Source organism: Natrix helvetica (genome assembly GCF_964273705.1).
Source record: "Natrix helvetica genome assembly, chromosome: 2".
In the NCBI taxonomy this organism is placed as follows: Eukaryota; Metazoa; Chordata; class Lepidosauria; order Squamata; family Natricidae; genus Natrix; species Natrix helvetica.
The window spans coordinates 113466448-113571815 of record NC_138552.1 but is presented as its reverse complement, the minus strand read 5'-3'; the positions used below and the strand labels follow the sequence as shown (position 1 = coordinate 113571815).

General features: G+C 40.6%; 1 protein-coding gene across 3 annotated transcripts; it reads left to right on the top strand.

Moving 5' to 3' along the window:
* The first annotated feature begins 8249 nt into the window (after positions 1-8249).
* STXBP5L (syntaxin binding protein 5L) lies at positions 8250-99582 on the top strand. 3 transcript variants are annotated; one of them, XM_081941662.1, is made up of 26 exons: positions 8280-10253; positions 14157-14254; positions 15671-15752; positions 17409-17509; positions 24366-24500; positions 30380-30443; positions 34335-34418; positions 38913-39041; positions 40310-40383; positions 41111-41265; positions 44977-45049; positions 46175-46322; positions 48085-48152; positions 52141-52181; positions 52997-53211; positions 54959-55125; positions 56907-57032; positions 59741-59892; positions 66351-66419; positions 81328-81498; positions 81787-82026; positions 83896-84250; positions 85317-85482; positions 94126-94228; positions 97306-97520; positions 98451-99582. In XM_081941662.1, the coding sequence occupies exons 1-26, from the start codon at positions 10071-10073 to the stop codon at positions 98490-98492; spliced, it is 3456 nt and encodes a 1151-aa protein (XP_081797788.1). In that variant the 5' UTR covers positions 8280-10070; the 3' UTR covers positions 98493-99582. The 3 variants fall into 3 exon arrangements, 2 of the variants coding, with proteins under 2 accessions (XP_081797789.1, XP_081797788.1); XR_014174405.1 differs by lacking the exons at positions 97306-97520; positions 98451-99582 and having other exon boundaries at positions 8250-10253; positions 83896-84110; XM_081941663.1 differs by lacking the exons at positions 85317-85482; positions 98451-99582 and having other exon boundaries at positions 8251-10253; positions 97306-97445.
* Positions 99583-105368: the final 5786 nt, after the last annotated feature.

Genomic DNA, 105368 nt, shown 5'->3' with positions numbered 1-105368 from the left:
GAAGGTTGCTTACCACTAAATGTCACTGCATCAGAATTAAATCATTATGTTACATATAGTAACAAGCTTGAAGTATAATTTTTTAATATATATAGTATATTTAATAGTGACGCATGTAGACAAAAAATATTCATAGACATAAAGGCTTGCCTCTGGACATGGTGGATGCTGGAGGTTTTAAAGAAGAGAGAGGACAACGATTTGTCCAGAGTAGTGTAGGATATCCTGCTTAAACAGGGGGTTGGACTGGAAGACCTCCAAGATTCCTCCAACTCTGTTATTCTATATTCTCTATAAATGCAGCATTTTAGATTCAATTGCAAAAAAGACACATTGGATCCATTGGATCATACAGCGATACTCACTTAGGTCCTGTCTCCCTAGTATTTTTTCTCAGGATTGCGTGGCTTCCTATCACAGCTACAACATGATCCTAGAAGATACATTTTGTTTTAGGGTATTTCATGTGCATCCCACATGGCCTGAACTATTTTTTGGATTTTGAATTTGAAGCTTAGCATGTGACCTAAACCTTTTTGGAATTTAAGAAATTCCTAATTTTATAGAAAAATGGAATATTGCAACAACTGCTAACATAGTGACAGAGTGACTATAGTATATGCTATGGGCTGAGACTTTTCTCATGTTCTTTTGTACCTTTTCTCTGCCATGTCTTGGACCCTATTTAAAAATGTATTTCATATAAGACCCTATTTCTAGTTTTTAAAAGTACCACTGTCTGCCTTTTAGAAAACAAAACTATTGTTTTAGTAATAAAAAGTTGTATATTATTAATAGAATCATAGAAGGGGCTACTGAGTCTCCAAGCCCAATACGATACCACAGGGGTCTCTTCCACTGGTATTTGTTGCAATCTTTTTTTCTTCCTCATCCTCAACTATAAGAACAAGACTAAAAAAGGGAATGCATCTTCCCCTCTTTTTTTAACAAAAAGGATCGGGTGAAACAAGCACAAACTCTACAAATCCAACAACATACAATCATTTTGCAGAAACTGGTGCCATCTGAAGCATGTTACCTGACAATATGGAGTGAAAATTGCTTAAAATAATTATTACAAAATATTTAACAGTGAAGAAAAACATAGATTAGTGTTGGGCTTAGAGCAACAGGATTAGATTGAAAGAGTAAATGTTAACAAAGCTAAGCTATTGAAAATTCAGCTTTGGAGAAAATAGTAAAAAGAATCAAATCCTTGAGTTCATTCAACCCTCTTCCGCAATAGAGTCTAGAAGACAAAGTGTATTGGATTTCCCTTAAAATCCTGGAATACTCCCATTCACCAAACTGGAGATTCTTTCCTTTTCTTCTGAGTTTCCGTACATCATTTTTTAAAGGATTTAATTTCTATAATTCCTGGCCATATTGGATAAACAGTCTACTTGGTTGTAGAAATGTTTATTCTGAGCTGATGCAGTGAAAATGATTTTAACGGACAGTTGATATATTTTCCATACTTTTATCCTTTGGACCAAGACATTAAGCTGACTAGATCTGCTCAGCTCCTCCTTTCTGTTCTTATATTCACACATATATTGGGGGCTGTTCACCTACGTTCCCTCTAAGCTGCGCGGCTGCGCTAGCGCGCACTTGAAAAGCAAACGCCGCACAGTAGCTTCCAACTTCCGCGCAGTGTTTTTTAGCATGATGAATCCAGAGCCAAATCCTCGGCTCTGCCAGCTGCCTTCCTCCCCCGAAACGTAACTACCCAGCCGGGGAGAGCAACGAAGCCGAAATGATACCATTCAATTCAGGACCAAGAGGAATCAACAAGCTGGGCAGGTAACCCCCCCCCCCCACCTGCCGCCGCCACCACCGGCAGCAACCCCTGTCTCCGTTCAAGCTTGTCACGGAGTGGCTGCCAGTTCTGTCTTTCAGCAGGCCCAGCCAATCACCGCATGAGCAACTTAAAGGCGGTCATGAATAATAAGTGTCTCCCGGGCCCTCGGGGATAGACTCGGCCTCCGCACCAGGACTGCTTTTAAAGCTCTGAGCGTGTAAGGCAGGCAGTGAGTCCGCAAATTGTTTTCCTGAAAATAATCTCCACTTAACAGAGAGGGGCTTCCTTGTGATAACTGTGAACAGGACCACCGGCCCCGAAGGGCTGCTGGAAGCACATTAGAGCACTCTGCCTTTGGGGAAGCAGTTGGATTTCAGGTTACCGATCGGTCTGTTGCACATATCTATTGGAAAGTATAGGCGCGTAACACACACACACACACACACACATTTAGTCTGGGAGGGGATTTCTTTCTGTTTGATTCTGAAAGTGTAGGGTCATATACCTCTTTCCCTTATCTATCAGGGGAAGGCTTTGCTGACACTTGCATGCTGTCATTATCTATTTTCTTTTTAAATGCTTTGAATTAGTCTTCTGTTTTTTTTACCAATGGCACCAGAGAAGAAAGGGATAATTTTCAGGAAACAGAAAACTGACCTAATGTATTGGTTTGCCTCTTTTATGCATCTTTGTCTGAAAGTCTGAAAATTAGTACTTACAAATCAACATTTCATCACACATTCCATGCATTATTATATCATTTGCGTATGAAAAGGCTGTATATTAAATGAGCCATTTAATATATTGAAAACCAACTTTATTTTCTGTTGGTTCATCCTCTCAAAGGTGACTGATCAGATTTCTTTAGCAAGTTCAAATTGGCTAACCTCCATGTAGTTTGTTTTGGCAGTTTGTTCTACTAGTTTTGGGGGGATCAGCCATGGTCAGCTAGGTGATACCATCCATAGTATTGATACAGCAAATGGTTCCAGTTCTTGGATCATCATATAAAAACAAATGGTTAAATATATTTTACAGCCAGCCAATATATAAATGTTGTATACATGCAACTCAATAAATAATAGGTTTGTTTCTTTATGTACCCCAATTGCTAATCTACATCAATTGGTAATTTATTCATTACTTGCTAATATCACTGCAGACTATTGGATAGTAAGGGGGAAAGTATGAAGCATATAAAGTAATTCATAGTATGAAAATGTGGATAGATCCTTTTCCCATAGAGAGTCATCCATTGAACTTGAATACAAGTAGTCCTCAACTTACTATATATATTACATAGTCATATATTATATAACAGTTTTAATTAAGCGGGTATCTTGAATAAACATAACTTTGAATTTCAAATAACACTGATTTTGTTGTTGTCTTGGGTGACATCTGTGAAAAAAATTCAGGTGCTCAGGCATGAAAATGTGCCGCTCAAACACTATACTTTTCCACTCACACTGAAAAAAAATTAGAGGGAACATTGCTGTTCACCAAGTTCCTTATACCATTGTAGGGTGAGCTCCATGTTGGAAAAGGCTGCCTTAAACAAAGACTGAAGTATAGCAACTTTCTCTATGCAGCATCAGAATAAAATGGTGAATTTCTCTGATGCTTGAGGAGTCAATTTTTAAAAGCAAGTGACCCTGTGTGGCATACAACAAAGCTAAAGCAATATCAAAAACCATTATTTTTTTTTAAAAAAAAACTAAGAACAGAGCTAAAACAAATAACAGATGAAGTGATGTTAATAGTAACGGAGCCACCTCATTAATTCATCTGCCCTTAGGGTTCCCAAGGCCTACTAACATCACCAAGTCTGGAGATGATGAGGCCACCTCAGGGGAAAAAAGATTCAACCACATGGACCTCGCAATAAAAAAGGCCCACTGCCTAGGGCCCACCAAATGTAGTTCCTAGAAAGCAGAACCTATAACCTAGCCCTCTTTGCAGATGAAATCACTGACAGTTCCTCAAATAACCCTATCCCATGCCTTGTGGGGCTTTAAAGGTCAACACCAGCACCTTGAAATGAACCTAGAAACACACTGGTAACAATGCATCCTGTCAAACAAATGTAACGTGTTCTACCAGAAAGACATAACTGCTTGCATTGCTGCATTTTGCACCGGCTGAAGTTGCTGAATAGTCTTCAAGAGCAGCCCCATGTACAGCAAAGTTTACAAATTCTGCTAAGGCAAATCCAAAGAAGTTACATTACAAATTTATACAAGTGAATTCAGCCAAGTACCTTTTAATATAATTTACTTTAACAGCTATTGCATGTTTGAAGGTTGCAAGGGGGAAAAATGGAATTGCTTACAGCGGCTTGCATTGTTGGCTATTAATCATGTAAGTGAGATAAATTTGAGGCTGGCTAAGAGTAAAAAATAAGTGAACATTTTGTTTCAAAATATACTACAACATTAGGTTATCCGTAGGTCATTAAAACAGCACAAATTTATGCACTTATTGTTTGGGGCAGGAAAGCAGAAACTTGAGAGCGCTAGCCACAAATTTGTTGTAACTAGAACTAGAAAAAAACCACAGTATTTATACTCAAGCTGTATTATATATTATATATTCTCACAAACAATATCACGCACACAATTGTCATTGAGAAAAAAGATGAGAAAGAACAAAACATTTGTGATAATATATAGCCAAATTGCTATTATTACTATTTTAAGTATGATTACTTTTGCTACCTTAATTATTTGTGACTAAATATTTTGCCTGGTCTTTTTATTATATTCATTCTCAAGAGTGAGAATGTACATATGTATGAAGCCCAAGCCAAACAAACTGTATATTGGCCATGCAGTACGAGAGCCTAGTTATTATGGCATGTGAGCCACGGGGTATCATACAATGCAATATTGTGATCCCAGCCTGTGGATATTATACACACCTTTTTTTGGCTAGTGTGATGCATGATGAGGCAAAGAAATTGGCAAATAACCTCTCTAACTTATTTCTTTCTATCTATTGCTTTCCTCATCCTTTGCAACTTTCTTCTTCATCTTTAATGGCTTCCTTACATCCTTAGCACTGGCTCCTATTCGCCAAATATCTGCCTTATTTTTTCTTCTTCTTCATGATTTTCTGTCCATAATCTTTATAAAAGACTTCTTATTGGAGTAGACTGCACAGCAGCCTCTTTGCTGACCTATAACTTCTCTAGCCTGAATGGAAAATGTGCAGCATCAGGGATCATACCCAGGATTTTCAGCTTTCAAATACATGAGTGAGGGTGCAGGATGGAGGGGTGTCTAGGAATGACTGACAATGGTTCCCCACAGTAATAACGATTGAGAACAATAATATTTCAGGAAAAGTTTTCATGGTTCTTAACCATAGAAGTAAACAAAGTCTTTAACGCATCTCATAATCTGTAACAGAGTTGAAATATATGTTTATTGTAAGAAATATTGTATACATAGAAAATGATCCAAATTAATTGAGAATATAGACTGAATTGTGATTATAAATACTGTAAAAGTGCAGCTCTTCCATTTATTCCCCAATTCATGGAATATTTTTTCCTTTAAATAAATAGAAATAATACATATTTTCCCTATGTCTAGAGATATTTAGAATTTTAGCATTATTTTGGGAAGAAATATTAAGCATGTCAAAAATACAGGAGAACAAGCACTATTATACAATAATAGCTATAAAACATCTTCCCCTAGTCTAGCTTAAAACATTTAATAAATATGCACATAGGTTTTATCCAACAGGTTTTTTAGATGTGTGGAATTCAACATTTCTTTCAGCAGGAATCAAGTTAATTTTTTATTACTGCTTCAAGGTTTAGGTTTAGGTTTAGGTTTATTTGGATTTATATGCCGCCCTTCTCCAAAAGGACTCAGGGCGGCGTACAACATTAAAAACACACATCACAAAAGTTAAAAAAAAAGATTAAACCCATTTCCAAAAAGACCAAACCGATTTATTTTTAAAAGAAACAATACATTTAAAATAAATTAAAATTAACATTAACAGGCCAGGCCGGCTTGCTGGAAAAGCCAACTTTTTAGGGCGCGTCGGAAGGACCGGAGGTCAGGGATTATGCGGAGCTCCGGGGGCAGCTCATTCCAGAGGGAAGGCGCTCCCACAGAGAAGGCTCTCCCCCTGGGGGTCACCAGCCGACACTGCTTGGCTGACGGCACCCTGAGGAGGCCAACTCTGTGGGATCGTACTGGACGGTGGGAGGCTACTGGTGGCAGTAGGTGGTCTCGCAAGTACCCTGGGCCTAAGCCATGGAGCGCTTTAAAGGTCATAATTAATACCTTGAATCGCACCCGGAAAACAACCGGAAACCAGTGCAGGCCGTCTAAAAGGGGTGTGGCATGGGGGCACCTAGGTACCCCCATGACAACCCGCGCGGCCACATTCTGGACCAGCTAAAGCCTCTGGGTGCTCTTCAAGGGCAGCCCCATGTAGAGAGCATTGCAGTAGTCCAGGCGAGAAAGGACGAGGGCATGAGTGACTGTGCACAGAGCATCCCGATCCAGGAAGGGGCGCAACTGGCGTACCAGGCGAACCTGGTAAAAGGCCCCCCTGGTCACGGCCGTCATGTGTTCTTCTAAACTAAGCCGCGTATCCAGGAGGACTCCCAGGTTGCGAGCCTTCTCTGAGGGGGCTAAAATTTCTCCCCCTATCGTCAAAGATGGAACAAGATGTGCAAATCGGGATGACGGGAACCACAGCCACTCAGTCTTGGAGGGATTGAGCTTGAGTCTGTTCCTCCCCATCCAGATCCGCACAGCCTCCAGGCATCGGGACATTACGTCGAGGGCATCGTTTGGGTGGTTTGGGGTAGAGATGAAAAGTTGGGTATCATCAGCATATTGATGATACCGTACCCCAAAACCACGGATGATCTCGCCCAGCGGTTTCATGTATATGTTGAACAGGAGGGGTGAGAGAACCGACCCCTGGAGCACCCCACAAGTGATGCGCCTGGGGGTCGATCTCTGCCGTCCAGTCAACACAAACTGCGACCGATCCGACAGGTAGGAGGAGAACCACCGTAAAATGGTGCCCCCCACTCCCAACCCCCCGAGTCGTCGCAGTAGGATACCATGGTCGATGGTATCGAAAGCTGCCGAGAGGTCTAATAGGACCAGGACAGAGGAACAGCCCCTGTCCCGGGCCCGCCAGAGATCATCGACCAACGCGACCAATGCCGTCTCCGTGCTGTACCCGGGCCTGAAACCCGACTGAAACGGATCCAGGTAGACAGCTTCATCCAGGTACTGGGGAAGCTGACGTGCTACCACACTCTCGACAACCTTCACTACAAAGCAAAGGTTGGAGACCGGACGATAGTTGGCTAAAGAAGCTGGGTCCAGGGAAGGCTTCTTGAGGAGGGACCTCATCACCGCCTCCTTCAAGGCGGTGGGAAAGAACCCCTCTCTCAATGAAGCGTTGGTAATCGCCTGGAGCCAGCCTCGTGTCACCTCCTGGGAAGCCGAAACTAACCAAGAGGGACACGGGCCCAGCACACAAGTGGCAGCACTGAGTCTCCCCATAATCCTGTCCATGCCTTCGGGGGTCACAGGGTCAAACCCATCCCAGATAGTCTCCTCAAGATTCATCCCCATCGGCTTGCCCGAATCTACCCAGTCAGAGTCCAAGCCTGTCCGGATCTGAGCGATTTTATCCTGCAGATACTGAACAAACTCTTCAGCCCTACCCTTCAAATGAACATTATTTAAGTGTAGATTTAAAATGTACACCAAAATTGTAAACAACCTGTGAATAGTTTATTTATTTATTTACTTATTTATTTGCAGATTCTATTGCATTTGAGTCACTTGAAATTTTACCCAATCAGTTTTCATCCAGGTTCAGCTTCCATTCTGTATTTGAGATTATGGTGATTTTATAACATTTTAAGAGTCAATGAGAAAAATAGTTATTTAATAAATACATTACCGTTCCAAAGAAAGTGGGAACAAAGCCAAAATAACTGGAACACAATGCAGGATTTTTCCTGAACTGGAAATAACATTTTTAAAGCCTTGCTATCATGAATATTTGTGGAAGGGAGGCAACCTATTATATTATCATACAGATACCATTACTTCTTGCAGACAGAAGGTATCCGCTTAAAAACGGCATGTGCTATTGTCACTGGATGCGTTGGTAGTTTGCTGTGAATGGTGCTACTTGCTATGTTTTTAGTTGCTAGAGTTAATTAGTATTAAAGTTACAGACTAAAGTTTAGTTTTGCTATAATCTCTTGATAGTGCTAATTTAACAATATTTAGAAATCAATGCTATTTTAAAAGGCAGTGTCTCTCGGCAACTGAATTCTCTCCCCCACCCCCTCCACGCAATTTCAGAGGTTTTAGAAGCAAACTTCACTGGGTTTTGGTCCCATTCCCCATGGAACGTGTCAATTGATGCTTACGATAAATTTCAGAGTTCGAGGAACTCCAAACTGCAGTCCTGAGTGTTAGAGCATCCACAGTGGTTTTAAGTGGTTCAATGTTTTTCTCAGCCCCGCCTTTAGAATGGAACCGGAGAAGCTAGCAGCGCCCCCTCTAGCTCACCTCTGGTCAATCAAAAAGGACAATGACATGGCAGCAGGTAACACCCAATGAGGCTATACGGTTGCGCGCGCACGCGCTCTAGCTGTTCCCACTCACTCCCCTCTCTCCGATAATCGCCGGCGTTTCCTCTTTCAGCCATTTTTTCCCAGCGCTGTGAAGGAGGAAGCGGCAAGAAGGTTCCGGACCCAAGCTGCAGCATTTTGCTCCTTTTGCCATTCCTTACTGGCCAGCCTTCGGAGACTTCTGTTTAAGCGGAATCAAATTCGGATCAAATCTCTGAGTTATGTTTTAGTTTTCCTCTAATCTCACCTCCTTCGGTCTATGGCAACATCTCCTGAGTTGGGAAGTTCTTTCTTTCCACGATTCTTTCGCTTCGTTCTGGTTCCTTTCAACTCCGCTCTTTTTCAAAATTGCAAGCGGACTATCTAATAGTGAGCTTCTCGTCGTTCACCAGCCTTTCCCTCAGCAAAACAATCCTCCCTACTTTTGGCGCGCGAGCCGGGTGAGACTGGAGGAGGAGTCACTGCCGCCGCCTTCGCCTCTGGTTTCAGGACCTTGGAGAGCTGCTTGGACGGATCGCTCGGGGAACTGCGGCACCACTCACAGCTAAGCGACTGGAGGATTGCGCAGTCCTCCCTCAATTTGCGAGCGATGCGTGCCCGCAATTCATGAAGTTGTGGTCCTACACCCTCTATTCCGTCTACTAGTTGTGACCAGCCTGCTAGGACGCAATTTATTTCCAGGCGTAATTCGTGTTCCTCCACTTTTCATTGGCTTGGATGTTGTGGGTCAACCCCACAGCTGATTTCATCAAAGCCTAATTGGGAACCCTACTTTTTAAGGCCTTTTTGTAGCAAGGATAGCTTTGTATCCACAACTTACTTGTTAACAAAAGAATCCTTATTTGGTTTGGTTTTGATTTAATTAGAATATGAGTGGGTACATCACCATTAATAAACTGTGGTTTTCTTCTGGAGTTGAACAATATAGCAACATTGCAATCAGAGTGGGAGACTGGTATTGTGAGGGAAGAGTGTAGATGTAAAGCAGGGGGAAATACCTCAGATTGCAAGAGAATGTCATTTATTTACAAAGATGGAGGTTAACTGAATACTGAATAATAGTTAAATACTCACTCTAAAGACTCTAAATATAAAGGTTATCAAGAAAGATAAAGAAGATTCTACAAATGTTCCAAAACATGGACTATCTAGGGTAGAAGCGGGGATTTTAAAAAGCAAGCAAATGGACAGTAGCAAACAATTCTTCAGAAGAATCATATTGGAGATTATAATAAAGTAATTGACCAAAGACGTTGGCTTGCAGGACTCAATTACTTAAAAATAAATATATATTTCCAATAAGAAGGTGTGTTCTACTTAAATCTGGATTACTAGTTTTATAAATGTTAATTCTTGAAGAAGGAGCCATAATTAATCCCTTTTAAATGCCTAGCCTTCAGTTTTTTCTTTCCCTAATGTCAATTTCGAATATCCCTTCTTAACATGCCTTCTTTTTAAAACAAAATTAAAATGTTATGTATTTCATTTGAGTTAGCAGAAGATGCCATACTGCTGTATCATTGGAACATTTGAGATATTTTTTTGTGAGAGGAAACAGTCTGCTGAATGTGAAATTATCAAACCCAAGGAGTTCTCATAAGTGAAAATTAATCTTGAGAGTTTTTCTACAAAATGAAGAAATTTAGTTTTCACAAAGTTTTGGATGGTTTAACTTCATCCTCTAGTGGAAACTGCAGTAATAGTAGCAGTGGCAGTGGGCCTGGAAGGAATTCTGGGAACTCTGAAGAGGCCGCAGGGACACCCAGGGATGAAATTCAGGAAAGGCTGACTGCAGACTACTTTCGGTTAAGCAAGGTAAGAGCTGAATGCTTTTTGTAAGCATCAACATTCAAAAAAGTGGAAAGCTGTAAATCAGTTGTAACTTATCAATTTACATTATCTTAAACATTGACTGCATTTATTTTTCTCACCCCCATGCCCAGTTTTATATTTTGTATAATAAAATCACAATAAAAACAATTATGGGTTTATTCTAGTTGGTAACAAGCCTGAGACATGATACAATAAACTCAATTTGATTAAGCATATTGATTGAAGTGTTTTACAGGTGGGGATGCCTCCAGTCCTTCAGTTGCCCTAGGTGGGCTATTATATGGTTAGTTGGATATCTGGCTACATTCTAGGGAAATCCCTCCTTTAGGATAGACCCCAAAAGAGTATTGGATACAGTTGGATTTCAGGAGGCAATGGAAGGGTTTTTGTTGTCTAAGTGGAATTAACAAATTCATGGCCCATCGCATTTCTTTTGCTTGTGAGGAAGCTGACTCATTCAGGCCATGTGTTTGTGACGGTCTCTGAAGGATTCAATGTACAGTTATTTAGAAGTGGTGTACTAATGTCTTCCAATAAACCAATATAATTTAATAATAATTTATTAAATTTCTAGACCGCCCCCTCTCCCCGGATATTTGTCTAGGAAGGAAGGAAAGAATACCTGTCTACTTGTATAGCTAAAATTGCTAGATCAGATAAGAGTCTAAAACTAATACAAAGTTGTATGAGAACTAGAAGGGAATAGGTATTTTCACCTTGGGATTAAGATGATATAATTAAAATTCACAGGATCATGAATTTTGTCTCTATATAAAATCCTCTGCAAAGCCTTCCTTCCTACAGAGCTTCATGCTGAATGCAGAAACTGCTCAAAAGGGACCATGCAAAATGTTTAAAGCAGAATTAGCAATTTCCAATGTCCAGTTTAGCAACACTGAATAGAACTTGTGACAATATATAAATAAACAGTTGTAACTGAGATAAATGAAACATTTTACACATCAGTTGAAAAGAATAGTCCAAAATAACAAATGGAAGGGGTAGAACTATTGTGCCACATCACAATAAGTATCTTGACATAAGTATGGCTCCTGCAGGTTTTATTTCTCACTGAAATGCTTAAAGGAAATCTTCCTTTGTTTCCATTGCTTATAATGTGCCCTCTCTTTCCCATTGTACACCAACAGAACTAATCAACCATTTTCATCCTGAAAACCGCACTTTCTCTTTTTGCTATAGTAGATTGGCTATTCCCCACCCCACTTTTTAGAGCATTGAGCTTAAAGTCTTATAAAAGGGTACAAGTGTCATGTTGTTTCTTTAAATCTCTTTCAAGAATTGGGCGGGGGGGGGGGAGTATGAGTGAAATCATTGTCATTCTGTATGGAGGATTAAGGTTTTTAATGGACATGCTTTGGAAAAAAAACCTAAAAATTCCCCAAACACTGTAACATTAAAAAAATGAAATCCAGTTTGATCTGAGGGATCTCTAAGGACACTGCACACAGCCTGTCATCAGTTACAAAATCAAATGCCTCATCTGGCACTTGGGTTCTGATAGAGGATGGGAGAAAAAAGGCAGTATAGTATCTTCAATCACTCTCCTGAGAAGGTTAGGGGGGAAATCACAAGGAACCTTTGCCAGAAATCACTCTGTCCTTTCCTATCCTCTAACATCTGAGCTGAAGATAGAATTCATATCTGGTAATAAAGCATAATGAAAAAGACCTTGACAGACATGTAGAAATCATTATCTTGGAAAAGGGGGCTCAAACATTATTTTTGGATGCAGCTCAAGTAGACTAATTCACTGAACTATAAGGAAGAGGAAGAAATATGCAGTCAGACTTGCAAAAGTCTGGTATTATAGTCAATAAAAGTTTCAGCCTACCTGTGGAATTGATTTTGTTGACATTTGTACTTTAAAATGCTTTATTCCATTCCTATGGCTTCTTATGCCAATTTTTTCCCTGTCCCTGTTAATTAGAAATTATGTGTGGGTTTTTAAAAAAAAACTAAATTGAGATGTTATTTACTTATTGCAAACGAATTTTAATTTTCTGATGCAGAAAGATATGAAGAACTTCATAAACTAATTCCATGTTTTATTATGAAATGTCTACAGAAAAAGGAAATGCTTATACTAAACATTATTTTAAAAATACGTCATATTTGTCATATATTTGTCATTTGTCGAAAATATGACCTTACAGAATATGACAATTGAATCAAGGAGTGGAAGGGGGAGAAAGTCTTTTAAAGAAAACAGTTTCAGGAGGGATTGATTTGTTAGACGTTTTCAGCATATGCCACAAAGAATCTTATTGTTCTATGATAAATTTATTTTTTCATCAGAGACCACAAATCTGTTCTGTTGATACAGTCCAGAAGTCTGGATGGCTGTTTTGCTCAGGTTTGCACATGCAAGATTTAAAAATCATTGGAAGAAAGGCTACGTAGTACGTACCCTATCCAGCCATGGCCCTTCTTAACTCACAGTCCACATTTCTGTAAATGGGAGATGGCTCTCTGCCATCTACTTGCTCAGATTAGCCCTCTGGTGGTTTTTTTTTTTGTTTTTTGTTTTTGTTAAAAGAGAGTACATTATGTAGAGAAGGAAGGATAGGGAAAGAAGGGTGTATCTGTCATCTACCTCCACAGTAGCCTTTGATTAATGAATCTAAAATGTTAGAGAAGGCAGAGAAATTACCTATCTTCAAGAAGATTTCTTTTTCTGTAGAAATAATAAACACACGTCACCAGGAATTTGCTCTCAGATTCTGATTTTCTTTATGTCTCCGTACAAGTTATGATATTGGTTGTTTAATTTCAGTTTCCATTCATAAATCTGTTATGAAGTAATCATTTTGTTGTTAAAATCTTCTGGATTCCTGTCATATTTTAAACTCTCTGCAATTTCTGCAGAGATAGCTGCAGATCTTGTAGTCTGTTTGAAATCTTGGATTTATTTATTTGTTTAATCACACTTATATAGCCATCTATATCATAGTAAAGTGGTCTTAAGTGGCTTACAATGAAAATAATTAAAGTGAGTAAACTACAACTACAATTAAAAGACATCCACAATATTATTAACCACAAGATAGTGAAGAAAATTGGTCTTAAAACCAAGTGAAATTCTTTGCAAGTGGAACCCAAAGCATGCCTCTTCAGCCAGACCTAATGGGATGAGCAGATGTAATCAGGTCCCTCAGATATCCTGGGCCCATGCCTAGAAGAGCTTTAAAGGTCAAAACCAGAACCTTCAATCGGACTTGCAAACTAACTGGCAACCAGTACAGCTTGCACAACAGAGGTATAACGTGTAGTCCACGTCCACGTCACTGCAGTTTGCAGCAGCTGAAATTTGGGGTTGCTCTTCAAGGGCAGCTCTATCTAGAGTGCATTACAGTAGTCTACTCTGGAAATAATGAGGGCATAGCCTTTTCTTTTGCTTTTCTTTGTTCTTAATTATTTAGTGAGCAAGTATAGTACAGTAAACCTCAAAAATTCTGTAATTATCTCTTTCCACATTGAATATTTGTTTATGCTGGAAAGTTTTTAAAATGTTTGTCTTATAATGTATATTTTCTCCCTTTTCCCACTGATTTGAGCTCCATTTTTGCAGTCAGCAGGTTGTTCCAGACTGTTACTACCCAAAATTTTCCATGAAAATTCTTCATGCTTCAAAATAAAATTTAAATTTAGTTTTATTTCAAAGTTTGCAATATGTATGTGCATGCATACAATTTATCTGGTCAATGCATTAAAACCTATATGATTACTTAATTGGGTTTTTTAAAATCACTGAATGGCCCCCAGCTTTTTATTTGCTTTAGGAATTAAATTAAGGAGATTAAGGAAGTATAGAAAACATATCTAGGAGGTACAATTATTTTTCACAACTAATATTTTCTGTTGCAGACAGTTCGTCATGGATTTCCATATCTGCCCACTGTTTTAGCTTTTGACCCAGTTCAAAGGATTCTGGCTGTTGGAACAAGAACGGGTGCAATACGAATGTATCCTTTGCTGTTGGGCACTATGATAGTTTCAACTACATTTTACAGTTCTATCAGTTTGTTTCATTTCATCTTTATTCAGATAAATACAGAATAATTTTTAAACTATACATTGCTATTGTTTTTTGTGACAGTATAAACCAAAGTTTGTTTCTGGTCCTATGTGCCTAGTGTTGGTTCTGGGACCTCACTTTGTTTCATAATTATGGACTTGGCTAGATAACGTGATCTTTTTTTGGAACTAGTTTTGTCTCAACCACTGTGGAATTTCTGAAGGATGAAGTCTGCATTCAAGAACTACAGATAGTATCTGGAAAAGACCATAATTACATATCAAATAATTGGGAAGAAATAAGCATTTTTGAATGAGTAGTGGGAGATTATTTTATCATGCTTTATACAGTAGCAGGAAATAATCCACATAAACAATTGTATCCATTCTAGTATTTGCCACATTTCCTGCTTTGGAACAGAGTGATGCTATCAATATCCAGACATTTGATTATTTGATTTAGATGATTATTTCAATTATATAGAGAGCACCTTCATCCATAATTCTTCCCAAAGACTATTCTCATTCAAGTTAGAAAGTGCCAACTGAAATTGGACTTTAATTTGGGTTCTAGTTCTTTTGGCTAACTTCTGAATTAGTTGTCAACATCTGAGATATACAAAACACTTAAAAATACCAACACTGGGCAGTAATGTATCCCAGAAAAGTCAGCCTAGTAAGAATCAAGGATGCTCAGTGGCTCTAAGAGCTATAGGATATTACTTGTTCAATGTCCCCAAGGTGCTTTTTTCATGAGGCACCTGGACTTTCTTGTTTTTTCTTTTGAAGACATTTTGCTTCTCATCCAAGAAGCTTCTTCAGCTCTGACAAGATAGTGGGGAATGGAAGGATTTATATTCCTTGCAGACAGCTGGTCATTTGCATCCTTTTAGAGGGTCCTTGAAGCACTTGGAGGTTTATCTGTGTCCTCAGGGTCACCTGAGTAGTGCTCCTGATTCTTGTAGTCTGCAATTTTTCCTCTGGAAATCCATTCCTACTCCCACACCATTCAAAGGGTGTTCATCCCAAATTGTATAGCTAGAGGTCTGTAGAGATTTTCAATCATCCAGATCATAGTTGTCCAAAAGCACCTTTGGGACATCCATGACCTGGATGACTGAGAATCTCTATATACTTTTTCAGTGGAATACTATTACTAATATTGGGGTAGGATGAATAAATTGCTCTGTATGAATCCTTAGGACTCATAATCTAGGATGAAAATAAACTCTAGAAATCTCTAAACCTTTTCACAGTCTGCTTTTAATTAGTAGAAGCAAGGATTAATTCTGCTTTAATTCTGTATTTCTCTTATTTCAGCAATCAACCTAAGTAATCTGATCCTTGACTATGGTACTTAACAGATTGGGCAGGCCAGGTGTTGATTGCTATTGTCAGCATGAAAGTGGCGCTGCTGTATTGCAGCTTCAATTTTTAATTAACAAGGTAAGGCTTCATTAATAAGATTTGTGCTAAAGTGACGTTGGATTGTTTTAGCCACTGTATCTCAGAAAATAAGGCTTTGAAGTAAGAAAGATATTAATGAAAATGAAATCTTGATCTAGATTGCCTATTATTCACACAAGCCTGTTTCTTTGGCTTTTTACAGTTTATAAATAATAGCTAATGCTATCAAAATTTAGGATAAAAATCAGAATAGCTCATAATGAGCACGTATACTACAGATCTTTTATTTCCATAGAAATTCTACAATTCCATTGTCATTTATTTTTTTTGCTGCAAGTCACCCAGAGTCATCGGATACAAGATTGGCTGCAAATAAATAAATAAACAGAAACTTTAATTATAAATATAATAAATATTTATATTCAAAATAAATGCACAATAAGTATATCTTAAATGTGTATCAGTATGCCACATCTACCTCCTAGATGGTGGAATACAGTTAATAGTATTTAGGCTTTCAATCTAGAATCTAAATTAGAGACACTAGTGGGAGAAATAATGGGCTTCAGATGAGCTTGTGGCATTCTGCTTAAAATGTGCTACAACTGATCAGCATTATCCTTGGAGGGTTTTTTAATCAGGGAATGCTGCATGTGCATGAATGTGATGAGAGCTATTAGTCTAGTCCTTCTCAGTCTTATTAAAATCATTCAAAGCTTTGATTGACCAAAACTGGTGGACAGCACAGCACAGCGTATATGAGCCTATCTGTGATCATCATGGCTTACAAAAAAATGCAACTTGGAAATATAAGAGGAGAAAATTAAAAGAGCATGAATTAATTAACATGAAATGGGGAAATGAATAATATGACAAAGGAGAATGACTATCGTGATTCTTTGATGAGCATGTCAGGGTTCCGAACAGATGCCCTAATTAAACAAAGGTAAATTTTCTGCATCTGGTTAGTTGGTCTGCAGATTTCAAATGGACAGTTTAAGCATGAAAGCTAACTGGATGACTTTTGGCCAATCACTCTTTCTCAGACTTTCCATCCTCACAGGGTTGTTGTTGTTGGAAAAATACAAAGAGCAGGAAAGTGTATGAGGCATGTTCGCCACCTTACTTATAAAGTAATACAAATAGTTCTCAATTTACAACACTCTGTTTAGTGACTGTTTGAAGTTACAACAGGACTGAAAAAAATGACTTCTGACCTTTTTCATACTTATGACCATTGCAACATCCCCATGTCACATGATCAAAGCTGAATGGGTTTGGGTATGTGGGGATGCGGGATCAGAGACTTTATCATCTTTGACTCTGGATGGGGTAGCACTGCCTCCAAAAGACCCAGTCTGCAACTTGGGGGTTCTCCTGGACTTGTGACTCCTATTTGAGGAACAGGTGGCAGTTGTGGCTAGGAGAGCCTTTGCACATCCTCATGTTGTGCACCAGTTGCGGCCTTTCCTTAACCAGGATTCCCTGTGCTCAATCATTCAGCCCCTAGTCATCTCACAACTGGACTATTGTAATTCATTCTACATGGGACTACCCTTGAAGAGCATTTGGAAGGTACAGCTGGTGCAGATGTAGAACAGCAACATATGATCCAAACTACCTTTTTAAAATTGCCATTTTCCCAGGAAAGTTTGCATAATTATAATAAAACAAAGTATGTTCCTTTCTTGTTAGGGTGCTTTGATTAGTGCAAGTTCAGATGACATGCTTCATTTGTGGAATCTAAGACAGAAACGGCCAGCGATTCTTCATTCCCTGAAATTTAACCGAGAACGGTAAGGCTCCAAATGTTTTTGGATCTACTTATCTGATTTGACTTTTGGAATGCTGAAACCTTATTCATTACATTTGTACAAGTAAGCTTAAGCAGCATATGGGCCAGTCCTAGATGAACCAGCGATAAAGGGCCCATGAGTCCAAGGACCCACCCCTCTACCCTAATTCACATTTTTAAAATCTTCAAATAGTATAGGCATTTTGTTGTAACAAAATGTTACAACAAGAAATAGAATTTAGACCAGAGATATTTTTACTAGGTATTATCCCAGAGAAACTTAAGAAAGAGGATACTTATTTGATTATACATGTAACTACAGTAGCCCAGAATAGGAAATTAAATAAGTTACCAACAGATGAAGAGATAATAAAAAAGATACTAGATTATGCAGAGATGAATGACAATGAAAATAAAGAATAAAGAGGAATTGGAGTACTTCAAGACATGGTGAAGATTTTATGATTGGCTGCAGAAAGGAAGCTAGAAAAGAAAGTAAGGAGAAGATTCAGAACCCAGACGATGCACTATTAAAGGGAAAAAAGGGGGGAAGAGGGGGAAAACAGAAAAGAAAATATTAAATATACAAATTTATATTCAAAAGCAAGATATAAAGAGGGGAAAAACATAGGATAGATTAGCGAAGGTAAAGGAATAAGGAATGATACTAAATTATATTTGGGTTTGCGGAAATACTATCCCAAGAAAACAAATAGATTTGAAAGAGACACCAATAACAACAGAAAAAGAAAGGGAGAGAGGAGGAGAGAATGAGAGGAAGAGGAGGGAAAGAAGAAAGAGGTAAGGAGAGGAGGGTGGAAGGGAGAGAAAGAGAAGGAGAGAGGGTAGGAAGGGGAAGAGGAAGAGTAGGAGTAGGGGAGAGGCAAGGGAAGAGGAAAGGCGAAGGAGAGGAGGAAGGAAGAAAATAGAGAAGGGAGGGAGGGAGAAAAGAAAGGGAAAATAAGGTGGTGTTACAACAGGCGGAAGGGATGGTAAATAAAGCAACCCAAATTGTATATTATAACCTATTAAATGGAATAACAAACGTATAAGAATGACAAATGTAAAGAAGAATAACAATTTTGTGAATGTATACTTAAAATGGTGTGTAAAAGAATAAAAAAATAATAAAAAATGGCTATAAAAAAATAAAAAGAATAGTATAAGCAATGTTCTGCCCAAGCATTTTGCATGGAATGAGCCAGTTTCCACTTTTCACATTCTTTGTCCAAAGCCATCCTTGACAGATTTAAGTATGATTAATAGTATTATAGCAATAGCATAGATAAGTGTAGCCTTCAGAAGGACATCCTAATTTATTCTGAATCCAATTTCTGCTCTATATTGCAGAAATAATTTTAATGTTGGTGAAAGGTTAGTGCAGCTTTGAATGTTCATATAGTGATTTGACAGTAGAAAATGCAGCCCACAAATAATAGTGTTCATCGCAGCTCAAATTCAGTGGCATATAAAGCAACATTTTAAAACGCAGTTCATAAATACTAATCTGATGATTTAATTATTTATTTAATAATTTAAATTTCCTTGGGCAAGCCAGCCTGTCTTGATTGTTTGATAAGCAGTAAGGCAACGAGTGCAAGAGAGTAACTTTGCCATCAGAATATTTTACATAAACTCAGGAGAGAAACTGTTGACTGTGCTTTTTATTTTTAAATATAGTTTTTAATTGTTAGTAATGGCTTTAGTATGGTTTATGTTTGTTGTTTTTAGTTGAGTTTGTTTACCATTTCTCATGTTTTTAATTGCTGTGAACTACTTAGAGTTACACATATGAGATGGGCATTCATATGAATTGAACAAAGCATAAAATATGTAATAAATAGTAAACACAGGTGAATGCACATACACACACAGACAAGGAGGTGAGGCCACATTTTTTTACAGTTCTGATCTATATGGTCTGTAGATGGCAGATTCCTCTTGCATCAAATCATTCCAAAGCTAACAAGGTCCCAAGCTATCACAATCTTGACTTAGACCCAGCAACCAATGCTTCTCCCCCCAAATGGCTGTTATTTTCATGCTGGGCTCTAGCACAAGTCTGGAAGCTCAGAAGTCAAAACCTCTGGTCCCAGTGACTGATCCAGATTGCACCCTGCAACATTATCCGGGACACATTTATTCGTCTTTATTCATTTTTTTCCCTTCTTTAGGCAGGCAGATGCATTCCAGAACTGTAGTTTCTACCAGCTTTAAGGTTAGACTCGTGTAAAAGTGATTTGTAGAGTAAGCTGGTTGAGTTCAGAAATGTGGACAAGGTTCTTGGTGAAGTTTAGCCAAGCATATATGTTTTGAACTCTTGTCTGGATTTAAGAAGTTATCATTCCTTTCTTATGAGAAAGAGCAGCTCCAGTCTTGATACCATCTACCATGATAAATTTCTGGAAATACTATCTTTGGGCACGTGAGCTTTGCTGTATTCAGATCATTCTTGAATTACCATCTAGAAAATATAGTGCTGAGAATTTCTGTTCAAAGCCTTATAGAATGCTATCTTACCCCTTCCTTCTCCCATGTATATAGTTATAAGAAGTTGCCAAGTGAGGTCAATTCAGGATATATATTGCCACATCATTAATTTACAAAACTGCCTCTTTTTTATCTAATTTGGATGAGCCACTGAAATTGCTTACTCACCATTCCTGGCTACAGTGATAGAGAGGATGAAAGGCAAAAAGCTGAAATTCAGTCTAGAAACAAAGATTATATTAGTCTGTGGTCTATTTATCTAGATGAATGATGCTCAACCTGTTCTGGATTAACATATTTATATAGTGCTTTTAGATTAATTATTTCCATTAAAAGAACAAACACCTTCTATAGGATAAAGCACCCTTTCTCAACTAAGCTGTGCATCACCAGTTACACTAATCGGAAAAGGAGTGTCTTGTTTCAGTCACCCATGCCCCGATAACTTTTTGTTTTGATTACTGCAAGATATTTTACCTGGAGGTGAGTTTGACCACTTGACCTATCAAATCTTCCCCTGATTCCCAGTTAATGTTTGGGCCCAATGCAAAGTGCAGAATTAACCTACAAAATTCTTCTACGTTCAGTATCACGTGTCAAGAGAAGAACAGCTCTTGTGTAGGGTTCTTCTTTAGACCTTGAGATCATCCCTATGAGCCTGCTCTAAGTGCCCATCCATGCCATGCTGTGGAGAGTGGCTGATTAAGCCTTACTGGGTGTCTCGTTTATTTTATTTTAATGCTAAGCAAAGGTTTTAATATTCTCTGAGTTCAATTTTCATGCCTGTTAGGGCTACTTTAAAATAATTTTAAAATTTAATATTTTTTTTGGGGGGGGGGTTAATTTACCTAGGAAATGGTAGTTTTAACTCAGCACCCAAAAATTAATTCCATCCTCGTTCTAGGTTTTTTTTAAAAAAAAAATCTGAGTTTGGGGGAAAAAGAAACATACCAACTATATCCATATTCTAGAAGATTAAAGTTAGAATTAAGATTGAGAGATTGGCATGAAACTCTTCTATTTTAAATGTCTAGGAAAATGATGAAACAGTGCATTAGTAGACATATAAACAGAAAAAGAAGTCTTGCAAAAGATAGATAACTCAAGGAAAGAAAGAAAAATAGATTTTTTCCCCTAGATTTCAAACTAGGCCTGTGATGACCCGGGGCATAGCACAGAGATAACACAAACAGCTGGCAGTTCAAACCGCCCCTTTATTGCTCTAAATTTTCCCAAACGCTCCCAGGTTTCTGGAAGTCCCAGAGCAGAGTGGCAACAAACCCCACCACACACCTCAGGCAGCCTCTGGCTGCAATTAGTCCAGCCCAGTGCTGTGTACACCAGGGCTGCACAGCAACAAATCCAGCAGGGCAAATCAAGGAGTTCAGGAAGCAAAAGATCCAGGTAATTAGTTCCAAATGCCAGAAGAAATGTAAGGACTCTTGGAAAGTTCAAATGTCGGCACTCAACACTCCAGGAACTCAGTGTTTGTTCCAGACAAATGCCTCTCCCCACAGCATCTCCTTAAGTCTCGTTCCTCAGGTGTATCTTGTGAAGATGGGCGGGGCACTCTTCTCCCGAGTAGCCTGCTCAATCTGTGCTGTTCATGCCTTCTCTCCACTCTCTGAGCTCTTGGATCAGGAGGGGGTGATCCTTGCTCCTTGCCTATGCTCTCATGTTCATCCTGCCTCTGTTCCTCCCTCCCATTTTGTTCCAAAGACAATGAAGCTGCCCCCGCAATCTCTGTTGGCTCAGGTTCCAGCTCGTCTTCCCCCACAGATTCAGGCTCCGACGGGGGCATGACAAGACTTATGCTGCATGTCAAGCAAGTCCACTCTACCTCTACAAAAAACATTCCTGAGGATAAAGCTTAGGAAAAAAATGAAAATTCATTTTAAAGCTGGTTGTCTATGGAGATTCTCAGTCATCTAGATCATGGTTGTCCCAAAAATACTTTTTCCCAAAGGAAACTGGACTTTGTTTTTTCATTGAAGACATTTTGCATCTCATCCAAGAAGCTTCTTTAGAGCTCTGACTTTAGAGCTGGTTATTGTGCATTATGCTGCTTTCTCTTTAGGTATATAAATTTAATCTAATTTAATTTAATCTAACACCTGTGTGCACAGAAAAGAAAGCCATTGGCAAGAGCTTTTCTGGAACAGAAAATTTGGAGGCTACAGGGGGATTACATAATGGAGGGCTGGAGTGACCAGTACCTTGGACTAAATCTCTTGCCAGCATTGTCTCGGTCGGGACATGTCTTTCTTGCACTGTATTAGTGTGAAACTGGCATTAGCACAGAAGAGTACCATAAGGATATAATGTATATATATATCCATCACAAATGTGGACCTGGAATGTGCCAGCCCTGATTAGATTAATGGGATGAGGAAATTAAATAGATGTATGACAACCTCACAGCAGGATAAAGTGGTACCTTCCAATTTTCTGAAATGTTGCATCTTCTCTTGAAGATCCAGGAGAGCAGTGGTAGATTGTAGGAAATGAAGAGCATTTGATTACAGTGATTGACCAGGAGCCGTATGCAAATATGCATGTGATGTGAAGATATATATAGATTGGGTATTCTATAAATTGTCAGCCCAATATTTTGGTCTAGCTCTGGTCTTTCATGTCTGGTCTAGGAAAGTAATGGACAAATACTCTTATCTCCTTCATATTAATTACACCTAGGGGCCAAAATATTGCAAGGTGAAAGGAACTAAAGAAAAAAGGTAGATGTGGATGAAAACTCACTGTCAGAATGCCAAATCTTCCCAATAAGGGGAAAAATAGAAGAAGGGCTGAATGTTTGTTGATGTTGTAGAGAAGCATAGTCCTGAGAATCTTAGCTTTCATTTATTACACACACAAACACACACACACACACACGATATGAGGTAAAATGTATTGTCACTGTTATATGTTCTTATTCCAAAAGAGAGAAGTTCCTACCTTTTTGTTCAATTTTATCAATGTACAAATAGCAATCACTTTATATGCGGTATTCAGAGAAGACTATTTTGAGCTCTTACCAGTATGTCTGGTTTATATATGCAGATGCTGCAGAAATCATACCAGATGTTGAACAATTAAATTAGCTCAGCTACAAGACAACCCAGTTATTGTTATGTTTATTTTGTGATTGGGAGTGTTAGTGGAGTTACATTGGAGTTATGCTGAGAGTAGGATCTTTTTTTACATAATTGTGTCATTCTGTATTGGGACCTTTTAGTGCAAAAGGCACTGATGCATGAATGATCATGGATAAATTATCCATGACAGTGAAGATTCAAAACCTTCACTAATAATTTAGGCTATTTGTTCACTCCTTAGGAATAGACTTTAATTCAAAACTATCACCTGTTTTTCCCCACACTAATAGTTTAACAACACTATTTCATATGATCTGAGAAGTGCAATATGTTGTTTTTACCACATTTATATAATGTGATTGTGGTGGTCAGATGTGACCTTACTCTTCTTTACATCCTCTGAAAAGGTTGCATCCAAATTCCTAATAAGAGTCATATTTCAGGTAGTGTCCCAAATGTAGTACTACGGTGGGAGGCAGAACTGTTTAAAGTTAAACTTGGCTTACAATTTAGCATATTGATTGAAACTCTTCTTTTCCCCTCAGGCTTGGGTTCTCTCCTTAGAGGAGATAGTTTTGAATCAGTGTGGTTCAGGACCATTTCATAAAAACTCCAGTATCTTGGTTTCTTCAGGGAAGTGCTTTTGATGATGGGATATGAGTGTACACAGTGCACTTAAACAACATATTAAAGATCTGAAAATCAACAAGATTGGGCTGTTCATAAATGCTTATTTGAACAATCAAATCCCCCCTTTTAAAGCAGTGAGATACCTATATCATATAACCGTCCCCAAAATTTGAAAGGTGTTAACCTTAGCATGGCACAATGCACTTGCCACAGCAGTTTTGGAGGGCTGATACAAAAAAAATGAGCTAAGATTGTGCCCCTGTGGACAAGGAGCCGATGAAACTAAAGCTCACGACTTTATACTGCATCTTCTATATCTATAAGGACTTATAGACTCACATTATAATACCGCAACTAATAAAATATCCGATAAATACTGATCTCTTTTATGTACAACTACTGTTATCAGATCAGTACAAAGCAGTTTCTCTGAATGTGGCCAAATTTTATTATACTGTATGCAAAATTAGACAGACTCTAACTGCCCACTAATAATTCACCATGAATCATAATATATTACTTTGTCAATTTTTTGTTTATTTTTCATTATTATTGTTTTTAATGCTTTTATTTGTACTGTTGGTCTGTGTCTGTAATAAAAATTGATTTTTTTTTAATATAATATGATTGCCTTTTTCCCAGGATTACTTTCTGTCATCTACCTTTCCAAAGCAAGTGGCTCTATGTTGGAACAGAGAAGGGAAATACACATATTGTAAATATTGAATCCTTCATACTTTCTGGATATGTTATCATGTGGAACAAGGCAATAGAACTGTGAGTTTTGAATTGTTCACTAATTGTTCATCTTATTACTATTCTGTAAAATGAAAACCAAATCCTCTAATCTATACAATTAGATGCTGTGGTGTTGTTCTTAATAATTCTCAACCTGATTTTTACTACAGTTTTTGACTTTTGGCATTGTAGCAATGTATTCCACTGAAAGCAAAGTCCTACAACCCAGTCCCGATCTTGCTGCTGCAAAGTGAGAAGACAGTAGTTGCCTAGCAAATGTTTTTAGTCCCACTATCTTTCTTTCCTTAGAATCTTGCAAGTTACATTCACAATTTTTGATATCACAAAGGCTACTTATTCATGTAGACCCCTTGAGCTACATAAAGATGCCCATCTTAGTCTGCAGAATACATTAAGGAAGCAGATTTTAGGAGAACTTAAAATGTCTGGAAATTTAATACGGGAGAAGTGGGTCCATATGACTCACTGCTGCTCCGGAGCATGATTAGATGCCAGATGTAGTGAGTGAGTCAGTAGTGAGATAATTTTCTCTGATGAACCACAAGATCACTGATCATGATAAGCATGGAACTCTGCTATCCAGTCCATCAAGCTGTAGAGAGGGTACTGGGAATAGTAGCTGCCTGTCATAAGATATGTCTGCTGTCAAGTTGAGAAGACTGTTTACCTGCAATAGTAAAAGTTTGGCTTCCAAGTTGAATATGAACCAGTAGATGGTCAGGTGCGGCCCACAATGCATCCTGATCTCCACTATATTTCTTTCTGTTGCTTCTCCTCGCGGTCTTTGTTTTTCCACTACTATGACCTCCAAATGTTAGCTTTTTTCCTTGTTAGGCTCTGTTTCTTTATCTACTATCTAGTTGCGTACATTTGTGTTCCCAGCTGTTCTACTTGCTCTGCAATCCTGCATCATTTTTCCCCTCTCTGTTTTTCTTGATTTTTCTGAAGAGAGGTGGTTTTTTTTTAATGTATCCTAATCGCTCATCTGTAACCAATTCTTCCTATAAAACAACTCTTCAACTTTTTTGCCCCTCAGGTGCTGAAATATTATTTTCATATTATTTTTCTAAGACAATAGTTCTGAAGGCTACATAAATCCTGTTCTCAAATTATATTCATAGGATTTAATCTGCAATCCTTTGTTGCATTTTTTCCACTTAATCCACCTCTATCTTTTTTTAAATGTGCAGAATTAAGTGCAGTACTTGAGGTGGGATATGACCAATGCCAAATATGATAGAATTATTCCTTCCAATGATTTAGAAAGTTTATTTCTACTGAATGAACCCAAAATTGCATTTCACATATTGCATTCTCCTAAATAGGTGAATTCAATTTTGCTACATACTGCTAATTCATACAGTATTTCAACTTGTGATCCATTACTAGACTGGAATAATTTCCACTTGCTTTACTGATTTCTTTTTCTTCTATGAATACCTTTGCATTTATCTCTATTAAATTTCATTTTACTATTTTCACTAACCTATGAAGATTATTCTCAGTGGCATTCCAATCTCCTAGAACGGAGGTGCAAAAGTGCTATTTGGGGGCTGCATATGGTCTGTCCCTTTTGTTGTTCCCAGATCCCCCAGTGCGTGGGGCCAAAAGCCTCATTTGTGCACTTGAGGGAGGATTTTTTTAAAAATAGCCCAAAGAGGTCCTTAAGCCTTTCAGATTCTTAAGACTCCAGTTTCATCCCATAACATTCCTGAATGCCCTTTGCTCTGTCCTCTTTGAGAGGGCAGCCTAGGCCTAAGCAGACTTTTAAGCTGATGTGATTGTGAGGGAAATTTTACACTATTAGCTTGCCTATCCAATTTCCTATCTCCTTCAGATTTGATGATAATTCGGTTTATCTCTCCAGCTCATTAAAAAAATGCTGGAAGAGTTCTATTCTCAAAAGAAGGCCCTGTTTGTATCACACGTGAGAACTTGATATGACTTCCCAGAACAGAAACAGCCACCAAGAGAAAAGTTGTTTTACACTTTTCAACTTCATTCTGTGATGGGCACAGATTATAATTGTAGGATTGTCTTTCACATAAGTATGGGATCAAATGTGTGGGTCTTCTAAAAGAAGTTAGTGTTAATTATTCAATTATTTCAAGACCAGATTATTTGAAGGAGATTTCTGGAGAGAACTCAGGCAATTACCCCACACAGTTCTATCTTCAGTAGCATCTGTTCAGACTTGCATGTGTTTGTCTCAGAGAAAAAAAAACAGTGTGACATAGAGCAGCCCACACATATCCTTCAAAGATTCAGCCCACTCCCTGCGTTAAGCAATTCCTGCTCTTAACTTTAAAATATAAGGGATGTAGCTCATCAAGTGCACTTATAGACATGAGCTTCAAATTTGGTTCCCATAGCCTTACATTTATTTCTCCTAGCCCTAATGCAATTTTTCAGGAGCTTTTTACATGCAAAAATAAATCCCTCTCTTAAAATGGAGCTGGTGGTAGATAGCAGTTAGTTTTAAGGAGCCTGTTAGATAGTCCAAAGAAATTACTTTTTGGTCTGGATCCAAAATAAGCATTATGAATTATGTGCCTTCTCCTGGGAACTTTTAAACCAGCTGATGAATTTTTATAGTTGCTTATTATTGTTATTAAATATGGATCTTTATTCAGCAGAGCGGGATATTCAGAGATAGGGAAATCAGACTGTCTGATATAAGATAGTCAACAAATGCGAGCAGCATCCTGGACTCAACTTTTGAATTCTGTCCATTTACTAAAAGTTTGTTACTGAAGAGTATTTTGTATTGTGAAAGATTTAGCTGGCCAAAAAAAGGTAATATAAGAGCCAGATTCGGCTGGAGCCAGGAGAGAGTAACTTTTTTTTTTTTTTTTTGCATTAAGCAACAAAATGCTAACCAGCATAGTGTAAAGGATTAGTCTGATCAGGATTGCTATGCAAGCTGCTTGGGAACAATTAATTGTAACAGCAAGAGCTAAAGAGCAAGCCATGTTGTTGGAGATTTGCAGCATCTTCCTAAACTCCTCTAGCCTGCAAGTATCTAGGAGAACCATTTCTCAGAGCGCTCTATGGAAAAAGTTTGCATTACCCCAGATATCTCATTAGCTACCAGTCAGTTTCAGAAAAATACAAGCTAATTAGGTAACAGACATTTCAAAAGCCCCTAGGAAGAGATTTAATCCCTCCTGAATTGATTCTGAGCAATAACTGTTGGATTTACTCTTTACTTCTATAGATTAGTTTGTATACCTAAAGAGAGGAGCCTAGCCCTTATTATCCTATTTCCAAGAAGGATAGAAGTTCTACAGCAAAATTCTGTGGTAGAAGCTGCTGCCAGGCTGGATGGAGAGAATATCTGAACAGCTGAACAGGCAGGCTTTAGAACAGCCAGGGCCACTTTGGATTGGGCTCTCATGCTTTATCATTAGCTCTAAAAGTCCATGCTGTTCTCTGAAGCAGATTTCTTTTCTGCCTTTGTACACTCTGAGCAGGCTTTCAGCTCAATATCTAGGATCATGTTTTTCAACTTTCACATATATTTACGATATGTGGACTTCCTATCGTATTCCCAGAATTCCTCAGCCAGCCATGTTTACCCTCATAGAAAGGGGTTATTTAGCTGGTTCAGTCAGATTGTAAGGTGCTGGCCCAGAAATCAAGAGACGATGAATTTGAGACCTCTTCTAGGCATGAAACTGCTCGGTCATGCCCAGTCCCTCTTTCTCAGCCCAACCCACCTCGCAGGGTGGTGGTTGTGGGGAAAATAGAAGGGTAGGAGCATTAGGTACATTTCTTGCCTTGAGTTATAAATTAAAAAGGTGGGATGAAAAAGAACACTATCTCAGTGTTAAATGCGGCACACATTATAATTCTATATAATTTAGATTCACATGTACATAACTTAATAAAATACAACCTATTACATTATATATGTGTATGAGACAAGCCATTTTTCAAAGGTCACAGAAAAAGACTTGCCTTGTTTTCAACACTGGGTTGCCCACCCTTTTAGTAATAATGCTTAGAGCCCAATCCTGTTGAGCTCTGTGCAAGTGCCACTGAGTGATTCTGATGGAAGAGGCGTAATTTGAAATAGGGGGAAATAAGTGATGAAGTTAAACAGAAAAAAATGGATAGAATTGCAACCCTTTGTCTTGCGCCAAATTCATCAAGCAGAGGCTGCCAGCTAGCCGTTTGGCCTAGTGGTTGAGGAACTAGGAGACTCTTAGTTCTAGTGCCGCCTTTGGGCCAGTCGCTCTCTCTCAGCTGAACTCACCTCAAAGGGTTGTTGGTGGATGCTTACAGCGGCAGGAGCATGAGTATCATAGAGATTTGAGATGAAAGATTTTGGTTGCTCATTCCTGGATAATTGCTTTATTGGAATCCCTCTTCTTTCTAGGTTTACTTTTGCTTAGAGCAGCCTTTTATAATTCGGCATCCTTCAGCTGTTTTTGACTAACTCCCTTAATCCATAGCCACAGTCATTTTTTGCCTACGTCAGTGAAAGTGAACCTTTTTCTTATGGCGTGCCAAAATTGTGTGTGCGCTCGCTATCATGCACGGGTGCATCAATTAAATCTTCCCCACCCACCTGCACATGCACGTGTGACACCCCCCACGCATGCACGCATGACCCCTCCCCAGGTTCCAGAGGTTTTCCTGAAGCCTGGGGAGGGCGAAAAACGCCCCCAACGAGCCAACCGGAAGTTCGGTAATGAACTTCTGGTTGGCCTGTTGGGCCTTTTTTTCAAGAATGAACTTCTGGTTAGCCTGTTGGGCCTGTTTTTCACCCTCCCCAGCATCCGGAGGCTTTCCTGAAGCCTGGGGAGGGTGAAAACGGCCTACTCCGGCCCTCTGGAAGAGCGAGCTGACAGCTGCCGTGCCAGCAAATATGGCTCAGCATGCCACTTGTGGCACACGTGCCATAGGTTCACCATCACGGGCCTATGTGAACTGTTTAAGTATGTGAATTTTTAAAAGTTAAGTTGCTTAGGAATATATTGTGCATAACTCTGAATCAGCCCTATTCCTAGCTTGTTAAGAAGTCTTTTCTCCTAACTTAAAAAGATCATTATTTTATAAAACATTTATTGTAGTAATAGAATTTTGGGCACCAGTTAATTTTTTTAAGCATTTATAAAATTGAAATATTCATAAGTATAATTGCATGGCTGTTTCAACAGCACAATCCTATGCAAACACCAATGAACACATGACTTGTATAGATTAGTTTGTATACCTAAAGAGAGGAGCCTAGCCCTTATTATCCTATTTCCAAGAAGGATAGAAGTTCTACAGCAAAATTCTGTGGTAGAAGCTGCTGCCAGGCTGGATGGAGAGAATATGGTTTCACTTAATTCCTATTTTGGTCCAGTCCTCTACAAGAGGCAGTTGTGAAAAACAAAAGTTTAAGATTGATAGAAATTCTTTAATATTAGTATATAGGACAATTCCAAAGCAGATTATTAAAATATGTTCTGTGAACAAAAATATGCTAATTCTATCCATTTTTTATTGGCTAGTTTTCTTAATAGACTTGGAATTCTGTAGATTGTGTCTTTAGTAAGGTGTTTAACAAAGTACTTCACATCATTCTGTCTAGCAAGCTTAACTAAATATGAAAATTAAATGGGTATAAAATTCATTAAAAAGTTCTATTAGTGGAGAGTTCATTAGTTCCTCAAGTAGACTGAAATAGGTATACTCTCTTCCTGGATGCTATTTCTCTCTTCCTACTCTCTAATAATTTTAATGAGCATATTTCCTATTTTCTCACTGCATGTAGGATCATATTCAGTTTCATTATGTAATAGTCACCATGGCTTCTTAGTTTACTTCCTCTAAAATTATCTGCTAGTTCTACAAAATAAAAATAAATTGTACTTGCTTTTTCTAGTTTCAATTTTGATTTGCAGATCAGTGAAGACTCACCCTGGGCCTGTTGTGCATCTGAGCGATAGCCCAAGAGATGAAGGGAAAGTGAGTAAGAAGTACTCAAGTATTTCTTAGTATTTTTGTTTTAGCAGTTTTTGCCCTTTTGCTACAGTTAATTGGGCAACTTAAACACACAAGCTTCCATAAAAATGCTATGGACAATACAATATTATGGAGAAAAAATAATGTATACTCCTTTTGGGTAAGGTTAAACAAATTTTAATAAACAGAAATTTTATTGACCTGAACATACAAATACAGTAAATACTTCTGAGCTGTACAATGTATATATTAATATTTTGTAAGTAGGTTGTTGGTTCATTATACATTGACAATTATGTATTTTCAATCAGTTTATTTTGTTTTGCTTAATGCAATGCTGTTTAATTGATGAATAAAATATTATAATATGCTTCAATATAAATATTGATTTAAATTTTTACTCCCCCTCCCCTTAAGAGCAAAATGTCAGTCAGATCAGAGATGCTGCCTCTCCAAAGTCAGAAAGACAGCCTCCAGTGGTCTTCCAGAGAAAAGTAAACTGGCCTCTGGGCCACCCTGGAGATAGTCCAAGAATGCTAGCCCAATTAAAGAAGGAAGACCAGAACTCTGTATCTCTGTCTTCCTTGGTAGATAAATCTTTGGCTCCATAATTAATAAAAACAATTTGTTTCAGCTTCATAACTAAGGAAAAGCAAAGGAAAAACATCTGAAAGAAAACTGCTTGTTTAAGTAGATATATATTTTGGGAATCCCTGAATTCTGTAGGAGCAGAAGCTGATGAGAAAATTACCATGAAAAAAGTCAACTAACTGATTTTTCAAACAAAACAGGCTTCTTTTTTTGCCTATCTTTTCTACCAGCTGGATGCCTAAACTTAGCAAGCCAAGATGGCACCAGGAGTCCAAGGCCACGCCAGAAACAGCTCCATTACCACCGACTAAAAACCATCTGTTCAGCTAAGCCATTCAATCATTAAAGATGTCATGAATTCTCCATAGAAAGTATCCATAAAAGCATTTGAAAAGTATCTGTTCATATTTAGATCACTATTCAAACTCTAAACTTGAGAAAAATCTGGGTATCTCCTGGATTTACAAATGACTTTTTTGTCTAATCAATATCCTGTATTCACAATCCTTTCTAAAGCTTAACTAAAATGGTGGACCAGAATACTCCGTATCAAAGACTTATTAAACTAAGAACCAGACTATGTCATTTTCATGATAGGTAGCAAACTGAAAGAATGAGAAGCCTTGAAAGTTTTGAAGCATCTTTGCAAATTTAGAACTGAACATACCACTAAAAAGTTGTGTGCTATTACAGGATTTATATGCCTTCCTAATCACGAAGTCTGGAAAGCTTTGCCATTGCCTTCTAGGATTCATTTCGAAATACCTTCTCCTAGATATAATGACTTTTATGCTCCTTACGCAGGTGGCTAGTTAGATTGATTGCTGAGAGTAAACACAGGTTCAGCGGACAGAGACTACTGCCTAGCTAATTTCTAGAGATTTTCAGTAACCAAATGATATTCACCAGATAACCTGCTTGATTGAAAATCTATTATGAGGAAGTTTCCTTTAATTGAGGACCCATTTTGGTGGGCTTTTTAAAAGATTTAATAGACTTCAAAGAAAAAGACGTCTAACAAACTTTCAGAAGAACTGAAAGCTACAATGTTTATGAATATGGAGTGTCATTTCTTACATGGCTGAAATATAGTTTTTTAAAATACATCTGTGGATCTCGTGATTTTTTTGTCTACAAATTTTTATTCTTCAAATTATAATTGTGAAATTACACAATACGAGAGCTTCTTTGCAGTTAATTTATAAAGGTGGGCTTTGACTACTTCCTAATCCAGTTGAGACTGGGAAATCTGTTTTGATGATCTGAGGGCTCCCAAGAAGCCTTAGAGAGTATGTGAGGAGTTTCCTAAAAATCTGGCCAGCACTTCTCTCAGTTGCCTCCCCAGTCTCCGGGTCTTGATGCAATCATTCCCAAGACACCACTTGCTATTCACCAATCCAAGAACATGGAAAGGAGGAAATGTTGTCTGGAACACCAGTAGAGAAACACTAGAAGTGAACCTGCAAGAATATAAATATATAATATAAGAAAATTATCCTTATAGAAAATTGTCTTTGAGAAATCCAAAGCTGAACACCTCGAATTCATATGTCTCTTTGAACTTTTCACTGTTCAGTGACTTGTTCAGCTGCACTAAGTTAGTTAGGGGTGGGAAGACAATTCCCTTCTTGTTAAATTTATCTTTATACTTAGAATACTTTTAAGAGGACTGTAATCTGATGGTGTGTTAAGTTTGGGAATGGTGTGCTAAAAGCCATTACATATATATATATATATATATATATATATATATATATATATATATATATATATATATATATATATATATATATATATATATATATATATATATATACATACATACAAACATACATACATACATACATGTATATTTACTACAGAATCCTATTTTTGTCATGGGATCTGGGTGGAGGGTATAGATTTGCTGGGGCATGGGAAAACCCACATCCCAAAGGGTGGCACCACTTTTATTCTGTTAATTATTTTAATATCTCTTTATTTTTTATGCATTATTCTTATTTATTTTAATACATTTTTGTTATATTTAGTAATTATAATAGCATTATAAAAATCATTAGTTTTTGCCCATTAATACAGCAGTAAGATCATTTCATCGTCTTCTCTACCAACAACAAATGTTGCTTCTTCCATCTGTTCCAGAAGTAGGGGAGATGCAGAGTTTGTTCTAATTAGCAGAGAAGGCTTTGCTAAAAAAACAAATTATCTCCCTCTTCTGGAGAAGTTTCAGTATTTCAGCAGAAAAGGAAGAGGGAATTCAGCACAGGGAAGCTGGAGAATAGCGGTGAGCTGTCTGGAAAAGCTTGGATGAGAATTGCAGGAAGTTGGAGAGACAGAATGTGCTGGGAAGAATCAGGTAGCAGAGGGGGAAACAGTGCCAGGGTGATGCAAAAGAGGAACAGCCAAGCAGAAAGGCAGAGATGCAATGAAGGAGAAGTGACTAAGCATTTAGAACACAGAGGGAGGAAATGGAAGGCAAAGTGAAAGAAGACTTAGATAAGGATGGGAGAGAAAGGCAGCATTGGAGGGGAGGAATAGAAGGAAATGTGGAAGACAGCCAGGCAATAAAGCTGGTGGGAAGTGGAGTGGCAAGTGGATTCAGGGCAAGGAAGAGGTTAGGGAATATGAGGGGCAACCTAAGGTACAGTTGCTTTGGGGAATAAATCGACCCCCTTTTCCCTGTGACAACCTTCAAGTATTGGTAGACAGCTATCTTGCACTCCTAAGCCTTCTCTGTGTTAGGCTAAACATATCCAACTCCTTTAGCCGATCCTATGCTTTAGCCTCCAGTCTTCTTATCATCTTCATTGCTTTTCTCTGCGTATTTTCTAGGGACTCAGCATCTTTTTAGTATTGTGGTAACCAGAACTGGATGCATTATTCTGAGTGTGACCTTACTAGTGCAGTAGAGAGTAGTGCTATCACTTCTCATGATCTTGATGTTGTCCCTCTGTTGATATAACCTAGGATTGCATTGGCTTTTGACAGCTGCAGTACATTGCTGGCTCATATTTAAGCACTGCTCTACTAGAATTCCTCTCACAGGTACTACTGTTGAAGAAGGTACTATCTGTTCTGTTGATTTACTTGACCATGCTTCTGTTTGCCTATCTTGTTTACTGTAAAGATACTTATTTATATAAAACTGGGTGGTGTCAGCATCTCTGACTCCATTTGGACACTGGCTGCGCAATTCCCTGACATATTATTGCATATGTTACATTTAGCTGCATGTGCTTTACAATAAATATTCTTAACACATATTAATTTGATAATGTTTTCTTTCCCCTCCCTCTTTCCCAGTTATTAATAGGTTATGAAAATGGGACCATAGTATTATGGGATTTGAGATCAAAAAGAGCAGATTTAAGAGCATATTACGATGAGGTAAGCTATTTCTGTTTTTTTTTTAAAGCACAAGATATGTACAGTTTTCTGGTTTCTAAAATATTACAATGATTAATGTCTTTCATTTGCTTCAGACATGATGCATACTGAATGGATGGCGGCAAAAAGAAATAAAAGTGCAAAGCTCAGATGTACATGAGATAATCAAGATCAGCCATAATTGTGTTATGCTTGCTATATTCCTCTATTCAATTTATCAAAACCACATTGCCATGTTACTTTAGGAGATCCAGTTCCTACAAGGCATTTGCTTCCAACCTAGTCATAGTCGCGTTCTCAAGAAGAAAATTGGATAATTACATGTCTAAGCTCTGTGCTCTTTGAAAGAAGAATGAGATATTGAATAAATATTTATTTAACATTATCTCAGATTCTAAATAGGCAGAAGGCATACTTTAGAGCTAATGCTCATTAATGTGTGAAACCAGGTCCTCTTATTATATAAAGTAATATGACGATAAGAAAGAAATTAGCATTCCTTTTTAAGGTAAAGCACCCTAATTCTTATTTCCTGGAATATTGTACCAGCAGGACAATTACTATTATTAAATGTTTCTTCTTCAGATTTTGTGATTTGTTTATACAGGAAATTCCATAGAAAGTTGTGAACATTAGAGAAAGTAACATAAAAAGCCATACATTAATTAAAATTGTCTGATAAACAATTTAAAAAAATCTGTATATAAAATGTTTTTAATTCTTTACAGTAAGCATTAGCCCCTGAAAATTAATATGAATTTATAAAGATTTGTAATGCAAATTGGTGTGGCAACAGGTTAGAACATGTGTGTGTGTGTGTGTGTGTGTGTGTGTGTGTGTATTTATATATACACATACATACGTACCCCAAGATGGGTGTTAAATACAGTATTGTGAAATTCTTCTCGAATCTAAAGTAGATTTACCTAGAAGAACACTAACATTGTGGATAGGACTTTCTCATTTCATCCTTTTTGCCTGTCATATTTATTTATCATATGTTCTAACCTTTAGTACTGCCTATGCATACTGTCTAAACAGCTTTTACTTTCTATTTTAAAAAAAGGAGAATTGACTAGGTTTTGGACTGCCAGGGACAGAATGATCTCAACTTTTTAACATACTCTTCACAGAATTGTATAAATTTATGTTTGGGTAATCTACAGTTAGATTCACAGCCTAGATTCTAACTAGTAGAAACCCAATATTGTAACTCAAGTCCTAACCAAGGACCTAAGAGTAATAAGCAATCCCAAAACAACTTGAGCACTACGTGAACACTGTCGATATTAACAAATTTACCATTAATCAGTTGCAAAATGCAGCTTTACTCTGAATAGTTTACATCCTGCATACTTTTATGCCATCAAACATCCATATCTGCCTGTCCTAGATACTAGTACTCAGTAGGTGAATAGAAATGCCAAATTCAATCTGAACATCTGGCTGATTATGCAATGTACTATAGTAATACACAGACTGACTACAAACAGCAGCCTAACGAAGTAGCATAATGGTGAATTGAAGATCTGCAAGAAATACAATTTGCCTGCAAAACAAGAACTGGTGGAATCATAAAATAGAGAAAGTACCAGTAATAGAAAATGAAGAAGCTAAAATACTCTTGGACTTCAGAATGCAAACCAATAGGCACCAGCCACGTAACACCCCAGACTTAATAATTGTCGATAAGAAAGGCAAAAAAATCTGGATAGTGGACATGGCAATACCTGGAGATAGCAGAATAGAAAAGAAGGAGCTGGAGAAGATAATAAAATACAAAAAACTTGAAAATAAAAGTAGAATGACTGTGGCAAAAAAAGGTAGTGCCAGTAGTAATAGGCACTTTGAATGCAATCCCAAATAGCGCCACTATCTGGAGCGCCACTTGAACCCTTGGACAAAAATCACCATCAGTCAATTTCAAAAGGCAGATTTACTTAGAACAGTTCACATCCTGTGACAATACTTTTAACACCATCAAGCATCTACATCTACCTATCCAAATCTTTGTGAACAGGTGAATAAAAATGCCAAATCTATTCTAAACATCTGGGTGACTATGCAACAAAACATAAGAACACCCTAATTATACAGAAAAACACCTTCCTTAGTTAAAATTTGAATTTTGTTAATACACAGATACTAAGGCCTTTAGGTATGACACTCAGTGTGCTGATAACCACTGAGACAACCATTGCTAGTTTATCCCCTAATCTTTCAACTTCGATTTTCACATCTTGATACTTTAAGATCCTCTCCAATTCTTTGTCTTCTATTGTCTCCAGGTATTGCCACATTAACATCTAGATCCGTGATGGTGAACCTAGGGGACGTGTGCCAGAGGCGGCACACAAAGCCCTCTTTGTGGGCATGCACGCCATCACCAGCTGCTCTTCTGGTTTCCGGCGTGAACAGGCGCGCTGGGCAGCTGGTCTTCGTGCGTGCAAGTGTGCTGGAAACCCATGCACACACGCGCATACACACAAGAGTTCCAGTTTGGGCACTCGGTGCCAAAAAGGTTTGCCATTACTGATCTAGACCTTCTTTTCAAGCACAGTTAAATCTGGTGTGTTATGTGCCAAGACTTTATCAGTTTGCATTCACTAATCCTACAATATATTAACCTGCTCTTCTACTAAATTTTCAACTGTATGTGTCCACCGGGTTGTCATGATTTCAATCAACAACGACAACAACAACAACAACAGCAGTTTTCTATTGGTGTGTTCCCAATTTCATTCCTGCACTTCACTTGCAATGTATACCTAGCTTATACAAAAATGATAACCAAAGAAAGCAAGGTTTGGGTCTGGAGAGTCCAATTATAGATTTCTAAAACAAAACTATATGAAATCATTACATTAAATGTATAATTAAAAATATTAATATGGTTACTGAGCCAAGGATTAAATGATTGTACCATTTAAGGCTTTTAATATGCCTTTTTTGTATTAAACCAAACCAGAACTAAACCAGAGATGTAGACTTCATTACTCTATTTTTAAAAAAGCAAGTTGATTCATTTGTCTCTAGCCATTTCAGCAAATTATTAAGAGGGAGGGTTGACAGGGGATAGGATATTTGTCTTCAAACAGCTGAAGAGCAAACACACTGCAAAGGATTCAGACTTATTCCCACCTGTGGCTAGGGCTGGGGTTGGCTGCCTTAAACACTGAAAGAGCCATTTGGACCCATTTCCAAGAGAAAAGAAAACACCAGAGTCACAAAACCCTTCCCGTACCTGACTATTTCCTGAGGGACCACATCACTAGCATATGTAGTTGAATTAAACATTCTCTTTTCTTCTGAAACTTTTCTTTTCTTGGATTTATCCATAGCTGCCCCACCGGGGGATCGGAAAGCTCAATAAATTGCGTGCTGGCATGTGTCGCACATTGGTGGTTGTGATGCATATTTTGAGCAACAGGGAGCCACAGCAGAGGGATGAAAGAGCCACATGCAGCTCCAGAGCGGCGGGTTGCTGACCTCTGGCCTAGGACATAAGCCTAGCATGGATGGCATTAAATTTTGAACATATAGAGATTAGATGTTAGGAAGAATTGATGACAGTAAGAGCTGTCCATTAGTGGAAAAGATTACCACATGCTGGCTTCTTCACTGGAGGCTTTCAATCAACTGGATAGTGAATCATGTTAGTGTCTGGTGGACTGGACATGACCTCTTAGATCTCCTCCAACTGTATGAGTCATGATTTGTTTCTTCTATGATCATTTACTGAGTGATTTTAAAGATTTTTAAGCTTTAACCTTAATCACAAATACCAAGTCTGCTGCCCTGCTCTCTGCACTTGGCAGAATAGAACTAAATATTGAACAGTTATGCAAAGAACAAGCCTCTAAAAATTTCTTTTTATATATTTAACTGCAGTTGAGCTCGGTGGGAGTTAATTCTAAGAGAAAAGGTTAGAATTCAGTGGTTAATCTAAGTAATAAAAATGGAAGGGGCTGTAGATGGTTGACTGAGTGCAAGAATCTAATTTATCACTGGTAGCTATCAAGCCTTTGCTTGAACGGTGAAGGAGAAATTGGTTCCTTTATCAAATTGGTCTTACTATTAGATTTTTTTCTTCCAGGTTTTTAGTAACTTTCTTTTACTTAGCCATTGTTCCCTAATTTCCCACTTAGAATCAGAGTAAGGTATCACATTAGCAGAAGGAAGAGGATGGTGAAAGTATTCACATTTAATTAGAAACCCAAAAGAACGAAGGAAGTTTTTAGGAAGCTTCTCTTGTTTTTTCTCCTACCCATTTCATCATGTATTCGTGCTCTTCAAGGCGCTTAATAAGTTAATTAGACCCTGAGCATTTATCACTTTTCATGTTCCTGGTGAATTCATTCTGCATAAATTTGATTTCTCTAGAGATGGACTCAGTAGGCATGACCATTATATATTTTCTCGACAATAAAGAAAAGAGGATATCGTTATTTCTGGGAGCTCAAGGTTCTCTTTGCGATTTATTGTTCTGTTTAGGCGATTCACTCAATTGGATGGCATCATGAAGGGAAGCAATTTATGTGCAGTCATTCTGATGGCAGTTTAACTCTATGGAATGTAAAAAGTCCCAACCGGCCTTTCCAGATAATCATTCCTCATGGTAAGGTGCATCCATTGTTGCTGGTATATGTAAGATACGGTTAAAGCATTCAAGTTCCGACCTAAGCAATGCACTTGTGTGTTTGGCCCTGACTGAGCAATGAACCTTGCTAATTTCAAGATAGAATTGTAGCGTTTAAATCTGGGATCTATTTATCTTGGCTTTCATGATTTTTTAATTGGAACTGCTTTCCAGAATCTAGCCTGTTGTTAATAATGTGTCAGGGGACTCACTATTCTCTTTTTCTCCAGGAGTCAAAAATCTAATAGAAGACAAGATCTATACTAAGGAAAAAAATCTCAGTAAAGGGTAATGTGCCTTAGGGCTAAGGCAGGGGTGTCCAAACTTGGGAACTTTAAGACTTGTGGACTTCAACTCCCAGAATTCCCCAGCCAGCATGGCTGGCTGGGGAATTCTGGGAGTTGAAGTCCACAAGTCTTAAAGTTCCCAAGTTTGGACACCCCTGGGCTAAGGTTATCTGGATTAGCCAAAGACCAGCTTGGTAGATGGGCAAACCAGAAAATCTTTTAATGTGTGGACTAATTTACCTCTTGTCTACCCAATTGAGAAAAATGTCCCCATATTTCTGGATTCTTGCCATATGATGACAATGGATACTGATATAATTACTGTGTAAATAAGGTGAAAATGTCTAAGAAAAAAATTGTTCTATGGATAGCCTCCAAAACTCAAAGAAAGAAAGAAAAAGAAACAAGAGGGCATATTTTTTTTTAAAATTCCTCATTAGAATAGGAAGATGAGCCAAACTCTAAGGAGAACTAAAATAAGATTTTGCCTAGGCTGCCAAAATGTCTACAGCCAATCTTGCATGAAATATCATGAATGCTATGAGACTAAAAATGAGAAATTCTTCAGAAAGAAAAGGTTGTCTAGAAAAATGAATTGTTACCACTACCAGTGCTTTTAGGGAGCAAGCTTGCTCTCTTTGCCAGCTGCCTAACACTGCCTTATTCGGCAAAGGTATGGCATTTTACTACTAATACTAATTTATTGATTAGCCATTAGGCCACATCTGAATCACCTGTTTCAGTTCTTTTCGATGCCATAGCTCCAGCTGAGCTCATGAAGTGCATTGGGATGTTGTTCTTTGTTCTATCCCTGGGGTCATCTCCAATCCACGCAGGCCCCTAGAAACATGATCGCTTTAGTCTTGTAATTGTTTGTTATTGCTCAGAACAGCCATAGCAACTCTATCTACTGGCATTATAGGAAAATAAACGAGTCTTTTCTAAACAATTCCTTTACAGGTAAGATTCAGCGAGACGGGAAAAAAGTTGAATCTTGTAAGCCCATTCTTAAAACAGAATACAAGACCTGTAAAAACAGGTAGGTGCTCTTCTTGGTCACACTAAGGAGGCAGCTACGATCCCGAGACAGGGCCTCGTATCTGTTGAAATGAGGCCACGTACGCGATTAGGTTCACTTTTTTCTGCCCCTCTCAACTGTGAACATGTATGGCAATGTTAATCAATGTGAGAGTTTCTGCGTGTACAGGATCTGGAAGAAAAAACTGAAACCAGAAAAATGGTTTTGGTTCCTTTTAAGTGTTTCAGGGAAGGATATAGAGACTGACTTCATACATTGCAATCAGGTGTAATTTATTTATCCTTTGTTTATTGAATAATCTGTGTATTATTGATATTAGTGGGGGGAAAGAGAGATACTATTTAAAGGAACTTTCTTGCCTTCAGGAAGTGAGCGATGCATTTGTGATGCATGAGTTAGGTCTATACAGTAGTGATCATCTGTACCACAAGAGAGCCCACCTCCTTCAGTGTTTGCCATTACCTCTGGATTGGACAAGCAACTGAAGTGTTACTGTTTTGGTTGGCTGAAGCTAAGGAAACAGTGAAAGCTGCACAAATGTCTACTTTAAACATCACAGGTATAAGAGAGAAATGTGATGATCTCATGAGTTTTAGAAAGATCACTTACAGTAGAAACATTATTAGTTTTAATTACAAATTGGCATCTCAACTTGGCAAAAATTGCTGTTTCAAAGTCAATGAAAAAGTGTGAATTATAATTATTACTATTTTATTTTTTAATATAGTGACCCTTTTATCATTTTTTCTGGTGGACTTACTTATGATAAACCTTGGCGAAGGCCAAGTCTGACAATCATGCATGGAAAAGCAATTACAGTGCTTGAAATGGATCACCCTGTGGTTGACTTTTTAACTCTTTGTGAAACTCCATACCCAAATGGTAAGTATGTGTAATAAGTTTAAATAATAAATAACACAACGAACGAAGAATAGTAACTACATTGCATGACATTGCCATGAAAAATTCCATAATCCTTTTATTAAGCCAACTGAAATTTTGTCACAGTTTCAAACTTTTTTAAAAAAAACTCTTCATGTTTAAACTCTTCATGTTTAAAAGCCAGGAAAGAAAACAGTGAAGCAGGAAGGAGCTGATTAAGGGTTCTAAAAAATGGAAAAGCTGGCAATAATTATAAAAATTCAGTTGAGCCAATTAAGGTACTGGCTCTGTGTATTTTTTTAATATTATAGGTAGTCCATGACTTACAACAATTCATTTAGTGACCGTTCAAAGTTACAACTTTGAAAAAAGTGACTTATGACCGTTTTTCACACTTACAACTATTGTAGCATCCCCATGGTCACATGATTAAAATTTGGATGCTTGGCGATTGACTCATTTATGACAGTTGCAGTGTCCCAAGATCATGTGATCACCTTTTGCAACTTTCTTAGAAGCAAAGTCAATGGGGAAGCCAAGTTCAACCATGTTACTAACTTAATAACTGCAGTGATACGCTTAGCAACTGTGGCAAGAAAAGTTGTAAAATGGGGCAAAATTCACTTAAATGTTTCACTTAGCAACATAGATTTTGGGCTCAATTGTGGTTGTAATTCGAGGACTACCTGTATTAGGTATTTTGAAACAGAAATAAAAACGAAGAAGAATTAATTTAATGTAGAGGAAAGAAAGAAGGAAAAAAGAAAACAAAGAAAAAATCAAAAGTGAAAAAAGGAAAGAAATAGAAAGAAGTAACTTCTAATTTTGTTTACAAGTTCAAATATAAAATTACATATTTTTGGTTACAAAAACCTTCCTTTGTTATCCGTTTTTTTCTAATCACAACATAAATCATAAATTCATGTTTTCAACCAAAAAGTCTATAAGGAATTTTCAATCAACAACAAATGTAGATATTGTCTTTTCTCTAACTAAGCCATCTCTGCAAATTTCATCATCTTCACCTACCATTCCTCCATTGTGCCAGATTTTCCATGTTTCTGCATTTGATAATGTTGCTATAGTTATCATAAATAAAAACAAAGTTCTATGACTTTTTCCCAACCATTTATCCATCAGTCCAAAAAGAAAAACCTTAATTTCTGTGGATTTGATTTACTGCAATTTTAAGAGCTAATCTGACAGCAATGTGTTATCATCTGCAAAGTATCGGGACCATACATGATGTTCCAGTTAAGAAGGTTCATTGCTCAAGCCTATACACAAGAATCTGTCAACACTAAAGTGGTGCTAGATGAGCATTAATAAAATTTAAAAGGGGCTGGACTTGGATAATTTATGGGAACCAAATTGATTCCTTTCTTGACTCTGACACAGGCTCTGCCTCTTAATCTCTACATTACCCTCCTCTCCAACCTGCCCTTCGCCACTTCCATGGCTTGTTCAGAGACACCTTTCCCTTCCTACATGGGCTCTTCAGAATCTGAGTTCTCATGGGAACTTGACAGAGGAGGCAGTGAAACAATTTCTAAGGAATCTTCCTCCCTGCCTTCTGAAACAACCATAGTGTCAAGTGGTGGTTGCTGGAAAACATGAAAAGCATAGTAGGTCCTTCCCCCTTTACCTTCAGGACTTGAAGGCCAGAATTGAGTCAAGTACTCTGCCTGCCTCTGGATGTGCCAGCAGAGGTTGGTTAAGGCTGATTACTCATGTACCACAGTGTGGGGGGCCAGGAGTTTGGTTGGTTGTGGCTTCTCAGGGAAATGGTGAAATTGCCAAACTAACTCAGAAGCAGGGACATATCTTGCATTCTCTCAAGAGAGTTCAGTTTCTGGGCAGTCTTTTCAGGAAATTAAACATTGCATACCTTTGCTCTTTCACTTAGAATACAGAATGCAATACAGAATAACAGAATTGGAAGGGTCTTTGAAGAGATTCCTAATTCAACCCCCTGCTCAAGCACAAAATTCTATACTATAGAGTCGAGTATTTCTTCTACTTCATATTCTAGTGTCTAGTTTATTTTATGGTCTTATTGAGACCAAAAACTTGATAGAGAGCCAGAATTTGTCTCCTTCATCTATCAGCGGCCCTTCCTGTCAATGGACATCATCAGCTTTCTCATACAACTACTTTGCCTGTTCTCGCTGTTGTTTCAATAGGGTTTGTGCAGCAATTTCTTCTTATAAAAAAATCCACAGTTCCTGGGACAGATCTCTCCTGCTTAGAGTTCTCTGGTAAAGCTCATACAAAGCTTGAAATGGGGTTATTATAATTGATATGTGGAGAGAGTTATTATATAAAAACTCTGCTAGTAGAAGCCGTGATGGCCAGTTATCTTGGCCGTAGAGACATTTGGTTAGTCTTCATCTCACCATTCATGGCTGGTTGATGGGCTGTTTACTTGAACATTCAAAAGTTGGGACAGTGCTCTCCAAAACCATTGATTGCTCATATTGGAAATTAGTCTGTACACCGCGCCTCTATAGTGAAAAATATGGTCCAAAGTTAAACTGTTTCTTTGGCAGTGGGCAATCCCTTCCAAGGATTGAAAAGAGACATCTTGATAAAAAGATCTACCAAAATTAGTATGTAATCATTGACGTGGGGTAAATCAGTAATCCAGAGAGAGAGTGTGCCATGGTAGGAGATAGGTGTGTGTGTGTAAAGATGGGTTGTAACAGCTTCAAATAGTAGGATTTGGCACTTCTGCAATATGACATGTAGCCCTTGATGTCTGCTGCCATCTTAAGCTTCTTTTAATGTTCTATGCAGTGTTTTTAACACTCCCTCATGCCCCAGTGTCTGGTTATCATGGCAAAACTGCAAAACCTTTATCTCAAAGGTTGGGAACTACAATTCTTGTGTTTCAAGGTCACTCCCTCCACCATGAATGGGGATATGGTGGGAATATGTTGGTGTTTCTTGGAAGTCATCCATCCGGGCCCACAAGAACTGATCCAGAGATTGTTGTGTCCTGATTCCGGTGATTAGATTCTTGTGTGATTGAGTTGCTCTCAACATTTTGGATGATAGTGGGTCTGGTTACTTACCAAAAATGGAAAGATTTTAAAATACCGGTTGCCACCAGGGGATAATAAATTTAAGAATACTCTGGTTTGCAGGGTTGGGCAGTCATGGTCATAGCAGAACAAGATAAACTGAAATAGCATGATAAATCTATCATTTAACTTTTTTCAGTCTTTTTACCATATTTCAGACTCTATTCTGTGTAAGTTGATTATCATGACTTTTCCATAAGAATATGCAAATAGAAGATTTACACATAACATTAATCAAAAGTTAAATGTTACTCAATATACTTCTGTACATCCCCCCCCCCCTCTCTCTGCAGTATGCTTGCTATAAATTGGAATAGTCTTTCCATAAGGGTGTAATAGGTTGCATGGGAAAAATTATGTAGAAGTATTATAATATTTAATACTGCATGTTTATTGGAACAATATTTATGCTTAATCTCACATGAGGAGACACCAAACCTATCATCAGAATACTATATGTGTTCTGGGAAAATGCAATATAATCTATCAAAACTGAACTTCTGGGTTTGGAAAATTCTTTATTAGGATTATATATAAATTCTGTATTTGTTCAGAACAATGGTCATATGGTCCTAATTTAATAATCTAATTTACTAATATTTGTGTTTATATTTTTATTTGTATGTAGAAATTCAAGAACCCTATGCTGTTGTTGTACTATTGGAAAAAGATCTAATTGTTGTTGACCTGACTCAAAGCCAGTAAGTATAATTTCATATGGTGCTAATAATAATTCCTGGGAGAGAAGCATAGATTTGTTTTTTGGAAATATAAAGTAATATGACAAACCAAAGTCAAAATGTTTACAAAACAAACAACTTCAATATTCATTGATATTAGGATTAATATTTTAGATATCTTAGCTGTCTGTTTCTTTGTTAAACATATCCTTCCAAAATTATAGATTTTGATAAATTATCTAATAAAGATTATAGCTTTAAAAGATGCTTCTCCATTCCCCTATTTTTCTGTATTCACTGATTTTAATCACCATGCCTTACTTTAAAAAAAAAAGCTATTTCAGAATCACCTGTTTCAAAGATTCACTAATGGAATCAGTGATCAATTTGCCTAAAGAAAATACTTTGCAAAGCGAAACAATCAACAATGTCTCAACTACATAGTTCATATAATTATATACTAAAATACAATTGTGGAGTTTTTGGTGCTCTCTAAATTTGGTTGTTTGCTTGCAGATGTTTTGTTGGCAAAATAAGAAGCATATTTAGTGTTGTATTGCATACTGCATCTTGCAGGAAAATCTAGAAGCAAACAACCAAGCTGAGAGAGCACCAAGGACTCTACCATTCAACCTTGAACTACTGTACATATATTCTCTTCTATTGGTAAAGAAGTAAGGCAAGAAGAGGAAAGAAACTACATTGTGCCATATTCAAATGCAATCAAAGAGTATTCCCTTTTCTCTATGATAACTTGGTGACAAGGTCAAAAGTTTCATAATTTTTTTAGAGGAGGCAGTTTAGTGCATCAAGTAAGCACAAATATTCTAGAAAAAAGGTCTTTATTCAAAATGCCTTTTCATAAAACATAATGAGAAGGAGAGTCATTGGGAACCTTTTCACATCTTCTTTTTTCATTTTTTCCTAGTACAAAGGAAAGGAAATGGAACCAATGCACAATACTATTTGATTAGTCCATACAAATAGTTTTAATTTTTATCTCACTGTCTACATTTGTGTCAAGAATTATTTTAAAAAATGTGTGTGTGTGTGTGTATACTTAGTAATATGTTCCTTTTCAAATAATTAATGTATTAAGTAATTTTGTCTTTATAGGCTATGCTAATACATGTTTTTCTCACTTAGTTTTCCCATTTTTGAAAATCCTTATCCCATGGATATTCACGATTCACCTGTTACCTGCACAGAATACTTTGCTGATTGCCCTCCAGATTTGATTCCTGTGCTATATTCTGTAGGTGCAAAACATAAAAAGCAAGGATATAGCAATAAGGTAAAGAATAAAAAAGGGAAAGTGGTATTTAAGCAGCACTAATTACTAGTGTTCATGGTTATGCTTTATTGTTCTTTGCCTACAGTATAGATATTTTGGTAGGGGTACTGTGTCTAACAGACTCTCATGTTGGGCCTGTCCTGTCCCCTTGTGCAGGTTCCTACCCTTTTTCTCCCTCTCCCTCTCCCTCTGTCCCCATCCCTTCTTTCTTAGAAGCTCTTGCTCTTTCTCTAAGAGACAAGAACAGAAATAGAGATGGCAAGTAGCGGTGTCACTTCCAACATCTTGTTACTCTTGTTACAAGCGAATCAGGTTATTATTAATCGGCCTAATTTTTGAATCCACAGCAGTTTAAAAAAATGTCAAATATATCCAAAATCCCAAATTTGCCTACCTTTGTCATATTTTATGTAGAAACAAATTATTGTTGCTACTCACCTACTATAAACAGAAGGCAAGGATTTCTAATTCAGGGATTGAATTTGATTCAAATGGGGAAACATGCAGCTGTGAATCATATAAAAATGAATCTGGCTGTTTTCTAAAAGACTGATTCAGAGTCAGACTGAATCTGTCATTTGGAATACATCTTATCATGTAGTTAAGGGTGCCTGAGTTCTGAATTCTATCTGATATATATATATACGCTCTCTACATGGGGCTTCCCTTGAAATGCACCCGGAGGCTACAGTTGGTCCAGAACGCAGCCGCGCGGGTAATTATGGGGAGTACTAGGTACTCCCATGTGACACCGTTCCTGCGCGAGCTGCACTGGCTTCCTGTGGTCTATCGGGTGCGTTTCAAGGTTTTGATAACAATCTTTAAAGCGCTCCATGGCTCAGGACCTAGTTACTTGCGGGATCGTATTCTGCCCCATACATCCCTGCGACCAATCCGCTCGCACAGAGAGGGCCTCCTCCAGGTGCCGTCCACCAGACAGTGTCGAGGGGCGGCGCCTAGGAGTAGAGCCTTCTCTGTGGCGGGCCCAGCCCTGTGGAATGACCTCCCTCTGGATATTAGGAATACCTCTGACCTCCGCTTCTTTCGTGTAAAGCTCAAGACCCACCTTTTTCAAGTTGCTGGCCTGGCTCAACTTTGATCCAACTATATCGCTCCTGACGGGTTTTTTATTTGGGGTATTTTAATTGCATTCAATTTATTTAGGGGTTTTTAAACATTGTGTTTTTACTTGTTTTTATCTATCAGTTCTCCTCCTCCTTGTATATGTCGTGTATATGTCTTGGTATATGTTTTGTTATATGTATGTCGATATATTTATTTCCTATGTTTTGTTGTACGCCGCCCCGAGTCCTTCGGGAGAGGGTGCGGCTAAGAAATAAATATTTATTATTATTATTATTATATTTTATACAATCACACAAGGTGGAATTCCAGATTTCTTAATATTGGATCAGATTCCGTAAGCTTGTGGAGTGAGGGCTAAACATTTATTTTTGCTTTAAATACAGTCGATTTCCTTAGATAAATTTTACTGTATTTTATTCATACACCAAAAGAGGGGGGGACCACCATGGTTAAATATAATATAAAACATAGCCTAGCAATTAGCTATTAAGTGTTTTTCTTAAGCTTTTGTGTATGTAAATACAAAAGATAATTTATGAATATTACATTGTCATTGAACCTACTAATGCAGTGATAGATAGATAGATAGATGATAGATAGATAGATAGATAGATAGATAGATAGATAGATAGATAGATAGATAGATAGATAAATAAATAAATATTATTTTTTTTAGGAGTGGCCTATCACTGGCGGAGTATGGAACCTAGGATCACAAACATATCCTGAGATTATTATTACAGGGTAAGGAAAGTGCTATTATAAGATACTGACTGTTGCAAATAGTTGTAGGTTTGTTGTTTGTTGCTTAAAATTTTACTCCATCTTTCTTTATCGTGTGTCCTTAAGGTGAATAACACCAAATATAAAAGTAAAAGTAAAAAACTAAAAAATTTTTACTCCAAATCAAAAGGCATGACTGAAAAGTCCAGTTAATAAACAAACTAATATCTAGACAGCCAATTTCCAATTTATGTGATTTTCCAACAGAGAATTGAGTGACTTAGCTATTAATAGGATTGTTGTTCCCTCCTTTGTAAGGAAAAGCTGAGAGTGAAACTAGAAGTAGATTCAAGAAAATACAAGTCCATGTGAGATAAGCTTAGAATTCTTTAAACACTATGAGCTGTGGTAGCAATGGAGAAAAATGTCTGCTGGTATTTTATATTTATATTATATATCTCCTGAGGATAAAATTAATTTTACAACACAATGCCCCTCATGGAAAGTTTAGAACTTTAGTTAGCTTTCTATGACAATTTTATGACATAGAATACTTGGATTTCAATAAGGCACTTGACAAAGCAGATCACAACTTACTTCTTGGTAAGATAGTAAAAACATTACCACCAGATGAATTTATAATTGGCTGATCAAATGCACTCAGCATGTAGTCCTCAGTAAAACTATAACTACATGGAGGAAAGTATGCAGTGGGTTTAGTCTTTGGCCCCTTACTCTTCAACATCTTCATAAATGATTTAGATGAGGGGATAGAAGGGGAACTCCTCAAATTTGTAGACAATACCAAGCTGGGGGAAATAGCCAACACTTTAGAACAGTGTTTCTCAAACTTGGCGACTTTAAGTCCTGTGGACTTCAACTCCCAGAATTCCCCAGCCAGCTATGCTGGCTGGGGGATTCTGGGAGTTGAAGTCCACAGGACTTAAAGTCGCCAAGTTTGAGAAACACTGCTTTAGAAGATAGGCTCAAGATCAGCGGTGGGTTTGGACTGGTTCGACTGAATAGGTAGTAACTTGGCCGGACATGCACCCAAACCGATCCTATGCTCGGGGCTGCCATCTTGATTTTTTGTTCTGCACATGCACAGACCTTTTAAGGTGCAAATGTGCACGCGCCAAACCGGTAGTAATTTTTTGCACGCCGAACCAGTAGTAATGCCAGCAGGAATCCACTCCTGCTCAAGATCGAGAAGCTTGACAGAGTTGAACACTGAGCTCTATTAAAAAAAATGTAATTCAGTGCTTAGAAAAGGAAGATTTTACACTTAGGCAAGAACAACCAAATGCACAGGTATAAAATAGAAAGTACCTGGCTTAACAGAAGTAACTAACTGTGAAAGGGATTTAGGCGTTCTAGTGGACAACCACTAGAACCAGGAGTGTGCTGTAGCTGCCACAAAAGCCAATGCGGTCCTACCGTGTTTCCTCGAAAATAAGACAGGGTCTTATTTTCTTTTGACCAACGAAATATGGCATTGGGCTTATTATAGGGGGAGGGCTTATTATTTTCTGGGGCAGGCGAGAAGCGAGGCGTGCTTTTACCTTTCCAGCTCCGTCATGTTCCTCGCCATCGTGTCCAGGGAAGCCACTGGTAAAAAAAAAAACCTTCTCGCAAGTTCTATCAAACTTCTTGAAATTGCGAGAAGGGTTTCTTTTTTTTTTTACCAGGGGCTTCCCTGGACACAATGGAGAGGACCGCGACGGACCTGTAAAGCTTACGAGGTGCGCCTTGCAGCCCAATACCGCCCACCCCACCCCAATGATAAAGGCAGCCTCCCTGGTTCCCTTCCCCGCCGCCCCTTTAGCGAGGGGTGGCAGGTGGCAGGTGGGGGGGAGAAGCGAGGCGTGCCTCTTACCTGTTCAGCCCCGCTGCTTTCCTCGCCCTTTCGTCCAGTGAAGTCCCTTGTAAAAAAAACCTCGCAAGTTGAACTCATGAGGTTTTTTTTACAAAAGGGCAAGGAATGCAGCGGAGCTGTCAGTCTCCGGTAGCACTAGGACACGCGTCTCACTTCTCCCCTCACTGCTACCCCTCACTAAAGGGACGTCGGGGAAGGGAAGCAGCCAGGCAGCCGTTATCATTAGGGCTTGGTGGGATGTGTTCTTTTTGCGTGGCAGGGAATGGGGTGCGAGGTGCATTGCTGGCCTGCCACCTCCCACCCACCCCCCAATGTAACGGCTGCCTGGCTTCTTCCCTTCCTCGACGTCCCTTTAGCGAGGGGGTGGGCGAGAAGCGAGATGCGCATCCTAGCATGGAATGAGACTGTTGTCCTCCTGCCTCCTGTGGGGGGAATGCAAAGGATTTATTAGATTTTCTAGCTCGGACCCGAGGCAACTGAAAACTCGACACAAAACACTTTCTCCCTCCGTGCCTCTCTCTTTCTCCTTTCCCTTCCTCTGATTGGCTGGCGGCTAACTGTCTCTTCATCCCAAAAGGCCGGGGTGAAGAGTATCTATCCCAAAGGCCTGTGAGGAAGGGCTGGGGATGGAAGAGAAGGAGTGCCATTACCCAGGACGAACAGCCAGGTCCCTAACAGCTGAGGCGAAGTGATAGAGGTGTATGACGGGGGGGAGAAACCCTGGGGGCGAAATAGGCAGGTGAAGAGCAGGAGAAGAACAGTCACATGAAGTGTCAGTACACTGTTTTAGTAAGTAAGTAACACTTGGAATACTGCGTCCAGCTTGGTCACCACAATACAAAAAAGATGTTGAGGTTCTAGAAAGAGAGCAGAGAGGAGCAACAAAAATGATTGCAGGTCTGGAGGCTAAAACATACCATGGACGGTTGCAGGAACTGTAACTGTAATCAGTAGAACGGCTTGCCCCAGAAGATATGGGTGCTCCATCACTTTTTAATATACATGTTACCTCTTATATTCATATTTCAACCTGCACTTTTTCTTCCCTGTATATAATCATTTATTCCACTGCACGAAACTGTTAGAAAACTTCAATGCAATATATTGCATCCTTCTCATTTTTCTTAGTTTCATAAACCCAATCTATCACTTTTTAAAATTTGTATTCACCTTTTATTCCTTCTTACAGTCTAAATTATGTTTTCCATATGTCATAGTCATTACAATATTAGATGGGCCAATAGATATTGAATTCCACTCTCTAATGATTTTGATAAATTGAGGCTTTCACGTTGCACTTTTTAGTAGTATGTCTATTAGGTTACCAGCTTTTGTTACACTCATGCCATATGCATCTTTTCAAGAACCAGGAGATTTGCCAATTTGAAATTAAGTCTTAGTTCTGAAAAAGAGGGAGGTAGCTTTGGAATGCTCTTTCTGGTTAATTCTGTTTTTATTAATAGAAGGGAAAAATCTGCTTGTGGAGGTACTCATCTCTGTGCAGGGTTGTTGTTGGGGAAAAAAGAAAGATACTTTGTATATATTGTATACTTCGTTATAAAGTAACAAAGGAAAGATAAAAATCTAATAATAAATAAATAAATATTGGCTTTTGGTATGTTACAGCAAAAATCATTTGCAAAGACATGCATGCAACCAATGTTTGAAAAAGCCACTTGAGGACAAAATCCATTAAAGTAGCTGGAACTTTCTTCATCCACCCACAACCTAGCTGTTCTTTATTAGACTTCTATTTAATTTTAGTTAGTGTAAGAAATCTCTCTTCCACAGTACATTTCAGATGAGTTATGCAGCCACTTCTAGTGTCTCTCATCCATCTTATGAGAAACTACAGAGAAGATAAATGAACTGCATCCACATTAATTAAGTCCTGATACCCTTCATTCCTTAACAAAACTAGGACTTCCTTCATGATTCTGACAGGCAGTCAAAGAAGAAAACCGCTGCTGAGAAGTTCAAGTGTCCCCCTGTGACTAGAGATGGCAATTGAGATTTGTCACTTGTGCTCTTATATCACAGGAATTGAAACCAAGTTCAGTCTTGATAGAAGTATATGATGATTATAATGTTATTCTGCCTTGTTTTAATTGGCCTTTACTATATTCTTTTAAGTCATGCAGATGGATCAGTAAAATTTTGGGATGCTTCTGCCAGTAAGTTTTTTAAATTTATTTCTGCATTATAAATTGCATGTTGCATATTTGAAAAGGAGTGAATTGATTGCAGTTATTGAATCTGTTACTCAAAATATCTGAAATTGGTACAGTCACAGTGTAATGAATTTCTGACAAATTTTAAAATATTATTTGAAAGAGACAAATCGTAGCAGAGTGTGAATGAGTAGGAATGAACAAGGGTCCAAATGGCATGCCTGCTAAGACACAAGGAATCTTAACACTAGTTAGATTTCTAGTATGGTTTGGTCTTTGTGTGACCTTTTTCCTGATTCTGCAATTGATCATTAAGATGCTTCCACTTCTGTTTAATTGTGTATTCAAATGATTAAGGAACAATTGAAATGATTGAAAAAAGACTGGAGTACGATATATACAGTATAATGTAGTCTGTTCTTCCATTTAAATCAGGGTGCTGCTGCAGAAAGTGAAGCCCCTTGAGTCATAAGGAATCTCTTTTCCTTTTCCTGTTGCTCAATTCATCTGCTGCCCATCAGAAACAGGTTGCTGGTTATATAATATCTGAAAAATGCAAGGGAAGGTTCAGTGTTCTTTTGACAGTACAGGATGCTTAGCACTGAACTTTGTCCTTCTCTTTTTAAGCTTTTTTGGGGCAAGCATTAAGTACCAGGGCTTTAGACAAGGCGCCTGTACTTTCAATCAGAGGGCCCCAAATAGTAAGAATCCCAAAACAGTGAAGATAATAGAAAATGCAAATTGTTAACAATACAATTTATTTCCACTTTCCCTTTTAACATCAAAGTAATATAATAGATCATTTCAATTTTTTCTAGCCACACTGCAAATGCTGTACAAGTTAAAAACTTCAAAAATATTTGAAAAACGGAAGTTGCAAAGCAAGCCATCAGCAGATATGATAGAAGAGGATCCTTGTGCAATCCAGTTAATGAACTGGTGTCCTGAAAGTAGAATATTTTGCATAGCAGGTGTCTCTGCATATGTTATTGTTTATAGATTCAGCAAACATGAAGTTAATACTGAAATATCGGTAAGTTTGTATGAGTGTTGCTTATACACTGATTTGCTTACATCAGGGGTGTCCAAACTTGGGAACTTTAATTTATTTATTTATTTATTTTATTTATTATTCATATTTATAGACCGCCCCCTCTCCCGAAAGGGACTCGGGGCGGTGTACAGTCACTAAAATACGTTATAAAATACATACAAAACAGTTAAATAATTAAATACGTAGGTGGAGGAGGTTACAAGACTGTACATAGAATAATAAATATTAAATATAGTATATAGTGTATTAAAAAAAAAAAAAAAAGCCAGCTGCTGGCTGGGGAATTCTGGGAGTTGAAGTCCACAAGTCTTAAAGTTCCCAAGTTTGGACACCCCTGGCTTACATGAATATATCAAAAGTTTCCCTTTAATCAATTATATTACCAATAAGCATGGCTATGTTTACCATGCAGTTGTTGCAGTTGAAAATAACACATTGGGATTTGCAGGTAGCTATTATGGCTTTCCTATATATTTTAAACATTCAAAGGAAGCTGTAATAAGCATACTTTTGAGGGTCACTTGCATGGGAAGAATGTCAGAACAGACTTTTTTGAACCAGCAGGTAACTTTGATGTTACAAAAATGACATTTCCCAACTACAATCTGAGTCTGTTAAAACAAAGCATTTTATTGAACGCTCCCATTCTGACAACAGTTTTTATTCTTCTGGATCTTTCTCTCGGAAGAACTGTGTAGTCCTTGGTGCTCTCTGAACTTGGTAGTTTTCTTGTAGGTGTTTCATTATCAAACTAAGTAGCGTCACTACTGCTGGTGCAGGCATAGGAGGATATATGTGCAAGAAAACTACCAAGCTCAGAGAGCACTAAGGAGCCCACAATTCATCCCCAGCTTCAAATATTCTCTTCTATTGGTCTCAGAAGAACTTCACAAACAGCTCCAGAAAAAGTTGGAGGTTTGACAGCCTATGCCTTTCTCCACAGGGAGACCCAGCAGCCCTTCAAATCAGCCCAAGTCCTAGCCTGCCATCTTGGTCCCAACATGTCTAAAGGAACTAAACAGGTTTTAGAGTCTAAACCATTGAAAGGGAAAGGGATGCCTTGGGTATCATAGCTCACACTTTTAATGGTCTACTGAGACTTATTATTGATTTAGAAAATTTATATAACCATGGACCAAAGAACCCCAAACTCAGAACCACTCGGTCTTCCCAGGTTTCAGTGTCAACTGGTTGCTCCCCATCCATCCCCTAACAGCCTCCAGGCACTGTCAGTGGGAGGCCACAGCATCGCTTAATTCACTACTTACATATGTTTGCAGAAATTTGCAAGTCTACGTTGCAGGTCTTCATTCCACATCATCATAAAATAGATTAGGAAACAAATTCTGGGAAAGTATTTACTCTTCCTTAATGTCTAGGTTCCTATTAGTCATAAAAATCTCTATAAGGAGCTGGAATCACCTTCATGTTTAGATGAGACCAGAAAAATATATTTTCTGTTTCCAGGAATCTAGACCACAAAACTAATATGGTACAGTAAGAAGACACTTTAGGATACCTTCTTCCTCTGCTTTGTTTTTCAGTTCTGCTTTACAATTGACAGTCATAATTTTGATGGATTCCTTCATACTTAGCCTGGTTTGGGAAGTTTGCAGTTTCCTGGCATGTAGCTGAAATTCTGGAATAGTGCGAAAGCAGATTGGCTTCACAATATCGAATCTCTTAACTATATTTCTGAATTAATCTGTTTTAATTTTTTAAAAAGTCTTTAGAGATACAGCTCCAGAGTGAGATAGAAGATACCATTAGCCCTGAAGCAGAAATTATGACTCGATTTGCCGATGCCTGTTCCGATTTTTCAACTTTAAAAGACCTCTCAGACAATTGCAATACTCCATCTGAGCAAACAATGGATTGTGGTCCATTTCTCAGGTAAAGAATGTAGACTGGTTTAAATTGTTTTTTGTTCTCTGTTCTTTTTCAACATTTCTAACAAAATTTCTTCAACATTTATATCTTTTCTGGTAAGATTGTGAAGTATCATGCATATTGATACCTCTGTATAAATAGTATCTCATGAATTATTTTCTGTTTTTCTACTAAGAAATTGTTACAGATAGTTCAGATAAGTGTAGTTGCTCACCATTGTACTTTATTAAGAAAGACTGTAGAAATCATTCCTCTCATTTGAGATTGAACTCAACACAGCTGATTTAGTATCTACCAATAACCATGTGCTGCAATAGATTCCTATCACATCTAGAATGGCACACTCTCCATATTTGTTACAGCTAAGCCCCTAAGCCTATTGTTTCCTCATGAGGATCAAAGGGTCCCCTGAGAACTAATGTTATGTTGACAGTGAATATCAGAGGAGAAGGTGTTTGAATGCTGAATGTCCCAAAAGTAAAAGAATGCTTGAGTTGGGGGAGGAAAGAAGAAGGGCAATCTGTGTTCTCCAAACCAATCTTACTCCGTCAGTCCTACTTCCTCCTCTTAAGGAGACTTCGATGGCTTCTCACTTATGCTAGATTCTCTCATACTGATGAAGCCCAGCTTCTACATTTCTGAAGAAGAAATGCATGGCCCATTACTCTGGACGGGAGCCCAAACTAGATTTCAGCACTGATGTTTTGCAGAATTGCAGAATTCATGACATTCTGATTGCCAAATAAGTTAGACATGGGTTAGATGATTATTATATTAATTTGTAGCTGGCATATAAACTGTGTAGTTATCAGTAGCACTGTTGGATACCATGGGGTTGGTTGTTGGCTAACCTCATGGTATCCAATATCCAAATGTCCTTTGATGGCTATATAAATAACATGAACAAGGTGGCCAAGAGGATACTTATAAAATATTCAGTATATAAAATTAAGGGGAATAACTAATCTTCAGAAAACAGAAACAAAATTTCCAAAGAATTTGGATAGCTAACAAAATTGGGATAGCTCCAGAATGGGATAAGGCTAGAGACAGGAGACAACTTAGCATCTTCTCTTATAGTGACAGAATTTTGTCATGTTATATTTTTAGGCCCTGTATTTATAAAACTTTACACTTTATAGCAATAAAACACTATTATTCTTCCATTCCAATGCAGTGACTGAGTTTTATTGAGAAAACTGAATTTCTTTACCTGTATTTAGTGCCATGCAGTTAAGCCACCATGAGCAGCATTAAATAATTATTCTAATTGTTACAAAGTGAAGAGTGTCTTGCTCTTCAGTTCAGCACCATGAAATGTCAGATGATGATAAAAAAAATAGGGAGATAGAAGAAGTTTAATCTTGCTTTGTTCCACAATGGAAGAGTGAGCTAGGTTTATTCCAATAGCTCTTTACCATTTCTAATCAGGGAGTTTTGGTAAAATTGCATTCTTGCTTTGGATGAAAAAGCATCACAAAATTTTAATTACCCTTGCTTCAAGAATCAAAAAGACCTACTATTAAGATGTAACACTGATTTGTTTTTCAAATAAGATACCATTGGAAACAATTGGGATCATGCAAGCAGTTGAGAGGAAGAAAATGTCAATCAATAGTATTTACACATTTATACACACTCAATGATTGTCACCTGCTCTTCTCCTTAGAAATTACACAGTAGTGTTTTGACTATATTTTCTTGCATTAATTTTCTTATCAGTGCAAGGGATATCCAATTGGGTATCAGATCATTTTGATAATTGTTTTGCCTCTTCTTCTTAGTGTGAAGACTCATGCTATAAGAATGCCCCCTGGTTATCAAGTAGAACTTGTTATTCAATTGATGTGTGTAGATGGTGAGCTTCCTCAACAAATAACCAGCCTAGCAGTGAATTCAGCCTATGGATTGTAAGTTATCCTGTTATATCTTTGGGTTGGGTCAGTCTGATTGGCTGGGAAGTGGGGAATCTGAGTCATCTTTAGAGTGGAGGTCTGCCTGGAACCAGTAATAGAACCTGTTCCAGCAAGAGGAAAGCATATTATTTCTAATAGTTTATCTCCTTTTGATGGTTTGGGGAAAATGGCAGAAAAGATGGGACCAAGATGCAGATCCCTATTACTCCTTATGTAAGATTCAAATGAAAGTACTATGGAAACAACCATTTGCAAAAAAAAATAGGCCATCACAATCAAAGATCTGGTAATTTTTGACACTATCCTAAACACAATTTTTGGATCCTCATGGATGTTCTTGAGTTTTTCATGAAGCTCAAGGTGAAGCTGTCAAACCATAGAGGAAGAAATGTTAGCATTCTAAAAACTGTTGCAGCTGTGTAGTTCAAATCAAGGCATGGATTTTCACTTATTTTTCCATTGGGGTCACCCATCATAAATTACTTTTACCCCATCAGGGATCCATACAAAATTTTCATAATCTCAAAATTGTTGGCATACCTATGAACAAACAACCAAGTATTTTGAGACAAATATATTCATAAAATATGAATCCTTCATCCTTCCATCACTCTCACCATCCTGTCCCCACCCCTCCACAAGGAAAAAACAGTTCAGTTGCCTTTGGGAAAAAGCACATTTGAGACAACTATGACATGGATTACTGAGAATCTCCAGACATTCATAGACTATAGAATCATAAGGTTGGAAAGGACCTCACAAGTCTTCTAGTCCAGAGGTCCCGAATCCCTGGTCAGTGTTCTGGTATGAGGCTAGGGTCCGTTGGGAACCGGGCCATCCAAGCGGCAGGTGAGCAAGCGTGCAAAGCTCCATTTGCGCAAGCAGCGGGCGCACATCTGAAGCCATTCCCTCTCCCTGCCTGCTGCTGCTGCCGGTCCGCAGAGTTGGAAAAGTTAGGGACCAGTGTTCTAGGCCAGGGGTGTCAGACTCAATTTCATTGAGGGCTGCATCAGGCTTGTGGTTGAACTCGGGGGGGAGTGGCTGGGGTGGGCGTGGCCAGCTCGAGATTGCTCGTGGCCAGGGATGCTTCTGGCGGCCTGGATGGGGCTGGGAGATACATTGTCTCAGTGAGCATGCAAGGGCTGACGCAGAGCCCCGTGCGCACTCACTTCCTCCTATGTGCATGCCCAGGGGGCAGGGCCAAGATGGTGCCACAGATCTAAGGCTGGTTGTGGTCCAGCCCGGCTTTAATTTACACTTAATGCCCCTACTTTGTTGGGGTTGCATTGGTGAATAGGGATGCTTACCTCTAGGGCATAATATTGAGGTGGGTGGTGCTATGGAGTTCCCATATTGCTGGATTTTTCTTCCCCAAACTCCCTCTGAATTGCCACTATTAGACATCATTGTGACATTTCTGTATTAGGCCCAAGTAATTTCCATCTTCTCTTAGCTATGGTACAGAAGAGGATAAATATGTTCTCATATAAATGTGGAGGAATCAGGGAGATTCATTGTTCCTGAAAAACAGAAATTATCTTTCCTTACTTTATGCTAAATGTTGCCCACTATTCTAAGGAGTCCATTTGAGATTGACCGATGTGGCTGGAGCATCCAATATTTTATCTTTTTCCAAATTATCCTGTTTTCACCATCTGGTTACGACAAAATACCTTATTTTTTCTGTGGCATTATGATTGCTCCTGATGTGTTCTTAAAGTGTACAATGTTTTCCTTCATGAACCAGCAACTGTCTTTATTTCTTTCTGGTTGTACAGAAAGCAGACCTGGAGGGTGGACCATAAAACCTTAAGTATGTGTACCTCCTATCAAGCAGAGATTGGTAACTTCCCGAATAACCTGCTTGGAAAGACATTTTAAACTTCCACCTTCTGAAGAGCAGTAGGAGATCCTTCAGTAATGAAAAGATATAACCCAAAGAAACATGGACTTCTTCTTTGGTTTATTTTGGGAATGTTAGAACCAAATGTGCAAGAGGGAAGTCTCTCAGAGCCAAATTGTTCTCATTCCCATGCTTATAAGGATACTTACAAAAAAGGTGACCATATCTGCTAATGCCAAAATTTGACCATATCACTGACAAATGTCAGTGGCCTGGTCTCAGAGCATTAAATATGACATTCTAGGAACTATATGACACCTGTGGGCTATGAGTCACCCACCTACGGCTTAAGCCAGCTCTTCTTGACAAGCAGGGCTCCCTTTTCAGTGTCTGTCATGAAAGCAAAGGTGAATGACCTATCATCTGATCTGGTTCTTAAAATGAGCTATATTTAATTCATTTGATTTAGATGCCATCTGACTCCAAATTTCTCTGAGGCTCATAGTATAAGAACAATAAAATATAGTAATGCATGATAAAAAAACAATCAATGAAGAAAAATAAAAATTAAGAACAAGGATTACCTTATATGTGTCAAGGTTCCAAGTAATACCCCCAACAAAGGAAGATTCCGAGGCTAAGCATTCCTCAAAATTCCATTTTATTAGAGATGTAATATTGGCACATCTGGGAAAACCCGAATTTGAAAGCTTCCAGATTTTCCCCACCCAAAAGAAAGTTAAAGTCTCTGTCCCAGCACCCACAGATCCACCACATGCTTCTTTGTTTGAAACCTAGTCCAGTTTCAGTACTTGGAAGAGATATCTCAAAAATACTTAAACCACATTTCTTTTCACAGAGTTGCATTTGGAAACTGCAGTGGTCTGGTTGTCGTGGATTTCATGCAGAAGACTAAACTGCTGGGCATAGGAAGCTTTGACCTCTATGGATCGAGTGATCCCTATCAGCTCCAACTTCGTTCTCCTCGCAGAAGCAAGCAGTTTAGTGCAGGTAGCAAATACAGTGAAAATTAATTTGAATAACATTTCATGTTGTGCCCTGCAATTTTGGAAATGTCTGTGTTTAGAAAATATATGTTGACTAGTTAGGAAAATATATAAAGAACAAGGCTATATGAAAGACTCTAGCAGGTGATTAGCTAAATACTAATAAGAGTAAGATTGCATGATTGTGATAGTTTGGTTGGGTACGGTTTAAAATCTTGCTTATCTTGCTAATAAAAATAAAAATAGCTCTTGCTAGATTAAAATGAAGACTTGGTTTATATTCTGATTCCACAACAGAAAATTAAATGCGTATAGTTTTTCCATCCTAAGCCATCAGCAAATGATATATTACAATTTTGAAGCACATAAAACACATAATCCCAAAATAAGCATAATATTGTTTCATAAACACACAAACATATACAGATAAACGTTCATGAGACTTATCAAAATTTAGGGAAATAATAAAAACTTTGCTTCCTCATTGTTTGCCTTTTCAAACATGTTAGGTGTGACTGCTATGCACAGAACAGTTACAGAATACAGAATAACAGAGTTGGAAGGAACCTTGTAGGTCATCTAGTCCAACCCCCTGCTCAGTAGGAGAACTTATACGAATTCTACTTGTCCATAAAAAAAAGATTGTAATGCTACAGAACTAAAGGAAGCCATTCTTAAACAACAGCTAATAAGGATAAGCTGCTATCTATTAATTTTTCCTTCATTTTGGCAAAAGAAAGAGATTATTTTTTTAAATAATCTTTAAAAATGATTTCTGTTTGCCACATAGTTAAAATAAATAAATAAATAAATAAATATTTATTTCTTAGCCGCACCCTCTCCCGAAGGACTCGGGGCGGCGTACAATGAAACATATGAAATAAATATGTGGACAAAACAAACATATAACAGAGACATATACCGAGACATACACAAGGAGGAGGTCGGCTGATGAATAAAAAACAATTAGAATACAGTGATTAAAAAACCCCTAAATAATTAAATATAATTAAAATACCCAATTAAAAACCCGTCAGGAGCGATATGGTTAGATCAAAGTTGAGCCAGGCCAGCTACTTGGAATAGGTGGGTCTTAAGCTTAATACGAAAGGAGCGGAGGTCAGAGTTATTCCTAATATCCGGAGGGAGGTCATTCCACAGGGCTGGGCCCGCCACAGAGAAGGCTCTACTCCTAGGCGCCGCCCCCCGACACTGTCTAGTGGACGGCACCTGGAGGAGGCCCTCTCTGGCGAGCGGATTGGTCGCAGGGATGTATGGGGCAGAATACGATCCCGCAAGTAACTAGGTCCTGAGCCATGGAGCGCTTTAAAGATTGTTATCAAAACCTTGAAACGCACCCGATAGACCACAGGAAGCCAGTGCAGCTCGCGCAGGAACGGTGTCACATGGGAGTACCTAGTACTCCCCATAATTACCCGCGCGGCTGCGTTCTGGACCAACTGTAGCCTCCGGGTGCATTTCAAGGGAAGCCCCATGTAGAGAGCGTTACAGTAGTCCAAGCGAGACGTCACCAGCGCATGAGTGACTGTGCGTAAGGCGTCCCGGTCCAGTAGGGGGCGCAATTGGCGCACCAGGCGAACCTGGTGGAACGCCCCCCTTGCCACGGCTGTCACATGGTCATCCATGGACAGCCGGGCATCCAGGAGGACGCCCAAATTGCGCGCCCGCTCCATGGGGGCAAGTTGAATGCCCCCAATGGCCAATGATGGAGTTAATTGGCTGAACCGGGGAGCCGGTACCCACAGCCACTCCGTCTTGGAGGGGTTGAGCTTGAGTCGGTTGTCATCCATCCAGATCCGTACGGCTTCCACACACCGGGACATCACTTCGATGGCCTCGTTGGGGTGGTTCGGGGTGGAAAAGTACAGCTGAGTATCATCAGCGTACAGGTGGTATCCCACCCCGAAACCATGGATGATCTCACCCAGCGGCTTCATATATGTGTTGAACAGGAGTGGCGAGAGGACCGACCCCTGTGGCACCCCACAAGTAAGGGGGCGTAGGGTCGACCTCTCTTCTCCTGCCAACACACGCTGCGTCCGGCCAGAAAGGTAGGAGCCGAACCACCGCAAAACGGTGCCCCGGACCCCCAACCCCTCCAGCCGGCGCAGCAGGATACCATGGTCGATGGTATCAAAAGCCGCCGAGAGGTCTAATAGGACCAGGATAGAGGAACAACCTCTATCTCTGGCCCTCCAGAGATCATCCACCAACGCGACCAAGGCCGTCTCCGTGCTGTGCCCAGGGCGGAAGCCGGACTGGCGCGGGTCTAGATAATCATTTTCCTCCAGATGACGTGGAAACTGGTAGGCCACCACACTCTCTACAACCTTCGCCAAAAAGAGAAGGTTGGAGACAGGACGATAATTGGCCAGCTCCAAAGGGTCCAGGGAAGGCTTCTTGAGCAAGGGTCTCAACCACCGCCTCTTTCAAGGCGGCCAGGAGAGACCCCTCGCTCAACGAAGCATTCACTAGGCCCAGGAGCCAGTCTCGTGTAACCTCCCAGGATGCCAGTACAAGCCAGGAGGGGCACGGGTCCAATAAACATGTGGTGGGTCGCAGTCGTCCACGCATTCTGTCCAAATCCTCGATGGCAACCAAGTCAAACTCCTCCCAGATCGATTCCTCAAGACTCGCCATGGACGTCTCCATTGGACCACTGACAGGGACCCAATCCCTCCGGATTTGAGCGATTTTATCCTGCAGATATTTACCAAATTCCTCTGCCCTGCCCTGTAGAGGGGCCTCCCGCGGCCTCTGAAACAAGAGGGAGCGGGACACCCGAAACAGGGCGGCAGGGCGGTTCTCCGCGGATGCAATGAGAGTGGCACAATATTGGCGTTTGGCCACTCTCAATGCCACAAGGTACATCCTTAAATGGGCTCGTGCCTGTGTTCGATCAAATTCGGAGCGAGAGGATCTCCAATGACTCTCTAGACGTCTCTTGCGGCATTTCATCACCCTTAGTTCCTCGGTAAACCAAGGGGCCAGGGTGGATCGTTGCCGCCGGAGAGGCCGCAAAGGCGCCACCCGGTTCAAGGCCCCGGTAGTCGCATTATTCCACGCGACCACCAGGTCCTCTACCCGGGGGCGGGTCAAGGTTACAGGAGGTGGCCCAAGCTCCGTCTGGAACCTATCAGGTTCCATCAGGCGCCTGGGGCGGAACCATCTGGTACTTTCCGGTTCCGCCTCCCCGCAGCGGGAGGTAGCACCAGGGAAGTCAAGACGAAGGAGTGAGTGATCTGACCATGACAGGGGAGTGATGGTTAAGTCCCCTCCTCCCAGATCACTCAGCCACTGGCCAGAGACAAAAACAAGGTCCAGAGTGTGTCCTCCCTCATGTGTCGGGCCCTGAATCATTTGAGTCAGGTCCATGGCTGTCATGGAAGCCATGAACTCCCGAACCCCCTCTGATGCTTCTCCCATCGATGGCAGGTTAAAATCCCCCATCACTAAAAGTTTGGGGGTCTCAACCGTCACCGATGCGATCAGCTCGAGGAGTTCGGGCAGGGCCGCTGATGTATAGCGAGGAGCCAGGTATACTATCAGCAGGCCCAACTGTCTCCCAGGGCCCCATTTCACAACAAGGGATTCACATCCGGACGTCTGTGGCACAGTAGACTCCCTCGGCTCTAAGTCCTCCCGAATAATTACTGCCACCCCACCGCCCCTTCCCTGGGCCCGGGGCTGGTGAAATGCTCGGTAGCCTGGTGGGCACATTTCCACGAGGGGAAGACCTCCCTCGTGGCCCAACCAGGTCTCCGTTATTCCCGCGAGGTCCGGCTCCCCCTCTAAAATTAGATCGTGAATGAGGGGGGCCTTGTTAACAACGGACCTCGCATTGCATAACAACAGCCTCAGGCCTTGGGTCTGTAACTCTTGACCACCTAGAACGCGGGGGTTGGTACAAGCGACCGGGTGTAACCAGCAACCACGGTCTCCCAACCGACTGTAAGTTCTTAATCTGTCCTCGTATCTGCCCCTCCCTGCGACCGTTGGAATTAAAGAGCCCTGTATAGGAATGATATCCTCCCCCTCCTCCTCCCTTCCGCTCCTTCTGCTCGCGACCACACCTGGAGGCCCGGCTCTCACATCGCTCCTGATCTGACCCACCCACCCCACAACCCCTGAGCCCCCACCCCTACAAATTTTTAAAAAACAACTAACTAAAAACCCCCTAAGTCTCCGCTTCCTCCATTGCATTTGCTATATGTTCTAAAATAGGACTGAAACATAGAAAGAAGGGAAGCAGAGGCATCATTAGCTGGAGGAAGAAGCCCATTGTACACTCTTATCCTGCTGTTCTTAAATTGGTTCTCTTGTCAACCCTTTGAGGTAGGTGAGATTAGGAAACCAGTCACCCAGAATATTAGGATATTGTAACAGAATATTGGAAATCTGTCAAATACCTTCTCTACATCACCTTATCTATCTATCTATCTATCTATCTATCTATCTATCTATCTATCTATCTATCTATCTATCTATCTATCTACCTACCTACCTACCTACCTACCTACCTACCTACCTACCATTCACACATTATCACAAAATCTCCAGAATCGTAAAGCCTACAAGCTTGAAATTTGGCACGTATGTTCCTCTTGGCTTCTAAGTGCTTCCTAAGAAAGGATTTTTTTAAAACGACCATCAGATTATTAGTATTTCTTATACAGTAATTAACACATTCTGATGGTAAGGAGTTCTACTCCCCCTCCCCACCTGAAAAGAACTCTGTACCAGTTGCTTCACATTCTATTACCTCAGTTCAAACTGGCAGACGTTCCACTCCTTCATTCAGGAGCAGTCTGGGGCTCCTTACAGTAATAAATGTTGGTACTTCACAATAATGTCTACGCCTTCCACCTATAGAACTGCTTCAGGAATCAAGGTGGCAGGAGTGATATTCCCTTATGCGTTTCAATCACCAACCACCACTGAGCCAATGGATTGAACCGAAGTGAATCGGATTTCTCCTGCATTGCCCAATCACATAGTTTCATTGCGAAGCACAGGTATCCAGCTAGTACTTAATATCATCAAGGTGCAGCTGTGTTGCGTTTCTTTCTCACACTTTATAATTTTCTAGGACTTAGATATATTTTTTGTAATGGCTTGAAATTGGCCCCTCCCACTTTCTCTGAGTAAAACATTCCATCAAATTTCCTAAGCTTTTTTTCACCCAAGAACGAGGAGTTTTTATCACTTCTATTTGCCTAATGAACTAGGGCAGGCTTAGTGTATGAACTATTAATGGTTCTATTTTATGTTATACTAATCTGGAATATATTTGAACACCATCATGGAGAATTTACTTCTGGAAAACCATTGGAACATCTCTGAAATGGAAGATGAGCAGAACGTTCCAGAAATCCTTGAAACATTCCATCTTTGCAAATAAATGTGCAAACATATGTGTGGCAAAAACTGCCTTAATAATGCCCTTGAAGTACAGGGAGGATTGCAGAGGAGTCGGTGTTCTTATGGGGTCCATGCAGTGTCAGAATTTAACCTCATCTTGAACTGGGGCCGGGAGACATCTAGCAGCCCTTGAAAGTGTTTCAGCTGGAGAACAATGTGAAACTTTAGATAGGCATTCTTTATCCTTCGCCGTCATGATGCCACATCCTAGTCTAGCTGCAGTGTCTGGACTGTCTGCAAGAGACATCCCATGAAAAGCGTACTGCGATAATTTATTCTTGAGGTTACTGATCCATGAGCTATTGAAACAGATCTCTCTCCTCCAGATAAAGATGAACACGACAAAGCTGAAGCGATAAAAAGCCCTTCTTCCTATCAATGTTATAGGATTGCCCTGAGAAACTCCATTTAGAAGAGGCACATCTTGTTCAGCCCCTGGAATCTGAATTGAGGTTCAGCTTACATCCAGTTTTTTAAGGTTTAGAGTGTAGCATAGATCATGGACACAGCAAATCCTGAGCTTACAGAAAAAGAGAACTCTACCTAAGTGGTATCTACTTATTGGTGATATCTTCCTCCAAACCTATCCATTGTTCTTCTCAGTGGCCCCGTATGGAAGACAAGACCTTGGGAGACTGCCTAGCTTGTTCTAATCTAAGTAATCAAGCAGAGGTTTCTCACTATCAATAGCAAACAATCTCCAAGCCCATTGATTTCCTAACGATAGATCTGCAGAATTCTGTGAATGGTTACAGTCTTTTCTCCTCAGTAAGGAAGAGCTGCTCCCATTCCCACTTTCCTCAGTCAAAGCTCAATGATTCAACATAAGTCATTCCTGGATGTAAAATTATATTCTGGTTCTTTGTTACTTGACATCTTGGCCATGTACAGGTATCTGTTAAATTTATTCACCACAGAACGGAATGGAAAAGAACAAAAAGAGTTCTCTTGAGGAAAAGTCTGCTTATATAATGTTGATTGCAATAATTATTAATATATTCTAATTTAATGTTATAATAGGTGTCACAGAGGTACCGGATGGTCCACTTCCAATGGAGCTGGAGCGGTGCAGGTCCCCCACAGCTTCAGGTAATTATTATTTGGGGCCTAGTTGGCTTTAGATTTAAGCATCTCAGAATTTCAATTTGAACTTGCTGCCTTAGAAAAATGAAATCTAGTCAGAACATGCTGAATTACAAATAGTTCCTTAGAAATAGTTTTCATTTTGGACTCGTGTATAAAACTTGCAGATTTGTTTACCACCATGTCTCTCAAAGTGTTTCAAACCCATTCCCTCTTCTACCAACAGAACTAAATCATCAGCTCTAACCTTTTGGGAATTGGATTATATTAGTTCCTGAGGGAGACGTGAAAGAGAGCCCACGAAAGCTGATTTAATAAGGCAAATCATTCATAAGGGAAACACATGTGATGCCAGTCACACGCATACCATGAGACAAGGGCAAAAGAGATGTAAAGCACAGGGCATAGGAAGGGTGGGAAGTCAACTTCTGACCTCTATTTTCTGAAAGTTTTCTTAGACTGAACTGTGGTGGCGCAGTGGTTAGAGTGCAGTACTGCAGGCTACTTCTGCTGACTGCCGGCTGCCTGCAATTTGGCAGTTCGAATCTCACCAGGCTCAAGGTTGACTCAGCCTTCCATCCTTCCGAGGTGTGTAAAGTGTAGACCCAGATTGTTGGGGGCAATAGGCTGACTCTGTAAACTGCTTAGAGAGGGCTGTAAAGCACTGTAAAGCGGTATATAAGTCTAAGTGCTATTGCTATTGCTAGACACGCAAATATCTAAGCAGGGCAATCTATTCTTTGTGCCAAGACATTTGTATTAGCTTTTTATTAAAATTAATCTTACTTTTATCTTCCTGGAGCCATTTATAAAGGTAGAAAGGCATAATTACTGGGAATTGCAAGAATAGACAAAATTAAGTTTTTCTTTGCCTAAATGTTATTCCCAAAACTCTGCTTTAAAGAGTAATTTATCTCTCTTTTTCAAACAAACAGTTGATGTGAGGAGTCATGCTGGAGCAGGGACTGTGAAATGGAGAACAGTTTTAATTTTTTCTGCCTTCCACAGGGCTGACTGTAGCCAGGCCTTATTATGCCCATGTAGTTTGCAATAAGAGGAGATTTCCAGTGCAACATGTTGTATTGAGTGGACTAGCTTCAAATGCCAGTCTACCCAGTTTAAAATGAGAAGTGTACACAGTTGGGTCAATCTTCAAAGGTTTCTTTAGGGGCATCATGAAAATAAATAGTTAAAACCAATATGATTTGGTATTTTGGGTAAGAATTATTGGAAATTAGAAATAAAGGCATTGTGCCTTTAAAATGTTGGATATATTTCATGGTTTCCATATATAAATGTAAACAGATACCTATTTGCATAATTAAACTTATTTTTCTCTCACCACCACCACCCATTGCAACCCTGGGGTTTTCTAGTCTGGTCTTACATTTTGAGGACAAGTTAGGGGAATTGGAGAATCCTTCACTTCTACTTCTATTGATTGTTAATAGAAGCAACTCCAGCAGCAAAACATTGCACTGGGTTATAATACAGTGGTACCTTGGTACTCAATTGTTAATTGGTTCCAGAAGGCGTGATGAGTAGCAAAAATGATGAGTACCAAACAATTTTTTCCCATAAAGAATAATGTAGTGAGTCAAAAGGCACCCGTGAAAATCTGCAAATATGTGTGTGTGTGTGTGTGTGTGTGTTGTATTTCTGCTGATAAATAAATAAAGGTATAGATCTATTTCAAGCTATTTAGCTCTCATCAGCTAGCCAAACCCTTACTGGGAATTGAACTCCCTCCCATATTTGGGCATACCAGGGGTTGTAACACAAATACACACACACACACACACACACACACACACACACACGCAGGTCTTGGCGTATTTGGGTCTTTTCTCATGTAAGATTGACAGTATCTTGGCGACGTTTCGACAAGGTCACACTCGTCATCTTCAGGCTGATGCCTTTGGCTTCATGTTTGTGCAAGCAAAGCGTGATCGGAGCTTCCGTTTTTCTATAAATATTCTATAAATATAAATATAAATATTCTATAAATATTTATAGAAAAACAGCAGCTCCGATCACGCTTTGCTCACACAAACATGAAGCCAAAGGCATCAGCCTAAAGATGACGAGTGTGACCTCATCGAAACGTCGCCAAGATACTGTCAATCTTATATGGGAAAAGACCCAAATACACTAAGACCTGCATACCTATACCTGTGAAAATCTACGAATATATATATATATACATATATATATGTATGTATGTATGTATGTATGTATGTATGTATGTATGTATGTATGTATGTATGCATGCATGCATTTGTGTTACAACCCCTGGTATGCCCAAATATGGGAGAGAACTCACTACTCCCCCTTTCTGTCTATCGGCTCACTGCAGGAGACCATCCAGGCAGAAAACCATATTTTTAATGTTGCCTTTTTATATTTGTGTTGTATTTGTGCTGATAAATAAATAAAGGGAGACTAGTATAGATCTATTTCAAGCTATTTAGCTCTCATCAGCTAGCCATACCCTTAGATAGACAGAAAGGGGGAGTAGTGAGTTCCCTCCCATATTTGGGCATACCAGTGGTTGTAACACAAATACATACCTATTTCCCTGGCTCAGCTGATAAGGAGGAGAGCCTGTGGCTTAGTGGCTAATACATCTGCCTAATATGTAATACAGCCCAGGTTCGAATCCCAGTAAGGGTATGGCTAGCTGATGAGAGCTAAATAGCTTGAAATAGATCTATACTAGTTTCCCTTTATTTATTTATCAGCACAAATACAACACACACACACAAACACACACATATATATGCTGGTCTTGTTGTATTCGGGTCTTTTTCCATGTAAGATTGAGATTGTTTTAGCAATGTTTCGGCGAGGTCTCACTCGCCATCTTCAGGCTGGGTTTTGGGCTTAAAGCGTAGTCGGAGCTGCCGTCTTTCTATAAATCTTGATGGGGGTGTGTGGAGTGCTGGCTTTGTTTCAGTAAGTGGAATGATTGGTTGTGGTTGTATCATGATTGGTAGATTGGTGCTGTCTGTGTGTCCATTGTTGTTTCGTGTTGTAACGGCCTGGGTGGTGGGTGGGGTTCATTTGTTGACTAGGGCTGGTTTCCAGATGTCTGGTAGGCGGGAGGTATCATCATGTTTATTCATGTTGTGGGGATGTTTCTCTATTTCGATAGCATCCATAATTATTCTTTTGTTGAAGTGCTCAGTTTTGGAGATTAACCTGGTTCCTTCAAAATTAATTTCATGTCCTGTAGCTTTAAGGTGCTGGAAAAGGGAGGAAGTTTTTTTCTTTTTTTTCTTACTGCATTCTTGTGTTCTGCGATGCTTGCATTTATTCTCCTGTTCGTTTGTCCTATGTATGTTACAGGGCAGATTTTGCATGGTATTTCGTATACTCCTTGGTTTTCTAGCTGGATTTTGTCTTTGGGGTTTCTTAAGATGTTGGCTATTTTTGGTCAGTGTTGAAGGCTGTCTTGATATTGTCTTTGTGGAGAATTTTGCTGATTTTATCTGTGGTGCCTTTGATGTAAGGGAAGAGGGCGATGCCGATGTCCTGTTCTGTGTCTCAGTTTTTGGGGGGGGAGTCTCCCTTTGGATTGGTTTGGTAATTGTTTTTCTTTGGAATCTGTTGGAGGTTAATACATTTGTGAGAGTGTGTAATTCAGTTTTCAGGTGGTCTTTGTCAGCTAGGCGTTTGGTTTTGGAGATGAGGATCTTGGCTACAGAGTTGATCTATGCAGGGTGGTGATGGGATTGTGCGTTTAAGTAGCGGTTGGTGTTTTTTTTTTTTTCGGTAGATGGTGTGTCCTAGGGAGCCATTGGGTTTTTTGTAGATTAGGATATCTAGAAAGGGAAGTTGTTTGTTTGCTTCTATTTCCATGGTGAATTGTATTTTGGGGTGTAGGCTGTTGAGATATGTGAGGAAGTTGTCCAGTTTTTCTTTCCCATGTGGTCAAATCACGAAAGTGTCATCAACATATCTAAGCCAGAGTTTGGGTCTGTGTTCAGATTTATCTAAGGCGTTAGTTTCAAAATGTTCCATGTATAAGTTTGTGATGACGGGTGAGAGGGGTGATCCCATGGGTGCTCCTTCTATCTGTTTGTATCTTTGTCCATTATGGATGAAGTATGTGTTGGTTAGGCAGTGGTTGGTCAGGTCCAGGATGTGTTTAGGAGGGTTCTGTTTGTTCTGGATAGCTGTCAAGGCTTCTTTTATAGGCACTTGGGTGACGAGGGATATGACATCGAAACTCATGAGTAGGTCGCTGGGTTGTAGGTTTTGTTTCTTTATTGTTTCTATGAAGTGGAGTGAGTTTTGTACATGTGAGGTGATGGATTCTGTGTAGGGTTGGAGTTGTTTGGTGAGGAATTCTGTAAAGGTGAGCCTTTGGAGCTGACTATGGGTCTGAGTGGTGTTCCTTCTTTGTGTATCTTGGGGAAGCCATAGAGTTTGGGGCATCTGGAAGATTCTCTCTGGGGATGATTCTTTGCTGGATCTCTTCACTGCTGGGAGAGGCTTTTATTTTGGATTTGGTGGTTTTTTCCAGGTAGGTGGTGGGGACTGTGTTTAGAGCAGTGGTTCCCAAAGTGGGTGGCACCGCCCCCTGAGGGGCAGTGAGATGGCTTAGGGGGGCGCTAAGAGGCAAGGGGGCAGCAGGGGGGGCGCTAAGAGGCAAGAGAGGCGGCAGAGGAGTGCTGGAGGTGGCCTCCTCTAGCGAGCCATTTAGAACTAGTGTGCTCACTCACACCCACTCATCTGGAAGCTGCTCGATCGCTCGCTCCCCCTGCCAGACCGCACTATGCTAGCCCTGCCTACCGCTCACTGATTGGCTGGCTCACCAATCACCCTGCCCGCCTCTAAGAGCCCTATCTAAACCCAATTACCTTTTTTTCTGCTTGGCTTTCTATAGATAGGGCTCTTAGAGGCGGGCGGGGCGATTGGTGAGCCAGCCAATCAGTTGGCGGTGGGCAGGGCTAGCATAGTGCAGATGGGCGGGGGAGCGAGCGATCAAAGGGAGGCCCCTTCGCCTTCCTTCGCTTCCACTTTGTCTTGATGAGGTCGCCGCAGCTTCTGGGCGCGGACGGACGGAGGTAGCCAGAGCAGCAGGGCAGCCCGGGTGGGCGGGCGAACGAGCGAGCTGCCTGATCCTCCATTGCTCGCCTGGGGCCGCTCTGACTACCTCCATCCATCTGCGCCCGGCAGTTGCAGCGACCTCATCAAGACAAAGTGGGAGTGAAGGGAGGCGAAAGGGCCTCAGTGCCCTGCCTGAACCTCCTTCGCTCACTTGCTATTTTACCTGCATGGGGTGCCTTGGCAGAAGCTCTTTGCTGGCAGCCAGACCTCCCCTCCCCGGGGCGATGGGTGGTAGTTTGCCCGGTACGGCCAGCACCTTGGAGGTAAGCTCCTGCCGCCGTCCCCACCCCCGCACCCATGCAGCCCTGCATTTTGGTCCCATTCGCATCTCCCTTAGGATTCAGCAGCCTTGCAAGGATCCCTGGCTTGCTTATAGCGACATAAGCAAGCCAGGGATCCTTGCAAGGCTGCTGAATCCTAAGGGAGATGCGAATGGGACCAAAATTTGAAAAACAGATGAAATTCTTTCTGGAGACCAGAAGCAAACACACACACACACACACACACACAGCAAAAGTGTCTGGTTTTGAATATAATCCTCCCTAGTGCTTTGGGAAAAAATAGAGGAACATTTGGATATACATTTTGAATTAACTTGGGAAGAAAATTGCTAAAATCCCTTAAGGATTCATGCAGTAGCATTTCTTGTTGAATTAGCAGAGTAATATTTACAACAGCCAGCTAAGATAGTTTTATCTGTCTTATAATGTGCGTGGGTAGAGGACTTAGGCATAAGTGCAATGTTTGCCTGTGATTAGATGATAAATTCACAGTTTATACATTTGAATTAGATGTTTTTCAATTCATGTTTAACCTATACTTGATATACTTGTATTCAATACATAAGACAAATGGAAGTCAATGGAAGAGATAGGAAACTGCATTAGTGATATATATGTCAATGCGTTGATTTGTACTAAAAATGTTTAGCTTAAAGAAGTTATAAGGAATCACAAATATGAGTGTGGAAAATGTAATATAGTTGTGGGTGACCCTTTGCATGAGTTGTATTGGGAAAAATTTAAAATAATAATAATAATAATAATAATAATAATAATAATAATAATAATAATAATAATAATAATAATAATAATAATAATAATTGGATCATAAAATGCTTAGAAACAACTGGCATTAGTAAAAATATTACATCCTTCACTGAAAAGGCGATGAAACAATGGAGAACTGAGTTGGCAGTAGGGAATGAGAACTATGGAATGGTTAATATCAAGCGAGGAATTTTCCAGGGTGATTCACTTTCACCTCTTCTCTTCATCATTGCGATGATCCCACTATCAGTAATCTTAAAAAAAATGAAATTAGGCTACCAAACAGCCAAAGAAGCTGAAAAAATTTCACATTTATTATATATGGATGATTTGAAACTCTATGGAAAGTCAGAAATAGAAATCCAATCACTGACAAACACTGTCCGAGTATTCAGCACCGATATTTCAATGCAGTTTGGCATGGAAAAATGTGCCACTGTATCCATAAAAAGGGGCAAAATCACTACATGTGAGGGAATTGAAATGCCCAATGGCCAACTAATTAAATGCAACGAAAATGAAGCCTACAAATACTTAGGCATTTTGCAGTTGGATAACATCAAACATGGACAAGTAAAAAATATTGTCAGGAGAGAGTACACCAACAGAGTTAGGAAAATTTTGAAATCTAAATTAAATGGTGGAAATACAATCAAGGCCATAAATACCTGGGCAATACCAGTTATAAGATACACAGCTGGTATAGTTAACTGGACACAAGCTGATTTGGACATTTTGGACCGAAAAACAAGGAAACTAATGACAATGCACTACAGTTTACATCCACGTGGTGACACTGATAGACTATACCTGCCCCGAAAATCAGGTGGCAGAGGATTATTACAAGTGAAGCAAATAGTTGAAGAAGAAAAACATGCACTAGCTGATTATTTAAAAGAAAGTCAAGAACATCTATTAATCGAAGTAAAGAACAAAAATCTACTGAAGGCCCAACAGACGAAACAAGAATACAGAAAAGATGTGATAAAATCAAGAATGGAGAGTTGGCAGAACAAAGCCTTACATGGTCAATTTCTGGAAAAAATAAAAGATAAAGTGGACAGTGAAAAAACTTGGTTATGGTTAACAACAGGTACATTAAAGAAAGAAACAGAGTCACTAATCCTGGCTGCGCAAGAACAAGCTATCCGAACAAATGCCATTAAGGCCAAAATCGAAAAATCCTCTGATGATGCCAAATGCAGACTCTGCAAAGAAGTTGATGAAACTGTTGACCACATACTCAGCTGCTGTAAAAAAATCGCGCAGACTGATTATAAATTGCGGCACAATTCAGTAGCACAAATGATCCACTGGAATTTGTGCAAAAATTATAATATTAAAACAACAACAAACTGGTGGGAACATAAGCCTGAAAAAGTCACCGAAAATCAGATGGTCAAGATCCTGTGGGATTTTCGTATACAAACAGACAAAGTACTAGCGCATAACACACCAGACATCACACTGGTTGAGAAAAAGAAGGTTACAATCATAGACATCGCAATACCAGGTGATAGCAGAGTTGAGGAGAAGGAACATGAAAAAGTCGCGAAATACCAGGACTTAAAAATTGAAATCCAACGATTATGGCACAAACCAGCAGTGGTAATTCCAGTGGTAATCGGCACACTGGGTGCTATTCCAAAAGCACTGGAATTACATTTAAAACAGTTAAAACTTGACAAAATCACCATCAGTCAAATGCAAAAAGCTGCACTGCTTGGATCTGCACGTATATTACGAAAATACGTTACGACGTCCTAGGCCCCTGGGTGGGGCCCGACTAGTAATCAATGCCAAATCCGGCGAATCAACTGGCCGCTGTGATACAATCGTATAATAATAATAATAATAATAATAATAATAATAATAATAATAATAATAATAATAATAATAATAATAATAATAATAATAATAATAATAATAATAATAATAATAATAATTTAAAAAAGAAAATGATTCCCCAAAGAGGTAAAAGGCTACATTTTGCTAGAGTTATTCTTTGCTTCCAAACTGTTGAGGAAGGGGATTGGACTCCATTGTCTATATTTCCCTTTCCATCCCCTTGGTTCTTTAGTGAAAATTATGACCCAAGAACATATAGATCTGTTAAAATGTTCCCATTCTCACTTTCCATATTGGGAATCCCTAGGTACCATGCAATAATCTCATCAAATAATTCAAGCAAATGTTGGTGACATTGAGCTGAAGCCAAAGTTCAAGAAATCGTACCAAGAGTTTTGGTTACAGAAAGAAATTTCTGATCGCTATCCTGCACTATGGACAGTGGTTAAGAAGCTCCTTGTTGCATTTCCAACATCATATTTGGTGGAACATGGCTTCAATGTGGTCATCCAACTTCTCTCCAAGCAAAGAAATTGACTCCTGATTACTGAACGTGGTGATTTAAGACTCCTGCTAAGTGACTTAAAACCAGACATTGGGAAACTGGTATCACTTTATCAAGCCCATCCATCACATTAAGAATTTACTGAACAGTGAAGTAGTTACTAAATTTTACTATGTTACTAGTTACTAAGGTACTAAGATAAATGACTATCAGACTTTGAAAACCTGCTTTCACTGGATCATGTTCAACAATTTTGTTGAATTAACATTAACTACAAAGGTTTTTAAATTGGATTTTGAATAAATGTGCAATTAGTTGTTACAGTTTTGAATTTTACTGTTACTATCTTCCATTGTGCAAACCGCCCAGTCACATGACCCCCAGCCACGCCCATCAAGCCACGCCCACAGAACCAGTTGTAAAAAAAATTGAATTCCACCATTGGGTGGGGGACACTGAGAATCAGTTTGTAGCACCAAGGGGGCGGTGGACTGAAAAAGTTTGGGAACCACTGGTTTAGAGGTTTGTAAGCGGGGTCTTGGAGTAGGTTGGATAGTTTGGCTTGGTAATCAGATGTGTTCATCACCACTGTGGCATTACCTTTGTCTGCTTGGAGAATGATTATGTTGTTGTCTTTCCTCAGTTTGGTGAGTGCTATTTCTTCTTCTTGCTGTAAGTTGCTTCTGGGTGGATTACTAGAGCAAAGGACATTGCTGACTGCAAGTCTGATTTTATTGGCTTCATCTGGGTTGATTTTGGTGAGTGTAGCTTCAACTCCGCATATGATGTCTTCAGTGGGGATGCGCTTAGGGGCGACTGCACAGGAAAAGACCTGAATACAACAACACCAGCATACGTACACCCGTGAAAATCTACGGAAACAAATATCTTACCTCTACGGGGAGGAAACTTTCCTGCTCACCAGATCCTATGAGAAACTTGAAGTCCGAAGAGCCACCATCTTATGTGACCTCACATTCCTACGCAACTGCCGAGACAAAAGCCCGATCCCCACATGCTTCAAACTAAAATTCCATTCTAAAACCTCAGCCACTGAAAGGATCCTGAAAAGAACTGAATTAGTCCTAATCAGAAATGAACTCCACAGGAAAAGATTCCTACTAGACCAAACCAACTGAGACCTACTTACTCTTCACCTCAAACTCAGCAACAAAATCCACCCAGCACTCTGGGACAAATCCAAACAACTAGCCCTCTGGAGAGCCGAAAAGAAACCTCCTACCAGACAAACAAACACACCAACAAACTCCACAGACTAGAAAAACAACAGAAGCCCAACCCCCCCCCCACAACAATTCATGAAACAAACAGTACACAACGTATCAGACAGAACCCTCACCATAACTGAAACCAATGTCCTTTCCAGAGGATTCAACTTTGCAGTCGCCCCTAAACGCATCCCCACTGAAGACATCATATGCAGAGTTGAAGCTACATTCACCAAAATCAAAATAAAATATTTGATATATAAAATATTTCATATATCTTTTCTCTCCATTCTATATATAATAACCTTTATATACCTTTAAATCATCTTATATCCATTTCTTATTGTTTATTTGCTACAGTCCATTTTATATTTCTATCTTTAATTCATTTTCCTGTTTTGTAATTATTTTTTGATTTGTTGACCTTTCTTCTTTTCTTCTTTGCTTTTCTGCTTTTCTCTTTCCTCTAGCCATTTATACCATAAGTCCCATACTAAGTAATATTCAGATTCTTCTTTGCCTTTTAATTTTTTCGTAAGCCTATCCCATCTCAGCACATTCCAATATTTTTTAAATTATATTTTCTTCTGTTGGTATGTATTTATTTTTCCAATTTTGCGCAAATAAAATTCTCGCTGTATTGGTTATACGTAATATTAGATTTCTAATACTTTTCTGTTAATTTCCCTTTATAATTTCTAGCAGAAATAATTCTAGTTTTAACTCAATTTGATGTGTGGTGATCTTTTCCAGACAGTTTTTTTTCCCCCAATATTTTTTTGCAGATGTGCATGTCCACCACGCATGATAGTACGTTCCACGTTGTTGATTGCACTTCCAACACAGAAATGAACACTCTGGGAACATTTTCGCAATTCTTGCCATCTGTAGAACATCTTATATATGTTCTCTCTGTATGCCATTGCCATCATTAATTTATAATTTGTTTCCCAAATTTTTTCCCAATCTGCCAATTCTATAGTGTACCCAAAATTTGTCGCCCATGGGACCACCCATCATTTCTTTCACAGTTTCTTCTTCCATTTGGAATCTTCATAAATAATGATATATTTTTTTATTATTATTATTTTGGTTCCCTGTAGAATTTTATCTAACTCTTGTTTTGTCTTTCCATCCCAAATAAAAGCGTGCCAACCCAATTCTAAATTATATCCTTCTAATGTTAGTATTCTCCTATTTTTAAGATTAATCAATTCCTTATCCAGGTGAGAGCTGCTGCTTGATAGTAAAGCTCCCAATCCGGGAGTCCAAAACTTCCTTTTTCTCTACTGTCCTGTAGGAGTTTTAATTTAATTCATGGTTTTTTCCCTAGCGAAATGAGTTGTGCTGTTAATTTAAATCTGTGAAAAAAAATTCCCTAGGCTGATTGGTATCACTTGAAATAGGAACACAATTTTGGGTAGGACATTCATTTTGACTATAGCAATTCTTCCCATTAATGATATTTGCAGTTTCCTCCAATTCTCCAAATCTTTTTTAATTTTCTGGATTATTTTCTCATAATTATCTTTCTTAATTGTTGAACATTTCCCTGTCAACCAAATTCCTAAATATTTTATCTTTTTTACTATCTGCATTCCCATAATTTCCTCTAGTTCTTGCTCTTGTTTTTTGGTAAGACTTTTCGTAATAATCTTTGTTTAATTCTTATTAATTTTAAGTCCCACTACATTGCCAAATTCTTCTATTTTTTGGATTAATTTAGTTCCTGTTTCTAGTGGCTTCTCTAGTATGAATACCATATCGTCTGCAAATGCCTGTGTTTTATATTCCTCCTTTTTTTATTTTTGGTCCCTTTATTTCCTGATTATTTCTAATTTCTATTAATAGAACCTCCAGTGTTAATATAAATAATAAGGGTGAAAGTGGACATCCTTGTCTCACTCCTTTCCAGATTTTAAATTCTTCTGTGGTGTCCCCATTTATTATTACTTTTGCTGTCTGAGCCAAATATATTGTTTCTATCATCTTTATAAAATTATCTCCAAATTTAATCTTTTTTAACTGTATAATAATGAACTGCCAATTTAGATTGTCAAATGCCTTTTGAGCGTTTAAAAAGACCAATGCTGCCTGTTTCCCCGGGTTCTCTTCATAATATTCTACCATGTTTGACCCACAAAATACGGCTTGGGCCATATTATCAGGGGAGGGCTTATTGTTTTGCGGATGCCTGGCAGCTGCTCTTTTGCGAGTGGGCTCCCGAAGAGCCCGGCACAGCCTCAGGGTTGAACGGCTGTGTTGCACTGTGGCAGCAGCGCAACACAGCAGCCATGAAGTGACCACGCTCACTGGTAGCCACCCGGCAAACCCACTTTCCAGCCAGGCACAGCACTATTCACTGACCTAGGGGTATCGCCAAGCCAGTGGCTCCAGTTGACCGTTTGGCACTTGAGAGGGAACAGTTGAGGGCGGCCCAGTTTTCGGCCAGAGTCATTACCACCATCGAGGCCTTTAGAAGGAAATCCACTACCCGCATCTACGATGCCACTTGGACTGCTTTTGTGTCCTGGTGCCATTTCCCACAGGTAGATCCAGTGCAAGTCTCGATACCTCAGGTGCTAGAGTTCCTGCAGGACGGGCTGGACAAGGGGCTTTCCCATAACACCCTCAAGAGGCAGGTTGCAGCATTGGCAACAGTTCTTGGGGGTTGGGTTCCCGTTCCCTAGCACAGGATCCGATTATTAAAAGGTTTCTCCGGGGTGTGGCCAAATTAGGCCCCCTGTGATCCATCGTTTCCCCACTTGGGATCTTCCATCGGTCCTGCAGGCACTGACGGGGGCTCCCTTCAAGCCATTAAGGACTGTGAGCCTGCAGTTCCTCACCCTGAAGGTAGTGTTCTTGGTGGCCATCACGTCCGCCAGGCGTATTTCTGAGATCAATGCACTGTCCTCCAGGGAGGATCTTGAACATTCCATGAGAACAGGGTGGTCCTCAGACTGGACCCTTCATTCTTACCCAAGGTCAATTCCCCGTTCCATAGGGCACAAGAGATAGTCCTGCCAGATTTCTGTCTGGCACCATCCAGGGAGAGGGAACACTCCTGGCATCGACTATATGTGAGGAGGGCGTTGCGTATCTACCTTAAACGTACCTTTCCCCTCCAGAGGTCGGAGGCATTGTTTGTCTCCTTCCAGCCTTCCACCCTTGGGGCTAGGGTATCCTCAGCTACCATTGGTAGATTGATCAGGTCGGCTATTATTTGAGCCTACGAGGCTCGCAGCCTTACGGTGCCAGCTGGAATTATGGCTTACTCCACCAGGAGCGTGGCCACGTCGGCAGCCGATCTTTGCTTTTTCTATGTCTTACTTTAACTCAAATAGTACAAATATGCTTCTCTCACTGTCTTCACTGTTGTCACTGTCTCATCTGGCTCCAATTTCTATTTACTGTCCAAATCACTCCAATGATCCTCTCTTCCACCCTTTTATTCTGTTCTCAAGCTGTTCTGAGCTGTTCTACTGCCATTCTACTGCTACAGGAAATCGCGTGCTTTTCTCTCCTTATCGCCGCCTATCTTGAGCTGTTTGCAGCTCGATTCAAAGCTTTGAAGTTCTAGCTCAAAGCGTTTTTAATAAAGTTTATACCATTTTAGTTGTTTTTAGATGTTATCACCGATACTGTTGTGCGGTTATATTCTCTCCCTCATTTGCGGCTGTCACAACTCAAAATTGGCCATGGACGCCTGTTGTGGCCCAGCAGGTGCCGTTGCTGCTGCCACCAGACTCCGAGAGTGAGGGTCCCTACGAGTCAGCTCCAGAGGAGATGGGGGACCCTGGACAGGCTTCGGACGCTGAGCAGGGATCCGAGAGTCTGGTCGGCCACCAGGAGGCGCCTGAGGCATGGAGCAGCGGTGAGAGCCAGAGGAGGGGGGCTCCCGATGCCATGCCTTGGAGCAGCGGGGAGGAGTCACGAGACAGTGAGTCAGAACTCAGCAGGGAGTTTCTGGACGCTCGTTACCGCCGCGCCCATAAACGCAAGGAGCGTGGGTGTAATTATCGGCGATAAGAGCTCTCAGCTTCTGATCAGGAGGCTCCTCTCCAGGTTATAAAAAGGGTTGACTGTGCATACGCCCTTTGCAGCAGTCAACAGAAGACTTTTGCCAGAAGTTCTAGTCTGGAATTCTAGCAAGCTGGATAGCTGCTTTTGTGTTCTGTTCTTGTGAGTTTTGTCTTGGTGGCTTGCTGCCACGGAACCTTCTGTTTGTTTGTGCAATAAACTTTGTTCCCTTGTACTGTTCCGGAGTGTATTCTGTGTGGGCAACGGAGGAAGGGGGGTCAGAACAGACGCCGATTTCTTCTCTGATGATTCCAAGGAGTTTCTCTCGTCCGGTAGGGAGGTTGCTTGTCTCCTCACCGTCACCCAAGCTTTCCCTCTCTCCTGTTGATCCCTCAGGGTTCAACTTCGTCCTTTTACAGGATCTTCATCACAGAAACTCAAGCGAAGCTAGTGGAGCCACCATTCCCTCGCCTGCTCCGCTGTGATATCACCTCAGGAAGTCTGAAGTTTTTATTCACTTTTCTAAGTGCCTCAGAAAATGTTTAAGTTATAATCCGTTGGACATGCAGTATAATTCAGGAGTTGGAACATTAATCACATGCTTTGGTCTTATCCTATTATTGTGGTTTGAGCTGCCATCAACAGGACTGTTAATGATTCTCTACCAATTGTAGCTTCTGAATATTTTTCAAGGGTAGACCCACGTAGTGTGTGTTGCAGTAATCTAACCAAATAATGACCAGGGAATCAGGCATGCAGAGCCTATATAATTTACAAAATCTTCTATACAAAAAAATTGCCTCGGATCTTCAATTTTGAACAAAAAATTGGTATTCATTAAAGAGAAATATTAATATAGATTTTATTACTGGCAATAGATTGAATAAAGTTGTTCTCTTTCTTAATTAAAAAGATATTATCTAATATGTTTTGTAAAATTCTATAATATAATGCGTACCTTTTCTAGTTTTGGTAGAATATAGAAAACAAAAATAATAAACAGACAAATGTTCATTTTCTCATATGACAATACAATATTTAAAAAATGTGTATAAAGCATAAGTTGAGAAGAAATTGTCAAATAACTGCAGCAATAAAGGCAACCTCTTTTTGATCTTAATGAAAATTCTAATGTAATCTCATGACAGATTCTGTAAATGGACACTGTACAAATCCAAGTTCCCTAACTTGCAGTTCTGGAAAACGGCTGTCCAGTGCAGATGTTTCCAAAATCAATCGTCGTGTTTCCGGGAAGCCTCCATTTAGGAAAGCACAGTCCGCTGCTTGCATAGAGATCTCTTTGCCCGTCACAGTGGAAGGTGAGTTTCCATTTACTGTAGATATTTCTGTTTTCATCTTTCAAAAAAAAATAATTACAATCTATACATGAATTAACTCTAAAGCAGTAATCATGGGCAGAATTAAAAGTCTCTGAGAAGTCCTGCTTAATGTCCAGCTGCTCTGACAAACAGAATCACAGATTGCCTTGAGAGAGGAAGAGATGGTCACAGAAAATACATTTCTTTTAACTGGATAATAGCAAGACCATAACTCGTCTTGGTAAATGGCAACTTCATATATTAATCTGTCTTACTTCCCTTCAACAGAAAACAGAGAGAATTCATTCAGCCCTTCTCGAAGTTCTAGCATCTGCAGTATTGACAAAGAATCTAAGGAAGCAATCACAACTTTAAATTTCATGGAATCATTTTCACGGAAAAATGATACATCTTTGTCTCCTTGCCTCTGGGTTGGAACAGGTCTGGGTGTAGTCTTGACTCTTTCTCTTCATCTTCCTACTGTCGATGAATTAAGGCAAACAGAGCCAGTAACAATTTCACTCAGTGGTAAGAATTTCAGATTGCTGTTGTTGCTGAAATATGCCAATTAACACAAAGGGTTAGATTATGTCTTTCTGTGCTCTTGCCTTGGGGCTGTTAATTGAAATAGAAAGGAAGGTCACTAGGATACCTCTGCTAACTCCGGGATTGCCTATATGTATACAACAGAGTTTGTATATGTCTGTGCATATCTACATGTGTATGTGTAAGGGGAGAGTAAGGTCATTTGAATACTTACAAAAAACTGAAAATAACACAAGTCTATTTCATGAATGAAGACAAATATACATGTCCTAAGATAATGTTGCAGGATCCAATTTGGATCGGTCGCCAGGACCAGAGGTGCTGTATTCCAAGCTTTCGGACTTGTGCTGGAGCCCATCTTCAGGGAACTTCTCTCTAGCAGAGTGTGTGCTGTTCTGTGTGTGATATTTACAGAGCCTGTTGTATGTGGCTTTTTAGACATTGATTGGGGTGTGTTAATGGCTTACTTTTAAGTCGTTAGCTGTCATTTGCTTTTGCTGCCCAGTCCTCGCCTTCTAAGTACTTGATAGGCTGGTGGTAAATCAACACTCCTGTTGACTGACACGGGGCCTGTTTCCCAGGCTTCAATCACTTCCCTGGCTGTTTTTGTGCCTGCTCATCCAACAATCTTAGTAGCTGCAAAATCGAATTCATTGGTTGCTTCACATTGCAACGAACAAGGACACACATTCAATTTTGCAGCTACTAAGATTGTGGGATGAGCAGGCACAAAAAGAGCCAGGGAAGTGATTGAAGCCTGAGAAACAAGCCCCTCGCCAGTCAACAGGATTGATTTAACATCAGCCTATCAAGTACGTAGAAGGCAAGGGATGGGCAGCACAAGCAAACAACAACTAACAACTTAAAAGCCAGCTATCAACACACCCCAATCAACATCTAAAAAGCCACATAGAATAGGCACTACAAATACCACACACAGAACAGTTCACACTCTGCTAGAGAGAAGTTCCCTGAGGATGGGCTGAGCAGGAGTCTGAAAGCTCAGAATACCAAACCTCTGGTCCCGGTGACCGACCCAGATTGGATCCTACAAGACTATTTCTGCAGAGTCTAGTGTAGATTTGCCCATGAAAGGATAGTTAAAATGGGAGCATATTGAGTGGGAAGTGAACCAATGATCCATCCTCAGCAGTTTGAATGCATATCCTTTTTCTCAGGAAGAAGCAGAAAAGACCAAGAACTCCAATACTTTAGCTGACAATTTTTTTATTTGAGCTAGTGGCAGTCATTGTTTTGATATTGGGTGTTTTTTTTTTTTAAAAAAAGATCCATGCCAGCATTTCGGTACCATAACCCAAGAAACTTCGATATCATTACAAATTCATCATTTTTAACTTTTATCCAGGCCTCTTTTTTAATTAAAAGAGAATTTTGTATAACTCTTTAAAAAAGCTTCTTTAATGCAGCAATATATCAAAAGTAACTTAGAGCATAACATTTTATGTCATGATTAAAACACAGGAGAATTCTGGCTTGAAATGTCAGGAAGAAATACATTTGTACTAGAGAACATAACATTATTTCAACATTTTTCATCTATAAGGACTATGAGGGGAATATACTAAGACGTTGGGGAGTGGGGATGGAATTCCTTGATCTAGTACAATATATCTACATTTAGAAGTCTGACCCTGTCTTGAAATCATAATGATATATGTTGGAATGGTATGAGCTGGAAAAAAGTGTGTGTGTGTGTGTGTGTGTGTGTGTGTGTCTGTGAGAGAGAGAAATAGGGAAGGAGCGAGAGAAATTTTATAACATAGCTAATACGTACTGAGATCAGTATAAGTGGTTTAGAGATTAATAAATCCTATGAATTCTGTTTTATAGGTACAATTCTATCACTAAAGGGAGCAGTGTTAACTTTTGCTTGCTTGGACTGCATGGGAACATTGATACGTCCTCCCTATGAAGCATGGAGCGATCCAAACACCACTGAGGATAGCGAAAGAACCAATAAAAGGAAACTTGTCCTTCATTCTTCATGCTCCCAGAACACAGGAGACCACCAGTTTGCCATTATCTGCTCAGAGAAACAAGCCAAAGTATTTTCATTGCCTTCCCAGATATGCCTCTATGTTTACAACATCACAGACACATTATTTTTGCGAGCAGATGCGGTGATCCTCTGTCACAGTGTTTGCTTGGCATGCTTTTGTGCCAATGGGCATATCATGATACTGAGGTACTTGATACCATTTCATGAATGTAAGCTATGACCCTTTCTTGCCACACACAGTCCTTGAGGTGAAGAGGAAAGTGGCACTCTTGGCTAATTGCTGAACAACGAAGTCTGTGAGGTGATGGTAAAGATGGATCCCTCTGAAGGAGGATTCCAAGGAGATTCTGGTCATGATAATGTTTTAAGAAAACACACATACAATATATGCACATCACGAACTCCAAATTCCATGCAGTTTCTTTACTCAAATTCACAAATCACTTTAAAACATAGCTAGGACCATCTAAGTGATTTCTAGGCCTTTTGGGAGAAATTTCCTGTGTTGATCCTGCTAATTTCAACTTCTGATTGCTTACTTGTTAACCTTGGCAATTATCTTTACAGCTCAGATTATTATAGCTAGTGGTTTTCTCCCAAAGAATAGAATAGATGCCTAAGGAAAGCTTCAATCATTCATCTAATCTCTTAACCTCCCTCCAATACCCAGGCAAACATATGATCCAAACTATCAACCCCAGCTATCTACCTTAAGCAGGGCATTAACACCACATTCATCTCAGGCTCAAGAAGTTGGAGTATCTATGTCCTTATAGCTACAGAAGTATTTTATAGTTTTTAGATCATTCTCTTAGTTGGCAGAGCCTGGCTGAGTCTGAAGTTTCCTTACTCTTTTTAGCAGCTCATAGAAGTGACTTTATATGCAAGTTTAATTTACAAGTGCTAGATAATTTAACTTTGCTTTTGTACAGCATATGGGTACAATATAATCCAGGAATTTTAACAGAGGAGGAATCCCTACCCACAATTGCCACAGCAATTGATTGGTACATGCATTTTCTAATCTAATCTTGAGGTTTATAACTTAATGTTCATAATTGTATTGCATTTAATATGACTTATTCCCAAACAATTATTCATAGATCTGCAGCCAGTCATTCTGATTATATTTAAATGCATAATTTTGTTTTGTTTGCTGGAATTACAGCTGTGACAATATGGTAGTCAATTTGTACTGAACAGAATATTGTGTTTAAACCTGTTTCTACAGAATCTACCTATTTATTTTCAGTTTACCCAGCCTCCGCTCGCTGCTAGATGTGAATTTCTTGCCTGAAACAGATACAAGGATTGCCCGGACCTTTTGTTTTACCAATGAAGGACAAGCTTTGTATCTTGGTTCTCCAACAGAGGTCCAGCGACTGAACTATAGCCAGGAAATGTTTGACAATCTGCAGGTAGATGTTGAAATATAATGACAAACATAGCTTCTGTGCGGTAAAAGTGCAATGCCAAAAAAACGAATTTGTTTCCCTGAATCCAAAGTGGTTGAGTTGGAGATGATTTGAGAGTCTGAGAATGCAGACTCTCAAATGCAGACAATACTTATGACATGATAGTTTCAGCTCTCTCTCAAAACGAAAGCTCACTGGCTGCCAGGAAGAATGAGAGTCTTAGTGAAATCCTTTTGAGAATAGTGTTCTTTATAGGCAGGATATGATCCCTGGATGATGAACTCAAATCCTCTTGTACCAAGAATTCTTCAGGGGAGAGAGAGCTTTGGATTATGAGTGAATTGATCATTAGGAACAGTCAGATGGGTTTGTGACAGGCATGGAGATTGCATGATGACCTACCTGACTAGAGCAGGGACTGGGTATCATAGACTTAAACAATGGATAGTCCCTGGGATGAGGCAACTTTGATTGTCTCTTTTGAATAATATATAGATTTGTTTATCTCTGGCTGGTTTGTCTAAACGCCAGGCTTCAAGGAATTCTCTAGTATTTTTGGACTTCACTTGGTCTAGAATGCTCATGAGTACCCGGTTGAAACTATGGTGAAGTCTGTCCATGTATTGTGTAATTAAGGAGTCTTCTGACCGCTAGTTGATGTTCACGGATACACTCTGCTACTCTTCTGTCCTACATAATGGCTGTTACAATACTTACACTCTATGTTGTAGATGATTCCTGTTTTTATTTCTGGAGCTACTGGGTCTTTCAGTTGGCTTAGGATGTTTAGGTGTACTATGATGATGCCATGTAGTTATAATAGTTTATTAGATGTTTCTGAGGTATGGCAATATTATCCTTTTCAAAACTTGTGCTGATTGACCTGTAGTGTATTGAGTGTCAGTCACTTTTTGATAAAATTGCATGGGTTTTCATTTTATTGGAATATGTATAGATCAAGTGTGACCAACCTTTTGGCTTGCCGTAATGAATGAAGAGGTATTATCTTGGGCTGCATATAAATATATATATATATATATACCGTGTTTCCCCGAAAATACGACATGTCCTGGTAATAAGGCCATGCCACATTTTTCTGGTGGGCAAAAATTTAAGCCCTCCCCCACAAATAAGCCCCCTAGGTAACCCCCCACCTCTGACCAGGCAGAGCGCTGTCACCAACCTAGCGGTATCCCGAAGGTGCCAAGCCGTGGGAACTGCTGGGGGGGCAAAGGTGATCATGTTACTTGGTGCCTTCGGGATACCGCTAGGTTGGTGAGTGGTGCTGTGCCCAGCTGAAGAGGGGAGTTGCTAGGCAGCTGCTCTCTTGAGAGTGGGCTCCCAAAGAGCCGGGCACAGCAGCCACCCGGCAAAACCCCTTTCCAGCTGGGCACAGCGCCATTCACTGACCTAGGGGTATCGCCAAGCTGCGTGAGCACCTGTTCACCGCCGCCGGGCTCCCGCGGCTTGGCACCTTCAAAATGCCAGTGAATAGCGCTCTGCATGGCTGGAGAAGGGGGTTGCACGAGTGGCTGTTCCACTCCTGCTCGTGTGCTTCCTAGCTTCACGATGCTCTGGCCCAGCTCTCCCTGCAGAGCCAGGGCACCTTCGCCGCCGCCATCCCAGCATGGCTTTTTTGGCAGCTTCCAAACTGAGTCTTCCGGCAGTGGCCACTCTGGGTGTATGCTCTATGGTTGTGGGCTGGCTGTCGGCAGAGCGTACAACCATAGAGCGTACGCCCAGAGCGGCCACTGCCAGAAGACTCAGTTTGGAAGCCACCGAAAAAGCCATGCTGGGATGGCGATGGCTGTGGCAGCGGAGGTGCCCAGGCTCTGCAGGGAGAGCTGGGCCAGGGCATTGTGAGGCTGGGAGGTGCGTGAGCGAGAGTGGAACAGCCACTCGCACAATCCCCTCTCCAGCTGTGCAGAGTGCCATTCACTGGCATTTCAAAGGCGCCAAGCCGCGGGAGCCGTGGGGCGGCAAACAGGTGTTCACGCGGCTTGGCGATACCTGTAGGTCAGTGAATGGCACTGTGCCCGGCTGCAAAGGGGGTTTGCCAGGTGGCTGATCGTGAGCGTGATCGCTTCATGGCTGTTGTGTTGCGCTGCTGTGACAGCGCAACACAGCCATTCACCCCTGAGTCTCTGCCTAGCTCTTTGGGAGTCCGCTCGCAAGAGAGCAGCCACTCGGCAACCCCAAAACAATAAACCCTCCCCTCATAATAAGGCCCAAGCCATATATTGTGTATAAAAAGAAAATAAGACCCTGTCTTATTTTCGGGGAAACACGGTAATATTGTTAATGTATATAAATAACAAACTTTGTTTTTAAATATTTTTATTGCAACCTTGTGGGGTCACATTACTAGTTGTCTAGGGCCACATGTGGTATGTGGGTTAGACTTGCCTGGTATATATATGTTCAGGATTGCTGCAGTGCTTTTCTTCTAATTTAGTATTCTTACACAGCATTCTTGTGTGAGGCTACATTACTACTTTTGTAATGAAAAAAGCTTATAACATCACCACCTTTTGGGAAAAAAACCATTGTGTACTAATGTTCCTATAGCAGTGCTAGAAAGATGCATGAGGTGAGGAAAAGAGTCATTGTGGTTGGCAATATCCAGTGGTGTGCTGGAGATAGCTCACACCGACTTATGAAGGCCAGTTGTTAAATTCTCTGGAATTTTGTGAGCCACTTGACAGCAAAGGTATCAGAGTGGCCACAATCTAAAGGTGAGCCTTAACACCTGGCATGCCAATTAGCTGGCTAATGGCTGCAATGGAGTTGGCAGAGCCATTTTTGGGAACATTTTAGCAGTACATCACTGGTAATCTTACTATAAATGTATAGGGGGATATGCTGTTGCATACATTCTAGATGTACCCCTGAATGTTAACCATGATCTGTCATGAAATGTAAAGCTTTGTTTCCATACTTGCCAGCAGGGTTCAACATAGTCACATTGGTTATTAAAGGTGAAACCAAAACAAAAAAAAATGAGACGGCCATGAAAAAGATTGAAAAGTCAGGGACAGAGTTTGCCTTATATTGCCTGAAAGTTCAACTGTGTATCGTATCCCACAGCATAAGAAAACATCTACTAACTCTAGGAAGGAACTTTTCTGACTAAGAGAGGCTTTTGTGTGACCTAATAGAGTTCTCCAAAGTATCCTGTGGGAGGAGTCACTGAGGGTTATTCTCACGTCCAATCTGCCCAGAGACTGAGGTTAAAGTTCAGGCAACTCCCCTATACTTCCTCTGCATGGCTCCAGTTTAATCTCAGTCTCGGCCCGAAAGAGTACTGTTTTTCCTGGCTCTTTGATTGGACTTAAAAATATTTTTTATTTTGCCTTTAATTTGTTCCTTTTTGTGTTCTATCTATCTGATTCCTCCCTCCTTCCTCTCCTTGTGTTCCTGTCTGTGTTTGCTGTGCACGAACTTGTTTTGTTGCTGTTGTGGGAGCCCTAAACACCACTGGCGATTGTAGGGGGGCTCTAAGCCACATGCGGGGGGATTAATTAGAACCATGATCCCCTTTTTACATCTGGGAGGGCGCTGGGGCGATCGGAAGGCTCCTGGAGGAGCAAGCTCATAGGTGCTCGCTGTGGCATCGGATTTCGGGATCGTCGGTCGCCATCTTGGAAGGAGGTTCGATCGGCACCCATTTTGTGGAATGCATGTGGCCGGAGCGCAATGATTGGCGCTCCTTTAGCAGTGCAGCACAGCGTTGTTCCCCGGGCTCTCACTGAAGTTCTAGCAGAGAGGGTACCCCTGTCTTCCCCTCTCTCACCTGCATAGTCTGCAGGTCGCCTTGAGGATCCTTTGGGCTGCCCGTTGCCCAGATCCAGGCCTCATTTGGATCCTCAATCTGCGGCCCCTGGGTCTGAACTGGAGCCTCCATGCCTTTCCCTGGCTTTTCCAGTGATCCCTGGGAGTTTTCAGAATGTAATTGCTCAGGCCATTGCTCAGGGAATCACCACGGAGCTGCAACAAAAATCACAAAATTTTAGATTAAGTTCTTCTCATGGGACCCTATGAGGTCAACCAGACCAATCCGGCACATCAACTGCCCAAGAACACAAATCAGTTTCCCCTTCAACTGCTAGTGAGGAGTCTGGCTTGGAAGAGGAGGGACAGAAAGATATTGACTTCTCTGAAGATGAGGACTCCCAGGTTCCTGAGGCACCTACTATTGTGGTCTTTTCCCTCCAGCCTTATTTGGTTCCTTGCTGCATAAGGCGAAGGCCACGGTGGATCTGAGAAGCACCCGGCTGCTGCCCCGGCTACTGCCACCCCTAGTACAAGTGGCGGGGGGACACAAAGAAAGAGCCATTTTCCAAGCCTCAGGTGGAGAAGGAGGAGATCCCTACTCCAGATCTTTTCCTTGAGGTGCTAAAAAATCAGTGGGCTAAGCGTGGGACCTTTCCCACACCAGGGGTTAATGATCATAGATTTTATAACCTTAACACTACCTTCGCTCAAGCCTTGCAGGTTCCAATGGTTTATTCCCCGGTGGATGCTCTGGACTCCTCCTCTGTGGTGGTGACAGGGGACATTGCCAACTGTTTGAAGGCGGAGGATAAGAAGGCGGAGCTAGTCCTGCACAAGACCTTTCAGGCTGTGACATGGGCGATCAAGGCAGCTACAGCGGCTTCTTTTTTCAATAGATCCACCTTGCTCTGGCTGGAACAACTCCGTGATAGGACTTCTGCTTCTGACATTCGGCTGTTGCAGGACATTAAGCTGATGGCGGCTACCCAGTTCTCGGCAGATGCCATGTTGGATGCAACTAAGTACTCTTCTAGGGCTCTGTCTTCCGTGGTGTCCAGGTGTCTCCTGTGGCTTCGCAATTGGCAGGCGGAGACCAGATCTAAATGGCATCTGGCATTGGCTGAGTATATGGGAGACAGGGTGTTCGGCGCTTCCCTTGACCCCATCCCTGTAGAAGACAAAAATAAATGCAAGGTCTTCCCTTCCATGATCAAGCGCTCAGATCAGCGCCCGGCACCTTCCCCAGGAGGCCCACCTGTCAGCCTCCTGACCGAACTTCCAGCAACCGAGGTATTCTGCCCCTAGATACCCCAGGACAGGCAATATTTTAGGGACAGGTACAGGTACCACCAAGCATCCCTTTCAGGGTGGGGGTGGCCGTCCCTACCACAGAACAAGTGATTCGGGCTCAGACCACCCGATTGGCGGGCACCTTACCTTGTTTGCGGATCACTGGGATTGCATCACATCTGATGCCTGGGTCCTTCAGACTGTTAGGTTTGTTTTGTAGTTAGAGTTCTGTTTCCATCCTCTGAATAGATTCCACCTCTTTTCTTCCTCCAGGAACCTGGTCAAGTGTTCGCTCATGCGCAAGGCTATTCGGCATCTGCTGGATATCCAAGCGGTGGAGCTGGTTCCGGAGGAAGAGAAGGAGTTGGGCTTTTATTCAAACTTATTTGTAGTTCCCAAGAGTTCGGGGGATGGAGGGCGATCCTAGATTTAAAGCTGTTAAATTCTAGACTGGTTTATCACAAGTTTAAGATGGCGTCCCTCAAGTCCATCCTAGAGGGGATTAGACAGGGGGACTTCCTGGCATCCATTGGCCTCATGGAGGCATACCTCCATATCATGATATCCCCAGAGCACCACAACTTCCTAATGTTTTCTTACCGGGGGGTCCACTATCCATATACGGCTCTCCCTTTTCGCCTGGCTTCAGCTCCCAGAACCTTCACCAATGTGCTGGCCGTTCTGGTCTGCTTGCAGTGCTACCTTGATGATATCTTAGTTCAAGCTGCAACTGCGGAAATGTCCAAGGATGATCTGGGTCGCACAATTAATACCTTGCAGGCCCTGGGATTCTCAATTAATTTTGAGAAGAGTTACCTGGTTCCCACCACTAGGCTTCAATATCTAAGGACAGTCATCACCACAGTGGAGTGTGAGGTGTTTCTTTTCCAGGAGCGCAGGGACAGTATTGTGGGGTTGATTAAACAGATTCGCAAGGCACGTTCTGTTCCCATAGTGCTTTTCTCTCAGCTCTTGGGCAAGTTCATCTCATGCATCTCGATAGTGCAATGGACACACCTCCACGCCAGGGAGCTGCAGTGGCTGCTGCTTCCACACCAGAGAGACGGGACAAGTGATTCCATCTTCAAGGTCCTCGTGCTGCCCTTCAGTTGGTGAATGTCCCCTGTACTGGCCAAAGGTTTCCTGTTCAGGGAACCAGACATGTTGGTCCTGACGATAGATGCAAGTCTTTTCGGTGGTGGAGCCCACCTAGAATCCCAGATAGCCCAAGGCCGGGGATGCCCTCAGATCTACAAAACAACATAAACTGGCTGGAACTCAGAGCGGTTCATTTGGCACTTCGCCACTTCAAAGGTCAAAGGTCATCATGTACTGGTCCTGACAGACAATTTTGCTGCGAAGGTCCATGTCAACAGACTCGCTGGCACTGCGAGACGAGGCAGCGTGACTGGGAAACTGGGCAGAGTGAAATCTTCTCTCGATTCAAGCAGAACACATTTCCGGGGTGGAAAACCAGCAGGCAGACTGGCTCAGCAGGGAGACAGTGGACCATGGGGAATGGCAGCTGCATCCCAGCATTTTCAAGCAGATTTGTCGGAGGTTCGGTCAGCTGACAGTGGACCTCTTCGCCACCCTGTCGAACGCCCAGGTCTGGAGCTTCATCTCATGGTTCCCAGCTTGAGGGGCAGTGGATGTTGATGCCCTGCATTGCAGATGGCCAGTGGGCCTCCTCTACGCCTTTCCCCCTCTCCCCCTTCCTTCCTGGGGTTCTGAGGAAGTTAGTGCTAGAGAGGGCAGAAGTGATTCTAGTGGCGCCCTATTGGCCCCAGCGACCCTGGTTCGCAAACCTGGTGGGGCTGTTTGTCCTTCCCCACTTGAGGATTCCACAGGGGGAGGTGGCACTGTGCCAAGGGAACCTGGTCCATCCAGAGCCTGAGTAGCTTCAGTTGACCGCTTGGCGCTTGAGTGGGAGCAATTGAGAGCGGCCCATTTTTCAGCCAGAGTGATCAAGACCATTGAGGCATCCTGAAGGCAATCTACCACCAGCATTTATAATGTGACCTGGTCCGCCTTTGAATCCTGGTGTCGGTCTGCACAAATGGACCCGGCGTCGGCTTTGGCACCACAGGTGTTGGAATTCCTCCAGGATGGCCTGGAGCAGGGTCTAGCCCACAATAGCCTCAGGAGACAGGTTTCACCATTGGCCACAGTCCTTGGGGGGGGGGCTCTCGCTCCCTAGCACAACACCCAATTATTAAGAGGTTTCTTAGAGGGGCAGCTAATCTTAGACCCCCTGTGGTGCACTGGTTTCCCACATTGGACCTTCACACAGCGCTCCAAGCACTGACTGGGCTCCCTTCGAGCTCTTGAGGACAGTGAGCATTCAGTTCCTAACCCTTAAGGTTATGTTCCTGGTGGCGATTACCTCTGCCAGGCATGTATCTGAGGTCAATGCGCTTTCATATGGCGGACCTGTGCACATTTTACGACAACAGGGTCGTTTTCAGGCTTGACCCCTCCTTCTTGCCCAAGGTTAATTCTCTGTTCCATAGGGCTCAGGAGGTGGTTCTTCCGGATTTCTGTCGGGCACCCTCTAGGGACAGGAAATGATCCTGGCACTGTCTGGACGGGGGAAGGGCACTGCGTATTTACCTGAAATGCACTTCTCCCTTCAGGAGATCAGAGGCGCTTTTCGTCTACTTCCAGTCTTCTACCCTAGGGGCAAGGATGTCACCAGCTACCATCGGCAGATGAATCAGGCTGGCCATCACTAGGGCATATGAGGCACACAAGCTTTTCAGTGCCGGCTGGCATCACGGCACACTCCATGAGGAGTGCGGCCACATCTGTGGCTTGGTTTACCCAGGCACCCATTGAGGATATTTGTAGAGCTTCCGCCTGGGCTTCACCCTCACCTTTCATCAGGCATTACAAGTTGGACGCTTATGCTTCAGCTAAGGCCTCTTTTGGTAGGAGGGTACTACAGGGAGTGCTGGACACTCAAGGGGCTCAGGCCCAATGATTTCCTCCCATGGACATCTACCTTTGGTATGTCCCATCAGTGACTCCTCCCACAGGATACTTTGGAGAAGGTCAGTTGGTCTTACCTGAACTGCATTTCTCAAAGGTCCTGTGAGATGAGTCACTTTCCACCCATATTAGTGCTCTGACTAGCGCATAGGGTCCTGAGCTAGGTTAGTGGCTATTGGTCAGTCAGGGTCAGGGTGGATGGTGTTCTCTTTCCTATACCCTGACTTTCCAGGTTCTTCCTTGGAACATTGACCTTGGATTAAACTGGAGCCATGCAGAGGAAGTAGAGGGGAGTGGCCTCAACTTTAACCTGTCTCTGGGCAGATTGGATGTGAGAATAACCATCAGTGACTCATCCCACAGGCCTTTGAGAAATGTGGTTCAGGTAAGACCAACTGACATTCTCATTGTTGGGAAAATTATTGATTATTCGGAGATGAATTTTTCATCTGGCTTCTGGCAATCAGTGATAAATTTAAATTTCATCTGTTGGTATATCCTACATACAACCTAATAAACATTCAGGAGCTTCTCTTGTGAAGTTTGAAAAGACTTGAAATGGATTGTTTTTTTGTGTTGTTGTTTGAACAGGGCATGCTTGGTGATTTGTTCATTCCCATGGACACGCCAGAGGCCCAATATAGAGGTTTTCTGAAGGGGCTGTTTGGTGGAACACTTGACCGAGAAGATCTGTGTAAGTGTTTTTCCCATACAAATAGGAATCAAAGTAAAATATAGAAAATGGAAATAAATTGAATAACATTGTGATAGTATGACACTGGCCTTTCTGAACCAGTTGTTCAAAACTAATATTCGGACAATGTTGCAAATGTTGTTCAAATGGATAATTTAAATTATACCTTTTAACTCCAAAATTTAAATGTTCTAGAAAGTTGCTACGTATCTGTGTGCTAAAGGCTACGATGGAGGTACTGAATAATGCCTATTATGTATCCAAAGATAAATATATATTGTATGAATATCTCACCCAATGATTCCTACAAAGAGGGGGGAAAAGATCGACCCAGATATATGCAACTAGTATTTTATTGTACTAATGTAAGGTCAATCTAAGGAGTCAAAAGCCATCAGTTACTTGCATGAACTTAGTAAAGTCTCATTGTCTGACATCAATAATGCCTACAACTTTCTATTGCATTCAGTATATTCCATTCATCTTAAGACTGACTTCAGACCTCATGGCTGAAACATCTGGCCTAATTTTTGAACTTTCTTGCTTCTCCATTCCCTGCTTTTTGTTACATGTTGCCTGGTGAAGAGTTCTTGAGAACTTGAAAGTTTCCATACTCTTCTGTGCCATTTTGGGACAAAATAAAGGTATTACTAGACTCTGGGATTTATTTCATGGACAATATGGGTATATTTGCTTTTTATTCATTTGATGTTGTGGGGGGGTCGTTCTATGTTGTACCCTTAACTTACTGCAATATAGTATTAATTGCATATATTTGGGTTTCTTGATTACAAAATGATCTGATAGGTGCACAACACACGTTTACTCCATCTATTGTCCCTAATTTCATCATGAAGTTTCCCCTAAAATGAAATTGGGGCGTGGAAAGATTACTGTATGTTGGTTGTCTTCTACCATCTGGGAAGAGCCAGTGATTCAAGAACTATACCTGCTAAAATTCTAAATGACCTGAATATCTAGAGGGCTCTATATTGGAGAAGATTGTTCTGCAGAATAAAATTCTAGTGAAGAGATTTATCCCATTCAGAATAACATTTTTTTCTGAGGATGAAAATGTTTTCCCATGGTAGCCAGGATTTGTGATGACATGAAGCAGTCCCTTTGCAGATATTCCCGAAATATCTCACTAAATACTTATTTTGTACAGTTTATTCTTTATACTATAGCCCAGTGATGGCGAACCTTTTTTGGCTCGCGTGCCACAAGTGGGGGGAGCGCATGGGGGGTCGAGTGCGGGTGTGCCACACCCATAATGCAACGCGCGACCCCCCCAATGCGCATGCGCGCACAACGCGCAACCCTCCCAATTTTTACATGCTTTTTTCGCCCTCCCCAGGCTCTAGGGCCTTTATAGGAGCCTGGGGAGGGTGAAAAGAGCCTCCCCCGACCCCCCGGAAGCCCTCCGGAGGCTTCAGGGACCGTGGAGCGCTTAAAACCACCCTCCGAGCAACCCGGAAGTGACTTCCGGTTTGCTCGGAGGGTTGTTTTAAGCGCTCCGAAGGCGTCAGGGAAGCCTCGGACGGTCCCTGAAGCCTTCGGAACACTTAAAACCACCCTCTGAGCAACCCGGAAGTCACTTCCGGTTTGCTCAGAGGGTGGTTTTAAGCGTTCCGAAGGCTTCAGGGACGGTCCCTGAAGCCTCTGGGGGGGCGGGGGAGGCTCTTTTCGCCCTCCCCAGGCTCCTATAAAGCCTCTGGAGCCTGGGGAAGGCGAAAAATAGCTTTTAAAAAGGTGAACTAAGCTGGCCAGCGCGCGCATGTGTGCTGGCCAGCTGAAAGGGCAGCGCCTCATGTGCCCTGACAAATGGCTCCGTGTGCCACTTGTGGCACGCGTGCCATAGGTTCGCCATCACTGCTATAGCCCAAAAATGGTAGAGTTCTTAAAAGAAGTTATTGAAAAAACATTGCAAACAATTCCAATGAAGAAATTAAAAAAGGAAGGCATCAAAGCGCAAAACTAAAAGAAAGTAATATTGGATAAAAAGTGGATATTGATAGCACAAGAGCAATATTTCAAAATTTCACCAGTCCTCTGGGCTCTGGAGGTCTGCTAACACAACCACATCTTAAGAGACCTCCGGGAAAATTTAAAAAAAAAGATGCCAGCTTCACTTTGAGAAAAGGATGTTAGATAAAGCAGGGGCCACAGCAGAGAAGGTGCCTAGGACCTACCAAATAAAGTTCTCTAGTGGAAGGGACCCACAGCATGCTGGATCTAGTAGATGTAATTGGGAGGTGTGGTCTCTCAAATAGCTCAGTTAATAGCGAAATGGGCGGAGATAACAGAATTACATTTAACAGTGACAAATCACATAGGAGACTGAAATACAAACCAATATAGAATTGGAAAAATATCAGTTAGTATCAGGATCTGGAAAAACAATCTTGGAACAGTAGATGAGTGCAAACTGAATATGACTCAGCAGTGTGTGGCATAATTATCAAAACGAAAATGCAATTTTAGTCTATTTAAGAGAAGTATAGTTTTTAAGAACCATAATGACGTGTTATTTTACTTGGTCACACGTTACCTCAAGTACATTGGCCAGTTACGGACACTATGCTTTCAGAAATTCAGATAAACAGATTCAAATATGAACAACAGAAATGAACAAGGGACTAAACACCCCCTCCTACCAAAAACTGAAGGCTTTGAGAATTTTTAATCTTCAGAACTGGCAAAATATACAATTTTGAATTATTTGAAGACATGCCAAATGGAAGTAGAAATTTGATATCTACATCCTGGGAAGACAGGTTCTAAATTCATGTTAGGTGGGGAAAACATCCTAATCTCAAGTGGAACTAATTATCAAAGGAATTCCATTTGAAGGAATACATTCAAATGGAATTTTAGACAGCCATCTGTTGGGAATGTTTTGTTTTGGATTCATGATGGCCTAAAGTACTTCTCCCAACTCTACAATTCAATAACGCTTTGATTCTGTGATCTGAATGAGAATTCTTTATATAATCTACTTCATCTATTGGCATAGACATAGGCAGGGAAGTTTCAGGAAACACAATAAAATGCTTTTAATTCTGTTCCATTTCCAGTTGGCGAAGCCACATCAGGAAAAGCATCTCATATGCTTGCTCAGCATATTCCTGGATCAATTGAGGGTATGAAAGGAGCTGCAGGAGGTGCTATTGGAGAGCTGGCTCGTGCACGCCTTGCTCTTGATGAAAGGGGACAAAAACTTGGTGAACTAGATGACAAGACAGCAAGAATGATGTCAAGTGCAGAGGCATTTTCCAAACATGCACATAAGGTGGGTGTTGATTCCAGAATAGCATTTCTTGCTTTTACTGTGCATTGAGATGAGGGATAACTTTGAATTGATGTATTTGCTCCATTAGGCAGATGACATGTAAATCAGATTTCTTTGAGACCTTCTTACCTATTTTGGGCCATATTTACTGCATTTAGTCTTTTCCTTAGTCCAGCAGCAGTGATTGTGGTGAACAAAGATAGTTAAGAAAGAGAAATTGTAATAAATGAATGACTGACAAGCTGGGATAGAATCTGTTTTAACGGCACTGATAATACTTTTCAAAGTAGGTTTCTTACAAGATTGAATCCAGTTTTCAGTTGGCTAACCTGACTGCTACTAATCTTCTCTTCCGCTTTCTGCTGTGTAACTTCGAGGGATGCCAGAACCTCCGTGCTGCCTGTGTTATAATCATACATTTTAAATCTGATTGGGAGTTGGCTGATGCGCTGCCCACAACTAACCCAGAAGCCTCACCCATTGTCTCTCTCAAACATTCAGAATCACTTGGAAAGATATATGACTCTTTGGCAGAATGAATACAAACAATTGCTTTCACTCCTCAGTACCTCCCCAAACAGAAACTGGGTAAATGTTCGGAGAGGTTCAATGAAGGGTACAGAGGTGCTTTAAGCCTCAATTGGTAGTAAACATGTCTTTTGTCCAATATTAGCAAACCCTTCCCCAGGCACTCCCCCCACTTTCCTTTGTGGCTCTAATAACAGCAGTATTCCTGGTCCTGGTCAAGACATGCTACATCAATTCCCCATTTTTTTTTCAAATATCTGATCCAGCCTAGTTTATAAGTACCCATATAGATAGGCAGTTACTGGAAGTTGAGGTTTAGGGTTCATACTGCAGAATGTTAGGATGAAAGGAAAACATTCATATCTCCATGCCACTTGAATATTAGTATCTCTATTCTTTCAGGTAATGGTCAAATACAAGGACAAAAAATGGTACCAGTTCTGATTTTCAACTGGCAAGCTGTACCTGAATGTGCTGTATTGAGAAATGAGTGGGAGAAGCTTCAACAGACCAGCTTCTTGGCAGAAGCAGCTCTTGTTCCATGCCGTTTCCTCTTTCCCTTTCCTGTCCCAGAGAGTCAAAGAAGCTAGTTTTCCAAGGACACTGCATAATGGATTCTTTTCCAAATTATCAATATCTAACAGGCAACATTTAACTGGCTTTGAATATAAGCTGTGGAAAGGATAGTTCCTGGTTTGAAGCAGCATGTATATATTAGATTGTTAATGCAGTTACATGAACAAAAGTTTGCATGATTAATTGGCTTCCTATACAAAAAAAAGCAAAGCATGCTATGACTAAGGAAAGGGGTTTTATTGTTATGTTCTACAAATACACAGACATTTAAAAACATTTCTAGCATGTTGCTTTCAGCTGAAAATAAACTGCATTTCTCTGATTTGACATTTTCCTGTAGGCAAATTTTGTTTGAAAACAGTCATGCATTTAATTAGTTAACAAATAAAGTAACATAAAGTTTAGCGGCCAAACCTTTGTGCTTTCTTTATGAGATGTCTGGTATTTTTAAACAGATGTTACTATTGTATCCAGTATTACATATACCTTACGTTTGTTCCATCGAAGTTCCAGATAATTTTGCAACTTTTCCAAAGTCCATGGGTTATATGCTGCATTATTATCCCAAATCACACATTTTTGTCTTAAACTTTCCTTAAATTTGCACATTTTGTAAAGTTTTTGAACTGAGAAATATCTTGATGCAAATTGTGGTGTATTCTTTGAATTATGTTTCTGGTTTCAATCTGATTGATTTCTCCAATAATGAGAGTCTTTGCTTCTACTTTGGGAACTGCAGCAAAAATTTATAAATAAACTATACAAATTATAACTAGTGTTGTTTTTTTTCCAGTAATTGTAGTAGAAAACATATCTAGTAAGCAGGTTATATAAAGACATAAATTTCATTGATAAAAGGGATTGCAAGTACCTCTTTTGGGAACTCCCAAAATTAGCTCACTGGGTACTAATACAGGTGAAACTCGAAAAATTAGAATATCGTGCAAAAGTTCATTTATTTCAGTAATGCAACTTAAAAGGTGAAACTAACATGAGATAAGACTCATTACATGCAAAGCAAGATAGTTGAAGCCGTGATTTGTCATAATTGTGGGGATTATGGCGTACAGCTCATGAAAACCCCAAATCCACAATCTCAGAAAATTAGAATATTACATGCAATCAATAAAACAAGGATTGTACATAGAACAATATTGGACCTCTGAAAAGTATAAGCATGCATATGTACTCAGTACTTGGTTTGGGCCCCTTTTGCAGCAATTACTGCCTCAATGCGGCGTGGCATGGAAGCTATCAGCCTGTGGTACTGCTGAGGTGTTATGGAAGACCACGATACTTCAATAGCGGCCTTTAGCTCTTCTGCATTGTTCGGTCTCATGTCACTCTTCTTTCTCTTGGCAATGCCCCATAGATTCTCTAAGGGGTTCGGGTCAGGCGAGTTTGCTGGCCAATCAAGCACAATAACCCCAAGGTCATTGAATCAGGTTTTTGGTGGTTTTGGCAGTGTGGGTAGCTGGAAAATGAAGTCAGCATCCCCATAAAGCTCGTCTGCGGAAGGAAGCATGAAGTGCTCCAAAATCTCCTGGTAGACGGCTGCGTTGACCCTGGTCTTAATGAAGCACAATGGTCCAAATTCTTGTTGCTCAGTGGTCCCAAGTCCTCTTTTCTGATGAGAGCAACTTTTGCCAAAAGCACCAAAACCTGGTTCAATGACTGTGGGATTACTGTGCTTGATTGGCCTCTCCATTCTTCCTCCATACTCTGGGTCCTTGGTTTCCAAATGAGATGCAAAAGTAAGTTGCATTACTGAAATAAATGAACTTTTACACGATATTCTAATTTTTTGAGTTTCACCTGTATAGCCAAGAATGAAGTGAGGGTAAAAAGGCTTTTTTTAAAAAACAAAGAAGCACACTTCATAAAGGGATGGATAACATTTTGACAACAAAGTTGGTGCCAAAACATTGTCCCTTCCACAAAAAGCTTCGTTTGACTGAGAGCTTCTTGATGCATCTACCAAGGAACACCTAGTCTCTCCAAAAAGTAAGGCAGGCCTGAGACAAATAGGTTTATCTGCCAGTCAAAGATGCTGAAGTTATTGAAAGCATAATTCCAGTTTGGAAAAAATGGAACAGAAACCATGCTGTCTAGTAAAAAACCTACTGAATGTACATCTACAATTCACAAAGTCTGTAAGTGCTAAGAAAAGGAAAGGGTCGCCAAAGAAGATTTTGAAAAATAACCTGAAATTCTAAGAAGTCTAAGGTCTGAAATGAACCGAGGCTGATGAAACTATCAAAACAAAAGGAAAAGCAACACTGAACCAATGAACATAACAAAAGGACCACAAAATGATGACTGGCTAGGTGGCCTGCTCTATTGTATAAACAAAAGGATATATGAGGGTGTAAAATAGTTTTATAAAATTGTGCATAGAATGGAGAAACTTATTAAACAAAATTGTCCAGGTTTATTACAGAACCAGGGAATGATCTGTTATCACATTTGAATATGCAGTTAAGCATTGTATGGTATTTAAGCCAACAAATGTTGATGTAAATACTTGGCAAGTTTTATGCTTAAATAAGAAAACAAATATTAAAAAATGGATTTATTATTTACCATTTAATAAATGAAAAGTATGATTGAGAATGTCAGTTGGTCTTACCTGGACTGCATGTCTCGAAGGATGGCGTGGGACATCTGACACTCCAGATTAACTGGTGGTCCAGTCAAGTCGAACCTGGAAGGAAGGGAACAGGGCAATCCCCCCACTACCCCCCTGGTCCCTGACTGACCAGTAACTATCCGAATTCAGGCCCACCCTGCGCGGGGCGCACTACGGGCGGGAAGTGACTGCTCCCACACCATCCTTCGAGACATGCAGTTCAGGTAAGACCAACTGACAGTCTCTGAAGTGGGGCATGGGAGGAGTCACAACTGGGACATATCAAAGCTAGGTGTTCCTGGGAGGGGCCATAGGGCCTGAATCCCCCCGAGGGTCTAACACACTCTGGAGAACTCTCCTCCCAAAGGATGCTTCTGCGGAGGCAAAGGCGTCCAACCGATAGTGTCTGATGAAGGGAGAGGGCGAAACCCATGCTGCCGCCCTGCAAATGTCCTCGATGGGAGCCTGGATGGCCCAGGCTGCGGAGGTGGTTGCGCTCCTGGTGGAGTGTGTGGTGATGCCTTCAGGCACCGTGAGGCCTCGCGCCTCGTAGGCCTTGGAGATGGCCAGTCTAATCCATCTACTGATGGTGGCTGGGGAGAACTTTGCTTCCCTGGTTGCAGGGTGAAAGGAAACGAAGAGGACCTCCAACCGCCTAATGACAGACGTGCGCTTCAGGTAGATGCGCAGTGCCTTCCTGATGTCAAGATGATGCCAGGACCTCTCCCTTCCTCTAGAGGGAGATGGACAGAAGTCCAGGAGAACAATCTCCTGAGCCCTATGAAAGGGGGAATTAATCTTATGCATGAAGGCTGCGTCGAGCCTGAGTATAACCCTGTTGCTGTGTAAGATGCAGAGATCTGCCCCAGCCAACAGGGTGTTGATCTCTGACACCCTCCTGGCGGAGGTGATGGCTACGAGGAATACCACCTTAGGGGTAAGAAGCTGAAGACTCGCCTCCCTCAGGAGCTTGAATGGTGCTTCTAGGAGTGCCTGGAGCACTGTGGGTAGGTCCCAGGAGGGAAAATGGTGGATCACCAGGGGCCGAAGGTTGATTGCTTCCCTGAGGAACTGCTTTATGATAGGAAGTTGGAACAAAGATTGGGTACCCACTCACCCCAGGACGGTGGCAAGTGCTGAGACCTGCCTTCTGAGGTTGCAGTGGGCCAGACCTTTCTCCAGTCCATCCTGGAGAAAGTCCAGTATCTGTGGGACTGTGGCCAATGCCGGTTCTACCTGAGCAGACTGACATCAGGATGCAAAGGAGGCCCAGGTCGCATCGTAGATGCAAGTGGTGGATCTCCTCCTGGCAGCCTCGATGGTCCTGATGACTTTGGCAGAAATCTGGGCCTCCCTTAATTGTTCCCGCTCAAGGACCAGACGGTCAGTTGGAGCCAGTCTGGGTCTGGGTGGACCAGACTCCCCTGGAGTAGGGTCACCTCCCCCCGAGGGATTTTCCAATGGGGAAAGGTTGACATCTCTATCAGATCTGCGAACCAGGGATGATGGGGCCAATAGGGAGCCACCAGGATGACCTCTGCCCTCTCTAGCACTAGCTTCCTCAGCACCCCAGGAAGGAGGGGAAGGGGAGGGAAGGCGTAGAGAAGCCCTGATGGCCAACTGCAGCGCAGGGAGTCGATGTCCATTGCTCCCTGTGTCGGGAACCGCGATATGAACCTCGGAAGCTGGGCGTTCAACGGGGAGGCGAAGAGATCCACTGTCGGCTGGCCGAATCTCTAGCAGATCCGGTCGAAGATGCTGGGGTGAAGTTGCCACTCTCCATGGTCTACTGTCTCTCTGCTGAGCCAGTCTGCCTGATGATTCTCCACCCCGGAGATGTGTTCTGTTCGGATTGATAAAAGATTCCGTTCCGCCCAGTTCCCCAATCTCACCACCTCATTGCGAAGTGCCACGGAGTGAATGCCCCCTTGCTTGTTCACGTGCGCCTTGGCCGCCACGTTGTCCATCAGCACCAGGACATGCTCCCGGATACCGTTGCCTTGAAGCGCCGGAGAGCGAAGGTCTCCGAAGGTCCATTGGCGTTTACCGCCCCTGGGCTAGCCCCCAACCAAGCAGGCTTGCATCTGTCCTCAGGGCCAACCTGTCTGGTTCCCTGAGGCCGCCACGTTGTCCATCAGCACCAGGACGTGCTTCCCGGATACTGTCGCCTTGAAGTGCCGGAGAGCGAAGGTCTCCGAAGGTCCGTTGGCATTTACCGTCCTTGGGCTAGCCCCCAACCAAGCAGGCTTGCATCTGTCCTCAGGGCCAACCTGTCTGGTTCCCTGAACAGGGAGGCCTTGGCCAGAGCTGGGGACATCCACCAGCGGAGGGACAGGAGTAACTGGGGTGTCACAAGGACCTTGAATTCTGCATTGCTCGTCCCGTTTCTCTGGTGTGGGAGGAGGAACCACTGCAGCTCTCTAGCGTGGAGCAGGGCCCAAGGCACTATCCCAATGCAGGAGATGAACTTGCCGAGAAGCCTGGAAAGAAGAGCTACGGGAACAGATCGGTTCCTGCGAATCTCTAGAATCAATTGCACAATGCTGTCCCTACGCTCCTCTGAGGAAAACCTCACACCCCACCGAGTCAGTGATGGTTCCCAGATGTTGGAGTCTGGTGGTAGGAATCAGATGGATTTTCTCAAGGTTGACGGAGAACCCCAGGGACCTTAAGGTGGAGATTGTGAGACCTAGGTCCCCTTTGTCCCGGGCCGCCGAGGTGGCTAACACGAGGATGTCATCTAGGTAACAATGCAACCGGGAAGCTGTGGATCTTGGAATGACGTGCTAGGGATAGGTGGTCACTGGGAGCAAGGACGGTGGACAGTGCCGCAACTTTGCGATGTAAGGTGTTGGCCGCCAATCCCTGGTCCAATCCTTCTTGCAAAAAGTCCAAAACTTGTGGAATAGAGGCTAAAGCTTGTACTTATATAATTTCCCATTTGAAGTTGTAATATAAATTCCTAAATATTTAACCTTTTTTACTATCTCACATCCTGTTACTCTAATTCCTCTTTTTGGTTCATAGTCATATTTTAACTATCATCTTTGTCCTCCCTAGATTTACTTTGAACCCAGATACTTGACCATATTGATTAATTATATTCATTAAACCTGTAACTGATTCCCCCGGCTGGGTTAAAGTTACAACCAAGTCATCCACAAATGCTCTTACTCTGTATTCATAATGCCTAATCTTGATTCCTTGTAGTTCGTCAGACCTACGTATTCTGTTCAACAATTCCAAGGTTAAAATAAACAATAATGGAGACAAGGGACACCCCCGTCTTGTTCCTTTTTCAATTTTAAAAGATTCTGTTAAGCCTCCATTAACTATAATTTGTGCTGTCTGTTTCTGGCATATTGCTTTAATAGATTGCATGAAATGCTCTCCGAACTGCATCTTTTGTAATATTTTAATTAAAAATTGCCAATTGACTTAATCGAATGCTTTCTCCACATCTAGAAATAAAAGCACTGCCGGGACTTGGTTATTCTTTCCCAAATATTCCATTATATTGATAATTTGTCTTACATTACTTTTCATTTGTCTCCCCTGTATAAAACCAGACTGATAATTATGAATCGTTTGTTGCGCAATTGGCATTAACCTGTTTACCAATATTTTGTATAATCTGTATTAAGTAATGAAATAGGCCTGTAGTTTTTTGGCTGGATAGGATCCTGATCTTCTTTTGGAATCAAGGAAATAAAAGCTGTTTTCCAGGATGGTGGAACCCTGCCTTCCATTTGGATTTTATTAAATAATTCCCTAAGAAATTCCATCATTTCTAGTTGCAACTTTTTATAATAAACTGCTGTCAAGCCATCTGTGCCAGGAGCCTTGCCAATATTTAACTGCTTAATTGCCAGGAAGATTTCCTCTGTAGTTACAAGTTGATTCAATCTTCCCCTTTGCTCATCTGTGAGTATAGGAATTTTCTCTTTCTCCAAATATCTGTCTATGTCTGAACCTTGCATTTTGTCACCAGCATACAGTCCGGTGCAAAATTCTAAAAAAGTCTTTTTAATCATATCCTGTTGAAAAACTTATTTCTCTTTGTATCCTACCTTCTCTATAATACAAGATTTATGTTTTTTCCTTAACCTATATGC

Excerpts from the sequence above, each read along its gene's own strand:
- STXBP5L (XM_081941662.1), top strand. The coding sequence starts at position 10,071 with ATGAAGAAATTTAGTTTTCACAAAGTTTTGGATGGTTTAACTTCATCC. Across the intron at positions 34,419-38,912 it reads TAAGAGCATATTACGATGAG|GCGATTCACTCAATTGGATG; the intron begins GTAAGCTATTTC and ends TGTTCTGTTTAG. Across the intron at positions 40,384-41,110 it reads TACAAGACCTGTAAAAACAG|TGACCCTTTTATCATTTTTT; the intron begins GTAGGTGCTCTT and ends TTTTTAATATAG.